General features: G+C 48.6%; 1 long non-coding RNA gene, 1 other non-coding gene and 1 pseudogene across 2 annotated transcripts; all 3 read left to right on the top strand.

Annotated features, from left to right (window-relative positions):
- Positions 1-4,552: 4,552 nt before the first annotated feature.
- Positions 4,553-4,735, top strand: LOC136613447 (U2 spliceosomal RNA). Its single transcript, XR_010790686.1, has one exon. It is a non-coding gene; the product is annotated as a U2 spliceosomal RNA (small nuclear RNA).
- Positions 4,736-50,658: 45,923 nt separating this feature from the next.
- Positions 50,659-50,786, top strand: LOC136613378 (U2 spliceosomal RNA; annotated as a pseudogene).
- A 21,236-nt stretch (positions 50,787-72,022) lies between these two features.
- On the top strand, positions 72,023-137,899 carry LOC136610559 (uncharacterized). Its single transcript, XR_010790104.1, has 3 exons — positions 72,023-72,092; positions 76,817-76,915; positions 137,684-137,899. It is a non-coding gene; the product is annotated as an uncharacterized lncRNA (long non-coding RNA).
- The last annotated feature ends 6,280 nt before the right edge of the window (positions 137,900-144,179 follow it).

Raw genomic sequence — 144,179 nt, 5'->3', positions numbered from 1 at the left:
TGTTCAGGCCTTTTACATTTAGGGATGTGATGCTAATGGGCATAACTGGTAGGTGGTTTATACGCTAGGGAGTCGTTGTGTTTTTTCATATTAAGTATGGTGGGGGGGTAGGGAAGTGGCCTCCTACTGAACCTTTTATAACTATATTTGACATAAGGAAAAAAAACATCATTAACAGTTAACAAAATCAAAATATTGTTCATCCAGCGCCTATCTGCACTGGATGAATGAACCTTAGGTAGGGGTGGCATTTTAAACCATCCACTTTAGGCTCCGTAAAGGAGAAATATAACTATGGGTTCAAGACCCTTTACAACATCAATTTATGCGTGTCTGCCATGCTTATCTGCTGTTTTCCAGTCTTGTTCGATTCTTGTAGGAGATTCTACCGCCGTCCTCAGAGGCTTCTGAAGGATAGGGATCCCCCATTGTTTCAGGAACGAGACGCCTTGTTCTGGCGAGGTGGCAACCTGGATGGTTCCATTTTTTGAGATCAGTAGTTTGGTTGGGAATCCCCATCTATACTTGATGTGCGCCTCTCGTAGTGCTGCTGTAACTTCTGTAAACTTTCTCCGAGACTGCAGAGTGGCGGCTGAAAGATCTGGAAATATTTGTATGTCTTCATATGGAGTCGGTAGTGTGCCTCTACGCCTTCCAACTGCCAAGACTTCCTCTTTTATTTTATGGAAGTGTATTCTTGCTAAGATGTCTCTGGGGGCTGACTCAGGGACAGAGCGTGCTTTTGGAATTCTGTGGGCTCTGTCAACTGCATATTCGATCTCGGGAAGGTCCGGGAGGAGCGTTTGGAGTAATTTGAGTATATATTGTGGAATGTCAGGGGGGGTCACAGTCTCTGGAACTCCCCTAAATTTGAGATTGTTTCTTCTGGATCGGTCTTCCAAGTCTATGACCTTCTCTCTCAAATATGCGACTTCTTCCATACTGCCATGCGCATCTACCAACTCGTTGTGGGCTTTGGTAAATTCTCCCATTTTCCGTTCAAGGTGGTCAGTTCTGGTAGCTAGGTGGTCGATGTTAGATTGTAATTGACCAGAGAGGCTCTGTATATCTTTAGAAATGTCCTTTTGCAGCGAGATTAGCATAGTCTTCAGAGCGTTTATAGTTAAGGGGCTTTCAGAGTCGGGATAAGCTTGGAGATTGTTGATAGGATCTGTCTGCGGGGGAGTTTCTTGTGGATTGTTATTTTGGCTCTTTTTTGCCGCCGATCCTTTTGGGGAGGGGGAGGCTGGTAGGGGGTCCTGAACATTCCTTTTCCCTCCGCTTCCAGGGGAGGTGTTGGGATTGGCTGGGGTAGGCGGGAGAGATCCTGTGGAGGAGTATGGAGACAGAGCCGCAGGGCTGTGGGTGTTGGGTATTTCTTCGGTTACGGGGATGTTTGAATGAGATGTGGCGGGTTTGTTTTTGTTGCTCTGTGTGCCAGGCGGGAAGTACTCTGAGAGTCTCCTGGGGGCCGTTGCTTTAATACGTCGCTTAACCATCCTGAATAGTTAATTCTTGGATATGCGCTGTGGATTGGTCGCTATTTGTTGTATAGTGGTCTACCGGGTGGCGTATTCTTTATGGAGGCGTTGGAAGGCGTAGTTGTTTGTTAAAAGTTCCTTTAGAAGCTCATTGATGTTGAGTGGTCCTGTTATGTGTTGCTGAGGAGCCTCATGTGGCGGGTGGAGTTAGAACATAGAGTCCTGCTATTCCATCTTGAGTGCCTTAGGTAGCGCTCCTGTAGAGTTTTGAAGATTTGTTAAGTGTGGCTTTGCCTGATAAGAGTCCTTTCTTTTTTTAGAACTATCAGTATTTTCTGAGAAGAAAGTGTTTGGGATTGAGGAGTCCGCTGGGTCGCACCGGGAATTTGATATTTGCGTCTGCGAGGCGCGCGATGTATTGCTTCCTTGGGTGTTGCGGGGGCTGGGACTTGCTTCCAGGCTATTTTGTAATGCTGAGGAGGCTATATAGTGTTTTTCTGTCAGTACCCTTTGGCACAGGGTCTGTCTTTGTGGGTTGCTGACAGTTTCTATATAGCAGTCTGGCTATGCAGATATTCCTCCACAGATCACTTGGCAGTAAGGTGGGGAGGTATTCTCCTTGTAGTTAACTGTGGGTCCCTCTTCTCAACACACTTAGGTCTCATGTCCACGGGGAAAATCAGATCCGCTGCAGATTCTCCATGTAGAATCTGCAGCGGGTCCCTCCTGCCCCGCGGACATGAGCGCTGAAAATGGGAATAAATGAGAATAAACTCACCTCCCATCCGCTCCGTTTCTTCTCTTCGCGGCGGCGTCATCTTCTCTCGTCGCGGCCGGATCTTCATTCTTCGGCTCGGCGGATGTGCATGATGACGTCGGTGACGTGCCTCGCGCATGCGCCGGGCCGAAGCAAAATGATCCGGCCGCGACTGAGAGAAGATGGCGCGGCGCCGAAGAGAAGAACCGGAGCGTGTAAGTAAAATATGATTTTTGTGTCCCGCGGATCCGGACGGCTTCCATAGGCTTCAATAGAAGCCCGCGGGAGCCGTCCCCGCGGGAGACCCGCATGAAAATGGAGCATGGTCCAGATTTTTTCATGCTCCATTTTTTTAAAAATCACTTTTATTGACGATCTGCGGGTATTTATCTACCCGCGGGTGGTCAATGCATCCCTATGGGGTGCGGATCCGCGCGCGGGAGAAGAGTTAAAATCCGCTGCGGATTTTAATTCTTATTTTCCCTGTGGACATGAGGCCTTAGGCCTCCTTCCCACGAACGGATTTACGCCGCGTAAATCCGCGGCAAAAATCCGCTGCGTTGCCCCATGCTATTAGGTTCTATTGAACCTAATAGCACAATGCACACGATGCGTAATTCCACCGCGGAATTACGCACCGTGAAATCTCCCGTTGTCACCCGCAGCATGTTCTATTTGCTGCGGGTGTACGCGCTGACGGCTTCCATTGCAGTCAATGGAAGCCGTCCGTTCACGCTATCTCCCGCTGCAACCAGCGGATGATAGCATGAAAAAACGCTTCCCCGCCTACCGCCGCGCGTCACGTGACACGGCCGGCCGCGTCATGTGACGCGGTGGGCGTGTCACATGAGGCAACGGCGGTGGGCAGGGAAGCGTCTTCACGCGATCTTCCGCTGGTAAGTATGGGGTCTCTGGGGGGCGCCGTGACGGGCTTCACTGCGTAATATTACGCGGCGGAGCCCGTCACGCTCGTGGGAAGGAGGCCTTAGGGGCCTCGTTGCTCTTTCTAATGGGCAAGGATTGGCTTTGTTTAGTGCTTTGAGAAAGGGATGAGAAGAGGTTCAGGTCCTGGTTATCTCTGTTTTGGCCACTAGATGGTGCTGTGGTGCATTGATATTTGAACTGCACTATACTTTAATGGAGCCTGCTGTCGGTCTGAGAGCTCCGGGGAGAGGACCTCCGTTCCCCCGCTGCACGTCAGAAATAGTGAGTACTGCTTTAAACTTTGCCTGGTGTTGATGTGCTGGGAGGATCACAGTATCCTCTCTTTTTTACTTTTACTTTTCTGCTCTGGTCTGGCTAGTATGCCAAGCAGCCTGCTCGACTCAGGGGGGAGGGGGGGCGAGATGGCCGCTGCCTCACAGGGAGCTAGAGATTAGGTGCAGATCTTCCGGTGTGCCCGCCCGTGCTGATTGTCGGCTCTGGGGAGCAGGAGGGGGAAAACCACCAGCGTGGGGATTAGTCCAGCGGGGGATCACCCTGATGAGTGTATGTGCCGCCGAGTTGCAGGTTGGTGGCCACGGCGGTATATTCAGAGGGAGGGAGCCGCGGCTGTGTATTTGCATGGCGCTGCGGTGAGAGCGCGGGCACTGAGGGTGACAGAGCCTCCCCTCCAAGTCCGCAGGGGTTACCTTGTGCCGTAGTCCTCTGCTTGGGGCTCCGTGAGCGGTCCTCGCCGGGTGTTTCTGAGCGCGGTACTTGTCGGGTTAGGCCGCGGGCGCGGGCTGCTGTGCAGGGCCGCGGCTCTTCGGCTTCTTTTTGGCGGCTGGAAATCACCAGGTGAGCCTTGTCCGGGCCGGTTGTGGGTTCTGGTGGGTCCCCAGGTGCTGTGCTCTTGTCTGCCTCTGTTTGGGTCACTGATTTGACCCAGAAAAGGGCTGAAAAGGGAGATTCTGTGGAGGAGCAAAACAGCGTGCGACCTCTCTCCTTGCTTGCTAAGCCACGCCCCGGGCCATAGTGTTTTTACGTCCTCCCGAAGTGAGGAAGTAAAAAACATGTGTCCTGCAGAGAATAAAGCCCCTCGGGCTCTGGACGTGACAGCTCCATGCTGTCGGTGTCCGCAGCATGGAGCTGTCATCCCGGGCTGTTCGGACCCCCCCCACCCCCGGCATTGCGATCGGCGCTATGCAATGGATATGGATGCATTAGACACCTGCAGGTAGTAAAATACCTGCGGATGTCATTTTTCCCTGCAGGCGTGGGTCCCGCGTGCAGGAAAAATTCCGGACATGCTCCATTCAGGCGCGGGTCTCCCGCTGGGACGGCTCACCACGGTTGAGAAGGCGTTGGGCGGGGCTATGCAAAGGTCTTCCGGCTCCCTCAGTGCATTGTGGGTGTGCCCGGAGTGCTGGCTAAGCGTGTTGCATCTGATACGTCCCCTATCTGGGGATCATATATTAAATGGATTTTTAGAACAGGGAGCTGGAAAAAGTGCTTGCTCTGTCCACTCCGCAGATTGACCTGGTATTGCAGTACCTCCAGTACTGGTGCACCCTCTTTCCTACAGCAGTTTCCAAAAGCAGGAAAAAAAACTGATGAGCAAGAGGTGCAGCGCAGCTGCGGCTGCTAACAATTAAGCACTTAGATTTAGGCCTCATGTCCACGTGATACATGGCGGAAGTATCGCATGATACTTGTGCGACGGCTCGTGCTTTTGCGTGATGTCCTGTAGTTTTTATTTGTACCATTTTGGAGTTTATAAGACTTTTTTATCGCTGTTTATTATAACTTTTTTTGGAGATAGGAATCGGTTACGTGCACACTTCCCATAGACTTGTACAGGGACCCTTGGTGCGCAAATGTGCACAAAAATAGAGCATGGTGAGGTTTTGCACGCATGCGAAATGTGTGAGTAAAGAGAATTCTGAAGGCATCCATTGAAACAAATATGTTTGTGTGAAGCGGCCCTTACTGTACTTTTGTTAGCACGAATCAAGCACATTTGCAAGCGCAAAAAAACACGCAACCATGCCGCCATTTATTGAAATGGGCAATTAGTGTAATTAGAATAATACATGTTCTGCCCCTGCAGAAATGCACGAGAAAATAAAGGGGACTGCTTTTTTTTTTAACAAAATGCGCATGCAAAATACACTTATGTGAAGGAACTCGCTGCAATCAGCGGGTTCTACTGACGTGTATTTAGCATGTATATTTTTCATGCATAATATGCTGCGCAAATACATCTGTGTGAATCTGGCCGAAGAGCCCACGGTGGTATGCGTAAAACGCTGCGTCTCTGCGGTGAGAACACAGTCGTGGACATGAGCCCTAAGGCTGGAGCTCTATGGAGTCTTTCGCCATGACATGGGTCATGTGACCAAAGATCGCTGTGCAGCCCTGTGAACTTGCATTCTCAAATATATCAATGGGGTCGCGCAAGTTTCCACAACCTATAGATTGCTTAAACCTCTACGAGGTTGAATTTTTGCAATATATTGGTCGCAGCTACTTGTGAGTTGTATCGCAACTCCATTGTCTTCAGTAAGGCCGGTTGCACACGACCGCTTCACATTCCGAATGCGGGATACCACTGCGGAATCTGGCCGTTAACCCAGACGGTGACCCTGCGTTCCTGCAGAATCTGCAATGCGGATGACCGCGAGAGTAAGGGAAGTAGCAGTAGTATGTATCTTTCAATGCGTGTGATTTGCTGCGGATCCTCCGTGTGGATGACGACTGTGGATTGAACAATAGGAAACCGGTGGTGTGAAGCCGGCCCGAGAGTGTGAGGTCGCAGGGCTATACAGCAATCTTGGTCGCGTAGCACTAGTCTCATTGCATGACTACGACTCCGCCGTTCATGGGAGCTCAGTGCTTGACCATCTCCGTCAGCTCCACAGAAGTGAATGGAGAAGTAGTCACACGTTTAAAGAAATCTCATCCATATAATGCGGAAAAACAATCTACAGTTTAAATTGACCTGTGGGGTGGATTTTAAAGCTGCCCCTTCAGCAGCGCTCTGCACTCACACTATAGCAGGTTAGTGTGAGAGCGCAGAGTGCTGCTGAAGGGGCCACGGGATTGTTCCTTTTAGAACAAAAGTTCCTGGCGGGAACAAATCCCAATCATCATCTTCCGCCAAGTCACTAAGATGACTAATCCGATATTTTTGTATCTAAGTGAACTGAATATGGCCGCCACCACAACTTGCCTCCAGCTTTCCTAGTCTTCTGCACAACATCATTACATGTCTACACCACTTTGTTTTCAGGAGCCGAGGCAAGTGGGGTGACGACTACCGAGCGAGGCTCTGTTCGTGTCAGTGGTAGGGAGCTCCATGATGGTCATCAGGTTACCAACATGTTCTGTCACCCAGCTTTCCTAGTTCCTGAATGGCCAGCTTCACAGAGCGCCACTTTTTACAACCCATACCCGTCGCTGAGGTCAAGAAATACCCCAAAAAGCATTAGAGGAGGGGGGAAACCTGGTTTTCTTGCCCCATGTGCCCATCCCAACCAGCCTCTGTAATTACCCCCGCCGTCGGACATAAAACGCAGTTTACGTTATTTTAGGGAATGCTAAAATGCTCCTCTCTTCAGTAGCTCCACTCTAGCCACTTCACTGATCTGCTGGATAGAATGTATTGGCTAGTGGTAGGATCTCCCAGCAGCCACTACACTCCAGACGCACCATCCAATCAGTGAGAGGGGAGCAGGGCTAGTGAGCGGCAGCTCTGGGGAGGACGCAGCAGTTCTGAACTCCATGTCTTCTGGGGTGGGTGCGGTGGCCGGGCTTCAGTTCCTGCAGGCAGAGCTGCACATCCAGCAGGTGAGGCCATCATATCTCTAGTGGGCATTAGTGTTTACAGCTGCTTTAACCAGGGCATTGTGGGTAATGGGCGGGGCCATAGTCTCCGCTGGGGCATTGTGGGTAATTGGGGGGGGGGGGGGCTCTCTAGTCTTCGCTGGGACTGGTGGGGTCATAAATGGAGAGGTTTATGTGCACAACAGAAGCAGCTGCACAGCGCAGGCCAAGTCTTCATGCATGGCTGTCGTCGCACAGGAGGCTGGAGGGGCGGGTGTATAACAGCACCTAGCGGAGACGGCGCGGCCCCAAGTGCACCGCTCTGCGCCATTTGCGTGCGGCGCGGGGACTTCTTACAGATGCGACACCATTGTACCCGTGGGATTGGTTTACTGGGCTAACAGCTGGCCACGGGTTCCCGTAAAAGGGAAGTCCGCGCCAATATCGGCAGTGGCCGAAGGTTCGTGGCCACTGACTGGTGCCCGCTCATTACCGCGTGTGAACATGGCAGCGATGAGCGGACTAACGAGGAAATGCTCATTTGTTGGCTGATGGCGTCCTTTACATGGGCTAAACATGAACGGCTCCTTGTCGTCTCTCCGTGTAAACCACAACCATAGCTGCGGATTTGGAAAGCTCCCAGTGTGTGTGTATATATATATATATATATATATATATATATATATATATATATATATATATATATATATATATATATACTGGGAGGAAGCTGCAGCAGCGCCGGGCAGCGCTCCTAGGTGATGTGTGTGTATATATATAGGCCTTAGGTTATGGCTGTGATGATAGGATTTCCTCCTGTCAAAGTTGCATCGCACCGCACAAAAATCACGCTTTCATGCGATGCAACAGAGAGGAAGGCTCCATAGGATAACATGGGCCACGAAACCTCACGAGTCGCGGGCATATCGGGATGTCGCACCCTCCAAAACATGTGAATTGCCCCATTGGAAAGCATGGGCCGAACAAACACGTGATTTGTCGCAGTGTGACTTTGTCGCTCATGTAAACGCGGCCTGAGTATTAGGGGACTCCCTAATATATACGAGCCTCCTAACATTTAGGCCATGTTCGTAGCTTGCTGGACCACGTGGTGCTAATAATCTCCGCTGTCGGTGTCCTGCGGCAGATTTGTACGTATTGCTGCGAACGTGTCGGACGCTCCTCGACTTCACAGCAGGTTTGCTGTTTCTGTGTTCATTGTGTGAAAATCCTGCTTAAGACGTGTTCTGCCTCCGAACGCCAACCGTAAATGCGCCAATATTCAGATGGAACATAAACGGTTGTATTCCCACGTTTGAGCGTTTCACTATTACCAGACTCCAGTTTACCATATGGTGCAGCCAACATGTCTGTTCATCATATGGCAGAAGGACGGCGTAATACTTAATTTCTCCTGCGGGGGCGTTGCAGGGGAATTGAACACTTCGGCCTTTTTCACGCGGCAGAGCAAATATTGCACGTATATGAACCGCGGCTCGTTCTATCTTTGGGCGGGGCCTTGCATCACCCATTGTTTTAATGGGGCTGGCGGCAGCATCGCACCGCGTGCTAGGTGCGGACAGCCGCAGCGGGAGGGAGGGGAGGCAGTTTTATTACAAAAATGACTCACATCCACAGAAAAATCGTACGTTAGCGAGCGCGAAAACGGGCCGCGATTCACGGCCTGGTATCGCACTCACTGTGTGACATTAGCCTTACTGCCAGATCTTCCTTGGATTACAGCGGATCGCTGGGGCTTCAGCTAACCTAATGCCAACACAATGGATCTCCCAGCTTTCCTAGAACCCTCTAGAGCAGTGCTCCCCACCTCCGCCCCTCAGCGCCCCCAACAGGTCATGTACAGGATCTCGTATAGTAAGAACACCTGTGGCAATGTCTGAGGTACCGATGATAATTACATCACCTGTACAACACTGAGGAAGTCCTGAAAACATGACCTGTGGGGTCCCGAGCACTGGAGGTGGGAGTCACTGCCCTACAGTGATATGACAAAAGGAGACTGACTGGCCATTCAGGGACTAGGAAAGCTGGGTGACAGAACTGTTGGTAACCTGATGACCATCATGGAGCCCCCTACCGCTGACACGAACAGAGCCTCGCTCGGTAGTCGTCACACCACTTGCCTCGGCTCCTGAAAGCAAAGTGGTGTAGACATGTAATGATGTTGTGCAGAAGACTAGGAAAGCTGGAGGCAAGTTGTGGTGGTGGCCATATTCAGTTCACTAAGATACAAAAATATCGTGAGTTCAGAACTGCTGCGTCCTCCCCAGAGCTGCCACTCACTAGCCCCGCCCCCGCTCACTGATTGGATGGTGCGTCTGGAGTGTATTGGCTGCTGGGAGATCCTACCACCAGCCAATACATTCTAGCCAGCAGATCAGTGAAGTGGCTAGAGTGGAGCTACTGAAGAGAGGAGCCGCTCCAATCTAGTCTTGTGGAGCTAGTGAGCGCTATATTACCTTCAGAGAGGAAGGATGGGTGGGGGGCCGCTGGATCCTGATGGGTGGGGGGCCGCTGGATCCTGATGGGTGTGGGGCCGCTGGATCCTGATGGGTGGGGCGCTGTTGGATCCTGATGGGTGGGGGGGCTGGTGGATCCTGATGGGTGGGAGGGGGGGGTTGTTGGATCCTGACAGTCATCAAAGGGATGACAACTAGCTAGAACTAGGAGTAATAGATGCAATATAGACCATCCACCATAACACTGATACATATGGTTGGTGAGGAGACAAACTGTTATAGGCGTGCCGCGTGCGTGCGCCGGGCACATCTGCCGGACCGAAGAAAGAAGATCGGGCCGCAAAGAAGAGAAGATCTGCCCGGTCCGCTACGGGTAAGTTATTCTTATTTTAGGTCTCCCGCGGATCCGGACGGCTTCCATAGGCTTCAATAGAAGCCTGCGGGAGACCCGCACCTAAATGGAGCATGTCCATTTTTTTTTTCATGCTCCACATTTTTCTTAATTCACTTTTATTGACCATCCGCGGGTATTTATCTACCCGCGGGTGGTCAATGCATCCCTATGGGGTGCGGATCCGCGTGCGGGTGATCCGCTGCGGATTTTAATTCTTCTTTTCCCCGTGGACATGAGGCCTAAAGGCTCTGCATATCCAAGTGATTCTGATATTGTTTTTTTGCCACATGTTGTACTTCATTTAGGTGGTGAAAATAGTCTGATAAAATTAGTGTATATTTATTAAAAGCGTCAAAATTGAGAAAAACTTTATAAAAATGTAATTTATTTTCAGCCACAATATCTCAAATATGTGCAAACATACTGTACAAATCTTTGATAAGATATATATTTCCATCTGTTTACTTTATTCTCGACGCACATTAGAAAAACTTCAGTTTTTTTTAAACAATTTAGGAGACGTACAAATTTTACATTGATTTTTAACATTTTGAGGAACACTTTTTTTTCCTGCACCAAGCCAAGATTGCAAAGTCTCATGGGTGTCCAAATGATAGATCCCCCCACAAATGACCCCATTTTATAAACTACACCCCTTAATGTATTCACTGAGGGGGTCAGGAGGATTTTTACCCCACAGGTTTTGTCAAGAATTAATGCAATTTGGAGGGGAAGAAATTAAATTTCATATTTTTGCAAATATGTCATTTTAATTTTAATGATGGGCTTTTTTTCTATATTGCACATGAAGATGAGGATTGGCACCCCAAAATGGAGACCCCCCGTATGTCCCGTGTTCAGAGATATACCCATTGTGGCCCTAATCTTGTGTCCGTATGCACAATGGGGCCCAAACCGAAAGGAGCAGCCGGTGGCTTTGTGAACAGTTATTTTGCATGAAAGTGTTTTAGGTCCCATTGCTCACTTGTGGAGCCCTTGAGCACTTTGGAGAACCCCCACAAATGACCCTGTTTAAAAAACTAGACCCCTTAACGAATTCCTCTAGGGCTGTGCTGCGTATTTTGACCCACAGTATTTGAATGAATCTGAGCAAAGCAGAAGGAAAAAAGTTAAAGTTGTACTACCTCTAGCTTGGATACAAAATGTGAAACAGACCCTGTTGTATCGCCTCTAGCTTGGATACAAGACGTGATATTGGTGGGCAAGCTGCCACTTGGGATGCATTATGCATTGACACTTGGGGGTCAGGATAACAGCATGCTGACAATAGAGGGCAATGTATAGCTTTATGTCTTTGGTGATGTTAAATTCATTCTCTGTGGCTGATTTTACACAAGTGAGCACTATATCAGCCCGAGAAACTCAAACCTATATCTCGCATGGCAAATATGCGAGTGTGTCTGCCAGTGCAGTGCGCCTTGTAAGAACAATGCATTGCGATGTGTGTATGTGTGTAAAATATATACACATACATACACACATACATATACAAACACACACACACCGCTGTAGGAGCAACTGTAAGAAACAAAATAAATGGTGGGAATATGGCGGCCGCCTGATCTTTCACGCACATAGTATTCATAGGGGAGGTCCTATATTTTCTTGGTCAAGTATTAACGGGAGAGAATACTGCTGGTGAAAACGAAACCACAGAAAGCTTAGGCTTAGTTTTGTCCCAATATACGGCCGTGACAATCACCAGCGATGCTTTTTTTTTTTTAGAGGATTAAATCGCATCGCTGCCGCGCACATTAAAAACCACATGTTTTTGTTTAACGCGCAAGTCGGTAGGACTTTCCAATGTTAACATTGCAGCGCATATTTGTCGCCTTGTGATGCGATAAAACGCAGCCTCCATAGGATTACATGGGAGATTTTAAAAAACGCACTGCGCAGAAGGACACAGCAGGCTGCGATTTTCTCTCTCAACATCACGTCAGTGAAAACCTTGCTGAAGGGAAGGGAACCGTCGGGAATCATTGGCTGCGAAATCTGCTTTTTTTTTTTTCAATAACCAACGCATCGGTTAAAAATGGCGCGATTTTACCCGCCGGTTTGAAACCACCCTAGAGAAAAATAGGGCAAAAAGATGGAGAACTGGGAGGTGACCCGCTAATCTCTATGGTGCTGTAAGTTTGGGTAAATCCAATAGGTGGTGCAACACGTTTCTGTAAAACCAACAGAGGGCGCTGCAATGTTACTGTAGAAACCAATGGACAGCATGGCAGGTAGCTATACATAAACTATACAAAATCTGATTGGTTGCTGCTGCCGCCGCCATTTTTTTAAAAGGTACGCTCAGTTCTTTCATAGAGAACAAGAAGGTAGGTACTTACAATTCAGGTAGGTAGGTACAGTTTGGGCCTGGGAGAGACTCCAGTGGAGACTGACGGAAAAATGGCTGCTTACAACCTGTGGTCCTTGTTTCGGGTGCGTGTGTCACCATCGATCTAATGTATCTTACTGCATAGATATATATCTAGCTATAAAAATAGATAGTTATATATCAATATAGATATTTCTAAAAATATCTAGCTTTACGTATAAATTTAAACTTCTATAGTTATGGTTTTGTAAGGCTGAAAACAGACATACAGAATTTGTATTATTATCAGCATTATTCTTATAATTGCCATTGATGTTATTCCAGGGTCAGGTAATACACTGCATGAGGCTTTGACCAATTTTTACTATTTTAGGTAAAAAGCTGCATTGACTGCACTTCTGCATTTAGTGCGATATGGTAGGACTGCAAGCAAAGCCTGAGACAAGATCTTGGTGCGCCCCATGACAATACATATCAGGTAGGTATCCTGCCCTAGAGGTATGAAGGCACCATACAGCAGCACTCATCTGTAATCCAACCTGCAGGGACATTGTGTGCTGCTGTAATGCCCCAAAGTTACTGTAAGATTCTATTGCTTTACTGGTTTTTGCTTTTTTTGGTGTTTTTTATCTTTCATCCCAGTGCTACAAAGACCGAGGACAGAAAGCTCTGGCACTGAAATACTGTGATGAGGCTTCAGCCATGCCACCTGTTACTAAAGAGGTGAGGACTGTCAGTAGTAACGTGGTAACACAATTCAACTGTTATTTCAGCCATTGATTTACTGACCTACTCCACTGCTTACTGTATTGATTCTCTAGAATAGAGCCTCCATAGCCGCCTGTTCCCCATCTTCTATACTAGAAGCTAGAAGTGGTACAACGCAGTACTAGAGTCCCCTTGCCTGTCCTTATCTTATCTTTTATCCAAGCTACAAGGCGTACAACAGGGTACTAGAGCCTCCATTCCCATCTGTATAACCTCTTGTATCCAAGCTAGAAGTGGTACAACAGGATACCAGAGCCTCCTTGCCCACGTTTCATGTTTTGTCACCAGCTGCTTCCTTTGGGTAAGTGAGAATAGTGAGAATTTTGGCCCATGTGAAAGGGGAATTACTGTATGCTAAACTGTTCACTTCATTTTCATTACCTTCTATGACATTTATGGAAATGACACGGCACAGATTATTGTTAGGGGTTCCATCACACTCCCCTTCTGTAGCCGCACCGCCTCCACGCTCCCCTCATGTAAGCCCACTTTCCTAGTGTAACCGTATTGTCACCACACCCCCCTTATGTAACCATACCGTCTTCACACTCCCCGCATGTAACCATACCACGGTTCGAAAAGTATCATAATAGAGCCTTAAAGGGGTTCTGTCATTAAAAACAAAAAAATATACTGTATACTTACCTATTGCTCCCCAGGGAGCCTGCTTACCTCTTCTTCTTATCCCAAATCTTCTCCTGGAGCCGCTTGTCACTTCGGTCACGTGACCTCCAGCAACCCGATTTTCCTCCATCCGGTCAAAAAGTGTACATTGCGCTACCTTCCGCTTCCTTCACTAGTGACGTATGCGTACATTGCCTTGTCAGGAAGCGCGGAATGAAAGCAGCCGTGCGAGACAATGGCGCGACTGCGCACGTGCGAACCCGGCACACGACTGCGCATGCAGCTATCCTGGAGATAGCTATAGTCTATGGAATATACACGGGCTTTAGCCTTGGCAGTCGTCGTCTTTAAAATCTATGTATAGCTACCTCCCATGCTGTCCATTGGTTTCTACAGTAACATTGCAGCGCCCTCTATTGGTTTTACAGAAACGTGCTGCACCTATGCTCCCTTTAATAAATGATCCCCAAATAGGGGACGTATCAGATGCAACACGCTCAGGCAGCACTCCGGGCGCACCCACAATGCTCTGAGGGAGCTGGAAGACCTTTGCATAGCCCCACCCAATGCTTTATCAACCGCGCCCTCCCCCCTCCCCCTCACATCCTCCTCAGTCCTTCCTCTTGCACCGTGCTCACGCATCCTAGGCTTGCAGAGCCTGCAGGACTCGTCACCTCCCTACGCAGGATGGTTAAGCAGACGATGACACTAGAAGCAAGCACTAGTTTGCCTCTGAAGGTGCGTCCGTCGGTCGTTTTGAGAGATCTCTTTTGGTGGACGCATTTCGAGTGGGGACGGACGGAAACTTTTTCCCAAAAAAAGGAAAATTGGCTTCGAGCCCATAGGGCTTTATTGGCTTCCCCTGGGCTGGCATTAGTAGACCCTAGTAAGAATAACTATAGATCAGCATGGTCATCTGAAGAAGTTAAAATGTACAGCAGGCCTTTTTTTTTTCCCGCCATACATAAATAAATTCATCCATCCATCCATAACTATAGATTATATAGAGAAATAAATCTTGCTATTTGTATAGCGATAGATAGATAGATAGATAGATAGATAGATAGATAGATAGATAGATAGATAGATAGATAGATGGATAGATAGAGTGAGTAGATTATAGACATACATTATATCCAGATGATAGATTTTAGATTATTTATATCTGTGTAGATTTTATCATCTATATTAATTATATAATAGATCTATGGATTATCTATCTATCAATCAATAGATCTATTATATAATCAACATACATTATAGAATCTACATATATACATAATACAGCTTTATGTGTTTGTGTATGTATGTAGATATATAAATATATATATATATATCATCTAAAATCTATCTTTAATCTATATGCACAAGATCTATAATTCAGATATAATCTATATCTATAATCTACATAATTAATAAATAGATTCATTCAGTCATACTCATTCATTCATACATACATACATACATACACACTGTATGCAAATGAGCCAGGTGTCTGGCAGGCTGATGTCACTGCATTGTGATGTCATCAATTTAGAAGTATAAATACCGGACTTGGCAGCCATGTTAGTCAGTCTCCGCTGCAGCTCGTGGACGGGAGGTGGGGGATCCCCTATCTCCTCCGAGAAGCCACAGAACTGGACCCTTTTTATTTTTAGAAGAGTGCATTTTTAATGCAGCACACAAGGGGGAGACAGCGGCCTACCAAAATCTACTGGGTCATATGACGTGGCTGGCGGTGGGCGGGGAAGCGGTTTTTACTCTATCTTCCGCTGTGTTACAGCGGAAGATAGCGTGACGCACTGCTTCCATTGACTAGAATGGAGGCCGGCCGCGCGTACACCCGCGGCAAATAAAGCATACCGCGGGTGAGGTCAGGTGATTTCACGGTGCGGAATTCCATCATGGAATTCCGCACCGTGAGCATTGAGCTATATATATTAGGTTCAATAGAACCTAATAGCTGCGGGCAACACAGCAGATTTACGCAGCATAAATCCCTCCGTGGGAATGAGCCCTAACTTTAGCCAGCAGAAGGCGCCATAGTATAAGGCAGAAAAAGAAAAGCCCCATGGCAACCCAAATCCAAAATTGGATTGCAGAGGGTTAAAGAGGCCCTGTCCTTTTTAGAACGACGGGGGTAAAATCATACGTCCTGATCAGCCCCGCCCCTGACACGTTGGCGCTTTGCGATAAATAAGTGGGTTTTGTGTTGCAGTTTGGGTACCCAGTCTCTAAAAGGTTCGCCATCACTGATATAGAGGAAGCCCCGACATGTTGGATACACATGGGAGTGCAGCGCCAAAAACGCATGGAACCGTAGTAAGAGGAAAAACAGTGTGAAAATGGCCTTATAAAGATATATGTTTACATTTAGGCTGGATTCCGATGAGCTTACGCATATTTGCACAGACAAAGAAATAACACGCAACGATTATCTCAGCTAGTGAAATAGACAATTAGTATAATATGCGTTCTTTCCCTATGAGAATGTACGAGAAAATATAGTATGCTGCGTATTTTTTTGTGAGATCGAAATGCACATGGAAAATACGCGCCTGTGAACAAACCCATTGAAATCAATCATTTCTATTTTCTGTGACTTTCATAGGTGCAACTGCCCCAGAACAAATGGAATCCTGTCCCCTTCACCAGCAGTTTACACTCCGTGCCAGTGCGCGGAAGTTTGAAAATTGCTACGGGATGACAGGCGCCGCCCGATCTTCCCTGCAGGTACTGTCACTACATGATAGGGCAGGTATTATCTTTTCCCGAGCGCACAAATAACGGGCGGGAAAAGAAGTGGTAAAAACAAAACCGCAGAAATTCCAAATTGCAAGAGGGCAGTGTTTCGATACACTCTCCTGCTCTGAACAGAGCGGGAATTAAAAAAAAAAAATCAAACTGCGCATGTCCGTGATGTGAAATTAGTGGGCATGCACAGTGCTATACTTACCACATACGCGGCCTCTGCCGTCTATCTGCCGGCAGAGAGTATTGGTTGCAATTTGTAAAACACCGCAGGAAACCCACAGTGTGTTACGTATACGCCCGTGGACATGAGCCCTAAGGCTGCTTTCACACAGGCGTCTGGTAAAATGCTGCATTTTAAAGCGTTTTCGAACGCCATTTTCAAACGTGCTCAACAGCGTTGTGTAACGCACTCCATCATTACAATGGGTGATGAGGGGCGTTAAAAAGGGCTGAAACAAACTAAAATAGAGAGGCCTTAGAGACAGTCTGTTTGCTCCTTAACCCCTTATTGACCGCCCTATAGTGTTTTTGATCCCTAGGGCCGTAAAAACATGCTCACTCTGAGGATTAAAGCCCTGGGGGCTGTGGACATGACAGCTCCTGGCGGAAGATGATGATTGGTATTTGTTTCGGGGGTGGGGGGAGAAATTTCCGGAATACTCATTGGGTGTCTCGTCTGAAGTTTTTGCATCTATGGTGGGGGAATGGGAGAGCCCAAATCTTATAGTTCCAGTGTATGTACAACCTTCCACGAGAGCGCGGGGACGTTACTAGTCTAAGTAAACGATGCGCATAAATGCCACAAATGTATTAACCCTTAGGGCGCCCACCCACTGGCGATTTTTATTTTTTTTTTTTTCTTCCCCTGCGAAATTCGCAGCATTTTTTTCTCTGCAGTGGTCTATGGGACTTGTAATGTTAAAATCGCGATCGCGCAAAATCGCAATTTACCGCGAAATCGCGATTTTGCGCGATTGCGATTTTAACATTACAAGTCCCATAGACCCCTGCAGAGAACAAAATGCTGCGAATTTCGCAGGGAAAAAAATCGCCAGTGGGTGGGCGCCCTTTATCGTACTGACCAGCAGATTGTGTGCCTTTAGGAAAAGCATAGGTGTACCGTCAGGTGTCACAATTGCAAACCGGCCCCTGCGGTGAGGGAACTCAGAGGCCCCCACCATATAAAGACTGTGCATGGAGTGCGTTACTCCCTTGCCGCACTGCCTGTTGTGGGAGGGGGTGGAGGGTTGGCCAATGCAGTGTACAGCGCGGAGCTGGTTGATGACATCATCATTCTTCTGCTTCTGGCACCCGTGTGGTCTCCTCACACTACCAGACACCTGTTGTGGGAGGGGTGGAGGGTCGGCAGGCGCGGAGTTGGATGATGACATCATCATCCTGCTCCTGGCGCCTGTGTGGTCCCTTCACACTGCCGGACGCCTGTTGTGGGAGGGGTGGAGTGTCGGCCGACGCGGTGTATGTAGTGGAGCCGGATGATGACATCATCATTCTTCTGCTCCTGGCACCTGTAGAGAGCATTGGTCCTGTTCCGGAGGGCTGGTCCCATGACTGTCATATTCTGACTGCCCTGTGTTTGTCCCCCCCTTCCCCAGGGGTCAATGTATTTCTTGGAAGCCCCTTGAGGACATGGCCATATGAGGCCTGGTGAAGTGTAGTTCTTATTTTCCCATCTCTCGACGCCTGTGATGTATTCCAGCATTAATGCCCGGATACATTGTGTCCTGCGGCGGGCAGATTATCTCCATATCAAACACAACACTTGGTTTTGGAAGTTCTTTTCCCATCCCTGCATTCAGCATCCCATAACTTCTGCATCTTCCCCGGTCAGAGGTATGTGAGGCCTTGCTTTCTACGTGACGAGCTTTTTGCCCCATTTTGGGTCCATACTTTTGATCACTTAGTATTTTGCCTCCATTTATTAGAGGTTTGTCTTTCTCCAGTTTTTCTGTGTTTGATAGTGTATTCAGTGTATTGTACAGGCCATTACGGATATGGTGATACCAAATATGGGGGTCTTCACCCCCCCCCATATGAAATAGAGGAAAATGCACAGAAAAGTTGAATATCTATATCTCTCTCTATAGGGGCCACAACAGCCATGATTATACAAGAGGCTTCTGTACCGCAATGCCTCATCAGTTACAGTAGTGATCATAGGTAATGGCAAGCAGGGACACCTGTTGTCATGGCAACCAATCGGCCCGCCACGATTACAAGGGCCAGACGACATAACATAGGGAGCATGCTCCCTCGGGGAATCCTCTACTTGCTGCCATCTCAACAGAATGTAGGAGTTTAATAGTAGGGATCGCTATCCTTAGGTACCCTGCTGTAGCAGTGGGAAGCCCGCTATCAGATGGTGTGAGCTCAGCTTCTGATCCCACGCCATCCACATGATGTACGTTTGTGTCCTGTTGTGGCAAGTACCACACAGCCAGGACAGACGTACATCCGGTGGCATTAAGGGTTTAACCCCTTAAGAGATAACTTATGTCCTGGGTGGCTGGTACTTGCTGTAAACTCGTGGGAGCAGAATCTGAGATTGTACTATCCCACAGTGGGAGCTGGCTGGGACTGACAGCAATCTATGCTGATCGTGGCATGTAAAGGGTTCACAGAGGGAGCTGGCTGGGACTGACTGCAATCTATGCTGACCACGGCATGTAAAGTGGTCACAGAGGGAGCTGGCTGGGGCTGACAGCAATCTATGCTGACCGTGACATGTAAAGGCTTCACAATGGGAGCTGGCTGGGACTGACAGCAATCTATGCTGACCGTGGCATGTAAAGGGTTCACAGTGGGAGCTGGCTGGGGCTCACAGCAATCTATGCTGACCGTGGCATGTAAAGGGTTTATAGAGGGAGCTGGTTGGGACTGACAGCAATCTATGCAGACCGTGGCATGTAAAGGGTTCACAGAGGAAGCTGGCTGGGACTGACAGCAATCTATGCTTACCGCGGCATGTAAAGGGTTCACAGAGGAAGCTGGCTGGGGCTGACAGCAATCTATGCTGACTGGGCATGTGAAAGGTTTACAGAGGGAGCTGGCTGGGACTGACAGCCATCTACGCTGATCGCGACATGTAAAGGGTTTACAGAGGGAGCTGGCTGGGGCTGACAGCAATCTATGCTGACCGCGGCATGTAAAGGGTTCGCAGAGGGAGCTGGCTGGGACTGACAGCCATCTTTGCTGACCGCGGCATGTAAAGGGTTCACAGTGGGAGCTGGCTGGGATTGAAAGCAATAAATGCTGACCACGGCATGTAAAGGGTTTACAGAGGGAGTTGGCTGGGGCTGACAGCAATCTATGCTGACCGTGGCATGTAAAAGGTTTACAGAGGGAGCTGGCTTGGGCTGACAGCAATCTATGCTGACCGTGACATGTAAAGGGTTCACAGAGGGAGCTGCCTGGGTCTGACAGCAATCTATGCTGACCGTGGCATGTAAAAGGTTTACAGAGGGAGCTGGCTGGGGCTGACAGCAATCTATGCTGACCGCGGCATATAAAGGGAGCACAGTGGGAGCTGGCTTGGGCTGACAGCAATCTATGCTGACCGTGGAATGTAAAGGGTTCACAGTGGGAGCTGGTTGGGACTGACAGCAATCTATGCTGACCGTGGAATGTAAAGGGTACAATGGTGTCGCATCTGTAAGAAGTCCCCGCGCTGCACGCAGATGGCGCAGAGCGGTGCAGTTGGGGCCGCGCCATGTCCGCTAGGTGCTGTTATTCACCCGCCCCTCCAGCCTCCTGTGCGGCAGCAGCCATGCATGAAGACTCGGCCTGCGCTGTGCAGATGCTTCTGTTGTGCGCATAAACCTCTCTTTATTTATGACCCCACTAGTCCCAGCGAAGACTAGAGAGCCCCCCCCCATTACCCACAATGCCCTGGTTAAAGCAGCTGTAAACACTAATGCCCACTAGAGATATGATGGCCTCACCTGCTGGATGTGCAGCTCTGCCTGCAGGAACTGAAGCCCGGCCACCGCACCCACCCCAAAAGACATGAAGTTCAGAACTGCTGCGTCCTCCCCAGCGCTGCCGCCCACTAGCCCCGCCCCGCGCTCACTGATTGGATGGTGCGTCTGGAGTGTAGTGGCTGCTGGGAGATCCTACCACCAGCCAATACATTCTAGCCAGCAGATCAGTGAAGTCGCTAGAGTGGAGCTACTGAAGAGAGGAGCCGCTCCAATCTAGTCTTGTGGAGCTAGTGAGCTCCATATTACCTTCAGAGGGGAAGGATGGGTGGGGGGCTGCTGGATCCTGACAATCATCAAAGGGATGACAACCAGCTAGAACTAGGAGTAATAGATGCAATATAGACCATCCACCATAACACTGATACATATGGTTGGTGAGGAGACAAACTGCTATAGGCGTGCCGCGCGCGTGCGCCGGGCACATCCGCCGGGCCGAAGAAAGAAGATCTGCCCGGTCCGCTACGGGTAAGTTATTCTTATTTTAGGTCTCCCGCGGATCCGGACGGCTTCTATAGGCTTCAATAGAAGCCTGCTGAGCCGTCCCCGCGGGAGACCCGCACCTAAATGGAGCATGTCCACATTTTTATTAATTCACTTTTATTGACCATCCGCAGGTATTTATCTACCCGCGGGTGGTCATTGCATCCCTATGGGGTGCGGATCCGCGTGCGGGTGATCCGCTGCGGATTTTAATTCTTCTTTTCCCCGTGGACATGAGGCCTAAAGGCTCTGCATATCCAAGTGATTCTGATATTGTTTTTTTGCCACATGTTGTACTTGATTTAGGTGGTGAAGATCGGGCGGCGCCTGTCATCCCGTAGCAATTTCCAAACTTCCGCGCACTGGCACGGAGTGTAAACTGCTGGTGAAGGGGACAGGATTCCATTTGTTCTGGGGCAGTTGCACCTACGAAAGTCACAGAAAATAGAAATGATTGATTTCAATGGGTTTGTTCACAGGCGCGTATTTTCCATGTGCATTTCGATCGCACAAAAAAATACGCAGCATACTTTATTTTCTCGCACATTCTCATAGGGAAAGAACGCATATTATACTAATTGTCTATTTCACTAGCTGAGATAATCGTTGCGTGTTATTTCTTTGTCTGTGCAAATATGCGTAAGCTCATCGGAATCCAGCCTAAATGTAAACATATATCTTTATAAGGCCATTTTCACACTGTTTTTCCTCTTACTACGGTTCCATGCGTTTTTGGCGCTGCACTCCCATGTGTATCCAACATGTCGGGGCTTCCTCTATATCAGTGATGGCGAACCTTTTAGAGACTGGGTACCCAAACTGCAACACAAAACCCACTTATTTATCGCAAAGCGCCAACGTGTCAGGGGCGGGGCTGATCCGGACGTATGATTTTACCCCCGTCGTTCTAAAAAGGACAGGGCCTCTTTAACCCTCTGCAATCCAATTTTGGATTCGGGTTGCCTAGGGGCTTTTCTATTTCTGCCTTATACTATGGCGCCTTCTGCTGGCTAAAGTTAGGGCTCCTTCCCACGGAGGGATTTACGCTGCGTAAATCTGCTGCGTTGCCCGCAGCTATTAGGTTCTATTGAACCTAATGGCTCAATGCTCACGGTGCGGAATTCCATCGTGGAATTCCGCACCGTGAAATCACCTGACCTCACCCGCGGTATGCTTTATTTGCCGCGGGTGTACGCGCGGCCGGCCTCCATTCTAGTCAATGGAAGCAGTGCGTCACGCTATCTTCCGCTGTAGCACAGCAGAAGATAGAGTAAAAACCGCTTCCCCGCCCACCGCCAGCCATGTCATATGACCCAGTAGATTTTGGTAGGCCGCTGTCTCCCCCTTGTGTGCTGCATTAAAAATACACTCTGCTAAAAATAAAAAGGGTCCAGTTCTGTGGCTTCTCGGAGGAGATAGGGGTTCCCCCACCTCCCGTCTCCGAGCTGCAGCGGAGACTGACTAACATGGCTTCCAAGTCCGGTATTTATACTTCTAAATTGATGACATCACAATGCAGTGACATCAGCCTGCCAGACACCTGGCTCATTTGCATACAGTGTGTATGTATGTATGTATGTATGTATGTATGAATGAATGAATGAGTATGAATGAATGAATCTATTTATTTATTAATTATGTAGATATAGATTATATCTGAATTATAGATTTTGTGCATATAGATTAAAGATAGATTTTAGATGATATATATATATATATTTATATATCTACATACATACACAAACACATAAAGCTGTATTATGTATATATGTAGATTCTATAATGTATGTTGATTATATAATAGATCTGTTGATTGATAGATAGATAATAGATCTATGGATTATCTAATTAATATAGATGATAAAATCTACACAGATATAAATAATCTAAAATCTATCATCTGGATATAATGTATGTCTATAATCTACTCACTCTATCTATCTATCTATCTATCTATCTATCTATCTATCTATCTATCTATCTATCTATCTATCTATCTATCTATCTATCGCTATACAAATAGCAAGATTTATTTCTCTATATAATCTATAGTTATGGATGGATGGATGAATTTATTTATGTATGGCGGGGAAAAAAAAAGGCCTGCTGTACATTTTAACTTCTTCAGATGACCATGCTGATCTATTCTTATTCTTACTAGGGTCTACTAATGCCAGCCCAGGGGAAGCCAATAAAGCCCTATGGGCTCGAAGCCAATTTTCCTTTTTTTGGGAAAAAGTTTCCGTCCGTCCCCACTCAAAATGCGTCCACCAAAAGAGATCTCTCAAAACGACCGACGGACGCACCTTCAGAGGCAAACTAGTGCTTGCTTCTAGTGTCATCGTCTGCTTAACCATCCTGCGTAGGGAGGTGACGAGTCCTGCAGGCTCTGCAAGCCTAGGATGCGTGAGCACGGTGCAAGAGGAAGGACTGAGGAGGATGTGAGGGGGAGGGGGGAGGGCGCGGTTGAGAAAGCGTTGGGTGGGGCTATGCAAAGGTCTTCCAGCTCCCTCAGAGCATGCCGGGTTTTTTTCTCCCACGTGTGAAAAACGCAATTCTATTAAAATTCCATCCGCGGGTGCAAAAATCAGTTTAATGGACCACGGATGGCCAATGATTCCCTAGGGGAAAATCCGCTGCGGAAACCGCAATTAGATTTTGCTAGTGGACATGAGGCCTTAAGGCTCCTTCCCACAGACGGATCTATTCAACCTAATAGCTCAATGCTTACGGTGCGGAATTTCACAGCGGAATTCCGCACCGTAAAATCACCCGTCCTCACCCACGGCATGCTCTATTTGCCGCGGGTGTATGCGTGGACGGCTTCCATTACAGTCTGTGGAAGCCGTCCCTTCACGCTATCTTTCGCTGTAGCACAGCGGAAGATAGCGTGAAACCGCCTCTACGCCTACCGCGTCACATGCCGCTGCGGTGCGTCATGCGCTCGATTGCCCATGCGCGCTGAGGCGTCATGCAGGACTCCGAAACTGGAGGTAAGTATTGGGGTCTCTTGGGGCCGCCGTGACAGGCTCCGCCCTGGAATTCCATGGCGGAGCCCGTCACAGCCATGTGCAGCCGGCTTTACAGCGTGGGTAATCAGGAGTTAAAAACATAAATAAGGTAAAACAAAAAAACAAATTCAAATCACGTTTTATTATTTACTAAAAATGTGGATTTTACACCAAGTGTCATTCCCTGATAAACCAAAGGCCGCTGTGTTTGGGTATCTTTTCTGTTTACTCAATTGGTGTAAAATATTGCGCAGTTTTTCAGGATCCTCCGTCATAATTCTTTGAAAGAAAAAGCTTATAAAAAAAAAAAGGTGAGTCACAGGCAAAAAGCAGTCCATAAAACGAAGGGTTTCAAGATTGCTGAACGTTGAGGGTCTCTTCACTGTCGGACAGCCTTCCCATTCTCAAGGACGTCAGATCTGCAGGAAATGATGAAAAATCAGCAGGTTAACAGTCACATCACACCAGTATTACTGATCCCTAGATCCGCTCCACCCACTTACATTGACCACTACTCCCCCAACCTGGTCAGAACAATCATATATAATAAATATATATACATACGTACACGTACGGTAATGCCTCATCAGTTACAGTAGTGATCATAGGTAATGGCAAGCAGGGACACCTGTTGTCATGGCAACCCATCGGCCCGCCATGATTACAAGGGCCAGACGACATAACATAGGGAGCACGCTCCCTCGGGGAATCCTTTACTTGCTGCCATCTCAAAACTTTGCAGGACAACCTATGGTTTCTCTTGGTATCATTTTGGACTACATGCCACTTTTTCATCGTTTTTTATGATATTTTTTTGGGGGGGGGGGGATTGAATGACCCAAAAAGTACAATTCTGACATTTTGGCTTTTTTTGAGAGTTCAAATTGTTATGGACACGAAGATACCAAATAGATTTTAGATGTTCTTATTTCATCACCGGTGCTCAGGAAAGATGTTACAGTATTGGAGGGGGTTCAAAGAAGAGCGACTAAACTAATACAGGGGACTCAGGCTAGCTGTGGTCCAGTCGCAAGGGCTGTGAAAAACCCTGTGGTAGACCCGGAGAGCTTGCCTTAGCTTGCTCGATGGGCCTGCCTCGATCTGGGAGGTCGAGGAGCGTCAACCGTTGAGGGCTGCGGGGTAGTGTAGGGACAGTTAGTAAAACAGACAGTTTCATTACTGCTAACCGTCATCAGAATATGCAGCATTAGAGAAACACACGCTCATAACCTCAGGACACATTTTACCTGCACATAACCCTCAGGTGTCATTTGACGACACATTGCTCATTCTCGCCCCTGCCCTCTCCATCAAACTCGGAGAGATGGCGCTGATTTTGTACCTGAAACCACGTGATGTCGGACGTCCATGACTACAGCAACTCACGCAGGACCGTATGGAAAAAGACCATATTTGGACCACCCAATCCCATGCTTTGATTCCCAACCACGTATTGCTTCCTGCTGCCCATAAAGGGCAATTAACTCATCATGCTATATAAGATGCTATACGCCTACTAATAAACAGTCAGGAAGACTTTCTACACTGACAGTCTTGTCTCCGTGTGATCTCTTACATTGTGCGCACAATCTCTGAACATAAATCTGGAAGGGTACAAACATTCCTATTGATTACGCCGTAGACCCCAAAATAAATCCACATCACTGAGAAGCTCCACTGAAATCAATGGAGGTGTTTTACAGTGTTTACCGTGGCTTTTCAAACGCCGAGCTAAACGCTGTAAAAACTGTCTGTGTGAGAGCGGCCCTAGTGACGAAGTCTGTTTGCTCCTTAACCCCTTAGTGACTTCCTGCCTAAGCGGGCTTTAATCTCCAGGGCCGTAAAAAGACACTTGCTCTGGGGATTAAAGCCCTGGGGGCTGTGGACATGACAGCTCCCTGCTGTTGGCGCGACCACCAGTCACCCTTAAAAGTAAACAGAAAGTTAAAAAATGGTAAAATGTAATCTTCGCTCATATTCGTGAGGGGAGATGTAATTACATACCTAAGGCCCCCGGATTTACCCTTGGACCTCACCTCGGCTTCTGCGCACGCGCCCGTCGTCAACGTTGGCCGATGCAAGAGCCGCAGTTTGCCTGAGTAATTTAAGATATCCCTGCTCCTGGCTACCAAACATAGCCGAGAGCCTGGAGATTTCATGGTGGGCCGCAGTACATGGTCCCCAGTCACGTGATTGCCGTTAGCCAATGGATATCCATTCCGTAACGAATCCAATCCGTAAAGGAAGGTGAAAATATTTCTATAGGCCTCCGGCGATGTCCCCCGGGATTCTTATCCTCGGTTGGATAGCAGCGATCATGTAAAAGTTAAGAAAAAGTTGAAGTTTAATCTCCCCTCTTAGATCGGTGAGAGGAGATGAAACTTCTTACCGGAGGCCTCCGTATTTGAACCTCAATGTGATCCTCCTCCGTGGACCTTCTCCGGCTTCTGCGCATGAACCTGCCTTAAAATGCCAGACACATGCGCAGCAGCTGGGGAGCCCGGTAAATTTTAAATCTCTGTGCTCCCGGCTACCAAAGGTCACCGAGAGCCTGGAGCAGTGATCGGTGGTCTCGTTGAGCTGTCCCTGGTCACGTGATAAAAAGGTAGTGATCTACCGAAGGCCGGTCTCACACGACTGGATATGTTATACAGCCAGCCGCGGCGAAGGGAAGATCCGGAGCAGGTGAATTCCGATTTTGGTCTCCCGCACGAAAATGGAGCATGGTCCAGATTTTTTCATGCTCCATTTAAAAAAAAATCACTTATATAATTATATAATTTATATATTTATATAATATATATATATTTATATATATATATATATATATATATATATATTTATATAATGGGCCTTTTTTGATATGTCATGGTGTATCACATTATAGGATGCCTATCATGTTATTACATGGGAAGGAGCTTTACATGTCAGCCGGGATAATAGGTGACGACTAGCCCACCTCTCCCGCTGTGAACCCCATACGTAATGTGACGTGTCTGTGCCGGTCACATGACAGTGCCGGTCACGTGACCTCACTGTCAATTCCATCTGCGGTGTCACATGACATTGCCAGTCATGTGACCACTTGCTCCGCCCACTTTTCGGCATCATCACAGGTCCTCCAGCAGCGTTATTATGACACGTGAGCCGGTGGCAATGCAGGGACGCACGCCAGGATGTATACTTCGCCCGATACAACGTGGCTCTTCCAGGTGATTGAATTGTATGTCTAGTAGTTTTATATTTAAGTTAGCTATCTATGAGTGGCAGGATATACTTGAAAAAGGCTTCCAACAGCCGAAACGCGTTGTATGTATACGCCGGGTCCCCTCAAAAAGGGACCTATTTGTGTTTGTTTAATAATAAAAACTATTTCCTGATATTGGATCGTGAGGAAGCAACTTTCGATTCTGGTGGAGGTAGTCTTCGGAGTTAACAATTGTTTAGAGCCATCTCGGACTCCTGAGGGGGGAGTCTGACACTCCCCTCTCCTAAGTGAGTATACATCATCTATCCTGTGTGTTCGCAGCGCAGCTTTATTGTGATCGTTACACGACTGGATATGTTATACAGCCAGCCGCGGCGAAGGGAAGATCCGGAGCAGGTGAGTAAATTCCGATTTTGGTCTCCCGCACGAAAATGGAGCATGGTCCATGTGAGCGCATGTGCCCATCAGCAAGATGGTGGACGCAAGCGCAGAAGCTGCAGAGGGCCTGGTAAATTTAAAGTCTCCTTACTCCTGGCTACTAAAGGTAGCCGAGAGCCTGGAGCAGTGACTGAGGGCCGCAGTGAGCGGTCCCCCGTCATGTGATCGCTGTTATCCGATGGATAATGGCGATTACGTAAATGTTAAGACACAGTTGACGTTTGATGCGCCTTTCGGTTTGGGCCCTGTTGTGCATACAGTCATAATATTAGGGCCACAATGGGTAGGTTTCTGAACACGGGACAAACGGGGATCCATTTTGGAGTGAAAGTCTTCATTCCTATGTACACTGTACAAAAAAATGCTTTTAAAATGACACAATTGCCCAAAAAATTAAAATTGTAATTTTTTCCTTTTGCTTTGCTCAGATTCATTCAAATACTGTGGGTCAAAATACGCAGCACAGCCCTAGAAGAATTCGTTAAGGGGTCTAGTTTTTTAACGCAGCAGTTCTGAACTTCATGTCTTTTGGGGTGGGTGCGGTGGCCGGGCTTCAGTTCCTGCAGGCAGAGCTGCACATCCAGCAGGTGAGGCTATCATATCTCTAGTGGGCATTAGTGTTTACAGCTGCTTTAACCAGGGCATTGTGGGTAATGGGCGGGCCATAGTCTCCGCTGGGGCATTGTGGGTAATGGGGAGGGCTCTCTAGTCTTCGCTGGGACTAGTGGGGTCATAAATGGAGAGGTTTATGCGCACAACAGAAGCAGCTGCACAGCGCAGGCCGAGTCTTCATGCATGGCTGCTGCCGCACAGGAGGCTGGAGGGGCGGGTGAATAACAGCACCTAGCGGACATGGCGCGGCCCCAACTGCACCGCTCTGCGCCATCTGCGTGCAGCGCGGGGACTTCTTACAGATGCGACACCATTGTACCCTTTACATTCCACGGTCAGCATAGATTGCTGTCAGTCCCAACCAGCTCCCACTGTGAACCCTTTACATTCCACGGTCAGCATAGATTGCTGTCAGCCCAAGCCAGCTCCCACTGTGCTCCCTTTGTATGCCGCGGTCAGCTCCCTCTGTAAACCTTTTACATGCCACGGTCAGCATAGATTGCTGTCAGCCCCAGCCAGCTCCCTCTGTGAACCCTTTACATGTCACGGTCAGCATAGATTGCTGTCAGCCCCAGCCAGCTCCCTCTGTAAACCCTTTACATGCCGTGGTCAGCATTTATTACTTTCAATCCCAGCCAGCTCCCACTGTGAACCCTTTACATGCCGCGGTCAGCAAAGATGGCTGTCAGTCCCAGCCAGCTCCCTCTGTAAACCCTTTACATGTCGCGATCAGCGTAGATTGCTGTCAGTCCCAGCCAGCTCCCTCTGTGCTCCCTCCACATGCCGCGGTCAGCATAGATGGCTGTCAGTCCCAGCCAGCTCCCTCTGTAAACCTTTTACATGCCCAGTCAGCATAGATTGCTGTCAGTCCCAGCCAGCTCCCTCTGCGAACCCTTTACATGCCACGGTCAGCATAGATTGCTGTGAGCCCCAGCCAGCTCCCACTGTGAACCCTTTACATGCCACGGTCAGCATAGATTGCTGTCAGCCCCAGCCAGCTCCCTCTGTGACCACTTTACATGCTGCGGTCAGCATAGATTGCTGTCAGTCCCAGCCAGCTCCCTCTGTGAACCCTTTACATGCCACGATCAGCATAGATTGCTGTCAGTCCCAGCCAGCCCCCCCTTTGGGATAGTACAATCTCAGATTCTGCTCCCACGAGTTTACAGCAAGTACCAACCACCCAGGACATAAGTTATCTCTTAAGGGGTTAAACCCTTAATGCCACCGGATGTACGTCTGTTCTGGCTGTGTGGTACTTGCCACAACAGGACACAAGCGTACATCATGTGGATGGCGTGGGATCAGAAGCTGAGCTCACACCATCCGATAGCGGGCTTCCCACTGCTACAGCAGGGTACATAAGGATAGCGATCCCTACTATTAAACTCCTACATTCTGTTGAGATGGCAGCAAGTAGAGGATTCCCCGAGGGAGCATGCTCCCTATGTTATGTCGTCTGGCCCTTGTAATCGTGGCAGGCCGATTGGTTGCCATGACAACAGGTGTCCCTGCTTGCCATTACCTATGATCACTACTGTAACTGATGAGGCATTGCGGTACAGAAGCCTCTTGTATAATCATGGCTGTTGTGGCCCCTATAGAGAGAGATATAGATATTCAACTTTTCTGTGCATTTTCCTCTATTTCATATGGGAGGGGGGGTGAAGACCCCCATATTTGGTATCACCATATCCGTAATGGCCTGTACAATACACTGAATACACTATCAAACACAGAAAAACTGGAGAAAAAGACAAACCTCTAATAAATGGAGGCAAAATACTAAGTGATCAAAAGTATGGACCCAAAATGGGGCAAAAAGGTCATCACGTAGAAAGCAAGGCCTCACCTACCTCTGACCGGGGAAGATGCAGAAGTTATGGGATGCTGAATGCGGGGATGGGAAAAGAACTTCCAAAACCAAGTGTTGTGTTTGATATGGAGATAATCTGCCCCCCGCAGGACACAATGTATCCGGGCATTAATGCTGGAATACATCACAGGCATCGAGAGATGGGAAAATAAGAACTACACTTCACCAGGCCTCATATGGCCATGTTCTCAAGGGGCTTCCAAGAAATACATTGACCCCTGAGCCGTGGGGAAGGGGGGGACAAACACAGGGCAGTCAGAATATGACAGTCATGGGACCAGCCCTCCGGAACAGGACCAATGCTCTCTACAGGTGCCAGGAGCAGAAGAATGATGATGTCATCATCCGGCTCCACTACATACACCGCGTCGGCCGACACTCCACCCCTCCCACAACAGGCGTCCGGCAGTGTGAAGGGACCACACAGGCGCCAGGAGCAGGATGATGATGTCATCATCCAACTCCGCGCCGTACACCACGTCGGCCGACCCTCCACCCCTCCCAAAACAGGCGTCTGGTAGTGTGAGGAGACCACACGGGTGCCAGGAGCAGAAGAATGATGATGTCATCAACCAGCTCCGCGCTGTACACTGCATTGGCCAACCCTCCACCCCCTCCCACAACAGGCAGTGCGGCAAGGGAGTAATGCACTCCATGCACATTCTTTATATGGTGGGGGCCTCTGAGTTCCCTCACCGCAGGGGCCGGTTTGCAATTGTGACACCTGACGGTACACCTATGCTTTTCCTAAAGGCACACAATCTGCTGGTCAGTACGATTAAGGGTTAATACATTTGTGGCATTTATGCGCATCGTTTACTTAGACTAGTAACGTCCCCGCGCTCTCGTGGAAGGTTGTACATACACTGGAACTATAAGATTTGGGCTCTCCCATTCCCCGACCATAGATGCAAAAACTTCAGACGAGACACCCAATGAGTATTCCGGAAATTTCTCCCCCCACCCCCGAAACAAATACCAATCATCATCTTCCGCCAGGAGCTGTCATGTCCACAGCCCCCAGGGCTTTACTCCTCAGAGTGAGTAAAAACCGCTTCCCCGCCCACCGCCAGCCACGTCATATGACCCAGTAGATTTTGGTAGGCCGCTGTCTCCCCCTTGTGTGCTGCATTAAAAATGCACTCTGCTAAAAATAAAAAGGGTCCAGTTCTGTGGCTTCTCGGAGGAGATAGGGGTTCCCCCACCCCCCGTCTCCGAGCTGCAGCGGAGACTGACTAACATGGCTGCCAAGTCCGGTATTTATACTTCTAAATTGATGACATCACAATGCAGTGACATCAGCCTGCCAGACACCTGGCTCATTTGCATACAGTGTGTTTGTATGTATGTATGTATGTATGTATGAATGAATGAGTATGAATGAATGAATCTATCTATTTATTAATTATGTAGTTATAAATTATATTGATTTTGTGCATATAGATTAAAGATAGATTTTAGATGATATATATATATATATTTATATATCTACATACATACACAAACACATAAAGCTGTATTATGTATATATGTAGATTCTATAATGTATGTTGATTATATAATAGATCTATTGATTGATAGATAGATAATAGATCTATGGATTATCTAATTAATATAGATGATAAAATCTACACAGATATAAATAATCTAAAATCTATCATCTGGATATAATGTATGTCTATAATCTACTCTATCTATCTATCTATCTATCGCTATACAAATAGCAAGATTTATTTCTCTATATAATCTATAGTTATGGATGGATGGATGAATTTATTTATGTATGGCAGGAAAAAAAAAAAAAGGCCTGCTGTACATTTTAACTTCTTCAGATGACCATGCTGATCTATTCTTATTCTTACTAGGGTCTACTAATGCCAGCCCAGGGGAAGCCAATAAAGCCCTATGGGCTCGAAGCCATTTTTCCTTTTTTTGGGAGAAAGTTTCCGTCCGTCCCCACTCGAAATGCGTCCACCAAAAGAGATCTCTCAAAACGACCGACGGACGCACCTTCAGAGGCAAACTAGTGCTTGCTTCTAGTGTCATCGTCTGCTTAACCATCCTGCGTAGGGAGGTGACGAGTCCTGCAGGCTCTGCAAGCTTAGGATGCGTGAGCACGGTGCAAGAGGAAGGACTGAGGAGGATGTGAGGGGGAGGGGGGAGGGCGCGGTTGAGAAAGCGTTGGGTGGGGCTATGCAAAGGTCTTCCAGCTCCCTCAGAGCATTGTGGGTGCGCCTGGAGTGCTGCCTGAGCGTGTTGCATCTGATACGTCCCCTATCTGGGGATCATTTATTAAAGGGAGCATAGGTGCAGCACGTTTCTGTAAAACCAATAGAGGGCGCTGCAATGTTACTGTAGAAACCAATGGACAGCATGGGAGGTAGCTATACATAGATTTTAAAGACGACGACTGCCAAGGCTAAAGCCCGTGTATATTCCATAGACTATAGCTATCTCCAGGATAGCTGCATGCGCAGTCGTGTGCCGGGTTCGCACGTGCGCAGTCACGCCATTGTCTCGCACGGCTGCTTTCATTCCGCGCTTCCTGACAAGGCAATGTATGCATACGTCACTAGTGAAGGAAGCGGAAGGTAGCGCAATGCACGCTTTTTGACCGGATGGAGGAAAATCGGGTTGCTGGAGGTCACGTGACCGAAGTGACAAGCGGCTCCAGGAGAAGATTTGGGATAAGAAGAAGAGGTAAGCAGGCTGCCTGGGGAGCAATAGGTAAGGAGCTCCCTACCACTGACACGAACAGAGCCTCGCTCGGTAGTCGTCACCCCACTTGCCTCGGCTCCTGAAAACAAAGTGGTGTAGACATGTAATGGTGTTGTGCAGAAGACTAGGAAAGCTGGAGGCAAGTTGTGGCAAGTTTGGCCTGGTCATTAAGGTGCAAACAGGCTTTCATTTTTTTGGCAATTGTGTCAATTTAAAAACTGGTTTTTTTGGACAGTGTACATAGGAATGAAGACATTCACCCCAAAATGGATACCCCCGCTGTCCCGTGTTCAGAAACATACCCATTGTGGCCCTAATCTACTTAAAGGACACATGGCTAGGCCTATAATGGAAGGAGCACCCATTGGATTTCAGGGTACAACGGAATAAATTCCAGTCCCCATTGCCCACTTGTAGAGACATTGGGTGGCCAAAACGAAAAAGAACCCTCACAAATGACCCTATTTTGAAAACTAGACCCCTTAACAAATTCATCTAGGGGTGTACTGCGTATTTTGACCCCACAGTATTTGACTGAATCTAAGCAAAGCAGAAGGAAAAAATTACGATTTTCATTTGTTTGGCAATTTTGTCAATTTAAAAACTGTTTTTTTTTTACAGCACACATAGGAATGAAGATTTTCACCCCAAAATGGATCCCCCCGTTTGTCCCGTGTTCAGAAACATACCCATTGTGGCCCTAATCTACTTACAGGACACATGGCTAGGCCTATAATGGAGGGAATGCCCGCTGGATTTCTGGGCAGAACTGAATAATTTCCAGGCCCCATTGCCCACTTATACAGAAAAAAAAACTGACATCCTAAAAATAATCCCTCCCCCCGCCATCCCCATTTTTTTGGCATTCCCTAAATATTAGATAAAGGTAATAATATAAACTGCGTTTTATGTCCGAAGACAGGGGTAATTACGGAGGCTCCTTGGGATGGGCACATGGGGCAAGAAAACCGGGTATCCCCCCTCCTCTCATGTATTTTGGGGGGGATTTCGTAACCTCAGCAGCGGGTATGGGGTGTAAAAAGTGGCGCTCTGTGAGGCTTTGTAATTTTGCTGCGGTGCGGCGGTCTCACAGACAAGGCGCACAACAAGCTGCTCCTGGAACTGCAGGAAGGCGAGCGTTCCCGGGGCTTCTTGTAAATTACGGATTACAGGTAGCGGTCTGAATAACGCCGGGCTTACGTAGCCGTAGGCGGAATCTGCTTGCGGAGGCCCGCAGCGGATTCCAGCTGTGAGCCCGGCTGTGACCCTGCGTACGGCCGCGTAATGTTCTGCGCATAACTGCCTACTGGGGTCAGAAACGCTCTTTTCTCCTTAGGGAGAGCAACTATATACTATAAACTAAGTGAGGAGACTCAAATGGCCACGCACGCTCCTCTGGGTAATATGCAAATAAGGGAGATGGAATAAATCCTCCACAGTGCCACCTATTGAAAGGCAGCATTCCTTCAAGTCAAAGTGGGACTTTTTATACAAGTCTTCTTACAATGACTGGGAATCAAAAGCAAAGCCAGACTCCATGTACATACAGCTGTTTCCGGGTTATTGCCCATCATCAGTGTACAGTAGGAGTCTGGCTTTTGCTAGTGAGAGGCCTGGGACAGGGGTCAGAAACGCTCTTTTCTCCTTAGGGAGAGCAACTATATACTATAAACTAAGTGAGGAGACTCAAATGGCCACGCACGCTCCTCTGGGTAATATGCAAATAAGGGAGATGGAATAAATCCTCCACAGTGCCACCTATTGAAAGGCAGCATTCCTTCCAGTCAAAGTGGGACTTTTTATACAAGTCTTCTTACAATGACTGGGAATCAAAAGCAAAGCCAGACTCCATGCACATACAGCTGTTTCCGGGTTATTGCCCATCATCAGTGTACAGTAGGAGTCTGGCTTTTGCTAGTGAGAGGCCTGGGACAGGGGTCAGAAACGCTCTTTTCTCCTTAGGGAGAGCAACTATATACTATAAACCAGGGGTCTCCAACTCCAGTCCTCGGGGACCACCAACAGGTCATGTTTTCAGGATATCCTATAGTAAGAACACCTGTGGCAATGTCTGAGGCACTGACAATAATTACATCACCTGTGCAACACTGAGGAAATCATGAAAACATGACCTGTTGGGGGTCCCTGAGGACTGGAGTTGGGGAACACTGCTATAAACTAAGTGAGGAGACTCAAATGGCCACGCACGCTCCTCTGGGCATAACTGCCTACTCACACAGGCAGTTTTTTGTTTATATTTCCCGTGCCGTCGCTTAGAGATGACCCGGGTACCCGCAGCCCGTACACAATGTGTTTGCATATGGGCTGCGGGTATATCCGTAGTCATAGAGCACAATGGGCTCTAGGTCGCGGATATCCGCGGTAAAATATAGCATGCCGTGTTCTGTTTCTGCGAGTGGATTACGTAATTCCGACCCGCTAATTGGGGGGAATTGTGTAATCCAATGCATGCGATTGATCCGTGGATTACCGTTGATCAAGCGCATGCAGAACCCGTAATTCCTCTCCGGTCATGTGTGACCGGCCTAATGTTAGTTCGCTACTTTATCATGTGACCGGGGACCGCTCAACGAGGCCCCCGGTCACTGCTCCAAGCACTCAGCAACCATTGGTCGCTGGGAGCAAGGAGATTTAAAATTTCCTGGGCTCCCCGGCTCCTGCGAATGTGTCCGGCATTTTGCCGGCGGGCGCATACCCAGGAGCTGGCAGGATCCATGGAGGATAATCGCATCTGGATTCAAATGCGTAAGCCTCCGAGAAGATGTTTCATCTCCTCTCACCGATCGCATCGGTGAGGGGAGATGAAACTGCCACTTTTTAAAGAACTTTTACGTGATCGCCATTATGCATTGGATAACGGCGATCACGTGACCAGTAACCGCATACCGCGGCTCCCCGTGACATCTCCAGGCTCTTGGCTACCTTTGGTAGCCAGCAGCAGGGAGATGTTACATTTCTTGGGCAATCTTTCACTTTTGCGCATGCGTCCGCCATCATGCTGACGGGCGCATGCGCAGAAGCTGGGGTAAGGTCCACGGATCAACATCCCACCAGGGAACAAATCCGGGACCTTGGGTACGTAATTTCATCCCCCTTACGGATACGATCCGTAAGGGGAGATGAAACTTTAACTTTTTAAACTTTTAACTTTTTTTTTTTTTTTTACTTTTTAACTTTATATGATCACCGTTATCCGATGCATAAAGGTGATCATATGACTGGAAACCGCATACAGCGGTCCCCAGTCATATCTCCCTGCACTCGGCTATCTGTGACAGCCGGGTGCAGGGAGATTTTGAATTTGCCGGGCTCGCTGGCTTCTGCGCATGCGCGCCACATTATTTAGATCCCACATTTTCAGGAATGAATGCAATTTAGATTTAAAAAAAAAAAAAAGTGTTCAGGTAATGTGCTATTCTAAAAATTTTTCCCCCAAAATCATTTTCATGTGCACTGACACCCCAAAATGGATACCCCTGTTTGTATTGTTTTCAGAAATGTACCCATTGTGGCCCTAATGTTATGTTAGTATGCACAAATGGGACCCAAAATGTAATCAGTACTATGTGGCTTTCTGAACAGACTGTTATGATCGTGTGGGCAGATTTAGCAGACTGCCAACACCATCGTGACCAAAGGATTAGTAGTCTAGTAGTATACATGCACACAGGAAATTCACATGGAATCCATGCCACTGACCCTGTGCTAAAAGGGGGGGGGTCGACAGTGGCCCAACCTAAGCGTAGACATCGCCCAAATAAGAGGGCGGCCCAGCGGTCTTCGGAACTGGGCCATAGCTGATCTTAGGAGCCACAGAACAGGACACACGCATGGCATATAACAGAGACAGAACAGAATACACAGAGATAGAAAACACTGCATACAGAGGCCAAAAATGCAACCACTACTAACAGATAGGCTGATTATAAAGAACAGGTATTACTTGACATTTTAGACAAAACGTGAAGCTAGCGGGCGAACTTCTAAGCTCCTGGTTATACCGCTATTCCCTACCCTAACCATGAGTCCAGGAGACCCGGACAATGATCACACAGGAGATCTCTAATAAATCTCTAAACCGCTATAAGCTACATACTGTCCCTGCTTTTCTTCACCACAACTTTAATAGATCCAGACATCTCATTTGGACAATTGGTATGTTTTTCCGAAGCTTTGTTAGCTGTGTGCTAATTTGGTACAGTATTGTGATGGCACCTGTACGTTTGCAAGAAAATAAATAAAAGCTATTAGTGTATCCAAAAATGCCAAATAAAAAATAAAAATTCAAAAATTTTATGTCATCTGTTATCCGGCCTATAAGATGAAATTTTAACACAGCAAATTATTGTCCAAATTCGACGTACGTGTACACACGCGTACGTACATACACACGCGTACGTACATACATACACGTACGTACACGTACATACATACACGGGAGTACGTACATGCACGGACGTACATACATACACGCACGTACATACATACATACATACACGCACGTAGGTACATACATACACGCACGTACGTACGTACATACACGCACGTACGTACATGCATACATACACGCACGTACATACATACATACACACACGCACGTACATACATACATACACACACGCACGCACGCACGTACACACACGCACATACATACACGCACGCACGTACATACACACACGCAGCTGATGACGAGTGCGAACCGCTGCCACTTCAGTCTATGCCAGACGCAGCACCGTACATTTCCGGCTGTACACGCCTGCATAGGATTGCATTTTAATACGCAATCCTATGCAGAAGGCCGTGGTTTATCTACGCGAAATCACGCGCAGAAAACAAACCGCGCCATGCTCTAATTCTGTGCGGGGTTCGCAGAGCCCCGGACATAAACGTCACTCGCTGGCTGCCGGCTCTGCGCATGCGCCGTCTGCTGGCACATGAGTCAGAGCTGCGGGAGCGGGCGAGTTCCGCACTGCTCTCTGCAGGCGCTCAGGTCGGGTCCCGTTGCGAGCAGCTGGATGCGACACGGCCGTCTGCAGGCGGCCTTAGGCCTCATGTCCACTAGAAAAATACAATCCGCGTAGAATCAGGCGTCACGCGCTCGATTGCCCATGCGCGCTGAGGCGTCATGCGGGACTCCGAAACCGGAAGTATTGGGGTCTCTTGGGGCCGCCGTGACGGGCTCCGCCCCGGAATTCCATGGCAGAGCCTGTCACAGCCATGTGCAGCTGGCTTTACAGTGTGGGTAATCAGGAGTCTGAAAACATAAATAAGGTAAAACAAAAAAACAAATTCAAATCACGTTTTATTATTTATTAAAAATGTGGATTTTACACCAAGTGTCATTCCCTGATAAACCAAAGGCCGCTGTGTTTGGGTATCTTTTCTGTTTACTCAATCGGTGTAAAATATTGCGCAGTTTTTCAGGATCCTCCGTCCTAATTCTTTGAAAGAAAAAGCTTATAAAAAAAAAAAAAAGGTGAGTCACAGGCAAAAAGCAGTCCAATAGCCCTAAACAATATTGTTAAAGGGGCGTTCGAGGCTATCGCTCTTCATGACTGCGAAAGCTTCTTCCCAGGAGCGTGGGCGCAATACACTCGGCGGCACGAAGCGCAATTGTGCCTCGAGGAGAGCGATCCCTTGGCCGGCTTTACCGATACCACGCTACACAGCAGATGAAAGATATGTTTTTTTTCAGACAGCATTCGCTAGTTGTTACCATGTACGTCAGGCGCAAACAGAGCTGTAAGTCACGGATGAGAATAACGGAGGAAAAGATTCCTGAAAGTCGCCCAAAGAAAATATGGCGGAGCGAGAAAACCAAACTAAAACGACGCAGACAGTTCTCAGCGAGGCACAGGATTTACTGAATGTAAAACTATTCGTCTGCAATACAACACCCCCCCCATATGAAATAGAGGAAAATGCACAGAAAAGTTGAATATCTATATATCTCTCTATAGGGGCCACAACAGCCATGATTATACAAGAGGCTTCTGTACCGCAATGCCTCATCAGTTACAGTAGTGATCATAGGTAATGGCAAGCAGGGACACCTGTTGTCATGGCAACTAATCGGCCCGCCACGATTACAAGGGCCAGACGACATAACATAGGGAGCACGCTCCCTCGGGGAATCCTCTACTTGCTTACATCTCAACAGAATGTAGGAGTTTAATAGTAGGGATCGCTATCCTTATGTACCCCGCTGTAGCAGTGGGAAGCCCGCTATCGGATGGTGTGAGCTCAGCTTCTGATCCCACGCCATCCACATGATGTACGGCCTATAATGGAGGGAACACCCGTTGGATTTCAGTGCACAACTGAATAAATTCCAGGCCCCATTGCCCACTTGTGCGGAAAAAAAAATTGACTTTCTAAAAATAATCCCCCTCTACAACCCCCCTCCCCCCTGCCATCCCCAATTTTTAGCATTCCCTAAATCTTAGATAAAAGTAATAATATAAACTGCGTTTTATGTCCGACGGCGGGGTAATTACAGAGGCTGGTTGAGATGGGCACATGGGGCAAGAAAATCAGGTATCCGCCCTCCTCTCATGCTTTTTTGGGGGTATTTCTTGACCTCAGCGGCGGGTATGGGGTGTAAAAAGTGGCGCTCTGTGAGGCTTCGTATGCTTGCCATGGTGCGGAAGTCTCACACAGAAGACTCTCAACAAGCTGCTCTTGGAACTGCAGGAAGGCAAGCGTTCCCGGGGGTTCTTGTAAATTATGTATTCTAAGTAGTGGTCTGAATAACGCTGGGATCACACTGCCGTATGTAGAATCCACTTGTGGAGGCCGGCGGGCGCATGCACAGAAGCCGGAAGGGTCCATGGAGGATAACCGGATCTGGATTCAAATGCGGAAGCCTCCGAGAAGATGTTTCATCTCCTCTCGCTGATGGCCGGGGTAAGGTCCGCGGATCAACATCCCATCAGGGGACAAATCCGGGGACCTTAGGTACGTAATTTCATCTCCCCTTATGGATACGAAGTGGGGTGAGTATCTTCACCTTCCCTCATGGATCCGATCCATGAGGGGAGGTGAAACTTATGAATGTGTGTGTGTGTATGAATGTGTGTGCGTGTGTATATGAATGTGTGTGAGAATGAGTGTGTGTGTGTGTGTGTGTGTGTGTGTGTGTGTGTGTGTGTGAAAATGAATGTGTGTGTGTGTGTATGAATGTGTGTGTGTATGAATGTGTGTGTGTGTTTGTGTGTATGTATGTATGAATGTGTGTGTGTGTATGAATGTGTGTGTATGTGTGTGTGAGAATGAATGTGTGTGTGTGTGTATGTATGAGTGTGTGTGTGTGTATGTATGATAAAGAGCTGGTATGTGAGGTTGAAACGTCGCACTCCTTTTCATGCTTACATACTGGGAAAATAAAAGCTGATTTTTCTACGAAAAAGTTATCCAATGTGCTGGTCCTCCTTCTGAAACTTTCCTAAACACTCTGCTCCTCACACAGCCGCCCGCCTGCTCACCCACTTACTCAGCCACCCCCTCTCTCTCACACACACACTTGCTGTGTTCAATTTGTCTTATTGGTCGAAAAAGACATTACATTAGATTAGATTTGAGTATTTAATTCCTTTTTTTTTTTTAGCAAACGTACAGGTTCCATCACAATACTGTACCAAATTTCCACTAACTGAACAAACCTTCGGAGAAACATACCAATTGTCCAAATAAGATATCTTTATCTATTAAAGTAGGAGTGAAAAAAAGCAGGAACAGTGTGTTGCCTATAGATGTTTAGAGATGTATTAGGCAATAACTATGCAAACCCACGGAACTAAGCCAATTGCAGGGAATAGAGCCTCCTGAGTGTGAACAAGCTGGTGATGCCACCAGCTGCTTCCTTTCTGTAAGTGAGTGGAGCTACTGAAGAGAGGAGCCGCTCCAATCTAGTCTTGTGGAGCTAGTGAGCGCTATATTACCTTCAGAGGGGAAGGATGGGTGGGGCGCTGTTGGATCCTGGGGGGGGTGTTGGATCCTGACAGTCATCAAAGGGATGACAAACAGCTAGAACTAGAAGTAATAGATGCAATATAGACCATCCACCATAACACTGATACATATGGTTGGTGAGGAGACAAACTGCTATAGGCGTGCCGCGCGCCGGGCACATCCGCCGGGCCGAAGAAAGAAGATCCGGCCGCAAAGAAGAGGAGATCTGCCCGGTCCGCTATGGGTAAGTTATTCTTATTTTAGGTCTCCCGCGGATCCGGATGGCTTCCATAGGCTTCAATAGAAGCCTGCGGGAGCCGTCCCCGCGGGAGACCCGCACCTAAATGGAGCATGTCCATTTTTTTTCATGCTCCACATTTTTTTTAATTCACTTTTATTGACCATCCGCGGGTATTTATCTACCCACGGGTGGTCAATGCATCCCTACGGGGTGCGGATCCGCGTGCAGGTGATCCGCTGCGGATTTTAATTCTTTTCCCCGTGGACATGAGGCCTAAAGGCTCTGCATATCCAAGTGATTCTGATATTGTTTTTTTGCCACATGTTGTACTTCATTTAGGAGGTGAAAATAGTCTGATAAAATTAGTGTATATTTATTAAAAGCGTCAAAATTGAGAAAAATTTTTAAAAAAACAATTACGTTTTTCAGCCGCAATATCTCAAACATGTGCAAACATACTGTACAAATCTTTGATAAGATATATATTTCCATCTGTTTACTTTATTCTGGACGCACATTAGAAAAACTTCATTTTTTTTTTAACCATTTAGGAGACGTACAAATTTTACATTGATTTTTAACATTTTGAGGAACACTTTCTTTTCCTGCACCAAGCCAAGATTGCAAAGTCTCATGGGTGTCCAAATGATAGATCCCCCCACAAATGACCCCATTTTATAAACTACACCCCTTAATGTATTCACTGAGGGGGTCAAAAATGCAAATATGTCATTTTAATTTTAATGATGGGATTTTTTTCTATATTGCACATGAAGATGAGGATTGGCACCCCAAAATGGAGACCCCCTGTATGTCCCGTGTTCAGCGATATACCCATTGTGGCCCTAATCTTGTGTCCGTATGCACAATGGGGGCCAAACCGAAAGGAGCAGCCGGTGGCTTTGTAAAGTTATTTTGCATGAAAGTGTTTTAGGCCCCATTGCCCACTTGTGGAGCCCTTGAGCGGCTTTGGAGAACCCCCACAAATGACCCTGTTTAATTGTCTCTTTATTAACAACTTTCCATTACAATCAAAAGAGAAAAAAAAAAGGGACTTTTCATATTGTTAACATATTGAAGTGTAGTAGTACTGTGGCAATATCCAAATTATACCAGAACTACAGAGCAGAATAGAGCATATATATATAACATATTGAAAGAGGAACAAAATAAAATAAAATAACATGGAATAAAATAACATGAGATAGAGGAGGTACACTTATGATGGGGACTGATGAGTTATTTGAGTCCAAAATCTATCGAATTTACCATACTACCGTATGTTTTCCGGGGTGTGGGTAGGGGGGGGGCTTCGGTCGACGGAGGGGGAGTTAGAACATGTGGGGGGTCAGCAGGTCCGCCTCATTTGGGTTTAGCAGTTAAGGGAGGTGGCATTGCCTTTTCGTGTCTTTAGGGATTATTAGTCATATAGTCTATCCAGGTTGCCCAAAAGGTCATTCGTGGGCCCCCGGAAGCAAATCTTCGTGAGTAGGCCTCCTCTAAATGAAATGTGTGGTTTACTAAGTTCCTTACCTCCAGTATGGAGGGGGCTTCCTTTGCTTTCCAGTGTTTGGCAATTGCCATACGTGACGCTATGAGAATGTGTGAGGTGAGAGCCGAGTAGAAGGGGGATAGCTTCTTTGTGTTCAGGAAACAAAGGGCCAGGGTCGGGTCAGGGGCTACATATTGGTGGGTGACTGAGTGGATGAAGTTGAACACTGTGTTCCAGAACGATCTTATGACTGGACAAAGCCACCACATGTGAAAATATGTGCCTTTCGCACCGCACTCTCTCCAGCAGGTCTCCGGGATTAGGTTGTTCATCTTAGATATTCTAGCTGGGGTAAGGTACCAGCGAAGAAATATCTTCTGGGATGTTTCCCAGTGTGCTATTCCATGCGATATCTTTTTCGTCCATGCAAGCGCCCTACTCCAATCTTCCAGACTGAATGTTTGTTTAAAGTCAAGCTCCTATAGCATCATATGGGCTGATTTGGTTTGGGAGATCTGAGAGAACGAGCTCTCGTAAAAAGTAGATATGCCTCCGGAGACCTCTGTTGAGAGCGAGTAGAAAGTAAAGGCCGTTTTTGGGAATAGTGGTTTACTAATATCTAGGGATTGTAGTGCGTATCTCAATCTCAAATGTGAGAAGCCCAGTTTACTAGGGAGATTGAATTTTCTGCTTAATGTAGGGAAGTCCATTATAGCAGCCTCTTCCCATAGATCTCCTACTTTTTTCACCCCAGCTCTCTCCCAGGTCCCAAATTCAAAGTCCGGGAGTATAGAGGATAGGAATCTCAGGGGGAGGGATATGGCCGAGACCTTTTCCGAGTTGGATGCCACTGGTTGGTTCCAAATCTGCACTGACACCTGAAGACTTGGTAGGGTACGAGTTGGCAGCGGGGGGGGGGGGGGGGGGGCAACTCCGAGAAGGGAGATCAGGGGGGCTCCCAATGTTGCTTTTTCTATGCTCACCCATTTTTTGGGGGATGAGGTAACCCACCAGTGTTTGATTTGATCTAGAATAGTGGCTGCGAAGTAACGCTTAATGTCAGGTGCTCTCATACCTCCCAGTTCGTATGGTTTTGCTAACGTGGCGAATTTTATTCTAGCGTGGGATCCTCCCCAGATGAATTGGTTAATCAAGGCTTGGAGTTTGGTTATGAATTGGGACGAAATTGGGATTGGTACTGTTCTGAAGACATATAGGATTCGGGGTAGCATCATCATTTTGACTGCCGCTATTCTACCTGCCCAGGAGATGAAGGGTTTGCGAAACTTACTTAGAATATTGTGGATACTGTTAAGAAGTGGTAGATAGTTTTTGGAGAAGGTGAGGGAGCTGGGGTATGCTATGTTGATGCCCAGGTATGGCATAGAACTGCTGCACCATGTGAAAGGGAATGCTTCCGTAATGCTTTGGGTCGTCTTGGGGTCCAGGCCTAAATTTAACATTTGGGATTTTGTGTTGTTGATTTTATAGTATGAGACATCTCCAAATTGGTCTAAAGTAGACTGGACATGTGGCAGGGAAGAGGTTGGGTTAGTAATGGCTAAAATGACGTCGTCTGCATATAAACCAATCTTATGTTCTTGTAATGCTACTTTGATCCCTTGAATGTTTGGATTAGTCCTAAACTTTTCAGCCAGTGGTTCCATTACCAAGGCAAATATTAGGGGGGAAAGGGGGCACCCCTGTCTTGTACCATTAGAGATGGCAAATGGAGAGGAAAGGCATCCCGAGGCGAATATCCTTGCTGACGGGGCAGAGTACAGGGACATAATTGCTGTCTTGATACGTCCTGAAAATCCAAACCTCTCCAGGGTGGCTTCCAGGAACCCCCAATGGATTCGGTCGAATGCTTTCTCAGCATCTAGTGCTAAGAGCATAGCTGGTGTTCTGTTCCTTTCGGCCACCCTGACCAGGTCTAGAAAGCGACGGGTACCATCCGATGCCTGTCTTTGGGGGACAAATCCCACTTGGTCTGTTGCTACTAATACCGGAAGGATTGTGAACAGTCTTATACCAAGGATTTTTGCGTAAATTTTTACATCTGTGTTCAACAGGGAGATAGGTCGGAAATTGGCTGGGGATGTATTCTCCTTCCCTGGTTTGGGGATTGTAACGATCAGAGCTTCCAACATCTCGGGTGGGAAGGAGCCGTTTTCCATCGCCCTGTTGAACACAGATGCCAGATGAGGGGCCAGGAGCGTTGCGAATTTTTTATAATAACCGTTTGAAAATCCGTCCGGGCCTGGGGTTTTGTGGGGCTTAAGTAATTTAATCGCGTCCTCCACTTCCTGAGAGGTGATTGGGGAAGAGAGATTTTCTATTTGCTCGGGAGACAGGCGAGGGAGGTTCACACTTTGTAGGAAACTGTGTATTTCTTCCTTTTGGGGATGGTGTATGTTTTGGTTATTTTTTAAGTTATATAAGGAGGAATAATATGCAGCAAATGCGTTCGCCATTTTTTGGGGATGGAAGATTTTTCTGCCTTGTGGGTCGAGGAGGTATGCAATTCTTTCTTTAGTTCTAAGATCTTTGAGCTGCTTCGCTAGTAAGGCCCCCGTCCTATTGTCGTGCGCATAAAATTGCATTCTGAGTTTTTGAAACGCGATGTCATGTTTAAAAACCAACAGGTTTTGTAGCTTCGCCCGAAGGTTAAAAAGGTCTGTTGTCCTTTGTGGGGTAGGTTTATGTTTATTTAATGCTTCTAGGGATTTAATTTTGTCCATTAGGAGGTTAAATTCCTCTTCTCTTTTCTTTTTGGCTCTTGCTCCAAGTTTAATAACTATGCCTCTCATGTAGGCTTTGTGTGTATTCCACACTGTGGAGATGTTCGGGACTGATCCTATATTGTTTGCAAAAAATCCTTCTAATTCCTCTTTAAGAGGTAGTTCGTGCTCAGGATGGTTTAAAGTGTATTCATTTAATCTCCATGGGAATGATGGGGAGTAGTTGAATTTCTCTTGGAGCGTTAAGGATATGGGGGCGTGGTCAGACCATGATATTGTTCCAATATCCGCCTGTAAAACCCCCTCGAGGCCTGCCCGCGGCAGCAGGAACATATCTATCCTAGAATAAGATGCATGTGGCGCGGAGAGAAACGTGTAGTCCCTCTACGATCCATGCATGCACCTCCACACGTCGTATAATTCTTCTGAGTGTATGATTGGGACAATGGGTGACATGCCCCTGCCGCTCGCAGTGGAGTCCAAGGTAGGGTCCACCACTGAGTTTAGATCTCCTCCGATCACCAAATTCCCCTCTCGAATTTTAGCCACTTCGGACAGAACATGTTTGAAGAATTTGGCCTGCCTTTTAAATGGGAAGTAGACATTTACTAGAGTGTAGGTGGTGGCGTTAATTACGCAGACTAATATTAGAAATCGCCCGCCTGGGTCCACGTATACGTTTTTTTGGGAAAATGTAACGTTCCGGCTAATGGCTATCATTACGCCTTTCTTTTTTTTCCCTTCATTTGATGCCAGGAAAATGTTTGGAAATTTAGGGTGGTTGCAGGGGGGGGTGTTTATCTCTCAGGAAGTGTGTCTCTTGGGCGAGGAAGATGTCTGAGTGGGACTTAAGAGCCTGTCTCCAAAGCATGCTACGTTTATAGGGGCTGTTCAGGCCTTTTACATTTAGGGATGTGATGCTAATGGGCATAACTGGTAGGTGGTTTATACGCTGGGGAGTCGTTGTGTTTTTTCATATTAAGTATGGTGGGGGGGGGGGGGGGGTAGGGAAGTGGCCTCCTACTGAACCTTTTATAACTATATTTGACATAAGGAAAAAAAACATCATTAACAGTTAACAAAATCAAAATATTGTTCATCCAGCGCCTATCTGCACTGGATGAATGAACCTTAGGTAGGGGTGGCATTTTAAACCATCCACTTTAGGCTCTGTAAAGGAGAAATATAACTATGGGTTCAAGACCCTTTACAACATCAATTTATGCGTGTCTGCCATGCTTATCTGCTGTTTTCCAGTCTTGTTCGATTCTTGTAGGAGATTCTACCGCCGTCCTCAGAGGCTTCTGAAGGATAGGGATACCCCATTGTTTCAGGAACGAGACGCCTTCTTCTGGCGAGGTGGCAACCTGGATGGTTCCATTTTTTGAGATCAGTAGTTTGGTTGGGAATCCCCATCTATACTTGATGTGCGCCTCTCGTAGGGCTGCTGTAACTTCTGTAAACTTTCTCCGAGACTGCAGAGTGGCGGCTGAAAGATCTGGAAATATTTGTATGTCTTCATATGGAGTCGGTAGTGTGCCTCTACGCCTTCCAACTGCCAAGACTTCCTCTTTTATTTTATGGAAGTGTATTCTTGCTAAGATGTCTCTGGGGGCTGACTCAGGGACAGAGCGTGCTTTTGGAATTCTGTGGGCTCTGTCAACTGCATATTCGATCTCGGGAAGGTCCGGGAGGAGCGTTTGGAGTAATTTGAGTATATATTGTGGAATGTCAGGGGGGGTCACAGTCTCTGGAACTCCCCTAAATTTGAGATTGTTTCTTCTGGATCGGTCTTCCAAGTCTATGACCTTCTCTCTCAAATATGCGACTTCTTCCATACTGCCATGCGCATCTACCAACTCGTTGTGGGCTTTGGTAAATTCTCCCATTTTCCGTTCAAGGTGGTCAGTTCTGGTAGCTAGGTGGTCGATGTTAGATTGTAATTGACCAGAGAGGCTCTGTATATCTTTAGAAATGTCCTTTTGCAGCAGGATTAGCATAGTCTTCAGAGCGTTTATAGTTAAGGGGCTTTCAGAGTCGGGATAAGCTTGGAGATTGTTGATAGGATCTGTCTGCGGGGGAGTTTCTTGTGGATTGTTATTTTGGCTCTTTTTTGCCGCCGGTCCTTTTGGGGAGGGGGAGGCTGGTAGGGGGTCCTGAACATTCCTTTTCCCTCGGCTTCCAGGGGAGGTGTTGGGATTGGCTGGGGTAGGCGGGAGAGATCCTGTGGAGGAGTATGGAGACAGAGCCGCAGGGCTGTGGGTGTTGGGTATTTCTTCGGTTACGGGGATGTTTGAATGAGATGTGGCGGGTTTGTTTTTGTTGCTCTGTGTGCCAGGCGGGAAGTACTCTGAGAGTCTCCTGGGGGCCGTTGCTTTAATACGTCGCTTAACCATCCTGAATAGTTAATTCTTGGATATGCGCTGTGGATTGGTCGCTATTGGTTGTATAGTGGTCTACCGGGTGGCGTATTCTTTATGGAGGCGTTGGAAGGCGTAGTTGTTTGTTAAAAGTTCCTTTAGAAGCTCATTGATGTTGAGTGGTCCTGTTATGTGTTGCTGAGGAGCCTCATGTGGCGGGTGGAGTTAGAACATAGAGTCCTGCTATTCCATCTTGAGTGCCTTAGGTAGCGCTCCTGTAGAGTTTTGAAGATTTGTTAAGTGTGGCTTTGCCTGATAAGAGTCCTTTCTTTTTTTAGAACTATCAGTATTTGCTGAGAAGAAAGTGTTTGGGATTGAGGAGTCCGCTGGGTCGCACCGGGAATTTGATATTTGCGTCTGCGAGGCGCGCGATGTATTGCTTCCTTGGGTGTTGCGGGGGCTGGGACTTGCTTCCAGGCTATTTTGTAATGCTGAGGAGGCTATATAGTGTTTTTCTGTCAGTACCCTTTGGCACAGGGTCTGTCTTTGTGGGTTGCTGACAGTTTCTATATAGCAGTCTGGCTATGCAGATATTCCTCCACAGATCACTTGGCAGTAAGGTGGGGAGGTATTCTCCTTGTAGTTAACTGTGGGTCCCTCTTCTCAACACACTTAGGCCTCATGTCCACGGGGAAAATCAGATCCGCTGCAGATTCTCCATGTAGAATCTGCAGCGGGTCCCTCCTGCCCGCGGACATGAGCGCTGAAAATGGGAATAAATGAGAATAAACTCACCTCCCATCCGCTCCGTTTCTTCTCTTCGCGGCGGCGTCATCTTCTCTCGTCGCGGCCGGATCTTCATTCTTCGGCTCGGCGGATGTGCATGATGACGTCGGTGACGTGCCTCGCGCATGCGCCGGGCCGAAGCAAAATGATCCGGCCGCGACTGAGAGAAGATGGCGCGGCGCCGAAGAGAAGAACCGGAGCGTGTAAGTAAAATATGATTTTTGTGTCCCGCGGATCCGGACGGCTTCCATAGGCTTCAATAGAAGCCCGCGGGAGCTGTCCCTGCGGGAGACCCGCATGAAAATGGAGCATGGTCCAGATTTTTTCATGCTCCATTTTTTTTAAAATCACTTTTATTGACGATCCGCGGGTATTTATCTACCCGCGGGTGGTCAATGCATCCCTATGGGGTGCGGATCCGCGCGCGGGAGAAGAGTTAAAATCCGCTGCGGATTTTAATTCTTATTTTCCCCGTGGACATGAGGCCTTAGGCCTCCTTCCCACAAACGGATTTACGCCGCGTAAATCCGCGGCAAAAATCCGCTGCGTTGCCCCATGCTATTAGGTTCTATTGAACCTAATAGCACAATGCACACGATGCGTAATTCCACCGCGGAATTACGCACCGTGAAATCTCCCGTTGTCACCCGCAGCATGTTCTATTTGCTGCGGGTGTACGCGCTGACGGCTTCCATTGCAGTCAATGGAAGCCGTCCGTTCACGCTATCTCCCGCTGCAACCAGCGGAAGATAGCGTGAAAAAACGCTTCCCCGCCTACCGCCGCGCGTCACGTGACACGGCCGGCCGCGTCATGTGACGCGGTGGGCGTGTCACATGACGCGACGGCGGTGGGCAGGGAAGCGTCTTCACGCGATCTTCCGCTGGTAAGTATGGGGTCTCTGGGGGGCGCCGTGACGGGCTTCACTGCGTAATATTACGCGGCGGAGCCCGTCACGCTCGTGGGAAGGAGGCCTTAGGGGCCTCGTTGCTCTTTCTAATGGGCAAGGATTGGCTTTGTTTAGTGCTTTGAGAAAGGGATGAGAAGAGGTTCAGGTCCTGGTTATCTCTGTTTTGGCCACTAGATGGTGCTGTGGTGCATTGATATTTGAACTGCACTATACTTTAATGGAGCCTGCTGTCGGTCTGAGAGCTCCGGGGAGAGGACCTCCGTTCCCCCGCTGCACGTCAGAAATAGTGAGTACTGCTTTAAACTTTGCCTGGTGTTGATGTGCTGGGAGGATCACAGTATCCTCTCTTTTTTACTTTTACTTTTCTGCTCTGGTCTGGCTAGTATGCCAAGCAGCCTGCTCGACTCAGGTGGGAGGGGGGGCGAGATGGCCGCTGCCTCACAGGGAGCTAGAGACTAGGTGCAGATCTTCCGGTGTGCCCGCCCGTGCTGATTGTCGGCTCTGGGGAGCAGGAGGGGGAAAACCACCAGCGTGGGGATTAGTCCAGCGGGGGATCACCCTGATGAGTGTATGTGCCGCCGAGTTGCAGGTTGGTGGCCACGGCGGTATATTCAGAGGGAGGGAGCCGCGGCTGTGTATTTGCAAGGCGCTGCGGTGAGAGCTCGGGCACTGAGGGTGACAGAGCCTCCCCTCCAAGTCGGCAGGGGTTACCTTGTGCCGTAGTCCTCTGCTTGGGGCTCCGTGAGCGGTCCTCGCCGGGTGTTTCTGAGCGCGGTACTTGTCGGGTTAGGCCGCGGGCGCGGGCCGCTGTGCAGGTCCGCGGCTCTTCGGCTTCTTTTTGGCGGCTGGAGATCACCAGGTGAGCCTTGTCCGGGCCGGTTGTGGGTTCTGGTGGGTCCCCAGGTGCTGTGCTCTTGTCTGCCTCTGTTTGGGTCACTGATTTGACCCAGAAAAGGGCTGAAAAGGGAGATTCTGTGGAGGAGCAAAACAGCGTGCGACCTCTCTCCTTGCTTGCTAAGCCACGCCCCGGGCCATAGTGTTTTTACGTCCTCCTGAAGTGGGCTTTATTCTCTGAGGAAGTAAAAACATGTGTCCTGCAGAGAATAAAGCCCCTCGGGCTCTGGACGTGACAGCTCCATGCTGTCGGTGTCCGCAGCATGGAGCTGTCATCCCGGGCTGTTCGGACCCCCCCACCCCCGGCATTGCGATCGGCGCTATGCAATGGATATGGATGCATTAGACACCTGCAGGTAGTAAAATACCTGCGGATGTCATTTTTCCCTGCAGGCGCGGGTCCCGCGTGCAGGAAAAAATCCGGACATGCTCCATTCAGGCGCGGGTCTCCCGCGGGGACGGCTCACCCTGGTTGAGAAGGCGTTGGGCGGGGCTATGCAAAGGTCTTCCGGCTCCCTCAGTGCATTGTGGGTGTGCCCGGAGTGCTGGCTGAGCGTGTTGCATCTGATACGTCCCCTATCTGGGGATCATATATTAAATGGATTTTTAGAACAGGGAGCTGGAAAAAGTGCTTGCTCTGTCCACTCCGCACATTGACCTGGTATTGCAGTACCTCCAGTACTGGTGCACCCCCTTTCCTACAGCAGTTTCCAAAAGCAGGAAAAAAAACTGATGAGCAAGAGGTGCAGCGCAGCTGCGGCTGCTAACAATTAAGCACTTAGATTTAGGCCTCATGTCCACGTGATACATGGCGGAAGTATCGCATGATACTTGTGCGACGGCTCGTGTTTTTGCGTGATGTCCTGTAGTTTTTATTTGTACCATTTTGGAGTTTATAAGACTTTTTTATCGCTGTTTATTATAACTTTTTTTGGAGATAGGAATCGGTTACGTGCACACTTCCCATAGACTTGTACAGGGACCCTTGGTGCGCAAATGTGCACAAAAATAGAGCATGGTGAGGTTTTGCACGCATGCGAAATGTGTGAGTAAAGAGAATTCTGAAGGCATCCATTGAAACAAATATGTTTGTGTGAAGCGGCCCTTACTGTACTTTTGTTAGCACGAATCAAGCACATTTGCAAGCGCAAAAAACACGCAACCATGCCGCCATTTATTGAAATGGGCAATTAGTGTAATTAGAATAATACATGTTCTGCCCCTGCAGAAATGCACGAGAAAATAAAGGGGACTGCTTTTTTTTTAAACAAAATGCGCATGCAAAATACACTTATGTGAAGGAACTCGCTGCAATCAGCGGGTTCTACTGACGTGTATTTAGCATGTATATTTTTCATGCATAATATGCTGCGCAAATACATCTGTGTGAATCTGGCCGAAGAGCCCACGGTGGTATGCGTAAAACGCTGCGTCTCTGCGGTGAGAACACAGTCGTGGACATGAGCCCTAAGGCTGGAGCTCTATGGAGTCTTTCGCCATGACATGGGTCATGTGACCAAAGATCGCTGTGCAGCCCTGTGAACTTGCATTCTCAAATATATCAATGGGGTCGCGCAAGTTCCCACAACCTATAGATTGCTTAAACCTCTACGAGGTTGGATTTTTGCAATATATTGGTCGCAGCTACTTGTGAGTTGTATCGCAACTCCATTGTCTTCAGTAAGGCCGGTTGCACACGACCGCTTCACATTCCGAATGCGGGATACCACTGCGGAATCTGGCCGTTAACCCAGACGGTGACCCTGCGTTCCTGCAGAATCTGCAATGCGGATGACCGCGAGAGTGAAGGAAGTAGCAGTAGTATGTATCTTTCAATGCGTGTGATTTGCTGCGGATCCTCCGTGTGGACGACGACTGTGGATTGAACAATAGGAAACCGGTGGTGTGAAGCCGGCCCGAGAGTGTGAGGTCGCAGGGCTATACAGCAATCTTGGTCGCGTAGCACTAGTCTCATTGCATGACTACGACTCCGCCGTTCATGGGAGCTCAGTGCTTGACCATCTCCGTCAGCTCCACAGAAGTGAATGGAGAAGTAGTCACACATTTAAAGAAATCTCATCCATATAATGCGGAAAAACAATCTACAGTTTAAATTGACCTGTGGGGTGGATTTTAAAGCTGCCGCTTCAGCAGCGCTCTGCACTCACACTATAGCAGGTTAGTGTGAGAGCGCAGAGTGCTGCTGAAGGGGCCACGGGATTGTTCCTTTTAGAACAAAAGTTCCTGGCGGGAACAAATCCCAATCATCATCTTCCGCCAAGTCACTAAGATGACTAATCCGATATTTTTGTATCTAAGTGAACTGAATATGGCCGCCACCACAACTTGCCTCCAGCTTTCCTAGTCTTCTGCACAACATCATTACATGTCTACACCACTTTGTTTTCAGGAGCCGAGGCAAGTGGGGTGACGACTACCGAGCGAGGCTCTGTTCGTGTCAGTGGTAGGGAGCTCCATGATGGTCATCAGGTTACCAACATGTTCTGTCACCCAGCTTTCCTAGTTCCTGAATGGCCAGCTTCACAGAACGCCACTTTTTACAACCCATACCCGTCGCTGAGGTCAAGAAATACCCCAAAAAGCATTAGAGGAGGGGGGAAACCTGGTTTTCTTGCCCCATGTGCCCATCCCAACCAGCCTCTGTAACTACCCCCGCCGTCGGACATAAAACGCAGTTTACGTTATTTTAGGGAATGCTAAAATGCTCCTCTCTTCAGTAGCTCCACTCTAGCCACTTCACTGATCTGCTGGATAGAATGTATTGGCTAGTGGTAGGATCTCCCAGCAGCCACTACACTCCAGACGCACCATCCAATCAGTGAGCGGGGAGCAGGGCTAGTGAGCGGCAGCTCTGGGGAGGACGCAGCAGTTCTGAACTCCATGTCTTCTGGGGTGGGTGCGGTGGCCGGGCTTCAGTTCCTGCAGGCAGAGCTGCACATCCAGCAGGTGAGGCCATCATATCTCTAGTGGGCATTAGTGTTTACAGCTGCTTTAACCAGGGCATTGTGGGTAATGGGCGGGGCCATAGTCTCCGCTGGGGCATTGTGGGTAATTGGGGGGGGCTCTCTAGTGAGCGGCAGCTCTGGGGAGGACGCAGCAGTTCTGAACTCCATGTCTTCTGGGGTGGGTGCGGTGGCCGGGCTTCAGTTCCTGCAGGCAGAGCTGCACATCCAGCAGGTGAGACCATCATATCTCTAGTGGGCATTAGTGTTTACAGCTGCTTTAACCAGGGCATTGTGGGTAATGGGCGGGGCCATAGTCTCCGCTGGGGCATTGTGGGTAATTGGGGGGGGGGGCTCTCTAGTCTTCGCTGGGACTGGTGGGGTCATAAATGGAGAGGTTTATGTGCACAACAGAAGCAGCTGCACAGCGCAGGCCAAGTCTTCATGCATGGCTGTCGTCGCACAGGAGGCTGGAGGGGCGGGTGTATAACAGCACCTAGCGGAGACGGCGCGGCCCCAACTGCACCGCTCTGCGCCATTTGCGTGCAGCGTGGGGACTTCTTACAGATGCGACACCATTGTACCCGTGGGATTGGTTTACTGGGCTAACAGCTGGCCACGGGTTCCCGTAAAAGGGAAGTCCGCGCCAATATCTGCAGTGGCCGAAGGTTCGTGGCCACTGACTGGTGCCCGCTCATTACCTCGTGTGAACATGGCAGCGATGAGCGGACTAACGAGGAAATGCTCATTTGTTGGCTGATGGCGTCCTTTACATGGGCTAAACATGAACGGCTCCTTGTCGTCTCTCCGTGTAAACCACAACCATAGCTGCGGATTTGGACAGCTCCCAGTGTGTGTATATATATATATATATATAATATATATATATATATATACTGGGAGGAAGCTGCAGCAGCGCCGGGCAGCGCTCCTAGGTGATGTGTGTGTATATATATAGGCCTTAGGTTATGGCTGTGATGATAGGATTTCCTCCTGTCAAAGTTGCATCGCACCGCACAAAAATCACGCTTTCATGCGATGCAACAGAGAGGAAGGCTCCATAGGATAACATGGGCCACGAAACCTCACGAGTCGCGGGCATATCGGGATGTCGCACCCTCCAAAACATGTGAATTGCCCCATTGGAAAGCATGGGCCGAACAAACACGTGATTTGTCGCAGTGTGACTTTGTCGCTCATGTAAACGCGGCCTGAGTATTAGGGGACTCCCTAATATATACGAGCCTCCTAACATTTAGGCCATGTTTGTAGCTTGCTGGACCACGTGGTGCTAATAATCTCCGCTGTCGGTGTCCTGCGGCAGATTTGTACGTATTGCTGCGAAGGTGTCGGACGCTCCTCGACTTCACAGCAGGTTTGCTGTTTCTGTGTTCATTGTGTGAAAATCCTGCTTAAGACGTGTTCTGCCTCCGAACGCCAACCGTAAATGCGCCAATATTCAGATGGAACATAAACGGTTGTATTCCCACGTTTGAGCGTTTCACTATTACCCGACTCCAGTTTACCATATGGTGCAGCCAACATGTCTGTTCATCATATGGCAGAAGGACGGCGTAATACTTAATTTCTCCTGCGGGGGCGTTGCAGGGGAATTGAACACTTCGGCCTTTTTCACACGGCAGAGCAAATATTGCACGTATATGAACCGCGGCTCGTTCTATCTTTGGGCGGGGCCTTGCATCACCCATTGTTTTAATGGGGCTGGCGGCAGCATCGCACCGCGTGCTAGGAGCGGACAGCCGCAGCGGGAGGGAGGGGAGGCAGTTTTATTACAAAAATGACTCACATCCACAGAAAAATCGTACGTTAGCGAGCGCGAAAACGGGCCGCGATTCACGGCCTGGTATCGCACTCACTGTGTGACATTAGCCTTACTGCCAGATCTTCCTTGGATTACAGCGGATCGCTGGGGGTTCAGCTAACCTAATGCCAACACAATGGATCTCCCAGCTTTCCTAGAACCCTCTAGAGCAGTGCTCCCCACCTCCGCCCCTCAGCGCCCCCAACAGGTCATGTACAGGATCTCGTATAGTAAGAACACCTGTGGCAATGTCTGAGGTACCGATGATAATTACATCACCTGTACAACACTGAGGAAGTCCTGAAAACATGACCTGTGGGGTCCCGAGGACTGGAGGTGGGAGTCACTGCCCTACAGTGATATGACAAAAGGAGGCTGACTGGCCATTCAGGGACTAGGAAAGCTAGGTGACAGAACTGTTGGTAACCTGATGACCATCATGGAGCCCCCTACCGCTGACACGAACAGAGCCTCGCTCGGTAGTCGTCACACCACTTGCCTCGGCTCCTGAAAACAAAGTGGTGTAGACATGTAATGATGTTGTGCAGAAGACTAGGAAAGCTGGAGGCAAGTTGTGGTGGTGGCCATATTCAGTTCACTAAGATACAAAAATATCATGAGTTCAGAACTGCTGCGTCCTCCCCAGAGCTGCCGCTCACTAGCCCCGCCCCCGCTCACTGATTGGATGGTGCGTCTGGAGTGTATTGGCTGCTGGGAGATCCTACCACCAGCCAATACATTCTAGCCAGCGGATCAGTGAAGTGGCTAGAGTGGAGCTACTAAAGAGAGGAGCCGCTCCAATCTAGTCTTGTGGAGCTAGTGAGCGCTATATTACCTTCAGAGGGGAAGGATGGGTGGGGGGCTGCTGGATCCTGATGGGTGTGGGGCCGCTGGATCCTGATGGGTGGGGCGCTGTTGGATCCTGATGGGTGGGGGGGCTGGTGGATCCTGATGGGTGGGAGGGGGGGGGGTTGTTGGATCCTGACAGTCATCAAAGGGATGACAACCAGCTAGAACTAGGAGTAATAGATGCAATATAGACCATCCACCATAACACTGATACATATGGTTGGTGAGGAGACAGACTGTTATAGGCGTGCCGCGCGCGTGCGCCGGGCACATCCGCCGGGCCGAAAAAAGATCTGGCCGCAAAGAAGAGAAGATCTGCCCGGTCCGCTACGGGTAAGTTATTCTTATTTTAGGTCTCCCGCGGATCCGGACGGCTTCCATAGGCTTCAATAGAAGCCTGCGGGAGACCCGCACCTAAATGGAGCATGTCCATTTCTTTTTCATGCTCCACATTTTTCTTAATTCACTTTTATTGACCATCCGCGGGTATTTATCTACCCGCGGGTGGTCAATGCATCCCTATGGGGTGCGGATCCGCGTGCGGGTGATCCGCTGCGGATTTTAATTCTTCTATTCCCCGTGGACATGAGGCCTAAAGGCTCTGCATATCCAAGTGATTCTGATATTGTTTTTTTGCCACATGTTGTACTTCATTTAGGTGGTGAAAATAGTCTGATAAAATTAGTGTATATTTATTAAAAGCGTCAAAATTGAGAAAAAATTTATAAAAATGTAATTTATTTTCAGCCACAATATCTCAAACATGTGCAAACATACTGTACAAATCTTTGATAAGATATATATTTCCATCTGTTTACTTTATTCTGGACGCACATTAGAAAAACTTCAGTTTTTTTTAAACAATTTAGGAGACGTACAAATTTTACATTGATTTTTAACATTTTGAGGAACACTTTTTTTTCCTGCACCAAGCCAAGATTGCAAAGTCTCATGGGTGTCCAAATGATAGATCCCCCCACAAATGACCCCATTTTATAAACTACACCCCTTAATGTATTCACTGAGGGGGTCAGGAGGATTTTTACCCCACAGGTTTTGTCAAGAATTAATGCAATTTGGAGGGGAAGAAATTAAATTTCATATTTTTGCAAATATGTCATTTTAATTTTAATGATGGGCTTTTTTTCTATATTGCACATGAAGATGAGGATTGGCACCCCAAAATGGAGACCCCCCGTATGTCCCGTGTTCAGAGATATACCCATTGTGGCCCTAATCTTGTGTCCGTATGCACAATGGGGCCCAAACCGAAAGGAGCAGCCGGTGGCTTTGTGAACAGTTATTTTGCATGAAAGTGTTTTAGGTCCCATTGCTCACTTGTGGAGCCCTTGAGCACTTTGGAGAACCCCCACAAATGACCCTGTTTAAAAAACTAGACCCCTTAACGAATTCCTCTAGGGCTGTGCTGCGTATTTTGACCCACAGTATTTGAATGAATCTGAGCAAAGCAGAAGGAAAAAAGTTAAAGTTGTACTACCTCTAGCTTGGATACAAAATGTGAAACAGACCCTGTTGTATCGCCTCTAGCTTGGATACAAGACGTGACATGGGTGGGCAAGCTGCCACTTGGGATGCATTATGCATTGACACTTGGGGGTCAGGATAACAGCATGCTGACAATAGAGGGCAATGTATAGCTTTATGTCTTTGGTGATGTTAAATTCATTCTCTGTGGCTGATTTTACACAAGTGAGCACTATATCAGCCCGAGAAACTCAAACCAATATCTCGCATGGCAAATATGCGAGTGTGTCTGGCAGTGCAGTGCGCCTTGTAAGAACAATGCATTGCGATGTGTGTATGTGTGTAAAATATATACACATACATAAACAAACACACACACACCGCTGTAGGAGCAACTGTAAGAAACAAAATAAATGGTGGGAATATGGCGGCCGCCTGATCTTTCACGCACATAGTATTCATAGGGGAGGTCCTATATTTTCTCGGTCAAGTATTAATGGGAGAGAATACTGCTGGTGAAAACGAAACCACAGAAATCTTAGGCTTAGTTTTGTCCCAATATACGGCCGTGACCATCACCAGCGATGCTTTTTTTTAGAGGATTAAATCGCATCGCTGCCGCGCACATTAAAAACCGCATGTTTTTGTTTAACGCGCAAGTCGGTAGGACTTTCCAATGTTAACATTGCAGCGCATATTTGTCGCCTTGTGATGCGATAAAACGCAGCCTCCATAGGATTACATGGGAGATTTTAAAAAACAAAGTGATCCCAGGAATGCACAAAAATAAAGACTGAAAAACTGGTTGCTCATTAGCAGGGGCGTACCTAAAGCCTAAGGGGCCCGGGTGCAAAAGTTCAGCTGGGCCCCCCTCCATCTGTACCCGTACCTATACCTAAACCGTGCTAATTTACAAACATGATCTAGCCCCTTGGTGCTTTTTATTGCGGTATACTGCTTCCATTGATTTGAATGCGATTACTCAGACGTGAGCTCGGAAGCGGTGATTTTTAAGCGCTCTGTCCTGTATTTGCGTTTTCTAACGCACCTCCCCACCCATCACAATTGTGGGGTGCATTAAAACCGCTTTACCATGCGTTCAAAAGTGCTGCTAAAAATTGAGGTAAAAAACCCACGATTTTAAGCTGTGTTTTCTGAATGCACGTCTTAGAGCAGCCTTAGGCCCCGTGCACACGGGCGGAAATTCCGCTGCCGGATTTCCCGCAGAATTTCCACCCATGGAAGCTGCCATAGGATTGCGTTAGAAAACGCAATCCTAGGCAGACGGCCGCGGTTTGTCCGCGCGAAATCACACGTGGAAAACAAACCGCGGCATGCTCTATTTCTGTGCGGGGATCGCAGAGCCCCGCACAGAAATGTCACTCGCCGGCCGCTGGCACCGGTCTGCGCATTTAGGACGGCAACTCCCACAGCCTAGAAGTTTGTATGATCTAGAGCACAGGTGTCAAACAATGCCCGCGGGCCGAATCCGGCCCGCCGCCTATGCAGTAACTTCCCTCACTCCTCTGTGCTGCTGTCAGTAGGCAGTCTGCTCTCGGCTTGTTCTGTCTAATGCAGACAGTAATAGAGGAGTGCCGATAGCAGACTGACAACAGCTGCGGAGGAGGGAAGGGGAGTGCAGAGAACATGATCTCTGCAGCAAGGAGAGCATGGCTGAGGAGGAGCAGCTGCAGGGTGAGAGCCTTGTGTGTGTGTGTGTGTATATATGTGTGTGTGTATATATATATATATATATATATATATGTGTCATATGTATATATATATATATATATATATATATATATATATATATATATATATATATATATATATAATGTGTGTGTGTGTGTGTGTGTATACAGGATGTGTATCCCCCTGTATATAGTGGCATGTCCCATGCTGGTGTAACCTGTGTATTCCCTGTATATAATTATATATATACAGCTGATATAACTTATACCAGCTATACATATATAATTATAATTCCTTCTCTACTCACCTCTGCAGCAGTCTCTGGGCAGCCTGTAATGGAAAGTCCCCCGTCTTTTGATCACATGACCAGAGCCTGGTCATGTGATCTGCAGCCACAGGTCCTGTGCATACAGCGCTCCGGAGGTGAGTAGAGCCGCAGTAGCCCCTCCCCCTGGTAATCGCTAGCCGGCAGAGACTGATAGACTGCAGCTGTGACCACTCACAGCTGCAGTCTATCAGTTGGAGGGCCGCGCCGTGGGAGTCTGCAGCCTGTAATTAGCTGCCGGCTCCACGTGTAACAGCCCTCCCCTCTGCTCTTGCCGACCTGCGGCGCTGCCTCCCGTCTCTCTTCTCTCTCCTCAGCCATCATGCGGCCGACAGCGTCGATCCCCCGGGCCCCCTCAGCTCAAGGGCCGGGTATATGCACTGGGGGAGGGTGTCACTATTGCACTGGGGGGGTGTCACTATTGCACTGGGGAGCCGTCACTATTGCACTGGGGAGCCGCTGGGGGGGTGTCACTATTGCGCTGGGGGGCCGCTGGGGGGGGTGTCACTATTGCAGTGGGGGGCCGCTGGGGGAGGGTGTCACTATTGCACTGGGGGGCCACTGGGGGGGGGGGGGTGACACTATTGCGCTGGGGGGGTGTGTGTCACTATTGCAGTGGGGGGCCGCTGGGGGAGGGTGTGTCACTATTGCAGTGGGGGGCCGCTGGGGGAGGGTGTCACTATTGCACTGGGGGGCCGCTGCGAGGTGGGGGGGTGTCACTATTGCACTGGGGGGCCGCTGGGGGGGGTGTCACTATTGCACTGGGGGGCCGCTGGGGGGGGTGTCACTATTGCACTGGGGGGGTGTCACTATTGCGCTGGGGGGCCGCTGGGGGGGGGGGTCGCTATTGCGCTGGGGGGGTGTCGCTATTGCACTGGGGGGCCGCTGGGGGGGGGTGTCGCTATTGCACTGGGGGGCCGCTGGTGGGGGGGTGTCACTATTGCACTGGGGGGCCACTGGCGGGTGTCGCTACTGCACTGGGGGGCCGCTGGCGGGTGTCGCTACTGCACTGGGGGGGCCGCTGTGGGGTGTCGCTACTGCACTGGGGGGGCCGCTGTGGGGTGTCACTACTGCACTGGGGGGCCGCTGTGGGGTGTCACTACTGCACTGGGGGGCCGCTGTGGGGTGTCACTACTGCACTGGGGGGCCGCTGTGGGGTGTCATTGTTGCACTGGGGGGCCGCTGTGGGGTGTCATTGTTGCACTGGGGGGCCGCTGGGGGGTGTCATTGTTGCACTGGGGGGCCGCTGGGGGGTGTCATTGTTGCACTGGGGGGCCGCTGGGGGGTGTCATTGTTGCACTGGGGGGCCGCTGGGGGGTGTCATTGTTCCACTGGGGGCCCGCTGGGGGGTGTCCCTAATGCACTGGGGGCCCGCTGGGGGGGTCACTATCGCCGCTGTGGGGGTCACTATTACCGCTGGGGCCGCTGTGATGTGGGGGTCACTATTACTGCTGGGTGGGGGATCACTATTATCGCTGGGGGTGCTGGGGGGGGAGGGGTCACTATTACCGCTGGGGGGTGGGGGTCACTATTACCGCTGGGGCTGCTGTGTGGTGGGGCTCACTATTATCGCTGTGGGGGGTCACTATTACCGCTGGGGCTATTGTGTGGTGGAGGTCACTATTATCGCTGTGGGGGGTCACTATTACCGCTGGGGCAGCTGTAGGGTGGGGGTCACTATTACCGCTGGGGCAGCTGTAGGGTGGGGGTCACTATTACCGCTGGGGCTGCTGTGTGGTCGGGGTCACTATTATCGCTGTGGGAGGTCACTATTACCGCTGGGGCCGCTGTGATGCAAGGGTCACTATTACTGCTGGGGCTGCTGGGGGTGGGTCACTATTACCGCTGGGGTATGTTTACATGTGGCAGAAATGGGCAGGGCTGTTTCAAAATAGGGTGCAAATTTTGACTACTTTTTGGATGCGGAAATGCTGCAGAATTTTCCACAGAAATTTCCGCTGAGGACGTTCTGCAGCATTTCCGCATCTAAAAGCAGTCAAAATCTGCATGCTGTCAATTTTGAAGCGGCTGGTCCTTTTTGGAACGACGGGGGTAAAATCATATGCCGTGATAAACCCCGCCCCCGACGTGTTGGCACTTTGTGATAAATAAGTGGGTTTTAGGTTGCGGTTTGGGCACTCGATCTCTAAAAGGTTCGCCATCACTGGCCTATGCTCATTAGTGCTTAAACCAGGTCAGTCATGAAGGCGTTAACTGCGGGCGAATGCAGGTTACAGATGGAGGGATGTTGGTTGAACTGCATGTAAATCTGCAATAGTTTGGGGGACTCCCAGCAGACAGAGGGGTTCTCCTCCAGGAAGCAGGCAGCACATGGTTAACTACCTAAGCCGGGTGCGGGTGAATGCAACGCTTGTATGAAAGAGGCATAAAGCTGCAGGTTTTTTTTTCTCCCCTCTTCCCCCATGCACAGATATACGTTGTCCTCGTGTGCAGGGGAAGGGGGGGGGGAGAGCCAGGAGCAGGAACTGAGCTCCTGTCCCCCTCTCTGCCTCCTCTCCGCCCCTCTGCACTATTTGTAATGGGGAGAGGTGGGACGGGGGCGGGGCTAATTCTCGGAACTTAGCCCCGCCCCCGCCTCTTCCCATTGCAAATAGCGCAGCGTCATGACCGCGGGAAAGGAGGGAGCCGCTGCGGGATTCTGCATGAAGAATCTGCGGCGGGCATGATTTTCCCCGTGGACATGAGGCCTAGGGCCACGGGGAAAATCAGGCCCGCTACGGATTCTCCATGGAGAATCCGTAGCTGGTCCCGCCTGCCCCGCGGACATGATGCTAAGAAATAGGAATAAACTCACCTGCAGCGGTCCGTGCGTGTCTTCCTTCCATCACGAACGGAACTTCTTTCTTCAGCCCAGCGGATGTGCTTGGCATGTCGGCTGCGTGCCGTTCGCATGCGCCGGTCACATCCGCCGGGCCGAAGAAAGAAGTTTCCGGCCGCGAAGGAAGGAAGACCTGCATTGCCCGGAGCAGGTGAGTTTAATTCAGGCGCGGGTCTCCTGCGGATCCGGACGGCTTCCATAGGCCTCAATAGAAGCCTGCGGGAGCCATCCCCGCGGGAGACCCGCGCCTGAATGGAGCATGGCCGGATTTTTTCCTGCACACGGGACCCGCGCCTGCAGGAAAAAATGACATCCGCAGATATTTTACTACCTGCGGGTGTCTAATGCATCCCTATGGGGCGCGGATCCGCGTGCAGGAAAAACGCTGCGGATTTAAAATCCGCATTTGCCCGTGGACATGAGGCCTTAGGCGGATTTTAACTCTTCTCCTGCCCGCGGATCCGCATCCCATAGGATGCTCCCTGCTGTTGGCGCGACCACCAGTCACCCTTAAAAGTAAACAGAAAGTTAAAAAATGGTAAAATGTAATCTTCGCTCATATTCGTGAGGGGAGATACAATTACATACCTAAGGCCCCCGGATTTACCCTTGGACCTCACCTCGGCTTCTGCGCACGCGCCCGTCGTCAACGTTGGCCGATGCAAGAGCCGAAGATTGCCTGAGTAATTTAAGATATCCCTGCTCCTGGCTACCAAATATAGCCGAGAGCCTGGAGATTTCATGGTGGGCCGCAGTACGTGGTCCCCAGTCACGTGATTGCCATTAGCCAATGGATAACGGCGATCATGTAAAAGTAAAAGAGTTACAGCTTCACCTCCTGTCACGAATCCAATCCGTAAGGGAAGGTGAAAATACTTCCCTAGGGCCTCCGGCGATGTCCCCCGATGGGATCCTTATCCTCGGTTGGATAACGGCGATCATGTAAAAGTTAAGAAAAAGTTGAAGTTTAATCTCCCCTCTTTGATCGGTGAGAGGAGATGAAAATTCTTACCGGAGGCCTCCGTATTTGAACCTCGATGTGATCCTCCTCCGTGGACCTTCTCCAGCTTCTGCGCATGAACCTGCCTTAAAATGCCAGACACATGCGCAGCAGCTGGGGAGCCCGGAAAATTTTAAATCTCTGTGCTCCCGGCTAACAAAGGTCACCGAGAGCCTGGAGCAGTGATCGGTGGTCTCGTTGAGCTGTCCCTGGTCACGTGATAAAAAGGTAGTGATCTACCGAAGGCCGGTCTCACACGACTGGATATGTTATACAGCCAGCCGCGGCGAAGGGAAGATCCGGAGCAGGTGAGTAAATTCCGATTTTGGTCTCCCGCACGAAAATGGAGCACGGTCCAGATTTTTTCATGCTCAATTTTTAAAAAAATCACTTTTATTGACCATCCACGGGTATTTATCTACCCGCGGGAGATCAATGCATCCCTAGGGGATGCGGATCCGCGGGCAGGAGAAGAGTTAAAATCCGCCTTAGGCCTCATGTCCACGGGCAAATTCGGATTTTAAATCCGCAGCGGTATTCCTGCACGCGGATCCGCGCCCCATAGGGATGCATTAGACACCCCCAGGTAGTAAAATATCTGCGGATGTCATTTTTTCCTGCAGGCGCGGGTCCCGTGTGCAGGAAAAAATCCGGACATGCTCCATTCAGGCGCGGGTCTCCCGCGGGGATGGCTCCCGCAGGCGTGTGATTTTCATCTAGTGCAGGAAACGCGTTAATAGGGCTAATTCATGTATGGAAATTCGTTTTGCAGCTGTATGCAGCATGATTTAGGTATGGGTAAGCGGTGAGAAAGGGAAGGAGGGGCCCTGAGCTGAACTTTTGCACCCGGGCCCTTGAGCCTTTAGGTACGCCCCTGACCCTAAGGGTGTTTCTCACCTCATCTTTCTGCGTTTTACATACAAAAATGACAGGAAAGGGTTGTGACCCGGCGGCCGTCGCAGGCAGAAGATGACCATCGCCACTGTATGCCACGGAAAGGGGTGAACGCGCGTGTGAACTGGCATTTCAAGCGCAACCCGATTACTGTAAACCTTGTTTATGCACAAATACGCTCCACTGCGACAATAGTCTTGGCGCGTACATTTGTCTGCCGAAGCCCTAGGGCCTCTTTCACACGGCGTGCTAAATTTAGCAGAAAAGCGGTCGCAGAAACCGCAATGATTTTTACGTGCATTTGCGCTCCCGATATTCCATTAGAGTCTAAGGGGGTAAGCAAATGCGCTCTCATATGCATAAAATTGCGCCGAGGGCTCCTTCACACGAATGTACTTTAGTCCCCTTATAATCACAAGCATATAAAAAGGGGAAAAAAACGAAACCGCGGATCTCTATGGGATTTCAGTGGTTTCGTTTTCACCACCTCCTTTCCTGCCTGTGATTTCTGCGCATGATTTGCCCGTGCCGCCGAGCGTAGTTTCGCCTGTGCCAGTCTGAATAAGCCTTAGGCCTTATTCACACGACGAATTATACATCAGTATTTTGTGAGCCAAACCAGGAACGGGCGCAAAATACGGAAGAAATGAAAATCTTCCCAATTAGACTTTCTCTACACTTCTGGTTTTGGCTCACAAAATACTGATGAAAAATATGCCCGTGTGAATAAGCCCCTAATTCTGTGCATTGGGGGAAGGGGGGAGAAAAAAACCCCGCAGCTTTAGGCCTCTTTCATACAAGCGTTGCATTCACACGCAAAGGCATCGCGTGGAAGAATTGCGGCAGCGCAGCATTGCTGCAATCTAATCCCTTTTGGAATTAGCGCTGTCTCGTCCATTCACAGGGCTGCATCGCGTGAATGGACTCCGCTGCCGCGGTCAGCAGAATGGCTTTTGTTAAGCCTTAATAGCTAAATAGAAGCCCGCTGTCTTCTGCAACAAGTGCCGGTAAACTCCCTCCCCCTCTCTGCGGTTTTTGTCAAAAAATAGGTCATGGCTCATATTTTGATGCTGTGCGGGAGGGGAGGGGGGGTAATAATCGCCCGTGTGAATGAATGCATTGGAGTCCAATGCTTTACATGGCGACGATTTGTGGGCGACATTTATCTGCGAGAAAACATTTGTATGAAAGCAGCTTTATGAGTGCGATATCAGTCTGATTTTCTTGTAGCGATATTGCGCTTGCCCGCGTATGTGTATTCGCATCTGCAGATATTTTGCTGGCTTTTGTGCATTCAGAAAGATACCCACCGCTGATCCCAGCTATTGAAATTAGTCTAACGAGTTCTGGGTGTGTTCCTCTCCTGCGCAATTACGCAGCCAGCTCCGTCATTTGCATATTACCCAGAGGAGCGTGCATGGCCAGGTGCGTCTACTTACTCAGTTTGCAGTTGCTCTCCGTTAGGGGGATTCATGACAGTTCCCTTATTTGTATATTACCCAGAGGAGCGTGCATGGCCAGGTTCGTCTCCTTACTCAGTTTGTAGGTGCTCTCCCTAAGGAGGATTCATGCCAGCTCCTTCATTTGCATATTACCCAGAGGAGCGTGCACGGCCAGGTGCGTCTACTTACTCAATTTGTACTTGCTCTCCCTAAGGAGGATTCATGCCAGCTTCCTTATTTGCATATTATCCAGAGGAGCGTGCATGGCCAGGTGCATCTACTTACTCAATTTGTACTTGCTCTCCCTAAGGAGGATTCATGCCAGTTCCCTTATTTGCATATTACCCAGAGGAGCGTGCATGGCCAGGTTCGTCTCCTTACTCAGTTTGTATGTGCTCTCCCTAAGGAGGATTCATGCCAGCTCCTTCATTTGCATATTACCCAGAGGAGCGTGCACAGCCAGGTGCGTCTACTTACTCAATCTGTACTTGCTCTCCCTAAGGAGGATTTATGCCAGCTCCCTTATTTGCATATTACCCAGAGGAGCGTGCATGGCCAGGTGCATCTGCTTACTCAGTTTGTAGTTGCTCTCCCTAAGGAGGATTCATGCCAGCTCCCTTATTTGCATATTACCCAGAGCAGGGGCGTAGATAGAGGCTCATGGGCTCGGGTGCATAAGTTTAGCTTGGGGCCCTCTACAGACCCCTCCAACCTCCACTCCTTTTCACGGCTACTACTTCTACATCACTTTTAGCTCCATTACTGTTTTTTTTTTAATTGCCCACCAATAGATCATTGGTAATCAGTGGTTTTAGCAGAGTTTTAAAACATCCAGAACACAAGCCTCAAGGCATGCTTCGCTTCCTCAGGAAAGAAAAAGAAAAAAAATATATATATATACATACACACACACACACACACATACATATATACAGACATATACACATATGGAGACAGCATAATAACAATATATACAATAGAGACAACATTATATGGATGAGATTTCTTTAAACGTGTGACTACTTCTCCATTCACTTCTGTGGAGCTGACGGAGATGGTCAAGCACTGAGCTCCCATGAACGGCGGAGTCGTAGTCATGCAATGAGACTAGTGCTACGCGACCAAGATTGCTGTATAGCCCTGCGACCTCACACTCTCGGGCCGGCTTCACACCACCGGTTTCCTATTGTTCAATCCGCAGTTGTCGTCCACACGGAGGATCTGCAGCAAATCACATGCATTGAAAGATACATACTACTGCTACTTCCTTCACACTCGCGGTCATCCGCATTACAGATTCTGCAGGAACGCAGGGTCGCCGGCTGGGGTAACGGCCAGATTCCGCTGTGGTATCCCGCATTCGGAATGTGAAGTGGTTGTGTGCAGCTGGCCTTACTGAAGACAATGGAGTTGCGATACAACTCACAAGTAGCTGCGACCAATATATTGCAAAAATCCAACCTCGGTGAGGTTTTAGCAATCTATAGGTTGTGGGAACTTGCGCGACCCCATTGATATATTTGAGAATGCAAGTTCACAGGGCTGCACAGCGATCTTTGGTCACATGACCCATGTCATGGCGAAAGACTCCATAGAGCTCCAGCCTTAGGGCTCACGTCCACAATTGTGTTCTCACCGCAGAGACGCAGCGTTTTACGCATACCACCGTGGGCTCTTTGGCCAGATTCACACAGATGTATTTGCGCAGCATATTACTCATGAAAAATATACATGCTAAATACACGTCAGTAGAACCCGCTGATTGCAGCGAGTTCCTTCACATAAGTGTATTTTGCATGCGCATTTTGTCCAAAAAAAAAGCAGTCTCCTTTATTTTCTCGTGCATTTCTGCAGGGGAAGAACATGTATTATTCTAATTACACTAATTGCCCATTTCAATAAATGGCGGCATGGTTGCGTGTTTTTTTGCGCTTGCAAATGTGCTTGATTCATGCTAACAAAAGTACAGTAAGGGCCGCTTCACACAAACATATTTGTTTCAATGGGTGCCTTCAGAATTCTCTTTACAACGTAGTTGCGTATGGGCTGTGGGTATATCCGCGACCACGGAGCACAATAGGCTCTATGCTGCGGATATCCGCGGTAAAATAGAACTTGCTGCGTTCTCTTTTCTGCGAGTGGATTACATAATTCCAACCCATTAATGTGAGCGGAATTGTGTAATCCAATGCGATTGATCTGCGTATTACCGCGGATCAGACGCATGCGGAATCCGTAATTCCTATCCGGTCATGTGAGACCGGCCTAAGGTAGATCTCTACCTTTTTATCACGTGACCGGGGACCGCTCAACAAGGTCACTGCTCCAGGCTCTCCAGGGAGCAAGGAGATTTTACGTTTCCTGGACTCCCCGACTCCTGCGCATGTGTCCGGTGTTTTGCCAGCGGTCGCATGTGCAGAATCCGGGTAAGTTCACGGATGAGGATCGCGTTGGGGTGCAAATACGGAGGCCTCCGGTAAAAAGTTTCATCTCTCACCGATCGCATCGGTGAGGGGGAGATGAAACTTCAATTTTTTTTAAAAAACTTTTACGTGATCGCCATTATCCATTGTATAACGGCGAACACGGGATCAGGAACCACTCACCGGGGCCCCCCGTGAAATCTCCAGGTTCTTGGCTCAGTTTTGTAGCCAGGAGCAGGGAGATTTTAAATTATCCTGGCAATCCACAGCTTTTGCGCATGCGTCCGCCATTTTGGCGACAGGCGTGTGCGCAGAAGCTGGGGTAAGGTCCGCGGATAAATCTGGGGGCCTTACGTGCGTACTTTCATCCACCCTCACGGATATGATCCGTCAGGGGAGATGAAACGTACGCTTTTTAAACTTTTTTAAAACTTTAACTTTTTTTTTTTTTTTACTTTTTCACTTTTTTTTTTAACTTTACATGATCACTGTCATCCACCCAGACACATGTTTTTACGTCCTCAGGGATTAAGGCCCACTTGGGCAGGACGTAAAAACACTATGGGCTAGTCACTAAGGGGTTAAGAATTAAATTATGCAAACCGAATAATACGAAATGTAACGATTGGCCAATTTTGCATCTTTCAAATAATGTGGAATATGATTTAGACCCGTTACCACTGAGAAACAAGGCGAGGTTCATCCATAGACTCATCACAACAGTTCTTTTGTTTTATTATATACTTTATTATTGTGATTTGCATTTTATATACTTTGTCAAATCAATAATTTAGAAAATCAATTAAATATTTGTTGATGAAAATGGACAAATGTTTCCGCTTACCTGTACAGAGCTGACGGAAAATGCGTTTTTCCCATGGAATCGGCTCTTTAACCCCTTAACGACGGCCCCATCGGGATTCTACGTCCTGGCCGGCTGGGCTTTATTCCTAGAGGACGTAGTTTTATGCATCCTCTAGGAATGACAGCCCTGCAGGCTCAGGACGTGATAGCTCCATGCTGCCGGTTACCGGAGGTAGCCGACAGCATGGAGCTGTCATCCCGGGCCGCGGGACCCCACCCCCGGTCATGCGATCGCGTTAAACTCAATGGAAAGTTAAAAACACTTAAAGTTTCAGCTCCCCATACTGATCTGATCCGTAAGGGGAGCTGAGAGTACTCACTTCCGGTCCTCCGCAGCGTCCGGATCCTTCTGTCTTCTCCCCGGCACTGCCGCCGGCGTCTGCGCGTCAGACGCATTACGTCACGCGCATGCGCAGAGAGCCGGGAGGCCCGGAAAATTTAAAAATTCCCTGCTCTCGACTAGAATGAGTAGCCGAGAGCAGGGAGCTGTCACCGGGAGCCGCTGTATGCGGTTCCCACTCACATGATCCACCATTTTGCTTTTGTTGGTATCGGGTTGCATGCATTGATCGTGTCCTGTATGTGATAGTATAATAGTATAATATAAATATAAATATTTTCCCGCGGCTCGTTCTATCTTTGGGCGGGGCCTTGCATCACCCATTGTTTTAATGGGGCTGGCGGCAGCATCGCACCGCGTGCTAGGTGCGGACAGCCGCAGCGGGAGGGAGGGGAGGCAGTTTTATTACAAAAATGACTCACATCCACAGAAACATCGTACGTTAGCGAGCGCGAAAACGGGCCGCGATTCACGGCCTGGTATCGCACTCGCTGTGTGACATTAGCCTTACTGCCAGATCTTCTTTGGATTACAGCGGATCGCTGGGGGTTCATATTTTGGAGACGTACAAATTTTACATTGATTTTTAACATTTTGAGGAACACTTTCTTTTCCTGCACCAAGCCAAGATTGCAAAGTCTCATGGGTATAAACTACACCCCTTAATGTATTCACTGAGGGGGTCAGGAGGATTTTTACCCCACAGTTTTTGTCAAGAATTAATGCAATTTGGAGGGGAAGAAATTAAATTTCATATTTTTGCAAATATGTCATTTTAATTTTAATGATGGGATTTTTTTCTATATTGCACATGAAGATGAGGATTGGCACCCCAAAATGGAGACCCCCCGTATGTCCCGTGTTCAGAGATATACCCATTGTGGCCCTAATCTTGTGTCCGTATGCACAATGGGGCCCAAACCGAAAGGAGCAGCCGGTGGCTTCGTGAACAGTTATTTTGCATGAAAGTGTGTTAGGTCCCATTGCTCACTTGTGGAGCCCTTGAGCGCTTTGGAGAACCCCCACAAATGACCCTGTTTAAAAAACTAGACCCCTTAACGAATTCCTCTAGGGCTGTGCTGCGTATTTTGACCCACAGTATTTGAATGAATCTGAGCAAAGCAGAAGGAAAAAAGTTAAAGTTGTACTACCTCTAGCTTGGATACAAAATGTGAAACAGACCCTGTTGTATCGCCTCTAGCTTGGATACAAGACGTGATATGGGTGGGCAAGCTGCCACTTGGGATGCATTATGCATTGACACTTGGGGGTCAGGATAACAGCATGCTGACAATAGAGGGCAATGTATAGCTTTATGTCTTTGGTGATGTTAAATTCATTCTCTGTGGCTGATTTTACACAAGTGAGCACTATATCAGCCCGAGAAACTCAAACCAATATCTCGCATGGCAAATATGCGAGTGTGTCTGGCAGTGCAGTGCGCCTTGTAAGAACAATGCATTGCGATGTGTGTATGTGTGTAAAATATATACACATACATAAACAAACACACACACACCGCTGTAGGAGCAACTGTAAGAAACAAAATAAATGGTGGGAATATGGCGGCCGCCTGATCTTTCACGCACATAGTATTCATAGGGGAGGTCCTATATTTTCTCGGTCAAGTATTAACGGGAGAGAATACTGCTGGTGAAAACGAAACCACAGAAATCTTAGGCTTAGTTTTGTCCCAATATACGGCCGTGACCATCACCAGCGATGCTTTTTTTTAGAGGATTAAATCGCATCGCTGCCGCGCACATTAAAAACCGCATGTTTTTGTTTAACGCGCAAGTCGGTAGGACTTTCCAATGTTAACATTGCAGCGCATATTTGTCGCCTTGTGATGCGATAAAACGCAGCCTCCATAGGATTACATGGGAGATTTTAAAAAACGCACTGCGCAGAAGGACACAGCAGGCTGCGATTTTCTCTCTCAACATCACATCAGTGAAAACCTTGCTGAAGGGAAGGGAACCGTCGGGAATCATTGGCTGCGAAATCTGCTTTTTTTTTTTTCAATAACCAACGCATCGGTTAAAAATGGCGCGATTTTACCCGCCGGTTTGAAACCACCCTAGAGAAAAATAGGGCAAAAAGATGGAGAACTGGGAGGTGACCCGCTAATCTCTATGGTGCTGTAAGTTTGGGTAAATCCAATAGGTGGTGCAACACGTTTCTGTAAAACCAACAGAGGGCGCTGCAATGTTACTGTAGAAACCAATGGACAGCATGGCAGGTAGCTATACATAAACTATACAAAATCTGATTGGTTGCTGCTGCCGCCGCCATTTTTTTAAAAGGTACGCTCAGTTCTTTCATAGAGAACAAGAAGGTAGGTACTTACAATTCAGGTAGGTAGGTTCAGTTTGGGCCTGGGAGAGACTCCAGTGGAGACTGACGGAAAAATGGCTGCTTACAACCTGTGGTCCTTGTTTCGGGTGCGTGTGTCACCATCGATCTAATGTATCTTACTGCATAGATATATATCTAGCTATAAAAATAGATAGTTATATATCAATATAGATATTTCTAAAAATATCTAGCTTTACGTATAAATTTAAACTTCTATAGTTATAGTTTTGTAAGGCTGAAAACAGACATACAGAATTTGTATTATTATCAGCATTATTCTTATAATTGCCATTGATGTTATTCCAGGGTCAGGTAATACACTGCATGAGGCTTTGACCAATTTTTACTATTTTAGGTAAAAAGCTGCATTGACTGCACTTCTGCATTTAGTGCGATATGGTAGGACTGCAAGCAAAGCCTGAGACAAGATCTTGGTGCGCCCCATGACAATACATATCAGGTAGGTATCCTGCCCTAGAGGTATGAAGGCACCATACAGCAGCACTCATCTGTAATCCAACCTGCAGGGACATTGTGTGCTGCTGTAATGCCCCAAAGTTACTGTAAGATTCTATTGCTTTACTGGTTTTTGCTTTTTTTGGTGTTTTTTATCTTTCATCCCAGTGCTACAAAGACCGAGGACAGAAAGCTCTGGCACTGAAATACTGTGATGAGGCTTCAGCCATGCCACCGGTTACTAAAGAGGTGAGGACTGTCAGTAGTAACGTGGTAACACAATTCAACTGTTATTTCAGCCAAAGTGGATTTTTTTCCTGCACACGGGACCCGCGCCTGCAGGGATAAATGACATCCGCAGATATTTTACTACCTCCATGGCGAATCCGTAGCGGGCCTGATTTTCCCCGTGGACATGAGACCTAATGAGTTCCAGGTGTGTTATTTTTCTCGTGGGATTGACTGTATTTGCGTTTTCTAACGCACCTCCCCACCTATCACAATTGTGGGGTGCATTAAAACCGCTTTACCATGCGTTCAAAAGTGCTGCTCAAAATTGAGGTAAAAAACCCACGATTTTAAGCTGTGTTTTCTGAATGCATGTCTTAGAGCAGCCTTAGGCCCCGTGCACACGGGCAGAAATTCCGCTGCCGGATTTCCCGCAGAATTTCCACCCATGGAAGCTGCCATAGGATTGCGTTAGAAAACGCAATCCTAGGCAGACGGCCGCGGTTTGTCCGCACGAAATCACACGTGGAAAACAAACCGCGGCATGCTCTATTTCTGTGCGGGGTCGCAGAGCCCCGCACAGAAATGTCACTCGCCGGCCGCTGGCACCGGTCTGCGCATTTAGGACGGCAACTCCCACAGCCTAGAAGTTTGTATGATCTAGAGCACAGGTGTCAAACAATGCCCGCGGGCCGAATCCGGCCCGCCGCCTATGCAGTAAGTTCCCTCACTCCTCCGTGCTGCTGTCAGTAGGCAGTCTGCTCTCGGCTTGTTCTGTCTAATGCAGACAGTAATAGAGGAGTGCCGATAGCAGACTGACGCATGTATTTTTCGCATTGGGAGACATATGTCCATGTGAATTAGCCCTAAGGGTGTGTGTTCAGAGAAGAGTGCGCACAAGATGCAAGCAGACCATGAGCATCTAGAATAGGGTTTTCCAACATTCCTTGGCCAAGTATTCCCTTCTCAAATAAATTACTTAAAAATTCAGCAAAGGTTATCATCGCACTATGTGTTGTACCTACCTTCATCACAATACCAGGACAGACTAAGTACTCCCTAGAGGCAATGACTGTACTCCTTGATAGAGAAATAAGGTGTACAGAGGTGGCAGTCACTCTCCTGCCACACTAGTATTATAAATGGCACATGGTGGGGAAAGCCCTGTTAGGGCCCTAGAAGCTTCAAGGTACATCTCTAGCCCATGAGATACATATATGACTGGCTCAGAGCCAACCATCCGATGGTTTAACCACTTAACGACCAGCCCATAGTGTTTTTACGTCCGATTAAATTGATACAACTGCCAAAATAATGAAAATTGTAATTTTTCCTACTGCTTAGATTTATTAAAAAATTGTAGGGTAAAAATACGCAGTACACCACTAGATGAATTCGTTAAGGGGTCTAGTTTTCAAAATGGGGTCATTTGTAGGGGTTCTCTGTCGTTTTGGCCGCTCAAGGGCTCTACAAGCGTGCTATGGGGCCGAAATCCCCTTCATGCTAAATTTCAGTTCTGAAAGCCACCGACTACTCATCAAAGGGATGACAACCAGCTAGAAATAGGAGTAATAGATGCAATATAGACCATCCACCATAACACTGATACATATGGTTGGTGAGGAGACAAACTGCTATAGGCGTGCCGCGCGCGTGCGCCGGGCACATCCGCCGGGCCGAAGAAAGAAGATCTGGCCGCAAAGAAGAGAAGATCTGCCCGGTCCGCTACGGGTAAGTTATTCTTATTTTAGGTCTCCCGCGGATCCGGACGGCTTCTATAGGCTTCAATAGAGCATGTCCACATTTTTCTTAATTCACTTTTATTGACCATCCGCAGATATTTATCTATCCGCGGGTGGTCAATGCATCCCTATGGGGTGCGGATCCGCGTGCGGGTGATCCGCTGCGGATTTTAATTCTTCTTTTACCCATTGTGGCCCTAATATTATGACCGTATGCACAACAGGGCCCAAACCGAAAGGTGCATCAAACGTCAACTGTGTCTTAACTTTTACGTAATCGCCATTATCCATCGGATAACGGCGATCACATGACCGGGGACCGCTCACTGCGGCCCTCAGTCACTGCTCCAGGCTCTCGGCTACCTTTAGTAGCCAGGAGCAAGGAGACTTTAAATTTACCAGGCCCTCTGCAGCTTCTGCGCTTGCGTCCACCATCTTGCTGATGGGCACATGCGCTCACATGGACCATGCTCCATTTTCGTGCGGGAGACCAAAATCGGAATTTACTCACCTGCTCCGGATCTTCCCTTCGCCGCGGCTGGCTGTATAACATATCCAGTCGTGTAACGATCACAATAAAGCTGCGCTGCGAACACACAGGATAGATGATGTATACTCACTTAAGAGAGGGGAGTGTCAGCCTCCCCCCTCAGGAGTCCGAGATGGCTCTAAACAATTGTTAACTCCGAAGACTACCTCCACCAGAATCGAAAGTTGCTTCCTCACGATCCAATATCAGGAAATAGTTTTTATTATTAAACAAACACAAATAGGTCCCTTTTTGAGGGGACCCGGCATATACATACAACGCGTTTCGGCTGTTGGAAGCCTTTTTCAAGTATATCCTGCCACTCATAGATAGCTAACTTAAATATAAAACTACTAGACCTAGACATACAATTCAATAACCTGGAAGAGCCACGTTGTATCGGGCGAAGTATACATCCTGGCGTGCGTCCCTGCATTGCCACCGGCTCACGCGTCATAATAACGCTGCTGGAGGACCTGTGATGATGCCGAAAAGTGGGCGGAGCAAGCGGTCACATGACTGGCAATGTCATGTGACACCGCAGATGGAATTGACAGTGAGGAGGTCACGTGACCGGCACTGTCATGTGACCGCCACAGACACGTCACATTACGTATGGGGTTCACAGCGGGAGGGGTGGGCTAACCGTCACCTATTATCCCGGCTGACATGTAAAGCTCCTTCCCATGTAATCACATGATGGGCATCCTATAATGTGATACACCATGACATATCAAAAAAGGCCCATTATATAAATATATAATATAAATATATAAATTATATAATTATACAAGTGATTTTTTTAAAAATGGAGCATGAAAAAATCTGGACCATGCTCCATTTTCGTGCGGGAGACCAAAATCGGAATTTACTCACCTGCTCCGGATCTTCCCTTCGCCGCGGCTGGCTGTATAACATATCCAGTCGTGTGAGACCGGCCTTTGGTAGATCACTACCTTTTTATCACGTGACCAGGGACAGCTCAACGAGACCACCGATCACTGCTCCAGGCTCTCGGTGACCTTTGGTAGCCTGGAGCACAGAGATTTAAAATTTACCGGGCTCCCCAGCTGCTGCGCATGTGTCTGGCATTTTAAGGCAGGTTCATGCGCAGAAGCCGGAGAAGGTCCACGGAGGAGGATCACATTGAGGTTCAAATACGGAGGCCTCCGGTAAGAAGTTTCATCTCCTCTCACCGATCGAAGAGGGGAGATTAAACTTCAACTTTTTCTTAACTTTTACATGATCGCCGTTATCCAACCGAGGATAAGGATCCCGGGGGACATCGCCGGAGGCCTATAGAAATATTTTCACCTTCCTTTACGGATTGGATACGTTACGGAATGGATATCCATTGGCTAACGGCAATCACGTGACTGGGGACCATGTACTGCGGCCCACCATGAAATCTCCAGGCTCTCGGCTATGTTTGGTAGCCAGGAGCAGGGATATCTTAAATTACTCAGGAAACTGCGGCTCTTGCATCGGCCAACGTTGACGACGGGCGCGTGCGCAGAAGCCGAGGTGAGGTCCAAGGGTAAATCCGGGGGCCTTAGGTATGTAATTACATCTCCCCTCACGAATATGAGCGAAGATTACATTTTACCATTTTTTAACTTTCTGTTTACTTTTAAGGGTGACTGGTGGTCGCGCCAACAGCAGGGAGCTGTCATGTCCACAGCCCCCAGGGCTTTAATCCCCAGAGCAAGTGTCTTTTTACGGCCCTGGGGATTAAAGCCCACTTAGGCAGGAAGTCACTAAGGGGTTAAGGAGCAAACAGACTTCGTCACTAGGGCCGCTCTCACACAGACAGTTTTTACAGCATTTAGCTCGGCGTTTAAAAAGCCACGGTAAACACTGTAAAACACCTCCATTGATTTCAGTGGAGCTTCTCAGTGATGTGGATTTATTTTGGGGTCTACGGCGTAATCAATAGGAATGTTTGTACCCTTCCAGATTTATGTTCAGAGATTGTGCGCACAATGTAAGAGATCACACGGAGACAAGACTGTCAGTGTAGAAAGTCTTCCTGACTGTTTATTAGTAGGCGTATAGCATCTTATATAGCATGATGAGTTAATTGCTCTTTATGGGCAGCAGGAAGCAATACGTGGTTGGGAATCGAAGCATGGGATTGGGTGGTACAAATATGGTATTTTTCCATCCGGTCCTGCGTGAGTTGCTGTAGTCATGGACGTCCGATATCACGTGGTTTCAGGTACAAAATCAGCGCCATCTCTCCGAGTTTGATGGAGAGGGCAGGGGCGAGAATGAGCAATGTGTCGTCAAATGACGCCTGAGGGTTATGTGCAGGTAAAATGTGTCCTGAGGTTATGAGCGTGTGTTTCTATCATGCTGCATATTCTGATGACGGTTAGCAGTAATGAAACTGTCTGTTTTACTAGGGATCTAGGGATCAGTAATACTGGTGTGATGTGACTGTTAACCTGCTGATTTTTCATAATTTCCTGCAGATCTGACATCCTTGAGAATGGGAAGGCTGTCCGACAGTGAAGAGACCCTCGACGTTCAGCAATCTTGAAACCCTTCGTTTTATGGACTGCTTTTTGCCTGTGACTCACCTTTTTTTTTTTTTTTATAAGCTTTTTCTTTCAAAGAATTATGACGGAGGATCCTGAAAAACTGCGCAATATTTTACACCGATTGAGTAAACAGAAAAGATACCCAAACACAGCGGCCTTTGGTTTATCAGGGAATGACACTTGGTGTAAAATCCACATTTTTAATAAATAATAAAACGTGATTTGAATTTGTTTTTTTGTTTTACCTTATTTATGTTTTAACTCCTGATTACCCACGCTGTAAAGCCGGCTGCACATGGCTGTGACGGGCTCCGCCATGGAATTCCGGGGCGGAGCCCGTCACGGCGGCCCCAAGAGACCCCAATACTTACCTCCAGTTTCGGAGTCCCGCATGACGCCTCAGCGCGCATGGGCAATCGAGCGCGTGACGCACCGCTGCGGCATGTGACGCGGTAGGCGTAGAGGCGGTTTCACGCTATCTTCCGCTATGCTACAGCGGAAGATAGCGTGAATGGACGGCTTCCACAGACTGCAATGGAAGCCGTCCGCGCGTACACCCGCGGCAAATAGAGCATGCCGTGGGTGAGGACGGGTGATTTTACGGTGCGGAATGCCCCTAGGGAATCATTGGCCATCCGTGGTCCATTAAACTGATTTTTGCACCCGCGGATGGAATTTTAATAGAATTGCGTTTTTCACGCGTGGGAGAAAAAAACCCGGCATGCTCCATTTTACCGCGGATCGGCCACATTGCTATCACATTGATAGCAATGTGTGCAGATATCTGCATGCAAAAATTATACAATAGAAAGCTGATTCTACGCGGATTGTATTTTTCCAGTGGACATGAGGCCTAAGGCCGCCTGCAGACGGCCGTGTCGCATCCAGCTGCTCGCAACGGGACCCGACCTGAGCACCTGCAGAGAGCAGTGCGGAACTCGCCCGCTCCCGCAGCTCTGACTCATGTGCCAGCAGACGGCACATGCGCAGAGCCGGCAGCCAGCGAGTGACGTTTATGTCCGGGGCTCTGCGAACCCCGCATGGCGCGGTTTGTTTTCTGCGCGTGATTTCGCATAGACAAACCACGGCCTTCTGCATAGGATTGCGTATTGAAATCCAATCCTATGCAGGCGTGTACAGCCGGAAATGTACGGTGCTGCGTCTGGCATAGACTGAAGTGGCAGCGGTGCGCACTCGTCATCAGCTGATTGGCAGGGATTCTGAGAGGCAGATCAACACTTCACTGCGCATAGATCATCAGTACTGGAGTCCCAGGGAACCCTTTTAACCCCTTGCCTTTGTGCATACTAACATAACATTAGGGCCACAATGGGTACATTTCTGAAAACAATACAAACAGGGTTATCCATTTTGGGGTGTCAGTGCACATGAAAATGATTTTGGGGGAAAAAAATTTAGAATAGCACATTACCCGAACGCTTTTTTTTTTTTTTTTAATCTAAATTGCATTAATTCCTGAAAATGTGGGATCTAAATACTCCTGACACCCCTCAGTGAACACATTAAAGGGTGTACTTTGTAAAATAGGGTCATTTTAGGGGGTATGTATTCTGACACCCACGAGCCTTTGCAATCTTGGCTCGGTGGAGAAAAAAGGGTTTATCAAAATGAGGAAAAGTAAGATTCAACTTGAATGTCTCCTAAATGGTTCCAAACAAAGGATGTTTTTGCAAATGTGCGTCTAGAATAAAGTGAACAGATGGAAATATATGTTGGCAAAGATTTGTAGAGTATGCTTGCACATATGAGATATAACATTTGCAAATGTTAAAAAATTACAAGTTATTCAAAATGTTGTCAATATTCTTAATTTTAATTAATATACACAACTTCTAACTGCCCATTTTTACCACTTAAACGAAGTACAACAAGGCACAGAAAAAACAATGTAAGAATCACTTCGATTTGCAAACATGCCCATCTTGAAAGCGTCCTACTGAGCCAACATCTAGGACCGTCAGTCTCTCTGCTGCTTCAACAATGATTGTGAGCAAACGCAGTGTGGTAATCTTGAAATAACTTATCAGCTCACCTGTAAAGAAGAAGGAAAAAAGTTTGCTTTATTCTAGTGGTTTGCGTACTTTGTGGCTAATAAATCTCTAAACCGCTATAAGCTACATACTGTCCCTGCTTTTCTTCACCACAACTTTAATAGATCCAGACATCTCATTTGGACAATTGGTATGTTTTTCCGAAGCTTTGTTAGCTGTGTGCTAATTTGGTACAGTATTGTGATGGCACCTGTACGTTTGCTAGAAAATAAATAAAAGCTATTAGTGTATCCAAAAATGCCAAATAAAAAATAAAAATTAAAAAATTTTATGTAATCTGTTATCCGGCCTATAAGATGAAGTTTTAACACAGCAAATTATTGTCCAAATTCGACGTACGTGTACACACGCGTACGTACGTACGTACACACATACGTACATACACACGTACACGCACGTACGTACACACACGCACGTACGTACACACACGTACGTACATACATACACGTACGTGTACGTACATACACACACAGTAATATATATACATATATGAACATATGAGCAGATGCAAGTGAAAACCTGCAAATATGCGCCAAATATGCACATATGAGCAGATGCTAGTGAAAACATGTAAACATGCACATATGAGCAGATGCAAGCGAAAACCTGCAAATATGCACATATGAGCAGATGCAAGCAAAAACCTGCAACTAGGCACAAAATGTGCACATATGAGCAGATGCACGCAATGAAAATTTTGGCAGATGCAGCAGCTTACCTCAACAAGTTATGTCAGCTGGTGTCCGAGCGAAGCGAAATTCTTCTCAAAACGCGTCCAAACGTCAGGATCCTCTCCACACGCAAGTTTGCAAAAAGGCGCACAAATCTCGGGTGGCCGCGTCTCCACACGTAGCGCACAATTCTGCAAACAAAAGTCAGGTGGCGTCGCGCAAATCTCAGGTGACGTACTCACCACACGTAGCGCACGAATCTCGGGTGGCCGCGTCTCCACACGTAGCGCACGAATCTGCAAAAATAAATCAGGTGGCGTGGTGCAAATCTCAGGTGACATACTCACCACACGTAGCGCACGAATCTCGGGTGGCCGCGTCTCCACACGTAGCGCACGAATCTTAGGTGGCCGCGTCTCCACACGTAGCGCACGAATCTCGGGTGGCCGCGTCTCCACACGTAGCGCACGAATCAGCAAAAAAAAGTCAGGTGGCGTGGCGCAAATTTCAGGTGACATACTCACCACACATAGCGCACGAATCTCGGGTGGCCGCGTCTCCACACGTAGCGCACGAATCTGCAAAAAAAAGTCAGGTGGCGTGGCGCAAATTTCAGGTGACATACTCACCACACATAGCGCACAAATCTCGGGTGGCCGCGTCTCCACACGTAGCGCACGAATCTCAGGTGGCCGCGTCTCCACACGTAGCGCACGAATCTCAGGTGGCCGCGTCTCCACACGTAGCGCACGAATCTCAGGTGGCTGCGTCTCCACACGCAGCGCACAAATCTCAGGTGGGTACTCACCACACGTAGCGCACAGCGCACTAATTTCAGGTGGCGTCTCCACATGTAGCGCACAGCGCACAAATCTCAGGTGGCCGCGTCTCCACAATTAGCGCACAGCGCCCAAATCTCAGGTGGCCGTGTCTTCACACGTAGCGCACAGCGCACAAATCTCAGGTGACCGCGTCTCCACACATAGCGCACAGCGCACTGGCTGCTGGGAGATCCTACCACCAGCCAATACATTCTAGCCAGCAGATCAGTGAAGTGGCTAGAGTGGAGCTACTGAAGAGAGGAGCAGCTCCAATCTAGTCTTGTGGAGCTAGTGAGCTCCATATTACCTTCAGAGGGGAAGGATGGGTGGGGGGCTCATTTGTTGGCTGATGGCGTCCTTTACACGGGCTAAACACGAACGGCTCCTTGTCGTCTCTCTGTGTAAACCACAACCATAGCTGCGGATTTGGACAGCAGATCACTGCAGCCGATCCACAACCATAGCTGCGGATTTGGACAGCAGATCACTGCAGCCGATCCACAACCGTAGCTGCGGATTTGGACAGCAGCTCACCGCAGCCGATCCACAACCGTAGCTGCGGATTTGGCAAACAAAAAACTGTGTACTGCGCATGACCGCCTGTTTATGCGCAGTACCGGTTTTTGTTTGTATTTCCCGCACCATCACTTAGATATGACTCGGGTACCCGCAGCCCATGCACAATATAGTTGCGTATGGGCTGCGGGTATATCCGCGACTATAGAGCACAATGGGCTCGAGGTCGTGGATATCCACGGTAAAATATAACATGCTGTGTTCTGTTTTCTGCGAGTGGATTAGGTAATTCCGACTCGCTAATTGGGGGGAATTGTGATTGATCCATGGATTACCGCTGATCAAGCGCATGCAGAACCCGTAATTCCTATCCGGCCGTGTGAGACCGGCCCAATGTTAGATCCCTACTTTTTTATCACGTGACTAGGGACCGCTCATCAAGGCCACCAATCACTGCTCCAAGCACTCCGCGACCGTTGGTCGCCGACAGCAGGGAGGTTTAAAATTTCCTGGGCTCCTGCGAATGTGGCCAGCATTTTGCCGGCGGGCACATGCGCAGAGGCCGGAAAGGTCCATGGAGGATAACCGCATCTGGATTCAAATGCGGAAGCCTCCGAGAAGATGTTTTATCTCCTCTCGCTGATCGCCGGGGTAAGGTCCGCGGATCAAATGCAAATCACAATAATAAAGTATATAATAAAACAAAAGAACTGTTGTGATGAGTCTATGGATGAACCTCGCCTTGTTTCTCAGTGGTAACGGGTCTAAATCATATTCCACATTATTTGAAAGATGCAAAATTGGCCAATCGTTACATTTCGTATTATTCAGTTTGCATAATTTAATTCTTAACCCCTTAATGACCAGCACATAGTGTTTTTACATCCTGCCCAAGTGGGCCTTAATCCCTGAGGACGTAAAAACTTGTGTCTGGACGTGACAGCTTCATGCTGTCGGTGCCCGCAGGTAGCTCCTCTGGGTAATATGTAAATGAGGGAGCTGGCATGAATCCTACTTAGGGAGAGCAACTACAAACTGAGTAAGGAGACACACCTGGCCATGCACGCTCCTCTGGGTAATATGCAAATGAGAAAGCTGGCATGAATCCTCCTTAGGGAGCGCAACTACAAACTGAGTAAGTAGACGCACCTGGCCATGCACGCTCCTCTGGGTAATATGCAAATGAGGGAGCTGGCATGAATCCTCCTCAGGAAGAGCAACTACAAACTGAGTAAGGAGACGCACCTGGCCATGCACGCTCCTCTGGGTAATATGCAAATGAGGGAGCTGGCATGAATCCTCCTTAGGGAGAGCAACTACAAACTGAGTAAGGAGACGCACCTGGCCATGCATGCTCCTCTGGGTAATATGCAAATAAGGGAGCTGGCATGAATCCTCCTTAGGGAGAGCAACTACAAACTGAGTAAGTAGACGCACCTGGCCATGCACACTCCTCTGGGTAATATGCAAATAAGGGAGCTGGCATAAATCCTCCTTAGGGAGAGCAAGCACAAATTCAGTAAGTAGACGCACCTGGCTGTGCACGCTCCTCTGGGTAATATGCAAATGAAGGAGCTGGCATGAATCCTCCTTAGGGAGAGCACCTACAAACTGAGTAAGGAGACGAACCTGGCGATGCACGCTCCTCTGGGTAATAGGCAAATAAGGGAACTGGCATGAATCCTCCTTAGGGAGAGCAAGTACAAATTGAGTAGGGAGACGCACCTGGCCATGCACGCTCCTCTGCGTAATATGCAAATAAGGGAGCTGGCATGAATCCTCCTTAGGGAGAGCAATTACAAATTGAGTAAGTAGACGCACCTGGCCGTGCACGCTCCTCTGGGTAATATGCAAATGAAGGAGCTGGCATGAATCCTCCTTAGGGAGAGCACCTACAAACTGAGTAAGTAGACGCACCTGGCCATGCACGCTCCTCTGGGTAATATGCAAATAAGGGAGCTGGCATGAATCCTCCTTAGGGAGAGCAACTACAATCTGAGTAAGGAGACGCACCTGGCCATGCACGCTCCTCTGGGTAATATGCAAATAAGAGCTGACATGAATCCTTCTTAGGGAGCGCAACTACAAACTGAGTAAGGAAACGCACCTGGCCATGCATGCTCCTCTGGGTAATATGCAAATAAGGGAGATGACATGAATCCTCCTTAGGGAGAGCACCTACAAACTGAGTAAGTAGACGCACCTGGCCATGCACGCTCCTGTGGGTAATATGCAAATGAGGGAGCTGGCATGAATCCTCCTTAGGGAGAGCAACGAGAGAACTCGGCACCTGGCCATGCATGCTCCTCTGGGTAATATGCAAATAAGGGAGCTGACATGAATCCTCCTTAGGGAGAGCACCTACAAACTGAGTAAGTAGACGCACCTGGCCATGCACGCTCCTGTGGGTAATATGCAAATAAGGGAGCTGGCATGAATCCTCCTTAGGGAGAGCAACTACAATCTGAGTAAGGAGACGCACCTGGCCATGCACGCTCCTCTGGGTAATATGCAAATAAGAGCTGACATGAATCCTTCTTAGGGAGCGCAACTACAAACTGAGTAAGGAAACGCACCTGGCCATGCATGCTCCTCTGGGTAATATGTAAATGAGGGAGCTGGCATGAATCCTACTTAGGGAGAGCAACTACAAACTGAGTAAGGAGACACACCTGGCCATGCACGCTCCTCTGGGTAATATGCAAATGAGAAAGCTGGCATGAATCCTCCTTAGGGAGCGCAACTACAAACTGAGTAAGTAGACGCACCTGGCCATGCACGCTCCTCTGGGTAATATGCAAATGAGGGAGCTGGCATGAATCCTCCTCAGGAAGAGCAACTACAAACTGAGTAAGGAGACGCACCTGGCCATGCACGCTCCTCTGGGTAGTATGCAAATGAGGGAGCTGGCATGAATCCTCCTTAGGGAGAGCAACTACAAACTGAGTAAGGAGACGCACCTGGCCATGCATGCTCCTCTGGGTAATATGCAAATAAGGGAGCTGGCATGAATCCTCCTTAGGGAGAGCAACTACAAACTGAGTAAGTAGACGCACCTGGCCATGCACACTCCTCTGGGTAATATGCAAATAAGGGAGCTGGCATAAATCCTCCTTAGGGAGAGCAAGCACAAATTCAGTAAGTAGACGCACCTGGCTGTGCACGCTCCTCTGGGTAATATGCAAATGAAGGAACTGGCATGAATCCTCCTTAGGGAGAGCACCTACAAACTGAGTAAGGAGACGAACCTGGCGATGCACGCTCCTCTGGGTAATATGCAAATAAGGGAACTGGCATGAATCCTCCTTAGGGAGAGCAAGTACAAATTGAGTAGGGAGACGCACCTGGCCATGCACGCTCCTCTGCGTAATATGCAAATAAGGGAGCTGGCATGAATCCTCCATAGGGAGAGCAATTACAAATTGAGTAAGTAGACGCACCTGGCCGTGCACGCTCCTCTGGGTAATATGCAAATGAAGGAGCTGGCATGAATCCTCCTTAGGGAGAGCACCTACAAACTGAGTAAGTAGACGCACCTGGCCATGCACGCTCCTCTGGGTAATATGCAAATAAGGGAGCTGGCATGAATCCTCCTTAGGGAGAGCAACTACAATCTGAGTAAGGAGACGCACCTGGCCATGCACGCTCCTCTGGGTAATATGCAAATAAGAGCTGACATGAATCCTTCTTAGGGAGCGCAACTACAAACTGAGTAAGGAAACGCACCTGGCCATGCATGCTCCTCTGGGTAATATGCAAATAAGGGAGCTGACATGAATCCTCCTTAGGGAGAGCACCTACAAACTGAGTAAGTAGACGCACCTGGCCATGCACGCTCCTGTGGGTAATATGCAAATGAGGGAGCTGGCATGAATCCTCCTTAGGGAGAGCAACGAGAGAACTCGGCACCTGAGAGGTGTAGACCGTGTTTGAAAAAGCAATAAGCTTGCGCTCCCAGCCTAGAGCATGAATCAGAGCACGATTCGCGTCTAACACAAACTCACTGTTTTCACCGTCCTGTAACTCGGCACTTGAGAGGTGTAGACTGTGTTTGAAAAAGCAATAAGCTTGCGCTCCCAGCCTAGAGCATGAATCATAGCACGATTCGCGTCTAACACAAACTCACTGTTTTCACCGTCCTGTAACTTGGCACCTGAGAGGTGTAGACCGTGTTTGAAAAAGCATTAAGCTTGCGCTCCCAGCCTAGAGCATGAATCAGAGCACGATTCGCGTCTAACACAAACTCATTGTTTTCACCGTCCTGTAACTCGGCACCTGAGAGGTGTAGACCGTGTTTGAAAAAGCATTAAGCTTGCGCTCCCAGCCTAGAGCATGAATCAGAGCACGATTCGCGTCTAACACACACTCACTGTTTTCACCGTCCTGTAACTCGGCACCTGAGAGGTGTAGACCGTGTTTGAAAAAGCATTAAGCTTGCGCTCCCAGCCTAGAGCATGAATCAGAGCACGATTCGCGTCTAACACAAACTCACTGTTTTCACCGTCCTGTAACTCGGCACCTGAGAGGTGTAGACCGTGTTTGAAAAAGCAATAAGCTTGCGCTCCCAGCCTAGAGCATGAATCAGAGCACGATTCGCGTCTAACACAAACTCACTGTTTTCACCGTCCTGTAACTTGGCACCTGAGAGGTGTAGACCGTGTTTGAAAAAGCATTAAGCTTGCGCTCCCAGCCTAGAGCATGAATCAGAGCACGATTCGCGTCTAACACAAACTCATTGTTTTCACCGTCCTGTAACTCGGCACCTGAGAGGTGTAGACCGTGTTTGAAAAAGCATTAAGCTTGCGCTCCCAGCCTAGAGCATGAATCAGAGCACGATTCGCGTCTAACACAAACTCACTGTTTTCACCGTCCTGTAACTCGGCACCTGAGAGGTGTAGACCGTGTTTGAAAAAGCAATAAGCTTGCGCTCCCAGCCTAGAGCATGAATCAGAGCACGATTCGCGTCTAACACAAACTCACTGTTTTCACCGTCCTGTAACTCGGCACCTGAGAGGTGTAGACCGTGTTTGAAAAAGCAATAAGCTTGCGCTCCCAGCCTAGAGCATGAATCAGAGCACGATTCGCGTCTAACACAAACTCACTGTTTTCACCGTCCTGTAACTTGGCACCTGAGAGGTGTAGACCGTGTTTGAAAAAGCAATAACCTTGAGCTCCCCGCCTAGAGCATGAATCAGAGCACGATTCGCGTCTAACACAAACTCACTGTTTTCACCGTCCTGTAACTCGGCACCTGAGAGGTGTAGACCGTGTTTGAAAAAGCAATAAGCTTGCGCTCCCAGCCTAGAGCATAAATCCCAGCACGATTAGCGTCTAACACAAACTCACTGTTTTCACCGTCCTGTAACTCGGCACCTGAGAGGTGTAGACCGTGTTTGAAAAAGCATTACGCTTGCGCTCCCAGCCTAGAGCATAAATCCCAGCACGATTCGCGTCTAACACAAACTCACTGTTTTCACCGTCTTGTAACTCGGCACCTGAGAGGTGTAGACCGTTTGAAAAGGCATTACGCTTGCGCTCCCAGCCTAGAGCGTGAATCAGAGCACGATTCGCGTCTAACACAAACTCACTGTTTTCACCGTCCTGTAACTCGGCACCTGAGAGGTGTAGACCGTGTTTGAAAAAGCATTAAGCTTGCGCTCCCCGCCTAGAGCATGAATCAGAGCACGATTCGCGTCTAACACAAACTCACTGTTTTCACCGTCCTGTAACTCGGCACCTGAGAGGTGTAGACCGTGTTTGAAAAAGACGCGAATCGTGCTCTGATTCATGCTGCAGGCGGGGAGCTCAAGCTTATTGCTTTTTCAAACACGGTCTACACCTCTCAGGTGCCGAGTTACAGGACGTTGAAAACAGTGAGTTTGTGTTAGACGCGAATCGTGCTGGGATTGATGCTTTAGGCTGGGAGCGCAAGCGTAATGCTTTTTCAAACACGGTCTACACCTCTCAGGTGCCGAGTTACAGGACGGTGAAAACAGTGAGTTTGTGTTAGACGCGAATCGTGCTCTGATTCATGCTCTAGGCTGGGAGCGCAAGCTTATTGCTTTTTCAAACACGGTCTACGCCTCTCAGGTGCCGAGTTACAGGACGGTGAAAACAGTGAGTTTGTGTTAGACGCGAATCGTGCTGGGATTTATGCTCTAGGCTGGGAGCGCAACCGTAATGCTTTTTCAAACACGGTCTACACCTTTCAGGTGCCGAGGTACAGGACGGTGAAAACAGTGAGTTTGTGTTAGACGCGAATCATGCTCTGATTCATGCTCTAGGTTGGGAGCGCAAGCTTATTGCTTTTTCAAACACGGTCTACACCTCTCAGGTGCCGAGTTACAGGACGGTGAAAACAGAGTATGTGTTAGACGCGAATTGTGCTCTGATTCATGCTCTAGGCTGGGAGCGCAAGCTTATTGCTTTTTCAAACACGGTCTACACCTCTCACGTGCCGAGTTACAGGACGGTGAAAACAGTGAGTTTGTGTTAGACGCGAATCGTGCTGGGATTTATGCTCTAGGCTGGGAGCGCAACCGTAATGCTTTTTCAAACACGGTCTACACCTTTCAGGTGACGAGGTACAGGACGGTGAAAACAGTGAGTTTGTGTTAGACGCGAATCGTGCTCTGATTCATGCTCTAGGCTGGGAGCGCAAGCTTATTGCTTTTTCAAACACGGTCTACACCTCTCAGGTGCCGAGTTACAGGACGTTGAAAACAGTGAGTTTGTGTTAGACGCGAATCGTGCTGGGATTGATGCTTTAGGCTTGGAGCGCAAGCGTAATGCTTTTTCAAACACGGTCTACACCTCTCAGGTGCCGAGGTACAGGACGGTGAAAACAGTGAGTTTGTGTTAGACGCGAATCATGCTCTGATTCATGCTCTAGGTTGGGAGCGCAAGCTTATTGCTTTTTCAAACACGGTCTACACCTCTCAGGTGCCGAGTTACAGGACGGTGAAAACAGAGTATGTGTTAGACGCGAATTGTGCTCTGATTCATGCTCTAGGCTGGGAGCGCAAGCTTATTGCTTTTTCAAACACGGTCAACACCTCTCACGTGCCGAGTTACAGGACGGTGAAAACAGTGAGTTTGTGTTAGACGCGAATCGTGCTGGGATTTATGCTCTAGGCTGGGAGCGCAACCGTAATGCTTTTTCAAACACGGTCTACACCTTTCAGGTGCCGAGGTACAGGACGGTGAAAACAGTGAGTTTGTGTTAGACGCGAATCGTGCTCTGATTCATGCTCTAGGCTGGGAGCGCAAGCTTATTGCTTTTTCAAACACGGTCTACACCTCTCAGGTGCCGAGGTACAGGACGGTGAAAACAGTGAGTTTGTGTTAGACGCGAATCGTGCTCTGATTCATGCTCTAGGCTGGGAGCGCAAGCTTATTGCTTTTTCAAACACGGTCTACACCTCTCAGGTGCCGAGTTACAGGACGGTGAAAACAGTGAGTTTGTGTTAGACGCGAATCGTGCTCTGATTCATGCTCTAGGTTGGAAGCTCAAGCTTATTGCTTTTTCAAACACGGTCTACACCTCTCAGGTGCCGAGTTACAGGACGGTGAAAACAGTGAGTTTGTGTTAGACGCGAATTGTGCTCTGATTCATGCTCTAGGCTGGGAGCGCAAGCTTATTGCTTTTTCAAACACGGTCTACACCTCTCAGGTGCCGAGTTACAGGACGGTGAAAACAGTGAGTTTGTGTTATACGCGAATGGTGCTCTGATTCATGCTCTAGGCTGGGAGCGCAAGCTTACTGCTTTTTCAAACACGGTCTACACCTCTCAGGTGCCGAGTTACAGGACGGTGAAAACAGTGAGTTTGTGTTAGACGCGAATCGTGCTGGGATTTATGCTCTAGGCTGGGAGCGCAACCGTAATGCTTTTTCAAACACGGTCTACACCTCTCAGGTGCCGAGTTACAGGACGGTGAAAACAGTGAGTTTGTGTTAGACGCGAATGGTGCTCTGATTCATGCTCTAGGCTGGGAGCGCAAGCTTATTGCTTTTTCAAACACGGTCTACACCTCTCAGGTGCCGAGTTACAGGACGGTGAAAACAGTGAGTTTGTGTTAGACGCGAATCGTGCTGGGGTTTATGCTCTAGGCTGGGAGCGCAACCGTAATGCTTTTTCAAACACGGTCTACACCTTTCAGGTGACGAGGTACAGGACGGTGAAAACAGTGAGTTTGTGTTAGACGCGAATCGTGCTCTGATTCATGCTCTAGGCTGGGAGCGCAAGCTTATTGCTTTTTCAAACACGGTCTACACCTCTCAGGTGCCGAGTTACAGGACGTTGAAAACAGTGAGTTTGTGTTAGACGCGAATCGTGCTGGGATTGATGCTTTAGGCTGGGAGCGCAAGCGTAATGCTTTTTCAAACACGGTCTACACCTCTCAGGTGCCGAGTTACAGAACGGTGAAAACAGTGAGTTTGTGTTAGACGCGAATCGTGCTCTGATTCATGCTCTAGGCTGGGAGCGCAAGCTTATTGCTTTTTCAAACACGGTCTACACCTCTCAGGTGCCGAGTTACAGAACGGTGAAAACAGTGAGTTTGTGTTAGACGCGAATCGTGCTCTGATTCATGCTCTAGGCTGGGAGCGCAAGCTTATTGCTTTTTCAAACACGGTCTACACCTCTCAGGTGCCGAGTTACAGGACGGTGAAAACAGTGAGTTTGTGTTAGACGCGAATCGTGCTCTGATTCATGCTCTAGGCTGGGAGCGCAAGCTTATTGCTTTTTCAAACACGGTCTACGCCTCTCAGGTGCCGAGTTACAGGACGGTGAAAACAGTGAGTTTGTGTTAGACGCGAATCGTGCTGGGATTTATGCTCTAGGCTGGGAGCGCAACCGTAATGCTTTTTCAAACACGGTCTACACCTCTCAGGTGCCGAGTTACAGGACGGTGAAAACAGTGAGTTTGTGTTAGACGCGAATCGTGCTCTGATTCATGCTCTAGGCTGGGAGCGCAAGCTTATTGCTTTTTCAAACACGGTCTACGCCTCTCAGGTGCCGAGTTACAGGACGGTGAAAACAGTGAGTTTGTGTTAGACGCGAATCGTGCTGGGATTTATGCTCTAGGCTGGGAGCGCAACCGTAATGCTTTTTCAAACACGGTCTACACCTTTCAGGTGCCGAGTTACAGAACGGTGAAAACAGTGAGTTTGTGTTAGACGCGAATCATGCTCTGATTCATGCTCTAGGTTGGGAGCGCAAGCTTATTGCTTTTTCAAACACGGTCTACACCTCTCAGGTGCCGAGTTACAGGACGGTGAAAACAGAGTATGTGTTAGACGCGAATTGTGCTCTGATTCATGCTCTAGGCTGGGAGCGCAAGCTTATTGCTTTTTCAAACACGGTCTACACCTCTCACGTGCCGAGTTACAGGACGGTGAAAACAGTGAGTTTGTGTTAGACGCGAATCGTGCTGGGATTTATGCTCTAGGCTGGGAGCGCAACCGTAATGCTTTTTCAAACACGGTCTACACCTTTCAGGTGACGAGGTACAGGACGGTGAAAACAGTGAGTTTGTGTTAGACGCGAATCGTGCTCTGATTCATGCTCTAGGCTGGGAGCGCAAGCTTATTGCTTTTTCAAACACGGTCTACACCTCTCAGGTGCCGAGTTACAGGACGTTGAAAACAGTGAGTTTGTGTTAGACGCGAATCGTGCTGGGATTGATGCTTTAGGCTTGGAGCGCAAGCGTAATGCTTTTTCAAACACGGTCTACACCTCTCAGGTGCCGAGGTACAGGACGGTGAAAACAGTGAGTTTGTGTTAGACGCGAATCGTGCTCTGATTCATGCTCTAGGCTGGGAGCGCAACCGTAATGCTTTTTCAAACACGGTCTACACCTTTCAGGTGCCGAGGTACAGGACGGTGAAAACAGTGAGTTTGTGTTAGACGCGACTCATGCTCTGATTCATGCTCTAGGTTGGGAGCGCAAGCTTATTGCTTTTTCAAACACGGTCTACACCTTTCAGGTGACGAGGTACAGGACGGTGAAAACAGTGAGTTTGTGTTAGACGCGAATCGTGCTCTGATTCATGCTCTAGGCTGGGAGCGCAAGCTTATTGCTTTTTCAAACACGGTCTACACCTCTCAGGTGCCGAGTTACAGGACGTTGAAAACAGTGAGTTTGTGTTAGACGCGAATCGTGCTGGGATTGATGCTTTAGGCTGGGAGCGCAAGCGTAATGCTTTTTCAAACACGGTCTACACCTCTCAGGTGCCGAGTTACAGGACGGTGAAAACAGTGAGTTTGTGTTAGACGCGAATCGTGCTCTGATTCATGCTCTAGGCTGGGAGCGCAAGCTTATTGCTTTTTCAAACACGGTCTACACCTCTCAGGTGCCGAGTTACAGAACGGTGAAAACAGTGAGTTTGTGTTAGACGCGAATCGTGCTCTGATTCATGCTCTAGGCTGGGAGCGCAAGCTTATTGCTTTTTCAAACACGGTCTACACCTCTCAGGTGCCGAGTTACAGAACGGTGAAAACAGTGAGTTTGTGTTAGACGCGAATCGTGCTCTGATTCATGCTCTAGGCTGGGAGCGCAAGCTTATTGCTTTTTCAAACACGGTCTACACCTCTCAGGTGCCGAGTTACAGGACGGTGAAAACAGTGAGTTTGTGTTAGACGCGAATCGTGCTCTGATTCATGCTCTAGGCTGGGAGCGCAAGCTTATTGCTTTTTCAAACACGGTCTACGCCTCTCAGGTGCCGAGTTACAGGACGGTGAAAACAGTGAGTTTGTGTTAGACGCGAATCGTGCTGGGATTTATGCTCTAGGCTGGGAGCGCAACCGTAATGCTTTTTCAAACACGGTCTACACCTCTCAGGTGCCGAGTTACAGGACGGTGAAAACAGTGAGTTTGTGTTAGACGCGAATCGTGCTCTGATTCATGCTCTAGGCTGGGAGCGCAAGCTTATTGCTTTTTCAAACACGGTCTACGCCTCTCAGGTGCCGAGTTACAGGACGGTGAAAACAGTGAGTTTGTGTTAGACGCGAATCGTGCTGGGATTTATGCTCTAGGCTGGGAGCGCAACCGTAATGCTTTTTCAAACACGGTCTACACCTTTCAGGTGCCGAGGTACAGGACGGTGAAAACAGTGAGTTTGTGTTAGACGCGAATCATGCTCTGATTCATGCTCTAGGTTGGGAGCGCAAGCTTATTGCTTTTTCAAACACGGTCTACACCTCTCAGGTGCCGAGTTACAGGACGGTGAAAACAGAGTATGTGTTAGACGCGAATTGTGCTCTGATTCATGCTCTAGGCTGGGAGCGCAAGCTTATTGCTTTTTCAAACACGGTCAACACCTCTCACGTGCCGAGTTACAGGACGGTGAAAACAGTGAGTTTGTGTTAGACGCGAATCGTGCTGGGATTTATGCTCTAGGCTGGGAGCGCAACCGTAATGCTTTTTCAAACACGGTCTACACCTTTCAGGTGCCGAGGTACAGGACGGTGAAAACAGTGAGTTTGTGTTAGACGCGAATCGTGCTCTGATTCATGCTCTAGGCTGGGAGCGCAAGCTTATTGCTTTTTCAAACACGGTCTACACCTCTCAGGTGCCGAGGTACAGGACGGTGAAAACAGTGAGTTTGTGTTAGACGCGAATCGTGCTCTGATTCATGCTCTAGGCTGGGAGCGCAAGCTTATTGCTTTTTCAAACACGGTCTACGCCTCTCAGGTGCCGAGTTACAGGACGGTGAAAACAGTGAGTTTGTGTTAGACGCGAATCGTGCTGGGATTTATGCTCTAGGCTGGGAGCGCAACCGTAATGCTTTTTCAAACACGGTCTACACCTTTCAGGTGCCGAGGTACAGGACGGTGAAAACAGTGAGTTTGTGTTAGACGCGAATCGTGCTCTGATTCATGCTCTAGGCTGGGAGCGCAAGCTTATTGCTTTTTCAAACACGGTCTACACCTCTCAGGTGCCGAGGTACAGGACGGTGAAAACAGTGAGTTTGTGTTAGACGCGAATCGTGCTCTGATTCATGCTCTAGGCTGGGAGCGCAAGCTTATTGCTTTTTCAAACACGGTCTACGCCTCTCAGGTGCCGAGTTACAGGACGGTGAAAACAGTGAGTTTGTGTTAGACGCGAATCGTGCTCTGATTCATGCTCTAGGCTGGGAGCGCAAGCTTATTGCTTTTTCAAACACGGTCTACGCCTCTCAGGTGCCGAGTTACAGGACGGTGAAAACAGTGAGTTTGTGTTAGACGCGAATCGTGCTCTGATTCATGCTCTAGGCTGGGAGCGCAAGCTTATTGCTTTTTCAAACACGGTCTACACCTCTCAGGTGCCGAGTTACAGGACGGTGAAAACAGTGAGTTTGTGTTAGACGCGAATCGTGCTGGGATTGATGATCTAGGCTGGGAGCGCAAGCTTATTGCTTTTTCAAACACGGTCTACACCTCTCAGGTGCCGAGTTACAGGACGGTGAAAACAGTGAGTATGTGTTAGACGCGAATTGTGCTCTGATTCATGCTCTAGGCTGGGAGCGCAAGCTTATTGCTTTTTCAAACACGGTCTACACCTCTCAGGTGCCGAGTTACAGGACGGTGAAAACAGTGAGTTTGTGTTAGACGTGAATCGTGCTCTGATTCATGCTCTAGGCTGGGAGCGCAACCGTAATGCTTTTTCAAACACGGTCTACACCTTTCAGGTGCCGAGGTACAGGACGGTGAAAACAGTGAGTTTGTGTTAGACGCGAATCGTGCTCTGATTCATGCTCTAGGCTGGGAGCGCAAGCTTATTGCTTTTTCAAACACGGTCTACACCTCTCAGGTGCCGAGTTACAGGACGGTGAAAACAGTGAGTTTGTGTTAGACGCGAATCGTGCTCTGATTCATGCTCTAGGCTGGGAGCGAAAGCTTATTGCTTTTTCAAACACGGTCTACACCTCTCAGGTGCCGAGTTACAGGACGGTGAAAACAGTGAGTTTGTGTTAGACGCGAATCGTGCTCTGATTCATGCTCTAGGTTGGGAGCGCAAGCTTATTGCTTTTTCAAACACGGTCTACACCTCTCAGGTGCCGAGGTACAGGACGGTGAAAACAGTGAGTTTGTGTTAGACGCGAATCGTGCTGGGATTTATGCTCTAGGCTGGGAGCGCAACCGTAATGCTTTTTCAAACACGGTCTACACCTTTCAGGTGCCGAGGTACAGGACGGTGAAAACAGTGAGTTTGTGTTAGACGCGAATCGTGCTGGGATTTATGCTCTAGGCTGGGAGCGCAACCGTAATGCTTTTTCAAACACGGTCTACACCTTTCAGGTGCCGAGGTACAGGACGGTGAAAACAGTGAGTTTGTGTTAGACGCGAATCGTGCTCTGATTCATGCTTTAGGCTGGGAGCGCAAGCTTATTGCTTTTTCAAACACGGTCTACACCTCTCACGTGCCGAGTTACAGGACGGTGAAAACAGAGTATGTGTTAGACGCGAATTGTGCTCTGATTCATGCTCTAGGCTGGGAGCGCAAGCTTATTGCTTTTTCAAACACGGTCTACACCTCTCACGTGCCGAGTTACAGGACGGTGAAAACAGTGAGTTTGTGTTAGACGCGAATCGTGCTGGGATTTATGCTCTAGGCTGGGAGCGCAACCGTAATGCTTTTTCAAACACGGTCTACACCTTTCAGATGACGAGGTACAGGACGGTGAAAACAGTGAGTTTGTGTTAGACGCGAATCGTGCTGGGATTGATGCTTTAGGCTTGGAGCGCAAGCGTAATGCTTTTTCAAACACGGTCTACACCTCTCAGGTGCCGAGGTACAGGACGGTGAAAACAGTGAGTTTGTGTTAGACGCGAATCGTGCTCTGATTCATGCTCTAGGCTGGGAGCGCAACCGTAATGCTTTTTCAAACACGGTCTACACCTTTCAGGTGCCGAGGTACAGGACGGTGAAAACAGTGAGTTTGTGTTAGACGCGAATCATGCTCTGATTCATGCTCTAGGTTGGGAGCGCAAGCTTATTGCTTTTTCAAACACGGTCTACACCTCTCAGGTGCCGAGTTACAGGACGGTGAAAACAGAGTATGTGTTAGACGCGAATTGTGCTCTGATTCATGCTCTAGGCTGGGAGCGCAAGCTTATTGCTTTTTCAAACACGGTCAACACCTCTCACGTGCCGAGTTACAGGACGGTGAAAACAGTGAGTTTGTGTTAGACGCGAATCGTGCTCTGATTCATGCTCTAGGCTGGGAGCGCAAGCTTATTGCTTTTTCAAACACGGTCTACACCTCTCAGGTGCCGAGGTACAGGACGGTGAAAACAGTGAGTTTGTGTTAGACGCGAATCGTGCTCTGATTCATGCTCTAGGCTGGGAGCGCAAGCTTATTGCTTTTTCAAACACGGTCTACACCTCTCAGGTGCCGAGGTACAGGACGGTGAAAACAGTGAGTTTGTGTTAGACGCGAATCGTGCTCTGATTCATGCTCTAGGCTGGGAGCGCAAGCTTATTGCTTTTTCAAACACGGTCTACGCCTCTCAGGTGCCGAGTTACAGGACGGTGAAAACAGTGAGTTTGTGTTAGACGCGAATCGTGCTGGGATTTATGCTCTAGGCTGGGAGCGCAACCGTAATGCTTTTTCAAACACGGTCTACACCTTTCAGGTGCCGAGGTACAGGACGGTGAAAACAGTGAGTTTGTGTTAGACGCGAATCGTGCTCTGATTCATGCTCTAGGCTGGGAGCGCAAGCTTATTGCTTTTTCAAACACGGTCTACACCTCTCAGGTGCCGAGGTACAGGACGGTGAAAACAGTGAGTTTGTGTTAGACGCGAATCGTGCTGGGATTTATGCTCTAGGCTGGGAGCGCAACCGTAATGCTTTTTCAAACACGGTCTACACCTCTCAGGTGCCGAGGTACAGGACGGTGAAAACAGTGAGTTTGTGTTAGACGCGAATCGTGCTCTGATTCATGCTCTAGGCTGGGAGCGCAACCGTAATGCTTTTTCAAACACGGTCTACACCTTTCAGGTGCCGAGGTACAGGACGGTGAAAACAGTGAGTTTGTGTTAGACGCGAATCATGCTCTGATTCATGCTCTAGGTTGGGAGCGCAAGCTTATTGCTTTTTCAAACACGGTCTACACCTTTCAGGTGACGAGGTACAGGACGGTGAAAACAGTGAGTTTGTGTTAGACGCGAATCGTGCTCTGATTCATGCTCTAGGCTGGGAGCGCAAGCTTATTGCTTTTTCAAACACGGTCTACACCTCTCAGGTGCCGAGTTACAGGACGTTGAAAACAGTGAGTTTGTGTTAGACGCGAATCGTGCTGGGATTGATGCTTTAGGCTGGGAGCGCAAGCGTAATGCTTTTTCAAACACGGTCTACACCTCTCAGGTGCCGAGTTACAGGACGGTGAAAACAGTGAGTTTGTGTTAGACGCGAATCGTGCTCTGATTCATGCTCTAGGCTGGGAGCGCAAGCTTATTGCTTTTTCAAACACGGTCTACACCTCTCAGGTGCCGAGTTACAGAACGGTGAAAACAGTGAGTTTGTGTTAGACGCGAATCGTGCTCTGATTCATGCTCTAGGCTGGGAGCGCAAGCTTATTGCTTTTTCAAACACGGTCTACGCCTCTCAGGTGCCGAGTTACAGGACGGTGAAAACAGTGAGTTTGTGTTAGACGCGAATCGTGCTGGGATTTATGCTCTAGGCTGGGAGCGCAACCGTAATGCTTTTTCAAACACGGTCTACACCTCTCAGGTGCCGAGTTACAGGACGGTGAAAACAGTGAGTTTGTGTTAGACGCGAATCGTGCTCTGATTCATGCTCTAGGCTGGGAGCGCAAGCTTATTGCTTTTTCAAACACGGTCTACGCCTCTCAGGTGCCGAGTTACAGGACGGTGAAAACAGTGAGTTTGTGTTATACGCGAATGGTGCTCTGATTCATGCTCTAGGCTGGGAGCGCAAGCTTATTGCTTTTTCAAACACGGTCTACACCTCTCACGTGCCGAGTTACAGGACGGTGAAAACAGAGTATGTGTTAGACGCGAATTGTGCTCTGATTCATGCTCTAGGCTGGGAGCGCAAGCTTATTGCTTTTTCAAACACGGTCTACACCTCTCACGTGCCGAGTTACAGGACGGTGAAAACAGTGAGTTTGTGTTAGACGCGAATCGTGCTGGGATTTATGCTCTAGGCTGGGAGCGCAACCGTAATGCTTTTTCAAACACGGTCTACACCTTTCAGGTGCCGAGGTACAGGACGGTGAAAACAGTGAGTTTGTGTTAGACGCGAATCGTGCTCTGATTCATGCTCTAGGCTGGGAGCGCAAGCTTATTGCTTTTTCAAACACGGTCTACACCTCTCAGGTGCCGAGGTACAGGACGGTGAAAACAGTGAGTTTGTGTTAGACGCGAATCGTGCTCTGATTCATGCTCTAGGCTGGGAGCGCAAGCTTATTGCTTTTTCAAACACGGTCTACGCCTCTCAGGTGCCGAGGTACAGGACGGTGAAAACAGTGAGTTTGTGTTAGACGCGAATCGTGCTCTGATTCATGCTCTAGGCTGGGAGCGCAAGCTTATTGCTTTTTCAAACACGGTCTACACCTCTCAGGTGCCGAGGTACAGGACGGTGAAAACAGTGAGTTTGTGTTAGACGCGAATCGTGCTGGGATTTATGCTCTAGGCTGGGAGCGCAACCGTAATGCTTTTTCAAACACGGTCTACACCTCTCAGGTGCCGAGGTACAGGACGGTGAAAACAGTGAGTTTGTGTTAGACGCGAATCGTGCTCTGATTCATGCTCTAGGCTGGGAGCGCAACCGTAATGCTTTTTCAAACACGGTCTACACCTTTCAGGTGCCGAGGTACAGGACGGTGAAAACAGTGAGTTTGTGTTAGACGCGAATCATGCTCTGATTCATGCTCTAGGTTGGGAGCGCAAGCTTATTGCTTTTTCAAACACGGTCTACACCTTTCAGGTGACGAGGTACAGGACGGTGAAAACAGTGAGTTTGTGTTAGACGCGAATCGTGCTCTGATTCATGCTCTAGGCTGGGAGCGCAAGCTTATTGCTTTTTCAAACACGGTCTACACCTCTCAGGTGCCGAGTTACAGGACGTTGAAAACAGTGAGTTTGTGTTAGACGCGAATCGTGCTGGGATTGATGCTTTAGGCTGGGAGCGCAAGCGTAATGCTTTTTCAAACACGGTCTACACCTCTCAGGTGCCGAGTTACAGGACGGTGAAAACAGTGAGTTTGTGTTAGACGCGAATCGTGCTCTGATTCATGCTCTAGGCTGGGAGCGCAAGCTTATTGCTTTTTCAAACACGGTCTACACCTCTCAGGTGCCGAGTTACAGAACGGTGAAAACAGTGAGTTTGTGTTAGACGCGAATCGTGCTCTGATTCATGCTCTAGGCTGGGAGCGCAAGCTTATTGCTTTTTCAAACACGGTCTACGCCTCTCAGGTGCCGAGTTACAGGACGGTGAAAACAGTGAGTTTGTGTTAGACGCGAATCGTGCTGGGATTTATGCTCTAGGCTGGGAGCGCAACCGTAATGCTTTTTCAAACACGGTCTACACCTCTCAGGTGCCGAGTTACAGGACGGTGAAAACAGTGAGTTTGTGTTAGACGCGAATCGTGCTCTGATTCATGCTCTAGGCTGGGAGCGCAAGCTTATTGCTTTTTCAAACACGGTCTACGCCTCTCAGGTGCCGAGTTACAGGACGGTGAAAACAGTGAGTTTGTGTTATACGCGAATGGTGCTCTGATTCATGCTCTAGGCTGGGAGCGCAAGCTTATTGCTTTTTCAAACACGGTCTACACCTCTCAGGTGCCGAGTTACAGGACGGTGAAAACAGAGTATGTGTTAGACGCGAATTGTGCTCTGATTCATGCTCTAGGCTGGGAGCGCAAGCTTATTGCTTTTTCAAACACGGTCAACACCTCTCACGTGCCGAGTTACAGGACGGTGAAAACAGTGAGTTTGTGTTAGACGCGAATCGTGCTGGGATTTATGCTCTAGGCTGGGAGCGCAACCGTAATGCTTTTTCAAACACGGTCTACACCTTTCAGGTGCCGAGGTACAGGACGGTGAAAACAGTGAGTTTGTGTTAGACGCGAATCGTGCTCTGATTCATGCTCTAGGCTGGGAGCGCAAGCTTATTGCTTTTTCAAACACGGTCTACACCTCTCAGGTGCCGAGGTACAGGACGGTGAAAACAGTGAGTTTGTGTTAGACGCGAATCGTGCTCTGATTCATGCTCTAGGCTGGGAGCGCAAGCTTATTGCTTTTTCAAACACGGTCTACGCCTCTCAGGTGCCGAGTTACAGGACGGTGAAAACAGTGAGTTTGTGTTAGACGCGAATCGTGCTGGGATTTATGCTCTAGGCTGGGAGCGCAACCGTAATGCTTTTTCAAACACGGTCTACACCTTTCAGGTGCCGAGGTACAGGACGGTGAAAACAGTGAGTTTGTGTTAGACGCGAATCGTGCTCTGATTCATGCTCTAGGCTGGGAGCGCAAGCTTATTGCTTTTTCAAACACGGTCTACACCTCTCAGGTGCCGAGGTACAGGACGGTGAAAACAGTGAGTTTGTGTTAGACGCGAATCGTGCTCTGATTCATGCTCTAGGCTGGGAGCGCAAGCTTATTGCTTTTTCAAACACGGTCTACGCCTCTCAGGTGCCGAGTTACAGGACGGTGAAAACAGTGAGTTTGTGTTAGACGCGAATCGTGCTCTGATTCATGCTCTAGGCTGGGAGCGCAAGCTTATTGCTTTTTCAAACACGGTCTACGCCTCTCAGGTGCCGAGTTACAGGACGGTGAAAACAGTGAGTTTGTGTTAGACGCGAATCGTGCTCTGATTCATGCTCTAGGCTGGGAGCGCAAGCTTATTGCTTTTTCAAACACGGTCTACACCTCTCAGGTGCCGAGTTACAGGACGGTGAAAACAGTGAGTTTGTGTTAGACGCGAATCGTGCTGGGATTGATGATCTAGGCTGGGAGCGCAAGCTTATTGCTTTTTCAAACACGGTCTACACCTCTCAGGTGCCGAGTTACAGGACGGTGAAAACAGTGAGTATGTGTTAGACGCGAATTGTGCTCTGATTCATGCTCTAGGCTGGGAGCGCAAGCTTATTGCTTTTTCAAACACGGTCTACACCTCTCAGGTGCCGAGTTACAGGACGGTGAAAACAGTGAGTTTGTGTTAGACGTGAATCGTGCTCTGATTCATGCTCTAGGCTGGGAGCGCAACCGTAATGCTTTTTCAAACACGGTCTACACCTTTCAGGTGCCGAGGTACAGGACGGTGAAAACAGTGAGTTTGTGTTAGACGCGAATCGTGCTCTGATTCATGCTCTAGGCTGGGAGCGCAAGCTTATTGCTTTTTCAAACACGGTCTACACCTCTCAGGTGCCGAGTTACAGGACGGTGAAAACAGTGAGTTTGTGTTAGACGCGAATCGTGCTCTGATTCATGCTCTAGGCTGGGAGCGAAAGCTTATTGCTTTTTCAAACACGGTCTACACCTCTCAGGTGCCGAGTTACAGGACGGTGAAAACAGTGAGTTTGTGTTAGACGCGAATCGTGCTCTGATTCATGCTCTAGGCTGGGAGCGCAAGCTTATTGCTTTTTCAAACACGGTCTACACCTCTCAGGTGCCGAGGTACAGGACGGTGAAAACAGTGAGTTTGTGTTAGACGCGAATCGTGCTCTGATTCATGCTCTAGGCTGGGAGCGCAAGCTTATTGCTTTTTCAAACACGGTCTACACCTCTCAGGTGCCGAGTTACAGGACGGTGAAAACAGTGAGTTTGTGTTAGACGCGAATCGTGCTGGGATTTATGCTCTAGGCTGGGAGCGCAACCGTAATGCTTTTTCAAACACGGTCTACACCTTTCAGGTGCCGAGGTACAGGACGGTGAAAACAGTGAGTTTGTGTTAGACGCGAATCGTGCTCTGATTCATGCTCTAGGCTGGGAGCGCAAGCTTATTGCTTTTTCAAACACGGTCTACACCTCTCAGGTGCCGAGGTACAGGACGGTGAAAACAGTGAGTTTGTGTTAGACGCGAATCGTGCTGGGATTTATGCTCTAGGCTGGGAGCGCAACCGTAATGCTTTTTCAAACACGGTCTACACCTCTCAGGTGCCGAGGTACAGGACGGTGAAAACAGTGAGTTTGTGTTAGACGCGAATCGTGCTCTGATTCATGCTCTAGGCTGGGAGCGCAACCGTAATGCTTTTTCAAACACGGTCTACACCTTTCAGGTGCCGAGGTACAGGACGGTGAAAACAGTGAGTTTGTGTTAGACGCGAATCATGCTCTGATTCATGCTCTAGGTTGGGAGCGCAAGCTTATTGCTTTTTCAAACACGGTCTACACCTTTCAGGTGACGAGGTACAGGACGGTGAAAACAGTGAGTTTGTGTTAGACGCGAATCGTGCTCTGATTCATGCTCTAGGCTGGGAGCGCAAGCTTATTGCTTTTTCAAACACGGTCTACACCTCTCAGGTGCCGAGTTACAGGACGTTGAAAACAGTGAGTTTGTGTTAGACGCGAATCGTGCTGGGATTGATGCTTTAGGCTGGGAGCGCAAGCGTAATGCTTTTTCAAACACGGTCTACACCTCTCAGGTGCCGAGTTACAGGACGGTGAAAACAGTGAGTTTGTGTTAGACGCGAATCGTGCTCTGATTCATGCTCTAGGCTGGGAGCGCAAGCTTATTGCTTTTTCAAACACGGTCTACACCTCTCAGGTGCCGAGTTACAGAACGGTGAAAACAGTGAGTTTGTGTTAGACGCGAATCGTGCTCTGATTCATGCTCTAGGCTGGGAGCGCAAGCTTATTGCTTTTTCAAACACGGTCTACGCCTCTCAGGTGCCGAGTTACAGGACGGTGAAAACAGTGAGTTTGTGTTAGACGCGAATCGTGCTGGGATTTATGCTCTAGGCTGGGAGCGCAACCGTAATGCTTTTTCAAACACGGTCTACACCTCTCAGGTGCCGAGTTACAGGACGGTGAAAACAGTGAGTTTGTGTTAGACGCGAATCGTGCTCTGATTCATGCTCTAGGCTGGGAGCGCAAGCTTATTGCTTTTTCAAACACGGTCTACGCCTCTCAGGTGCCGAGTTACAGGACGGTGAAAACAGTGAGTTTGTGTTATACGCGAATGGTGCTCTGATTCATGCTCTAGGCTGGGAGCGCAAGCTTATTGCTTTTTCAAACACGGTCTACACCTCTCACGTGCCGAGTTACAGGACGGTGAAAACAGAGTATGTGTTAGACGCGAATTGTGCTCTGATTCATGCTCTAGGCTGGGAGCGCAAGCTTATTGCTTTTTCAAACACGGTCTACACCTCTCACGTGCCGAGTTACAGGACGGTGAAAACAGTGAGTTTGTGTTAGACGCGAATCGTGCTGGGATTTATGCTCTAGGCTGGGAGCGCAACCGTAATGCTTTTTCAAACACGGTCTACACCTTTCAGATGACGAGGTACAGGACGGTGAAAACAGTGAGTTTGTGTTAGACGCGAATCGTGCTGGGATTGATGCTTTAGGCTTGGAGCGCAAGCGTAATGCTTTTTCAAACACGGTCTACACCTCTCAGGTGCCGAGGTACAGGACGGTGAAAACAGTGAGTTTGTGTTAGACGCGAATCGTGCTCTGATTCATGCTCTAGGCTGGGAGCGCAACCGTAATGCTTTTTCAAACACGGTCTACACCTTTCAGGTGCCGAGGTACAGGACGGTGAAAACAGTGAGTTTGTGTTAGACGCGAATCATGCTCTGATTCATGCTCTAGGTTGGGAGCGCAAGCTTATTGCTTTTTCAAACACGGTCAACACCTCTCACGTGCCGAGTTACAGGACGGTGAAAACAGTGAGTTTGTGTTAGACGCGAATCGTGCTGGGATTTATGCTCTAGGCTGGGAGCGCAACCGTAATGCTTTTTCAAACACGGTCTACACCTTTCAGGTGCCGAGGTACAGGACGGTGAAAACAGTGAGTTTGTGTTAGACGCGAATCATGCTCTGATTCATGCTCTAGGTTGGGAGCGCAAGCTTATTGCTTTTTCAAACACGGTCTACACCTCTCAGGTGCCGAGGTACAGGACGGTGAAAACAGTGAGTTTGTGTTAGACGCGAATCGTGCTGGGATTTATGCTCTAGGCTGGGAGCGCAACCGTAATGCTTTTTCAAACACGGTCTACACCTCTCAGGTGCCGAGGTACAGGACGGTGAAAACAGTGAGTTTGTGTTAGACGCGAATCGTGCTCTGATTCATGCTCTAGGCTGGGAGCGCAACCGTAATGCTTTTTCAAACACGGTCTACACCTTTCAGGTGCCGAGGTACAGGACGGTGAAAACAGTGAGTTTGTGTTAGACGCGAATCATGCTCTGATTCATGCTCTAGGTTGGGAGCGCAAGCTTATTGCTTTTTCAAACACGGTCTACACCTTTCAGGTGACGAGGTACAGGACGGTGAAAACAGTGAGTTTGTGTTAGACGCGAATCGTGCTCTGATTCATGCTCTAGGCTGGGAGCGCAAGCTTATTGCTTTTTCAAACACGGTCTACACCTCTCAGGTGCCGAGTTACAGGACGTTGAAAACAGTGAGTTTGTGTTAGACGCGAATCGTGCTGGGATTGATGCTTTAGGCTGGGAGCGCAAGCGTAATGCTTTTTCAAACACGGTCTACACCTCTCAGGTGCCGAGTTACAGGACGGTGAAAACAGTGAGTTTGTGTTAGACGCGAATCGTGCTCTGATTCATGCTCTAGGCTGGGAGCGCAAGCTTATTGCTTTTTCAAACACGGTCTACACCTCTCAGGTGCCGAGTTACAGAACGGTGAAAACAGTGAGTTTGTGTTAGACGCGAATCGTGCTCTGATTCATGCTCTAGGCTGGGAGCGCAAGCTTATTGCTTTTTCAAACACGGTCTACGCCTCTCAGGTGCCGAGTTACAGGACGGTGAAAACAGTGAGTTTGTGTTAGACGCGAATCGTGCTGGGATTTATGCTCTAGGCTGGGAGCGCAACCGTAATGCTTTTTCAAACACGGTCTACACCTCTCAGGTGCCGAGTTACAGGACGGTGAAAACAGTGAGTTTGTGTTAGACGCGAATCGTGCTCTGATTCATGCTCTAGGCTGGGAGCGCAAGCTTATTGCTTTTTCAAACACGGTCTACGCCTCTCAGGTGCCGAGTTACAGGACGGTGAAAACAGTGAGTTTGTGTTAGACGCGAATCGTGCTGGGATTTATGCTCTAGGCTGGGAGCGCAACCGTAATGCTTTTTCAAACACGGTCTACACCTTTCAGGTGCCGAGGTACAGGACGGTGAAAACAGTGAGTTTGTGTTAGACGCGAATCATGCTCTGATTCATGCTCTAGGTTGGGAGCGCAAGCTTATTGCTTTTTCAAACACGGTCTACACCTCTCAGGTGCCGAGTTACAGGACGGTGAAAACAGAGTATGTGTTAGACGCGAATTGTGCTCTGATTCATGCTCTAGGCTGGGAGCGCAAGCTTATTGCTTTTTCAAACACGGTCAACACCTCTCACGTGCCGAGTTACAGGACGGTGAAAACAGTGAGTTTGTGTTAGACGCGAATCGTGCTGGGATTTATGCTCTAGGCTGGGAGCGCAACCGTAATGCTTTTTCAAACACGGTCTACACCTTTCAGGTGCCGAGGTACAGGACGGTGAAAACAGTGAGTTTGTGTTAGACGCGAATCGTGCTCTGATTCATGCTCTAGGCTGGGAGCGCAAGCTTATTGCTTTTTCAAACACGGTCTACACCTCTCAGGTGCCGAGGTACAGGACGGTGAAAACAGTGAGTTTGTGTTAGACGCGAATCGTGCTCTGATTCATGCTCTAGGCTGGGAGCGCAAGCTTATTGCTTTTTCAAACACGGTCTACACCTCTCAGGTGCCGAGGTACAGGACGGTGAAAACAGTGAGTTTGTGTTAGACGCGAATCGTGCTCTGATTCATGCTCTAGGCTGGGAGCGCAAGCTTATTGCTTTTTCAAACACGGTCTACGCCTCTCAGGTGCCGAGTTACAGGACGGTGAAAACAGTGAGTTTGTGTTAGACGCGAATCGTGCTGGGATTTATGCTCTAGGCTGGGAGCGCAACCGTAATGCTTTTTCAAACACGGTCTACACCTTTCAGGTGCCGAGGTACAGGACGGTGAAAACAGTGAGTTTGTGTTAGACGCGAATCGTGCTCTGATTCATGCTCTAGGCTGGGAGCGCAAGCTTATTGCTTTTTCAAACACGGTCTACACCTCTCAGGTGCCGAGGTACAGGACGGTGAAAACAGTGAGTTTGTGTTAGACGCGAATCGTGCTCTGATTCATGCTCTAGGCTGGGAGCGCAAGCTTATTGCTTTTTCAAACACGGTCTACGCCTCTCAGGTGCCGAGTTACAGGACGGTGAAAACAGTGAGTTTGTGTTAGACGCGAATCGTGCTCTGATTCATGCTCTAGGCTGGGAGCGCAAGCTTATTGCTTTTTCAAACACGGTCTACACCTCTCAGGTGCCGAGTTACAGGACGGTGAAAACAGTGAGTTTGTGTTAGACGCGAATCGTGCTGGGATTGATGATCTAGGCTGGGAGCGCAAGCTTATTGCTTTTTCAAACACGGTCTACACCTCTCAGGTGCCGAGTTACAGGACGGTGAAAACAGTGAGTATGTGTTAGACGCGAATTGTGCTCTGATTCATGCTCTAGGCTGGGAGCGCAAGCTTATTGCTTTTTCAAACACGGTCTACACCTCTCAGGTGCCGAGTTACAGGACGGTGAAAACAGTGAGTTTGTGTTAGACGTGAATCGTGCTCTGATTCATGCTCTAGGCTGGGAGCGCAACCGTAATGCTTTTTCAAACACGGTCTACACCTTTCAGGTGCCGAGGTACAGGACGGTGAAAACAGTGAGTTTGTGTTAGACGCGAATCGTGCTCTGATTCATGCTCTAGGCTGGGAGCGCAAGCTTATTGCTTTTTCAAACACGGTCTACACCTCTCAGGTGCCGAGTTACAGGACGGTGAAAACAGTGAGTTTGTGTTAGACGCGAATCGTGCTCTGATTCATGCTCTAGGCTGGGAGCGAAAGCTTATTGCTTTTTCAAACACGGTCTACACCTCTCAGGTGCCGAGTTACAGGACGGTGAAAACAGTGAGTTTGTGTTAGACGCGAATCGTGCTCTGATTCATGCTCTAGGTTGGGAGCGCAAGCTTATTGCTTTTTCAAACACGGTCTACACCTCTCAGGTGCCGAGGTACAGGACGGTGAAAACAGTGAGTTTGTGTTAGACGCGAATCGTGCTGGGATTTATGCTCTAGGCTGGGAGCGCAACCGTAATGCTTTTTCAAACACGGTCTACACCTTTCAGGTGCCGAGGTACAGGACGGTGAAAACAGTGAGTTTGTGTTAGACGCGAATCGTGCTGGGATTTATGCTCTAGGCTGGGAGCGCAACCGTAATGCTTTTTCAAACACGGTCTACACCTTTCAGGTGCCGAGGTACAGGACGGTGAAAACAGTGAGTTTGTGTTAGACGCGAATCGTGCTCTGATTCATGCTTTAGGCTGGGAGCGCAAGCTTATTGCTTTTTCAAACACGGTCTACACCTCTCACGTGCCGAGTTACAGGACGGTGAAAACAGAGTATGTGTTAGACGCGAATTGTGCTCTGATTCATGCTCTAGGCTGGGAGCGCAAGCTTATTGCTTTTTCAAACACGGTCTACACCTCTCACGTGCCGAGTTACAGGACGGTGAAAACAGTGAGTTTGTGTTAGACGCGAATCGTGCTGGGATTTATGCTCTAGGCTGGGAGCGCAACCGTAATGCTTTTTCAAACACGGTCTACACCTTTCAGGTGACGAGGTACAGGACGGTGAAAACAGTGAGTTTGTGTTAGACGCGAATCGTGCTGGGATTGATGCTTTAGGCTTGGAGCGCAAGCGTAATGCTTTTTCAAACACGGTCTACACCTCTCAGGTGCCGAGGTACAGGACGGTGAAAACAGTGAGTTTGTGTTAGACGCGAATCGTGCTCTGATTCATGCTCTAGGCTGGGAGCGCAACCGTAATGCTTTTTCAAACACGGTCTACACCTTTCAGGTGCCGAGGTACAGGACGGTGAAAACAGTGAGTTTGTGTTAGACGCGAATCATGCTCTGATTCATGCTCTAGGTTGGGAGCGCAAGCTTATTGCTTTTTCAAACACGGTCTACACCTCTCAGGTGCCGAGTTACAGGACGGTGAAAACAGAGTATGTGTTAGACGCGAATTGTGCTCTGATTCATGCTCTAGGCTGGGAGCGCAAGCTTATTGCTTTTTCAAACACGGTCAACACCTCTCACGTGCCGAGTTACAGGACGGTGAAAACAGTGAGTTTGTGTTAGACGCGAATCGTGCTGGGATTTATGCTCTAGGCTGGGAGCGCAACCGTAATGCTTTTTCAAACACGGTCTACACCTTTCAGGTGCCGAGGTACAGGACGGTGAAAACAGTGAGTTTGTGTTAGACGCGAATCGTGCTCTGATTCATGCTCTAGGCTGGGAGCGCAAGCTTATTGCTTTTTCAAACACGGTCTACACCTCTCAGGTGCCGAGGTACAGGACGGTGAAAACAGTGAGTTTGTGTTAGACGCGAATCGTGCTCTGATTCATGCTCTAGGCTGGGAGCGCAAGCTTATTGCTTTTTCAAACACGGTCTACACCTCTCAGGTGCCGAGGTACAGGACGGTGAAAACAGTGAGTTTGTGTTAGACGCGAATCGTGCTCTGATTCATGCTCTAGGCTGGGAGCGCAAGCTTATTGCTTTTTCAAACACGGTCTACGCCTCTCAGGTGCCGAGTTACAGGACGGTGAAAACAGTGAGTTTGTGTTAGACGCGAATCGTGCTGGGATTTATGCTCTAGGCTGGGAGCGCAACCGTAATGCTTTTTCAAACACGGTCTACACCTTTCAGGTGCCGAGGTACAGGACGGTGAAAACAGTGAGTTTGTGTTAGACGCGAATCGTGCTCTGATTCATGCTCTAGGCTGGGAGCGCAAGCTTATTGCTTTTTCAAACACGGTCTACACCTCTCAGGTGCCGAGGTACAGGACGGTGAAAACAGTGAGTTTGTGTTAGACGCGAATCGTGCTCTGATTCATGCTCTAGGCTGGGAGCGCAAGCTTATTGCTTTTTCAAACACGGTCTACGCCTCTCAGGTGCCGAGTTACAGGACGGTGAAAACAGTGAGTTTGTGTTAGACGCGAATCGTGCTCTGATTCATGCTCTAGGCTGGGAGCGCAAGCTTATTGCTTTTTCAAACACGGTCTACACCTCTCAGGTGCCGAGTTACAGGACGGTGAAAACAGTGAGTTTGTGTTAGACGCGAATCGTGCTGGGATTTATGCTCTAGGCTGGGAGCGCAACCGTAATGCTTTTTCAAACACGGTCTACACCTTTCAGGTGCCGAGGTACAGGACGGTGAAAACAGTGAGTTTGTGTTAGACGCGAATCGTGCTCTGATTCATGCTCTAGGCTGGGAGCGCAAGCTTATTGCTTTTTCAAACACGGTCTACACCTCTCAGGTGCCGAGGTACAGGACGGTGAAAACAGTGAGTTTGTGTTAGACGCGAATCGTGCTCTGATTCATGCTCTAGGCTGGGAGCGCAAGCTTATTGCTTTTTCAAACACGGTCTACACCTCTCAGGTGCCGAGGTACAGGACGGTGAAAACAGTGAGTTTGTGTTAGACGCGAATCGTGCTCTGATTCATGCTCTAGGCTGGGAGCGCAAGCTTATTGCTTTTTCAAACACGGTCTACGCCTCTCAGGTGCCGAGTTACAGGACGGTGAAAACAGTGAGTTTGTGTTAGACGCGAATCGTGCTGGGATTTATGCTCTAGGCTGGGAGCGCAACCGTAATGCTTTTTCAAACACGGTCTACACCTTTCAGGTGCCGAGGTACAGGACGGTGAAAACAGTGAGTTTGTGTTAGACGCGAATCGTGCTCTGATTCATGCTCTAGGCTGGGAGCGCAAGCTTATTGCTTTTTCAAACACGGTCTACACCTCTCAGGTGCCGAGGTACAGGACGGTGAAAACAGTGAGTTTGTGTTAGACGCGAATCGTGCTCTGATTCATGCTCTAGGCTGGGAGCGCAAGCTTATTGCTTTTTCAAACACGGTCTACGCCTCTCAGGTGCCGAGTTACAGGACGGTGAAAACAGTGAGTTTGTGTTAGACGCGAATCGTGCTCTGATTCATGCTCTAGGCTGGGAGCGCAAGCTTATTGCTTTTTCAAACACGGTCTACACCTCTCAGGTGCCGAGTTACAGGACGGTGAAAACAGTGAGTTTGTGTTAGACGCGAATCGTGCTGGGATTGATGATCTAGGCTGGGAGCGCAAGCTTATTGCTTTTTCAAACACGGTCTACACCTCTCAGGTGCCGAGGTACAGGACGGTGAAAACAGTGAGTTTGTGTTAGACGCGAATCGTGCTCTGATTCATGCTCTAGGCTGGGAGCGCAAGCTTATTGCTTTTTCAAACACGGTCTACGCCTCTCAGGTGCCGAGTTACAGGACGGTGAAAACAGTGAGTTTGTGTTAGACGCGAATCGTGCTCTGATTCATGCTCTAGGCTGGGAGCGCAAGCTTATTGCTTTTTCAAACACGGTCTACACCTCTCAGGTGCCGAGTTACAGGACGGTGAAAACAGTGAGTTTGTGTTAGACGCGAATCGTGCTGGGATTGATGATCTAGGCTGGGAGCGCAAGCTTATTGCTTTTTCAAACACGGTCTACACCTCTCAGGTGCCGAGTTACAGGACGGTGAAAACAGTGAGTATGTGTTAGACGCGAATTGTGCTCTGATTCATGCTCTAGGCTGGGAGCGCAAGCTTATTGCTTTTTCAAACACGGTCTACACCTCTCAGGTGCCGAGTTACAGGACGGTGAAAACAGTGAGTTTGTGTTAGACGTGAATCGTGCTCTGATTCATGCTCTAGGCTGGGAGCGCAACCGTAATGCTTTTTCAAACACGGTCTACACCTTTCAGGTGCCGAGGTACAGGACGGTGAAAACAGTGAGTTTGTGTTAGACGCGAATCGTGCTCTGATTCATGCTCTAGGCTGGGAGCGCAAGCTTATTGCTTTTTCAAACACGGTCTACACCTCTCAGGTGCCGAGTTACAGGACGGTGAAAACAATGAGTTTGTGTTAGACGCGAATCGTGCTCTGATTCATGCTCTAGGCTGGGAGCGAAAGCTTATTGCTTTTTCAAACACGGTCTACACCTCTCAGGTGCCGAGTTACAGGACGGTGAAAACAGTGAGTTTGTGTTAGACGCGAATCGTGCTCTGATTCATGCTCTAGGTTGGGAGCGCAAGCTTATTGCTTTTTCAAACACGGTCTACACCTCTCAGGTGCCGAGGTACAGGACGGTGAAAACAGTGAGTTTGTGTTAGACGCGAATCGTGCTGGGATTTATGCTCTAGGCTGGGAGCGCAACCGTAATGCTTTTTCAAACACGGTCTACACCTTTCAGGTGCCGAGGTACAGGACGGTGAAAACAGTGAGTTTGTGTTAGACGCGAATCGTGCTCTGATTCATGCTCTAGGCTGGGAGCGCAAGCTTATTGCTTTTTCAAACACGGTCTACACCTCTCAGGTGCCGAGTTACAGGACGGTGAAAACAGTGAGTTTGTGTTAGACGCTAATCGTGCTGGGATTGATGATCTAGGCTGGGAGCGCAAGCTTATTGCTTTTTCAAACACGGTCTACACCTCTCAGGTGCCGAGTTACAGGACGGTGAAAACAGTGAGTATGTGTTAGACGCGAATTGTGCTCTGATTCATGCTCTAGGCTGGGAGCGCAAGCTTATTGCTTTTTCAAACACGGTCTACACCTCTCAGGTGCCGAGTTACAGGACGGTGAAAACAGTGAGTTTGTGTTAGACGCGAATCGTGCTCTGATTCATGCTCTAGGTTGGGAGCGCAAGCTTATTGCTTTTTCAAACACGGTCTACACCTCTCAGGTGCCGAGGTACAGGACGGTGAAAACAGTGAGTTTGTGTTAGACGCGAATCGTGCTGGGATTTATGCTCTAGGCTGGGAGCGCAACCGTAATGCTTTTTCAAACACGGTCTACACCTTTCAGGTGCCGAGGTACAGGACGGTGAAAACAGTGAGTTTGTGTTAGACGCGAATCGTGCTGGGATTTATGCTCTAGGCTGGGAGCGCAACCGTAATGCTTTTTCAAACACGGTCTACACCTTTCAGGTGCCGAGGTACAGGACGGTGAAAACAGTGAGTTTGTGTTAGACGCGAATCGTGCTCTGATTCATGCTTTAGGCTGGGAGCGCAAGCTTATTGCTTTTTCAAACACGGTCTACACCTCTCACGTGCCGAGTTACAGGACGGTGAAAACAGAGTATGTGTTAGACGCGAATTGTGCTCTGATTCATGCTCTAGGCTGGGAGCGCAAGCTTATTGCTTTTTCAAACACGGTCTACACCTCTCACGTGCCGAGTTACAGGACGGTGAAAACAGTGAGTTTGTGTTAGACGCGAATCGTGCTGGGATTTATGCTCTAGGCTGGGAGCGCAACCGTAATGCTTTTTCAAACACGGTCTACACCTTTCAGGTGACGAGGTACAGGACGGTGAAAACAGTGAGTTTGTGTTAGACGCGAATCGTGCTGGGATTGATGCTTTAGGCTTGGAGCGCAAGCGTAATGCTTTTTCAAACACGGTCTACACCTCTCAGGTGCCGAGGTACAGGACGGTGAAAACAGTGAGTTTGTGTTAGACGCGAATCGTGCTCTGATTCATGCTCTAGGCTGGGAGCGCAACCGTAATGCTTTTTCAAACACGGTCTACACCTTTCAGGTGCCGAGGTACAGGACGGTGAAAACAGTGAGTTTGTGTTAGACGCGAATCATGCTCTGATTCATGCTCTAGGTTGGGAGCGCAAGCTTATTGCTTTTTCAAACACGGTCTACACCTCTCAGGTGCCGAGGTACAGGACGGTGAAAACAGTGAGTTTGTGTTAGACGCGAATCGTGCTCTGATTCATGCTCTAGGCTGGGAGCGCAAGCTTATTGCTTTTTCAAACACGGTCTACGCCTCTCAGGTGCCGAGTTACAGGACGGTGAAAACAGTGAGTTTGTGTTAGACGCGAATCGTGCTCTGATTCATGCTCTAGGCTGGGAGCGCAAGCTTATTGCTTTTTCAAACACGGTCTACACCTCTCAGGTGCCGAGTTACAGGACGGTGAAAACAGTGAGTTTGTGTTAGACGCGAATCGTGCTGGGATTGATGATCTAGGCTGGGAGCGCAAGCTTATTGCTTTTTCAAACACGGTCTACACCTCTCAGGTGCCGAGGTACAGGACGGTGAAAACAGTGAGTTTGTGTTAGACGCGAATCGTGCTCTGATTCATGCTCTAGGCTGGGAGCGCAAGCTTATTGCTTTTTCAAACACGGTCTACGCCTCTCAGGTGCCGAGTTACAGGACGGTGAAAACAGTGAGTTTGTGTTAGACGCGAATCGTGCTCTGATTCATGCTCTAGGCTGGGAGCGCAAGCTTATTGCTTTTTCAAACACGGTCTACACCTCTCAGGTGCCGAGTTACAGGACGGTGAAAACAGTGAGTTTGTGTTAGACGCGAATCGTGCTGGGATTGATGATCTAGGCTGGGAGCGCAAGCTTATTGCTTTTTCAAACACGGTCTACACCTCTCAGGTGCCGAGTTACAGGACGGTGAAAACAGTGAGTATGTGTTAGACGCGAATTGTGCTCTGATTCATGCTCTAGGCTGGGAGCGCAAGCTTATTGCTTTTTCAAACACGGTCTACACCTCTCAGGTGCCGAGTTACAGGACGGTGAAAACAGTGAGTTTGTGTTAGACGCGAATCGTGCTCTGATTCATGCTCTAGGCTGGGAGCGAAAGCTTATTGCTTTTTCAAACACGGTCTACACCTCTCAGGTGCCGAGTTACAGGACGGTGAAAACAGTGAGTTTGTGTTAGACGCGAATCGTGCTCTGATTCATGCTCTAGGTTGGGAGCGCAAGCTTATTGCTTTTTCAAACACGGTCTACACCTCTCAGGTGCCGAGGTACAGGACGGTGAAAACAGTGAGTTTGTGTTAGACGCGAATCGTGCTGGGATTTATGCTCTAGGCTGGGAGCGCAACCGTAATGCTTTTTCAAACACGGTCTACACCTTTCAGGTGCCGAGGTACAGGACGGTGAAAACAGTGAGTTTGTGTTAGACGCGAATCGTGCTCTGATTCATGCTCTAGGCTGGGAGCGCAAGCTTATTGCTTTTTCAAACACGGTCTACACCTCTCAGGTGCCGAGTTACAGGACGGTGAAAACAGTGAGTTTGTGTTAGACGCTAATCGTGCTGGGATTGATGATCTAGGCTGGGAGCGCAAGCTTATTGCTTTTTCAAACACGGTCTACACCTCTCAGGTGCCGAGTTACAGGACGGTGAAAACAGTGAGTATGTGTTAGACGCGAATTGTGCTCTGATTCATGCTCTAGGCTGGGAGCGCAAGCTTATTGCTTTTTCAAACACGGTCTACACCTCTCAGGTGCCGAGTTACAGGACGGTGAAAACAGTGAGTTTGTGTTAGACGCGAATCGTGCTGGGATTTATGCTCTAGGCTGGGAGCGCAACCGTAATGCTTTTTCAAACACGGTCTACACCTTTCAGGTGCCGAGGTACAGGACGGTGAAAACAGTGAGTTTGTGTTAGACGCGAATCGTGCTCTGATTCATGCTCTAGGCTGGGAGCGCAAGCTTATTGCTTTTTCAAACACGGTCTACACCTCTCAGGTGCCGAGTTACAGGACGGTGAAAACAGTGAGTTTGTGTTAGACGTGAATCGTGCTCTGATTCATGCTCTAGGCTGGGAGCGCAACCGTAATGCTTTTTCAAACACGGTCTACACCTTTCAGGTGCCGAGGTACAGGACGGTGAAAACAGTGAGTTTGTGTTAGACGCGAATCGTGCTCTGATTCATGCTCTAGGCTGGGAGCGCAAGCTTATTGCTTTTTCAAACACGGTCTACACCTCTCAGGTGCCGAGTTACAGGACGGTGAAAACAGTGAGTTTGTGTTAGACGCGAATCGTGCTCTGATTCATGCTCTAGGCTGGGAGCGAAAGCTTATTGCTTTTTCAAACACGGTCTACACCTCTCAGGTGCCGAGTTACAGGACGGTGAAAACAGTGAGTTTGTGTTAGACGCGAATCGTGCTCTGATTCATGCTCTAGGTTGGGAGCGCAAGCTTATTGCTTTTTCAAACACGGTCTACACCTCTCAGGTGCCGAGGTACAGGACGGTGAAAACAGTGAGTTTGTGTTAGACGCGAATCGTGCTGGGATTTATGCTCTAGGCTGGGAGCGCAACCGTAATGCTTTTTCAAACACGGTCTACACCTTTCAGGTGCCGAGGTACAGGACGGTGAAAACAGTGAGTTTGTGTTAGACGCGAATCGTGCTCTGATTCATGCTCTAGGCTGGGAGCGCAAGCTTATTGCTTTTTCAAACACGGTCTACACCTCTCAGGTGCCGAGTTACAGGACGGTGAAAACAGTGAGTTTGTGTTAGACGCTAATCGTGCTGGGATTGATGATCTAGGCTGGGAGCGCAAGCTTATTGCTTTTTCAAACACGGTCTACACCTCTCAGGTGCCGAGTTACAGGACGGTGAAAACAGTGAGTATGTGTTAGACGCGAATTGTGCTCTGATTCATGCTCTAGGCTGGGAGCGCAAGCTTATTGCTTTTTCAAACACGGTCTACACCTCTCAGGTGCCGAGTTACAGGACGGTGAAAACAGTGAGTTTGTGTTAGACGCGAATCGTGCTGGGATTTATGCTCTAGGCTGGGAGCGCAACCGTAATGCTTTTTCAAACACGGTCTACACCTTTCAGGTGCCGAGGTACAGGACGGTGAAAACAGTGAGTTTGTGTTAGACGCGAATCGTGCTCTGATTCATGCTCTAGGCTGGGAGCGCAAGCTTATTGCTTTTTCAAACACGGTCTACACCTCTCAGGTGCCGAGTTACAGGACGGTGAAAACAGTGAGTTTGTGTTAGACGCGAATCGTGCTGGGATTGATGATCTAGGCTGGGAGCGCAAGCTTATTGCTTTTTCAAACACGGTCTACACCTCTCAGGTGCCGAGTTACAGGACGGTGAAAACAGTGAGTATGTGTTAGACGCGAATTGTGCTCTGATTCATGCTCTAGGCTGGGAGCGCAAGCTTATTGCTTTTTCAAACACGGTCTACACCTCTCAGGTGCCGAGTTACAGGACGGTGAAAACAGTGAGTTTGTGTTAGACGCGAATCGTGCTGGGATTTATGCTCTAGGCTGGGATCGCAACCGTAATGCTTTTTCAAACACGGTCTACACCTTTCAGGTGCCGAGTTACAGGACGGTGAAAAGAGTGAGTTTGTGTTAGACGCGAATCGTGCTCTGATTCATGCTCTAGGCTGGGAGCGAAAGCTTATTGCTTTTTCAAACACGGTCTACACCTCTCAGGTGCCGAGTTACAGGACGGTGAAAACAGTGAGTTTGTGTTAGACGCGAATCGTGCTCTGATTCATGCTCTAGGTTGGGAGCGCAAGCTTATTCCTTTTTCAAACACGGTCTACACCTCTCAGGTGCCGAGGTACAGGACGGTGAAAACAGTGAGTTTGTGTTAGACGCGAATCGTGCTGGGATTTATGCTCTAGGCTGGGAGCGCAACCGTAATGCTTTTTCAAACACGGTCTACACCTTTCAGGTGCCGAGGTACAGGACGGTGAAAACAGTGAGTTTGTGTTAGACGCGAATCGTGCTCTGATTCATGCTCTAGGCTGGGAGCGCAAGCTTATTGCTTTTTCAAACACGGTCTACACCTCTCAGGTGCCGAGTTACAGGACGGTGAAAACAGTGAGTTTGTGTTAGACGCTAATCGTGCTGGGATTGATGATCTAGGCTGGGAGCGCAAGCTTATTGCTTTTTCAAACACGGTCTACACCTCTCAGGTGCCGAGTTACAGGACGGTGAAAACAGTGAGTATGTGTTAGACGCGAATTGTGCTCTGATTCATGCTCTAGGCTGGGAGCGCAAGCTTATTGCTTTTTCAAACACGGTCTACACCTCTCAGGTGCCGAGTTACAGGACGGTGAAAACAGTGAGTTTGTGTTAGACGCGAATCGTGCTGGGATTTATGCTCTAGGCTGGGAGCGCAACCGTAATGCTTTTTCAAACACGGTCTACACCTTTCAGGTGCCGAGGTACAGGACGGTGAAAACAGTGAGTTTGTGTTAGACGCGAATCGTGCTCTGATTCATGCTCTAGGCTGGGAGCGCAAGCTTATTGCTTTTTCAAACACGGTCTACACCTCTCAGGTGCCGAGTTACAGGACGGTGAAAACAGTGAGTTTGTGTTAGACGTGAATCGTGCTCTGATTCATGCTCTAGGCTGGGAGCGCAACCGTAATGCTTTTTCAAACACGGTCTACACCTTTCAGGTGCCGAGGTACAGGACGGTGAAAACAGTGAGTTTGTGTTAGACGCGAATCGTGCTCTGATTCATGCTCTAGGCTGGGAGCGCAAGCTTATTGCTTTTTCAAACACGGTCTACACCTCTCAGGTGCCGAGTTACAGGACGGTGAAAACAGTGAGTTTGTGTTAGACGCGAATCGTGCTCTGATTCATGCTCTAGGCTGGGAGCGAAAGCTTATTGCTTTTTCAAACACGGTCTACACCTCTCAGGTGCCGAGTTACAGGACGGTGAAAACAGTGAGTTTGTGTTAGACGCGAATCGTGCTCTGATTCATGCTCTAGGTTGGGAGCGCAAGCTTATTGCTTTTTCAAACACGGTCTACACCTCTCAGGTGCCGAGGTACAGGACGGTGAAAACAGTGAGTTTGTGTTAGACGCGAATCGTGCTGGGATTTATGCTCTAGGCTGGGACCGCAACCGTAATGCTTTTTCAAACACGGTCTACGCCTCTCAGGTGCCGAGTTACAGGACGGTGAAAACAGTGAGTTTGTGTTAGACGCGAATCGTGCTGGGATTTATGCTCTAGGCTGGGAGCGCAACCGTAATGCTTTTTCAAACACGGTCTACACCTCTCAGGTGCCGAGTTACAGGACGGTGAAAACAGTGAGTTTGTGTTAGACGCGAATCGTGCTCTGATTCATGCTCTAGGCTGGGAGCGCAAGCTTATTGCTTTTTCAAACACGGTCTACGCCTCTCAGGTGCCGAGTTACAGGACGGTGAAAACAGTGAGTTTGTGTTATACGCGAATGGTGCTCTGATTCATGCTCTAGGCTGGGAGCGCAAGCTTATTGCTTTTTCAAACACGGTCTACACCTCTCACGTGCCGAGTTACAGGACGGTGAAAACAGAGTATGTGTTAGACGCGAATTGTGCTCTGATTCATGCTCTAGGCTGGGAGCGCAAGCTTATTGCTTTTTCAAACACGGTCTACACCTCTCACGTGCCGAGTTACAGGACGGTGAAAACAGTGAGTTTGTGTTAGACGCGAATCGTGCTGGGATTTATGCTCTAGGCTGGGAGCGCAACCGTAATGCTTTTTCAAACACGGTCTACACCTTTCAGATGACGAGGTACAGGACGGTGAAAACAGTGAGTTTGTGTTAGACGCGAATCGTGCTGGGATTGATGCTTTAGGCTTGGAGCGCAAGCGTAATGCTTTTTCAAACACGGTCTACACCTCTCAGGTGCCGAGGTACAGGACGGTGAAAACAGTGAGTTTGTGTTAGACGCGAATCGTGCTCTGATTCATGCTCTAGGCTGGGAGCGCAACCGTAATGCTTTTTCAAACACGGTCTACACCTTTCAGGTGCCGAGGTACAGGACGGTGAAAACAGTGAGTTTGTGTTAGACGCGAATCATGCTCTGATTCATGCTCTAGGTTGGGAGCGCAAGCTTATTGCTTTTTCAAACACGGTCAACACCTCTCACGTGCCGAGTTACAGGACGGTGAAAACAGTGAGTTTGTGTTAGACGCGAATCGTGCTGGGATTTATGCTCTAGGCTGGGAGCGCAACCGTAATGCTTTTTCAAACACGGTCTACACCTTTCAGGTGCCGAGGTACAGGACGGTGAAAACAGTGAGTTTGTGTTAGACGCGAATCATGCTCTGATTCATGCTCTAGGTTGGGAGCGCAAGCTTATTGCTTTTTCAAACACGGTCTACACCTCTCAGGTGCCGAGGTACAGGACGGTGAAAACAGTGAGTTTGTGTTAGACGCGAATCGTGCTGGGATTTATGCTCTAGGCTGGGAGCGCAACCGTAATGCTTTTTCAAACACGGTCTACACCTCTCAGGTGCCGAGGTACAGGACGGTGAAAACAGTGAGTTTGTGTTAGACGCGAATCGTGCTCTGATTCATGCTCTAGGCTGGGAGCGCAACCGTAATGCTTTTTCAAACACGGTCTACACCTTTCAGGTGCCGAGGTACAGGACGGTGAAAACAGTGAGTTTGTGTTAGACGCGAATCATGCTCTGATTCATGCTCTAGGTTGGGAGCGCAAGCTTATTGCTTTTTCAAACACGGTCTACACCTTTCAGGTGACGAGGTACAGGACGGTGAAAACAGTGAGTTTGTGTTAGACGCGAATCGTGCTCTGATTCATGCTCTAGGCTGGGAGCGCAAGCTTATTGCTTTTTCAAACACGGTCTACACCTCTCAGGTGCCGAGTTACAGGACGTTGAAAACAGTGAGTTTGTGTTAGACGCGAATCGTGCTGGGATTGATGCTTTAGGCTGGGAGCGCAAGCGTAATGCTTTTTCAAACACGGTCTACACCTCTCAGGTGCCGAGTTACAGGACGGTGAAAACAGTGAGTTTGTGTTAGACGCGAATCGTGCTCTGATTCATGCTCTAGGCTGGGAGCGCAAGCTTATTGCTTTTTCAAACACGGTCTACACCTCTCAGGTGCCGAGTTACAGAACGGTGAAAACAGTGAGTTTGTGTTAGACGCGAATCGTGCTCTGATTCATGCTCTAGGCTGGGAGCGCAAGCTTATTGCTTTTTCAAACACGGTCTACGCCTCTCAGGTGCCGAGTTACAGGACGGTGAAAACAGTGAGTTTGTGTTAGACGCGAATCGTGCTGGGATTTATGCTCTAGGCTGGGAGCGCAACCGTAATGCTTTTTCAAACACGGTCTACACCTCTCAGGTGCCGAGTTACAGGACGGTGAAAACAGTGAGTTTGTGTTAGACGCGAATCGTGCTCTGATTCATGCTCTAGGCTGGGAGCGCAAGCTTATTGCTTTTTCAAACACGGTCTACGCCTCTCAGGTGCCGAGTTACAGGACGGTGAAAACAGTGAGTTTGTGTTAGACGCGAATCGTGCTGGGATTTATGCTCTAGGCTGGGAGCGCAACCGTAATGCTTTTTCAAACACGGTCTACACCTTTCAGGTGCCGAGGTACAGGACGGTGAAAACAGTGAGTTTGTGTTAGACGCGAATCATGCTCTGATTCATGCTCTAGGTTGGGAGCGCAAGCTTATTGCTTTTTCAAACACGGTCTACACCTCTCAGGTGCCGAGTTACAGGACGGTGAAAACAGAGTATGTGTTAGACGCGAATTGTGCTCTGATTCATGCTCTAGGCTGGGAGCGCAAGCTTATTGCTTTTTCAAACACGGTCAACACCTCTCACGTGCCGAGTTACAGGACGGTGAAAACAGTGAGTTTGTGTTAGACGCGAATCGTGCTGGGATTTATGCTCTAGGCTGGGAGCGCAACCGTAATGCTTTTTCAAACACGGTCTACACCTTTCAGGTGCCGAGGTACAGGACGGTGAAAACAGTGAGTTTGTGTTAGACGCGAATCGTGCTCTGATTCATGCTCTAGGCTGGGAGCGCAAGCTTATTGCTTTTTCAAACACGGTCTACACCTCTCAGGTGCCGAGGTACAGGACGGTGAAAACAGTGAGTTTGTGTTAGACGCGAATCGTGCTCTGATTCATGCTCTAGGCTGGGAGCGCAAGCTTATTGCTTTTTCAAACACGGTCTACACCTCTCAGGTGCCGAGGTACAGGACGGTGAAAACAGTGAGTTTGTGTTAGACGCGAATCGTGCTCTGATTCATGCTCTAGGCTGGGAGCGCAAGCTTATTGCTTTTTCAAACACGGTCTACGCCTCTCAGGTGCCGAGTTACAGGACGGTGAAAACAGTGAGTTTGTGTTAGACGCGAATCGTGCTGGGATTTATGCTCTAGGCTGGGAGCGCAACCGTAATGCTTTTTCAAACACGGTCTACACCTTTCAGGTGCCGAGGTACAGGACGGTGAAAACAGTGAGTTTGTGTTAGACGCGAATCGTGCTCTGATTCATGCTCTAGGCTGGGAGCGCAAGCTTATTGCTTTTTCAAACACGGTCTACACCTCTCAGGTGCCGAGGTACAGGACGGTGAAAACAGTGAGTTTGTGTTAGACGCGAATCGTGCTCTGATTCATGCTCTAGGCTGGGAGCGCAAGCTTATTGCTTTTTCAAACACGGTCTACGCCTCTCAGGTGCCGAGTTACAGGACGGTGAAAACAGTGAGTTTGTGTTAGACGCGAATCGTGCTCTGATTCATGCTCTAGGCTGGGAGCGCAAGCTTATTGCTTTTTCAAACACGGTCTACACCTCTCAGGTGCCGAGTTACAGGACGGTGAAAACAGTGAGTTTGTGTTAGACGCGAATCGTGCTGGGATTGATGATCTAGGCTGGGAGCGCAAGCTTATTGCTTTTTCAAACACGGTCTACACCTCTCAGGTGCCGAGTTACAGGACGGTGAAAACAGTGAGTATGTGTTAGACGCGAATTGTGCTCTGATTCATGCTCTAGGCTGGGAGCGCAAGCTTATTGCTTTTTCAAACACGGTCTACACCTCTCAGGTGCCGAGTTACAGGACGGTGAAAACAGTGAGTTTGTGTTAGACGTGAATCGTGCTCTGATTCATGCTCTAGGCTGGGAGCGCAACCGTAATGCTTTTTCAAACACGGTCTACACCTTTCAGGTGCCGAGGTACAGGACGGTGAAAACAGTGAGTTTGTGTTAGACGCGAATCGTGCTCTGATTCATGCTCTAGGCTGGGAGCGCAAGCTTATTGCTTTTTCAAACACGGTCTACACCTCTCAGGTGCCGAGTTACAGGACGGTGAAAACAGTGAGTTTGTGTTAGACGCGAATCGTGCTCTGATTCATGCTCTAGGCTGGGAGCGAAAGCTTATTGCTTTTTCAAACACGGTCTACACCTCTCAGGTGCCGAGTTACAGGACGGTGAAAACAGTGAGTTTGTGTTAGACGCGAATCGTGCTCTGATTCATGCTCTAGGTTGGGAGCGCAAGCTTATTGCTTTTTCAAACACGGTCTACACCTCTCAGGTGCCGAGGTACAGGACGGTGAAAACAGTGAGTTTGTGTTAGACGCGAATCGTGCTGGGATTTATGCTCTAGGCTGGGAGCGCAACCGTAATGCTTTTTCAAACACGGTCTACACCTTTCAGGTGCCGAGGTACAGGACGGTGAAAACAGTGAGTTTGTGTTAGACGCGAATCGTGCTGGGATTTATGCTCTAGGCTGGGAGCGCAACCGTAATGCTTTTTCAAACACGGTCTACACCTTTCAGGTGCCGAGGTACAGGACGGTGAAAACAGTGAGTTTGTGTTAGACGCGAATCGTGCTCTGATTCATGCTTTAGGCTGGGAGCGCAAGCTTATTGCTTTTTCAAACACGGTCTACACCTCTCACGTGCCGAGTTACAGGACGGTGAAAACAGAGTATGTGTTAGACGCGAATTGTGCTCTGATTCATGCTCTAGGCTGGGAGCGCAAGCTTATTGCTTTTTCAAACACGGTCTACACCTCTCACGTGCCGAGTTACAGGACGGTGAAAACAGTGAGTTTGTGTTAGACGCGAATCGTGCTGGGATTTATGCTCTAGGCTGGGAGCGCAACCGTAATGCTTTTTCAAACACGGTCTACACCTTTCAGGTGACGAGGTACAGGACGGTGAAAACAGTGAGTTTGTGTTAGACGCGAATCGTGCTGGGATTGATGCTTTAGGCTTGGAGCGCAAGCGTAATGCTTTTTCAAACACGGTCTACACCTCTCAGGTGCCGAGGTACAGGACGGTGAAAACAGTGAGTTTGTGTTAGACGCGAATCGTGCTCTGATTCATGCTCTAGGCTGGGAGCGCAACCGTAATGCTTTTTCAAACACGGTCTACACCTTTCAGGTGCCGAGGTACAGGACGGTGAAAACAGTGAGTTTGTGTTAGACGCGAATCATGCTCTGATTCATGCTCTAGGTTGGGAGCGCAAGCTTATTGCTTTTTCAAACACGGTCTACACCTCTCAGGTGCCGAGTTACAGGACGGTGAAAACAGAGTATGTGTTAGACGCGAATTGTGCTCTGATTCATGCTCTAGGCTGGGAGCGCAAGCTTATTGCTTTTTCAAACACGGTCAACACCTCTCACGTGCCGAGTTACAGGACGGTGAAAACAGTGAGTTTGTGTTAGACGCGAATCGTGCTGGGATTTATGCTCTAGGCTGGGAGCGCAACCGTAATGCTTTTTCAAACACGGTCTACACCTTTCAGGTGCCGAGGTACAGGACGGTGAAAACAGTGAGTTTGTGTTAGACGCGAATCGTGCTCTGATTCATGCTCTAGGCTGGGAGCGCAAGCTTATTGCTTTTTCAAACACGGTCTACACCTCTCAGGTGCCGAGGTACAGGACGGTGAAAACAGTGAGTTTGTGTTAGACGCGAATCGTGCTCTGATTCATGCTCTAGGCTGGGAGCGCAAGCTTATTGCTTTTTCAAACACGGTCTACACCTCTCAGGTGCCGAGGTACAGGACGGTGAAAACAGTGAGTTTGTGTTAGACGCGAATCGTGCTCTGATTCATGCTCTAGGCTGGGAGCGCAAGCTTATTGCTTTTTCAAACACGGTCTACGCCTCTCAGGTGCCGAGTTACAGGACGGTGAAAACAGTGAGTTTGTGTTAGACGCGAATCGTGCTGGGATTTATGCTCTAGGCTGGGAGCGCAACCGTAATGCTTTTTCAAACACGGTCTACACCTTTCAGGTGCCGAGGTACAGGACGGTGAAAACAGTGAGTTTGTGTTAGACGCGAATCGTGCTCTGATTCATGCTCTAGGCTGGGAGCGCAAGCTTATTGCTTTTTCAAACACGGTCTACACCTCTCAGGTGCCGAGGTACAGGACGGTGAAAACAGTGAGTTTGTGTTAGACGCGAATCGTGCTCTGATTCATGCTCTAGGCTGGGAGCGCAAGCTTATTGCTTTTTCAAACACGGTCTACGCCTCTCAGGTGCCGAGTTACAGGACGGTGAAAACAGTGAGTTTGTGTTAGACGCGAATCGTGCTCTGATTCATGCTCTAGGCTGGGAGCGCAAGCTTATTGCTTTTTCAAACACGGTCTACACCTCTCAGGTGCCGAGTTACAGGACGGTGAAAACAGTGAGTTTGTGTTAGACGCGAATCGTGCTGGGATTTATGCTCTAGGCTGGGAGCGCAACCGTAATGCTTTTTCAAACACGGTCTACACCTTTCAGGTGCCGAGGTACAGGACGGTGAAAACAGTGAGTTTGTGTTAGACGCGAATCGTGCTCTGATTCATGCTCTAGGCTGGGAGCGCAAGCTTATTGCTTTTTCAAACACGGTCTACACCTCTCAGGTGCCGAGGTACAGGACGGTGAAAACAGTGAGTTTGTGTTAGACGCGAATCGTGCTCTGATTCATGCTCTAGGCTGGGAGCGCAAGCTTATTGCTTTTTCAAACACGGTCTACACCTCTCAGGTGCCGAGGTACAGGACGGTGAAAACAGTGAGTTTGTGTTAGACGCGAATCGTGCTCTGATTCATGCTCTAGGCTGGGAGCGCAAGCTTATTGCTTTTTCAAACACGGTCTACGCCTCTCAGGTGCCGAGTTACAGGACGGTGAAAACAGTGAGTTTGTGTTAGACGCGAATCGTGCTGGGATTTATGCTCTAGGCTGGGAGCGCAACCGTAATGCTTTTTCAAACACGGTCTACACCTTTCAGGTGCCGAGGTACAGGACGGTGAAAACAGTGAGTTTGTGTTAGACGCGAATCGTGCTCTGATTCATGCTCTAGGCTGGGAGCGCAAGCTTATTGCTTTTTCAAACACGGTCTACACCTCTCAGGTGCCGAGGTACAGGACGGTGAAAACAGTGAGTTTGTGTTAGACGCGAATCGTGCTCTGATTCATGCTCTAGGCTGGGAGCGCAAGCTTATTGCTTTTTCAAACACGGTCTACGCCTCTCAGGTGCCGAGTTACAGGACGGTGAAAACAGTGAGTTTGTGTTAGACGCGAATCGTGCTCTGATTCATGCTCTAGGCTGGGAGCGCAAGCTTATTGCTTTTTCAAACACGGTCTACACCTCTCAGGTGCCGAGTTACAGGACGGTGAAAACAGTGAGTTTGTGTTAGACGCGAATCGTGCTGGGATTGATGATCTAGGCTGGGAGCGCAAGCTTATTGCTTTTTCAAACACGGTCTACACCTCTCAGGTGCCGAGGTACAGGACGGTGAAAACAGTGAGTTTGTGTTAGACGCGAATCGTGCTCTGATTCATGCTCTAGGCTGGGAGCGCAAGCTTATTGCTTTTTCAAACACGGTCTACGCCTCTCAGGTGCCGAGTTACAGGACGGTGAAAACAGTGAGTTTGTGTTAGACGCGAATCGTGCTCTGATTCATGCTCTAGGCTGGGAGCGCAAGCTTATTGCTTTTTCAAACACGGTCTACACCTCTCAGGTGCCGAGTTACAGGACGGTGAAAACAGTGAGTTTGTGTTAGACGCGAATCGTGCTGGGATTGATGATCTAGGCTGGGAGCGCAAGCTTATTGCTTTTTCAAACACGGTCTACACCTCTCAGGTGCCGAGTTACAGGACGGTGAAAACAGTGAGTATGTGTTAGACGCGAATTGTGCTCTGATTCATGCTCTAGGCTGGGAGCGCAAGCTTATTGCTTTTTCAAACACGGTCTACACCTCTCAGGTGCCGAGTTACAGGACGGTGAAAACAGTGAGTTTGTGTTAGACGTGAATCGTGCTCTGATTCATGCTCTAGGCTGGGAGCGCAACCGTAATGCTTTTTCAAACACGGTCTACACCTCTCAGGTGCCGAGTTACAGGACGGTGAAAACAGTGAGTTTGTGTTAGACGCTAATCGTGCTGGGATTGATGATCTAGGCTGGGAGCGCAAGCTTATTGCTTTTTCAAACACGGTCTACACCTCTCAGGTGCCGAGTTACAGGACGGTGAAAACAGTGAGTATGTGTTAGACGCGAATTGTGCTCTGATTCATGCTCTAGGCTGGGAGCGCAAGCTTATTGCTTTTTCAAACACGGTCTACACCTCTCAGGTGCCGAGTTACAGGACGGTGAAAACAGTGAGTTTGTGTTAGACGCGAATCGTGCTCTGATTCATGCTCTAGGTTGGGAGCGCAAGCTTATTGCTTTTTCAAACACGGTCTACACCTCTCAGGTGCCGAGGTACAGGACGGTGAAAACAGTGAGTTTGTGTTAGACGCGAATCGTGCTGGGATTTATGCTCTAGGCTGGGAGCGCAACCGTAATGCTTTTTCAAACACGGTCTACACCTTTCAGGTGCCGAGGTACAGGACGGTGAAAACAGTGAGTTTGTGTTAGACGCGAATCGTGCTGGGATTTATGCTCTAGGCTGGGAGCGCAACCGTAATGCTTTTTCAAACACGGTCTACACCTTTCAGGTGCCGAGGTACAGGACGGTGAAAACAGTGAGTTTGTGTTAGACGCGAATCGTGCTCTGATTCATGCTTTAGGCTGGGAGCGCAAGCTTATTGCTTTTTCAAACACGGTCTACACCTCTCACGTGCCGAGTTACAGGACGGTGAAAACAGAGTATGTGTTAGACGCGAATTGTGCTCTGATTCATGCTCTAGGCTGGGAGCGCAAGCTTATTGCTTTTTCAAACACGGTCTACACCTCTCACGTGCCGAGTTACAGGACGGTGAAAACAGTGAGTTTGTGTTAGACGCGAATCGTGCTGGGATTTATGCTCTAGGCTGGGAGCGCAACCGTAATGCTTTTTCAAACACGGTCTACACCTTTCAGGTGACGAGGTACAGGACGGTGAAAACAGTGAGTTTGTGTTAGACGCGAATCGTGCTGGGATTGATGCTTTAGGCTTGGAGCGCAAGCGTAATGCTTTTTCAAACACGGTCTACACCTCTCAGGTGCCGAGGTACAGGACGGTGAAAACAGTGAGTTTGTGTTAGACGCGAATCGTGCTCTGATTCATGCTCTAGGCTGGGAGCGCAACCGTAATGCTTTTTCAAACACGGTCTACACCTTTCAGGTGCCGAGGTACAGGACGGTGAAAACAGTGAGTTTGTGTTAGACGCGAATCATGCTCTGATTCATGCTCTAGGTTGGGAGCGCAAGCTTATTGCTTTTTCAAACACGGTCTACACCTCTCAGGTGCCGAGGTACAGGACGGTGAAAACAGTGAGTTTGTGTTAGACGCGAATCGTGCTCTGATTCATGCTCTAGGCTGGGAGCGCAAGCTTATTGCTTTTTCAAACACGGTCTACGCCTCTCAGGTGCCGAGTTACAGGACGGTGAAAACAGTGAGTTTGTGTTAGACGCGAATCGTGCTCTGATTCATGCTCTAGGCTGGGAGCGCAAGCTTATTGCTTTTTCAAACACGGTCTACACCTCTCAGGTGCCGAGTTACAGGACGGTGAAAACAGTGAGTTTGTGTTAGACGCGAATCGTGCTGGGATTGATGATCTAGGCTGGGAGCGCAAGCTTATTGCTTTTTCAAACACGGTCTACACCTCTCAGGTGCCGAGGTACAGGACGGTGAAAACAGTGAGTTTGTGTTAGACGCGAATCGTGCTCTGATTCATGCTCTAGGCTGGGAGCGCAAGCTTATTGCTTTTTCAAACACGGTCTACGCCTCTCAGGTGCCGAGTTACAGGACGGTGAAAACAGTGAGTTTGTGTTAGACGCGAATCGTGCTCTGATTCATGCTCTAGGCTGGGAGCGCAAGCTTATTGCTTTTTCAAACACGGTCTACACCTCTCAGGTGCCGAGTTACAGGACGGTGAAAACAGTGAGTTTGTGTTAGACGCGAATCGTGCTGGGATTGATGATCTAGGCTGGGAGCGCAAGCTTATTGCTTTTTCAAACACGGTCTACACCTCTCAGGTGCCGAGTTACAGGACGGTGAAAACAGTGAGTATGTGTTAGACGCGAATTGTGCTCTGATTCATGCTCTAGGCTGGGAGCGCAAGCTTATTGCTTTTTCAAACACGGTCTACACCTCTCAGGTGCCGAGTTACAGGACGGTGAAAACAGTGAGTTTGTGTTAGACGCGAATCGTGCTCTGATTCATGCTCTAGGCTGGGAGCGAAAGCTTATTGCTTTTTCAAACACGGTCTACACCTCTCAGGTGCCGAGTTACAGGACGGTGAAAACAGTGAGTTTGTGTTAGACGCGAATCGTGCTCTGATTCATGCTCTAGGTTGGGAGCGCAAGCTTATTGCTTTTTCAAACACGGTCTACACCTCTCAGGTGCCGAGGTACAGGACGGTGAAAACAGTGAGTTTGTGTTAGACGCGAATCGTGCTGGGATTTATGCTCTAGGCTGGGAGCGCAACCGTAATGCTTTTTCAAACACGGTCTACACCTTTCAGGTGCCGAGGTACAGGACGGTGAAAACAGTGAGTTTGTGTTAGACGCGAATCGTGCTCTGATTCATGCTCTAGGCTGGGAGCGCAAGCTTATTGCTTTTTCAAACACGGTCTACACCTCTCAGGTGCCGAGTTACAGGACGGTGAAAACAGTGAGTTTGTGTTAGACGCTAATCGTGCTGGGATTGATGATCTAGGCTGGGAGCGCAAGCTTATTGCTTTTTCAAACACGGTCTACACCTCTCAGGTGCCGAGTTACAGGACGGTGAAAACAGTGAGTATGTGTTAGACGCGAATTGTGCTCTGATTCATGCTCTAGGCTGGGAGCGCAAGCTTATTGCTTTTTCAAACACGGTCTACACCTCTCAGGTGCCGAGTTACAGGACGGTGAAAACAGTGAGTTTGTGTTAGACGCGAATCGTGCTGGGATTTATGCTCTAGGCTGGGAGCGCAACCGTAATGCTTTTTCAAACACGGTCTACACCTTTCAGGTGCCGAGGTACAGGACGGTGAAAACAGTGAGTTTGTGTTAGACGCGAATCGTGCTCTGATTCATGCTCTAGGCTGGGAGCGCAAGCTTATTGCTTTTTCAAACACGGTCTACACCTCTCAGGTGCCGAGTTACAGGACGGTGAAAACAGTGAGTTTGTGTTAGACGTGAATCGTGCTCTGATTCATGCTCTAGGCTGGGAGCGCAACCGTAATGCTTTTTCAAACACGGTCTACACCTTTCAGGTGCCGAGGTACAGGACGGTGAAAACAGTGAGTTTGTGTTAGACGCGAATCGTGCTCTGATTCATGCTCTAGGCTGGGAGCGCAAGCTTATTGCTTTTTCAAACACGGTCTACACCTCTCAGGTGCCGAGTTACAGGACGGTGAAAACAGTGAGTTTGTGTTAGACGCGAATCGTGCTCTGATTCATGCTCTAGGCTGGGAGCGAAAGCTTATTGCTTTTTCAAACACGGTCTACACCTCTCAGGTGCCGAGTTACAGGACGGTGAAAACAGTGAGTTTGTGTTAGACGCGAATCGTGCTCTGATTCATGCTCTAGGTTGGGAGCGCAAGCTTATTGCTTTTTCAAACACGGTCTACACCTCTCAGGTGCCGAGGTACAGGACGGTGAAAACAGTGAGTTTGTGTTAGACGCGAATCGTGCTGGGATTTATGCTCTAGGCTGGGAGCGCAACCGTAATGCTTTTTCAAACACGGTCTACACCTTTCAGGTGCCGAGGTACAGGACGGTGAAAACAGTGAGTTTGTGTTAGACGCGAATCGTGCTCTGATTCATGCTCTAGGCTGGGAGCGCAAGCTTATTGCTTTTTCAAACACGGTCTACACCTCTCAGGTGCCGAGTTACAGGACGGTGAAAACAGTGAGTTTGTGTTAGACGCTAATCGTGCTGGGATTGATGATCTAGGCTGGGAGCGCAAGCTTATTGCTTTTTCAAACACGGTCTACACCTCTCAGGTGCCGAGTTACAGGACGGTGAAAACAGTGAGTATGTGTTAGACGCGAATTGTGCTCTGATTCATGCTCTAGGCTGGGAGCGCAAGCTTATTGCTTTTTCAAACACGGTCTACACCTCTCAGGTGCCGAGTTACAGGACGGTGAAAACAGTGAGTTTGTGTTAGACGCGAATCGTGCTGGGATTTATGCTCTAGGCTGGGAGCGCAACCGTAATGCTTTTTCAAACACGGTCTACACCTTTCAGGTGCCGAGGTACAGGACGGTGAAAACAGTGAGTTTGTGTTAGACGCGAATCGTGCTCTGATTCATGCTCTAGGCTGGGAGCGCAAGCTTATTGCTTTTTCAAACACGGTCTACACCTCTCAGGTGCCGAGTTACAGGACGGTGAAAACAGTGAGTTTGTGTTAGACGCGAATCGTGCTGGGATTGATGATCTAGGCTGGGAGCGCAAGCTTATTGCTTTTTCAAACACGGTCTACACCTCTCAGGTGCCGAGTTACAGGACGGTGAAAACAGTGAGTATGTGTTAGACGCGAATTGTGCTCTGATTCATGCTCTAGGCTGGGAGCGCAAGCTTATTGCTTTTTCAAACACGGTCTACACCTCTCAGGTGCCGAGTTACAGGACGGTGAAAACAGTGAGTTTGTGTTAGACGCGAATCGTGCTGGGATTTATGCTCTAGGCTGGGATCGCAACCGTAATGCTTTTTCAAACACGGTCTACACCTTTCAGGTGCCGAGTTACAGGACGGTGAAAAGAGTGAGTTTGTGTTAGACGCGAATCGTGCTCTGATTCATGCTCTAGGCTGGGAGCGAAAGCTTATTGCTTTTTCAAACACGGTCTACACCTCTCAGGTGCCGAGTTACAGGACGGTGAAAACAGTGAGTTTGTGTTAGACGCGAATCGTGCTCTGATTCATGCTCTAGGTTGGGAGCGCAAGCTTATTCCTTTTTCAAACACGGTCTACACCTCTCAGGTGCCGAGGTACAGGACGGTGAAAACAGTGAGTTTGTGTTAGACGCGAATCGTGCTGGGATTTATGCTCTAGGCTGGGAGCGCAACCGTAATGCTTTTTCAAACACGGTCTACACCTTTCAGGTGCCGAGGTACAGGACGGTGAAAACAGTGAGTTTGTGTTAGACGCGAATCGTGCTCTGATTCATGCTCTAGGCTGGGAGCGCAAGCTTATTGCTTTTTCAAACACGGTCTACACCTCTCAGGTGCCGAGTTACAGGACGGTGAAAACAGTGAGTTTGTGTTAGACGCTAATCGTGCTGGGATTGATGATCTAGGCTGGGAGCGCAAGCTTATTGCTTTTTCAAACACGGTCTACACCTCTCAGGTGCCGAGTTACAGGACGGTGAAAACAGTGAGTATGTGTTAGACGCGAATTGTGCTCTGATTCATGCTCTAGGCTGGGAGCGCAAGCTTATTGCTTTTTCAAACACGGTCTACACCTCTCAGGTGCCGAGTTACAGGACGGTGAAAACAGTGAGTTTGTGTTAGACGCGAATCGTGCTGGGATTTATGCTCTAGGCTGGGAGCGCAACCGTAATGCTTTTTCAAACACGGTCTACACCTTTCAGGTGCCGAGGTACAGGACGGTGAAAACAGTGAGTTTGTGTTAGACGCGAATCGTGCTCTGATTCATGCTCTAGGCTGGGAGCGCAAGCTTATTGCTTTTTCAAACACGGTCTACACCTCTCAGGTGCCGAGTTACAGGACGGTGAAAACAGTGAGTTTGTGTTAGACGTGAATCGTGCTCTGATTCATGCTCTAGGCTGGGAGCGCAACCGTAATGCTTTTTCAAACACGGTCTACACCTTTCAGGTGCCGAGGTACAGGACGGTGAAAACAGTGAGTTTGTGTTAGACGCGAATCGTGCTCTGATTCATGCTCTAGGCTGGGAGCGCAAGCTTATTGCTTTTTCAAACACGGTCTACACCTCTCAGGTGCCGAGTTACAGGACGGTGAAAACAGTGAGTTTGTGTTAGACGCGAATCGTGCTCTGATTCATGCTCTAGGCTGGGAGCGAAAGCTTATTGCTTTTTCAAACACGGTCTACACCTCTCAGGTGCCGAGTTACAGGACGGTGAAAACAGTGAGTTTGTGTTAGACGCGAATCGTGCTCTGATTCATGCTCTAGGTTGGGAGCGCAAGCTTATTGCTTTTTCAAACACGGTCTACACCTCTCAGGTGCCGAGGTACAGGACGGTGAAAACAGTGAGTTTGTGTTAGACGCGAATCGTGCTGGGATTTATGCTCTAGGCTGGGACCGCAACCGTAATGCTTTTTCAAACACGGTCTACACCTTTCAGGTGCCGAGGTACAGGACGGTGAAAACAGTGAGTTTGTGTTAGACGCGAATCGTGCTCTGATTCATGCTCTAGGCTGGGAGCGCAAGCTTATTGCTTTTTCAAACACGGTCTACACCTCTCAGGTGCCGAGTTACAGGACGGTGAAAACAGTGAGTTTGTGTTAGACGCTAATCGTGCTGGGATTGATGATCTAGGCTGGGAGCGCAAGCTTATTGCTTTTTCAAACACGGTCTACACCTCTCAGGTGCCGAGTTACAGGACGGTGAAAACAGTGAGTATGTGTTAGACGCGAATTGTGCTCTGATTCATGCTCTAGGCTGGGAGCGCAAGCTTATTGCTTTTTCAAACACGGTCTACACCTCTCAGGTGCCGAGTTACAGGACGGTGAAAACAGTGAGTTTGTGTTAGACGCGAATCGTGCTGGGATTTATGCTCTAGGCTGGGAGCGCAACCGTAATGCTTTTTCAAACACGGTCTACACCTTTCAGGTGCCGAGGTACAGGACGGTGAAAACAGTGAGTTTGTGTTAGACGCGAATCGTGCTCTGATTCATGCTCTAGGCTGGGAGCGCAAGCTTATTGCTTTTTCAAACACGGTCTACACCTCTCAGGTGCCGAGTTACAGGACGGTGAAAACAGTGAGTTTGTGTTAGACGCGAATCGTGCTGGGATTGATGATCTAGGCTGGGAGCGCAAGCTTATTGCTTTTTCAAACACGGTCTACACCTCTCAGGTGCCGAGTTACAGGACGGTGAAAACAGTGAGTATGTGTTAGACGCGAATTGTGCTCTGATTCATGCTCTAGGCTGGGAGCGCAAGCTTATTGCTTTTTCAAACACGGTCTACACCTCTCAGGTGCCGAGTTACAGGACGGTGAAAACAGTGAGTTTGTGTTAGACGCGAATCGTGCTGGGATTTATGCTCTAGGCTGGGATCGCAACCGTAATGCTTTTTCAAACACGGTCTACACCTTTCAGGTGCCGAGTTACAGGACGGTGAAAAGAGTGAGTTTGTGTTAGACGCGAATCGTGCTCTGATTCATGCTCTAGGCTGGGAGCGAAAGCTTATTGCTTTTTCAAACACGGTCTACACCTCTCAGGTGCCGAGTTACAGGACGGTGAAAACAGTGAGTTTGTGTTAGACGCGAATCGTGCTCTGATTCATGCTCTAGGCTGGGAGCGCAAGCTTATTGCTTTTTCAAACACGGTCTACACCTCTCAGGTGCCGAGTTACAGGACGGTGAAAACAGTGAGTTTGTGTTAGACGCGAATCGTGCTGGGATTTATGCTCTAGGCTGGGAGCGCAACCGTAATGCTTTTTCAAACACGGTCTACACCTTTCAGGTGCCGAGGTACAGGACGGTGAAAACAGTGAGTTTGTGTTAGACGCGAATCGTGCTCTGATTCATGCTCTAGGCTGGGAGCGCAAGCTTATTGCTTTTTCAAACACGGTCTACACCTCTCAGGTGCCGAGTTACAGGACGGTGAAAACAGTGAGTTTGTGTTAGACGCGAATCGTGCTGGGATTGATGATCTAGGCTGGGAGCGCAAGCTTATTGCTTTTTCAAACACGGTCTACACCTCTCAGGTGCCGAGTTACAGGACGGTGAAAACAGTGAGTATGTGTTAGACGCGAATTGTGCTCTGATTCATGCTCTAGGCTGGGAGCGCAAGCTTATTGCTTTTTCAAACACGGTCTACACCTCTCAGGTGCCGAGTTACAGGACGGTGAAAACAGTGAGTTTGTGTTAGACGCGAATCGTGCTGGGATTTATGCTCTAGGCTGGGATCGCAACCGTAATGCTTTTTCAAACACGGTCTACACCTTTCAGGTGCCGAGTTACAGGACGGTGAAAAGAGTGAGTTTGTGTTAGACGCGAATCGTGCTCTGATTCATGCTCTAGGCTGGGAGCGAAAGCTTATTGCTTTTTCAAACACGGTCTACACCTCTCAGGTGCCGAGTTACAGGACGGTGAAAACAGTGAGTTTGTGTTAGACGCGAATCGTGCTCTGATTCATGCTCTAGGTTGGGAGCGCAAGCTTATTCCTTTTTCAAACACGGTCTACACCTCTCAGGTGCCGAGGTACAGGACGGTGAAAACAGTGAGTTTGTGTTAGACGCGAATCGTGCTGGGATTTATGCTCTAGGCTGGGAGCGCAACCGTAATGCTTTTTCAAACACGGTCTACACCTTTCAGGTGCCGAGGTACAGGACGGTGAAAACAGTGAGTTTGTGTTAGACGCGAATCGTGCTCTGATTCATGCTCTAGGCTGGGAGCGCAAGCTTATTGCTTTTTCAAACACGGTCTACACCTCTCAGGTGCCGAGTTACAGGACGGTGAAAACAGTGAGTTTGTGTTAGACGCGAATCGTGCTGGGATTGATGATCTAGGCTGGGAGCGCAAGCTTATTGCTTTTTCAAACACGGTCTACACCTCTCAGGTGCCGAGTTACAGGACGGTGAAAACAGTGAGTATGTGTTAGACGCGAATTGTGCTCTGATTCATGCTCTAGGCTGGGAGCGCAAGCTTATTGCTTTTTCAAACACGGTCTACACCTCTCAGGTGCCGAGTTACAGGACGGTGAAAACAGTGAGTTTGTGTTAGACGCGAATCGTGCTGGGATTTATGCTCTAGGCTGGGAGCGCAACCGTAATGCTTTTTCAAACACGGTCTACACCTTTCAGGTGCCGAGGTACAGGACGGTGAAAACAGTGAGTTTGTGTTAGACGCGAATCGTGCTCTGATTCATGCTCTAGGCTGGGAGCGCAAGCTTATTGCTTTTTCAAACACGGTCTACACCTCTCAGGTGCCGAGTTACAGGACGGTGAAAACAGTGAGTTTGTGTTAGACGCGAATCGTGCTCTGATTCATGCTCTAGGCCGGGAGCGCAAGCTTAATGCTTTTTCAAACACGGTCTACACCTCTCAGGTGCCGAGTTCTCTCGTTGCTCTCCCTAAGGAGGATTCATGCCAGCTCCCTCATTTGCATATTACCCACAGGAGCGTGCATGGCCAGGTGCGTCTACTTACTCAGTTTGTAGTTGCGCTCCCTAAGAAGGATTCATGTCAGCTCTTATTTGCATATTACCCAGAGGAGTGTGCATGGCCAGGTGCGTCTCCTTACTCAGATTGTAGTTGCTTTCGCTAAGGAGGATTCATGCCAGCTCCCTTATTTGCATATTACCCAGAGGAGCGTGCATGGCCAGGTGCGTCTACTTACTCAGTTTGTTGGTGCTCTCCCTAAGGAGGATTCATGCCAGCTCCTTCATTTGCATATTACCCAGAGGATCGTGCACGGCCAGGTGCGTCTACTTACTCAATTTGTAATTGCTCTCCCTAAGGAGGATTCATGCCAGCTCCCTTATTTGCATATTACCCAGAGGAGCGTGCATGGCCAGGTGCGTCTCCTCACTCAATTTGTACTTGCTCTCCCTAAGGAGGATTCATGCCAGTTCCCTTATTTGCATATTACCCAGAGGAGCGTGCATCGCCAGGTTCGTCTCCTTACTCAGTTTGTAGGTGCTCTCCCTAAGGAGGATTCATGCCAGCTCCCTCATTTGCATATTACCCAGAGGAGCGTGCATGGCCAGGTGCATCTACTTACTCAGTTTGTATTTCCTCTCCCTAAGGAGGATTCATGCCAGCTTCCTTATTTGCATATTACCCAGAGGAGCGTGCATGGCCAGGTGTGTCTCCTTACTCAGTTTGTAGTTGCTCTCCCTAAGTAGGATTCATGCCAGCTCCCTCATTTACATATTACCTAGAGGAGCTACCTGCGGGCACCGACAGCATGAAGCTGTCACGTCCAGACACAAGTTTTTACGTCCTCAGGGATTAAGGCCCACTTGGGCAGGATGTAAAAACACTATGTGCTTGTCATTAAGGGGTTAAGAATTAAATTATGCAAACTGAATAATACGAAATGTAACGATTGGCCAATTTTGCATCTTTCAAATAATGTGGAATATGATTTAGACCCGTTACCACTGAGAAACAAGGCAAGGTTCATCCATAGACTCATCACAACAGTTCTTTTGTTTTATTATATACGTTATTATTGTGATTTGCATTTGATCCGCGGACCTTACCCCGGCGATCAGCGAGAGGAGATAAAACATCTTCTCGGAGGCTTCCGCATTTGAATCCAGATGCGGTTATCCTCCATGGACCTTTCCGGCCTCTGCGCATGTGCCCGCCGGCAAAATGCTGGACACATTCGCTATGGTTGTGGATCGGCTGCAGTGATCTGCTGTCCAAATCCGCAGCTATGGTTGTGGTTTACACAGAGAGACGACAAGGAGCCGTTCGTGTTTAGCCCGTGTAAAGGACATCATCAGCCAACAAATGAGCCCCCCACCCATCCTTCCCCTCTGAAGGTAATATGGAGCTCACTAGCTCCACAAGACTAGATTGGAGCGGCTCCTCTCTTCAGTAGCTCCACTCTAGCCACTTCACTGATCTGCTGGCTAGAATGTATTGGCTGGTGGTAGGATCTCCCAGCAGCCAGTGCGCTGTGCGCTATGTGTGGAGACGCGGTCACCTGAGATTTGTGCGCTGTGCGCTACGTGTGAAGACACGGCCACCTGAGATTTGTGCGCTGTGCGCTAATTGTGGAGACGCGGCCACCTGAGATTTGTGCGCTATGTGTGGAGACGCCACCTGAAATTAGTGCGCTGTGCGCTACGTGTGGTGAGTACCCACCTGAGATTTGTGCGCTGCGTGTGGAGACGCAGCCACCTGAGATTCGTGCGCTACGTGTGGAGACGCGGCCACCTGAGATTCGTGCGCTACGTGTGGAGACGCGGCCACCTGAGATTCGTGCGCTACGTGTGGAGACGCGGCCACCTGAGATTCGTGCGCTACGTGTGGAGACGCGGCCACCCGAGATTTGTGCGCTATGTGTGGTGAGTATGTCACCTGAAATTTGCGCCACGCCACCTGACTTTTTTTTGCAGATTCGTGCGCTACGTGTGGAGACGCGGCCACCCGAGATTCGTGCGCTATGTGTGATGAGTATGTCACCTGAAATTTGCGCCACGCCACCTGACTTTTTTTTGCAGATTCGTGCGCTACGTGTGGAGACGCGGCCACCCGAGATTCGTGCGCTACGTGTGGAGACGCGGCCACCTGAGATTCGTGCGCTATGTGTGGAGACGCGGCCACCTGAGATTCGTGCGCTACGTGTGGTGAGTATGTCACCTGAGATTTGCACCACGCCACCTGATTTATTTTTGCAGATTCGTGCGCTACGTGTGGAGACGCGGCCTCCCGAGATTCGTGCGCTACATGTGGTGAGTACGTCACCTGAGATTTGCGCGACGCCACCTGACTTTTGTTTGCAGAATTGTGCGCTACGTGTGGAGACGCGGCCACCCAAGATTTGTGCGCCTTTTTGCAAACTTGCGTGTGGAGAGGATCCTGACGTTTGGACGCGTTTTGAGAAGAATTTCGCTTCGCTCGGACACCAGCTGACATAACTCGTTGAGGTAAGCTGCTGCATCTGCCAAAATTTTCATTGCGTGCATCTGCTCATATGTGCACATTTTGTGCCTAGTTGCAGGTTTTTGCTTGCATCTGCTCATATGTGCATATTTGCAGGTTTTCGCTTGCATCTGCTCATATGTGCATGTTTACATGTTTTCACTAGCATCTGCTCATATGTGCATATTTGGCGCATATTTGCAGGTTTTCACTTGCATCTGCTCATATGTTCATATATGTATATATATTACTGTGTGTGTATGTACGTACACGTACGTGTATGTACGTATATACGTGTATGTATGTACGTACGTGCGTGCACGTACGTGCGTGCGTGTACGTACGTGCACGTACGTGTATGTATGTACGTATGTGTGTACGTACGTACGCGTGTGTACGTACGTACGCGTGTGTACACGTATGTCGAATTTGGACAATAATTTGCTGTGTTAAAACTTCATCTTATAGGCCGGATAACAGATTACATAAAATTTTTGAATTTTTATTTTTTATTTGGCATTTTTGGATACACTAATAGCTTTTATTTATTTTCTAGCAAACGTACAGGTGCCATCACAATACTGTACCAAATTAGCACACAGCTAACAAAGCTTCGGAAAAACATACCAATTGTCCAAATGAGATGTCTGGATCTATTAAAGTTGTGGTGAAGAAAAGCAGGGACAGTATGTAGCTTATAGCGGTTTAGAGATTTATTAGCCACAAAGTACGCAAACCACCAGAATAAAGCAAACTTTTTTCCTTCTTCTTTACAGGTGAGCTGATAAGTTATTTCAAGATTACCACACTGCGTTTGCTCACAATCATTGTTGAAGCAGCAGAGAGACTGACGGTCCTTGATGTTGGCTCAGTAGGACGCTTTCAAGATGGGCATGTTTGCAAATCGAAGTGATTCTTACATTGTTTTTTCTGTGCCTTGTTGTACTTCGTTTAAGTGGTAAAAATGGGCAGTTAGAAGTTGTGTATATTAATTAAAATTAAGAATATTGACAACATTTTGAATAACTTGTAATTTTTTAACATTTGCAAATGTTATATCTCATATGTGCAAGCATACTCTACAAATCTTTGCCAACATATATTTCCATCTGTTCACTTTATTCTAGACGCACATTTGCAAAAACATCCTTTGTTTGGAACCATTTAGGAGACATTCAAGTTGAATCTTACTTTTCCTCATTTTGATAAACCCTTTTTTCTCCACCGAGCCAAGATTGCAAAGGCTCGTGGGTGTCAGAATACATACCCCCTAAAATGACCCTATTTTACAAAGTACACCCCTTAATGTGTTCACTGAGGGGTGTCAGGAGTATTTAGATCCCACATTTTCAGGAATTAATGCAATTTAGATTAAAAAAAAAAAAAAAGCGTTCGGGTAATGTGCTATTCTAAATTTTTTTCCCCCAAAATCATTTTCATGTGCACTGACACCCCAAAATGGATACCCCTGTTTGTATTGTTTTCAGAAATGTACCCATTGTGGCCCTAATGTTATGTTAGTATGCACAAAGGCAAGGGGTTAAAAGGGTTCCCTGGGACTCCAGTACTGATGATCTATGCGCAGTGAAGTGTTGATCTGCCTCTCAGAATCCCTGCCAATCAGCTGATGACGAGTGCGCACCGCTGCCACTTCAGTCTATGCCAGACGCAGCACCGTACATTTCCGGCTGTACACGCCTGCATAGGATTGGATTTCAATACGCAATCCTATGCAGAAGGCCGTGGTTTGTCTACGCGAAATCACGCGCAGAAAACAAACCGCGCCATGCTCTAATTCTATGCGGGGTTAGCAGAGCCCCGGACATAAACGTCACTCGCTGGCTGCCGGCTCTGCGCATGTGCCGTCTGCTGGCACATGAGTCAGAGCTGCGGGAGCGGGCGAGTTCCGCACTGCTCTCTACAGGTGCTCAGGTCGGGTCCCGTTGCGAGCAGCTGGATGCGACACGGCCGTCTGCAGGCGGCCTTAGGTCTCATGTCCACTGGAAAAATACAATCCGCGTAGAATCAGCTTTCTATTGTATAATTTTTGCATGCAGATATCTGCACACATTGCTATCAATGTGATAGCAATGTGGCCGATCCGAGGTAAAATGGAGCATGCCGGGTTTTTTTCTCCCACGCGTGAAAAACGCAATTCTATTAAAATTCCATCAGCTGGTGCAAAAATCAGTTTAATGGACCACGGATGGCCAATGATTCCCTAGGGGCAAATCCGCTGCGGAAACCGCAATTCCATTTTGCTAGTGGACATGAGGCCTTAAGGCTCCTTCCCACAGACAGATCTATTCAACCTAATAGCTCAATGCTTACGGTGCGGAATTTCACAGCGGAATTCCGCACCGTAAAATCACCCGTCCTCACCCACGGCATGCTCTATTTGCCGCGGGTGTACGCGCGGACGGCTTCCATTGCAGTCTGTGGAAGCCGTCCATTCACGCTATCTTCCGCTGTAGCACAGCGGAAGATAGCGTGAAACCGCCTCTACGCCTACCGCGTCACATGCCGCTGCGGTGCGTCACACGCTCGATTGCCCATGCGCGCTGAGGCGTCATGCGGGACTCCGAAACTGGAGGTAAGTATTGGGGTCTCTTGGGGCCGCCGTGACGGGCTCCGCCCCGGAATTCCATGGCGGAGCCCGTCACAGCCATGTGCAGCCGGCTTTACAGCGTGGGTAATCAGGAGTTAAAACATAAATAAGGTAAAACAAAAAAACAAATTCAAATCACGTTTTATTATTTATTAAAAATGTGGATTTTACACCAAGTGTCATTCCCTGATAAACCAAAGGCCGCTGTGTTTGGGTATCTTTTCTGTTTACTCAATCGGTGTAAAATATTGCGCAGTTTTTCAGGATCCTCCGTCATAATTCTTTGAAAGAAAAAGCTTATAAAAAAAAAAAAAGGTGAGTCACAGGCAAAAAGCAGTCCATAAAACGAAGGGTTTCAAGATTGCTGAACGTTGAGGGTCTCTTCACTGTCGGACAGCCTTCCCATTCTCAAGGACGTCAGATCTGCAGGAAATTATGAAAAATCAGCAGGTTAACAGTCACATCACACCAGTATTACTGATCCCTAGATCCGCGCCACCCACTTACATTGACCACTACTCCCCCAACCTGGTCAGAACAATCATATATAATAAATACATATACATACGTACACGTACGGCAATGCCTCATCAGTTACAGTAGTGATCATAGGTAATGGCAAGCAGGGACACCTGTTGTCATGGCAACCCATCGGCCCGCCATGATTACAAGGGCCAGACGACATAACATAGGCCTCGGGGAATCCTTTACTTGCTGCCATCTCAAAACTTTGCAGGACAACCTATGGTTTCTCTTGGTATCATTTTGGACTACATGCCACTTTTTCATCGTTTTTTATATTTTTTTTTGGGGGGGGGGGGGGGGGGGGGAATTGAATGACCCAAAAAGTACAATTCTGACATTTTGGCTTCTTTTCTGACAATATAAATGATGCTGATTTTTTGAGAGTTCAAATTGTTATGGACACGAAGATACCAAATAGATTTTAGATGTTCTTATTTCATCACCGGTGCTCAGGAAAGATGTTACAGTATTGGAGGGGGTTCAAAGAAGAGCGACTAAACTAATACAGGGGACTCAGGCTAGCTGTGGTCCAGTCGCAAGGGCTGTGAAAAACCCTGTGGTAGACCCGGAGAGCTTGCCTTAGCTTGCTCGATGGGCCTGCCTCGATCTGGGAGGTCGAGGAGGGTCAACCGTTGAGGGCTGCGGGGTAGTGTAGGGACAGTTAGTAAAACAGACAGTTTCATTACTGCTAACCGTCATCAGAATATGCAGCATGATAGAAACACACGCTCATAACCTCAGGACACATTTTACCTGCACATAACCCTCAGGCGTCATTTGACGACACATTGCTCATTCTCGCCCCTGCCCTCTCCATCAAACTCGGAGAGATGGCGCTGATTTTGTACCTGAAACCACGTGATATCGGACGTCCATGACTACAGCAACTCACGCAGGACCGGATGGAAAAAGACCATATTTGGACCACCCAATCCCATGCTTTGATTCCCAACCACGTATTGCTTCCTGCTGCCCATAAAGAGCAATTAACTCATCATGCTATATAAGATGCTATACGCCTACTAATAAACAGTCAGGAAGACTTTCTACACTGACAGTCTTGTCTCCGTGTGATCTCTTACATTGTGCGCACAATCTCTGAACATAAATCTGGAAGGGTACAAACATTCCTATTGATTACGCCGTAGACCCCAAAATAAATCCACATCACTGAGAAGCTCCACTGAAATCAATGGAGGTGTTTTACAGTGTTTACCGTGGCTTTTTAAACGCCGAGCTAAATGCTGTAAAAACTGTCTGTGTGAGAGCGGCCCTAGTGACGAAGTCTGTTTGCTCCTTAACCCCTTAGTGACTTCCTGCCTAAGTGGGCTTTAATCTCCAGGGCCGTAAAAAGACACTTGCTCTGGGGATTAAAGCCCTGGGGGCTGTGGACATGACAGCTCCCTGCTGTTGGCGCGACCACCAGTCACCCTTAAAAGTAAACAGAAAGTTAAAAAATTGTAAAATGTAATCTTCGCTCATATTCGTGAGGGGAGATGTAATTACATACCTAAGGCCCCCGGATTTACCCTTGGACCTCACCTCGGCTTCTGCGCACGCGCCCGTCGTCAACGTTGGCCGATGCAAGAGCCGCAGTTTCCTGAGTAATTTAAGATATCCCTGCTCCTGGCTACCAAACATAGCCGAGAGCCTGGAGATTTCATGGTGGGCCGCAGTACGTGGTCCCCAGTCACGTGATTGCCGTTAGCCAATGGATATCCATTCCGTAACGAATCCAATCCGTAAAGGAAGGTGAAAATATTTCTATAGGCCTCCGGCGATGTCCCCCGGGATCCTTATCCTCGGTTGGATAACGGCGATCATGTAAAAGTTAAGAAAAAGTTGAAGTTTAATCTCCCCTCTTCGATCGGTGAGAGGAGATGAAACTTCTTACCGGAGGCCTCCGTATTTGAACCTCAATGTGATCCTCCTCCGTGGACCTTCTCCGGCTTCTGCGCATGAACCTGCCTTAAAATGCCAGATACATGCGCAGCAGCTGGGGAGCCCGGTAAATTTTAAATCTCTGTGCTCCCGGCTACCAAAGGTCACCGAGAGCCTGGAGCAGTGATCGGTGGTCTCGTTGAGCTGTCCCTGGTCACGTGATAAAAAGGTAGTGATCTACCAAAGGCCGGTCTCACACGACTGGATATGTTATACAGCCAGCCGCGGCGAAGGGAAGATCCGGAGCAGGTGAGTAAATTCCGATTTTGGTCTCCCGCACGAAAATGGAGCATGGTCCAGATTTTTTCATGCTCCATTTTTAAAAAAATCACTTGTATAATTATATAATTTATATATTTATATTATATATTTATATAATAGGCCTTTTTTGATATGTCATGGTGTATCACATGATAGGATGCCCATCATGTGATTACATGGGAAGGAGCTTTACATGTCAGCCGGGATAATAGGTGACGGTTAGCCCACCCCTCCCGCTGTGAACCCCATACGTAATGTGACGTGTCTGTGCCGGTCACATGACAGTGCCGGTCACGTGACCTCCTCACTGTCAATTCCATCTGCGGTGTCACATGACATTGCCAGTCATGTGACCGCTTGCTCCGCCCACTTTTCGGCATCATCACAGGTCCTCCAGCAGCGTTATTATGACGCGTGAGCCGGTGGCAATGCAGGGACGCACGCCAGGATGTATACTTTGCCCGATACAACGTGGCTCTTCCAGGTTATTGAATTGTATGTCTAGTAGTTTTATATTTAAGTTAGCTATCTATGAGTGGCAGGATATACTTGAAAAAGGCTTCCAACAGCCGAAACGCGTTGTATGTATATGCCGGGTCCCCTCAAAAAGGGACCTATTTGTGTTTGTTTAATAATAAAAACTATTTCCTGATATTGGATCGTGAGGAAGCAACTTTCGATTCTGGTGGAGGTAGTCTTCGGAGTTAACAATTGTTTAGAGCCATCTCGGACTCCTGAGGGGGGAGGCTGACACTCCCCTCTCCTAAGTGAGTATACATCATCTATCCTGTGTGTTCGCAGCGCAGCTTTATTGTGATCGTTACACGACTGGATATGTTATACAGCCAGCCACGGCGAAGGGAAGATCCGGAGCAGGTGAGTAAATTCCGATTTTGGTCTCCCGCACGAAAATGGAGCATGGTCCATGTGAGCGCATGTGCCCATCAGCAAGATGGTGGACGCAAGCGCAGAAGCTGCAGAGGGCCTGGTAAATTTAAAGTCTCCTTGCTCCTGGCTACTAAAGGTAGCCGAGAGCCTGGAGCAGTGACTGAGGGCCGCAGTGAGCGGTCCCCGGTCATGTGATCGCCGTTATCCGATGGATAATGGCGATTACGTAAAAGTTAAGACACAGTTGACGTTTGATGCGCCTTTCGGTTTGGGCCCTGTTGTGCATACGGTCATAATATTAGGGCCACAATGGGTAAAAGAAGAATTAAAATCCGCAGCGGATCACCCGCACGCGGATCCGCACCCCATAGGGATGCATTGACCACCCGCGGGTAGATAAATATCTGCGGATGGTCAATAAAAGTGAATTAAGAAAAATGTGGACATGCTCCATTTAGGTGCGGGTCTCCCGCGGGGACGGCTCCCGCAGGCTTCTATTGAAGCCTATAGAAGCCGTCCGGATCCGCGGGAGACCTAAAATAAGAATAACTTACCCGTAGCGGACCGGGCAGATCTCTTCTTTGCGGCCAGATCTTCTTTCTTCGGCCCGGCGGATGTGCCCGGCGCACGCGCGCGGCACGCCTATAGCAGTTTGTCTCCTCACCAACCATATGTATCAGTGTTATGGTGGATGGTCTATATTGCATCTATTACTCCTAGTTCTAGCTGGTTGTCATCCCTTTGATGACTGTCAGGATCCAGCAGCCCCCCCACCCATCCTTCCCCTCTGAAGGTAATATGGAGCTCACTAGCTCCACAAGACTAGATTGGAGCGGCTCCTCTCTTCAGTAGCTCCACTCTAGCCACTTCACTGATCTGCTGGCTAGAATGTATTGGCTGGTGGTAGGATCTCCCAGCAGCCACTACACTCCAGACGCACCATCCAATCAGTGAGCGCGGGGCGGGACTAGTGGGCGGCAGCGCTGGGGAGGACGCAGCAGTTCTGAACTTCATGTCTTTTGGGGTGGGTGCGGTGGCCGGGCTTCAGT

The sequence above is a fragment of the Eleutherodactylus coqui genome, chromosome 2 (genome assembly GCF_035609145.1).
Source record: "Eleutherodactylus coqui strain aEleCoq1 chromosome 2, aEleCoq1.hap1, whole genome shotgun sequence".
NCBI lineage: Eukaryota > Metazoa > Chordata > Amphibia > Anura > Eleutherodactylidae > Eleutherodactylus > Eleutherodactylus coqui.
The sequence above is the reverse complement of the archived record's forward strand: the minus strand, read 5'-3'. Positions and strand labels throughout refer to the sequence as shown.